This window comes from Gouania willdenowi, chromosome 7 (genome assembly GCF_900634775.1).
Source record: "Gouania willdenowi chromosome 7, fGouWil2.1, whole genome shotgun sequence".
NCBI classification, from domain to species: Eukaryota; Metazoa; Chordata; class Actinopteri; order Blenniiformes; family Gobiesocidae; genus Gouania; species Gouania willdenowi.
In genome coordinates, this window is record NC_041050.1 from 23,798,292 (window position 1) to 23,942,470 (window position 144,179).

The 144,179-nt window shown below is 40.6% G+C and overlaps 2 protein-coding genes across 11 annotated transcripts; both read right to left on the reverse strand.

The window, feature by feature from the left end:
* Positions 1–10,815: 10,815 nt before the first annotated feature.
* Positions 10,816–29,931, reverse strand: pcmtd2b (protein-L-isoaspartate (D-aspartate) O-methyltransferase domain containing 2b). Of its 2 annotated transcripts, none has more exons than XM_028452656.1 (7): positions 29,757–29,931; positions 24,595–24,755; positions 24,371–24,521; positions 21,865–21,967; positions 21,616–21,787; positions 12,198–12,321; positions 10,816–12,115 (listed from the first exon to the last, which is right to left on the reverse strand). In XM_028452656.1, the coding sequence occupies exons 2-7, from the start codon at positions 24,748–24,750 to the stop codon at positions 11,604–11,606; spliced, it is 1,218 nt and encodes a 405-aa protein (XP_028308457.1). In that variant the 5' UTR covers positions 24,751–24,755; positions 29,757–29,931; the 3' UTR covers positions 10,816–11,603. The 2 variants fall into 2 exon arrangements, with proteins under 2 accessions (XP_028308457.1, XP_028308456.1); XM_028452655.1 differs by having other exon boundaries at positions 24,595–24,786; positions 29,757–29,929.
* A 12,376-nt stretch (positions 29,932–42,307) lies between these two features.
* myt1b (myelin transcription factor 1b) lies at positions 42,308–104,875 on the reverse strand. 9 transcript variants are annotated; one of them, XM_028451878.1, is made up of 23 exons: positions 104,738–104,875; positions 93,416–93,522; positions 77,321–77,375; positions 75,508–75,538; positions 73,579–73,641; positions 70,853–71,208; positions 68,424–69,455; positions 66,596–66,730; positions 65,066–65,156; positions 64,754–64,870; positions 59,357–59,571; positions 58,454–58,641; positions 56,866–57,114; positions 56,327–56,481; positions 54,956–55,018; positions 54,586–54,654; positions 52,316–52,378; positions 51,881–51,961; positions 50,178–50,399; positions 44,896–44,987; positions 44,170–44,273; positions 43,943–44,086; positions 42,308–43,843 (listed from the first exon to the last, which is right to left on the reverse strand). In XM_028451878.1, exons 1-23 carry the CDS (start codon positions 104,760–104,762, stop codon positions 43,703–43,705), a joined length of 3,798 nt encoding a protein of 1,265 aa, XP_028307679.1. In that variant the 5' UTR covers positions 104,763–104,875; the 3' UTR covers positions 42,308–43,702. The 9 variants fall into 9 exon arrangements, with proteins under 9 accessions (XP_028307679.1, XP_028307678.1, XP_028307682.1 ...); XM_028451877.1 differs by having other exon boundaries at positions 42,308–43,846; XM_028451881.1 differs by lacking the exon at positions 54,586–54,654 and having other exon boundaries at positions 42,308–43,846.
* Positions 104,876–144,179: the final 39,304 nt, after the last annotated feature.

The window sequence follows — 144,179 nt, forward strand, 5'->3', positions numbered from 1 at the left end:
TCATTCCCAGATGTTCTTCCATCGCAAAGCCGTTCTACGCCTTGACTGCAGGACAGAAGAGGAGGACTAAAGGCTCCTTTAACCCTAACCCTAACCCTAACCCTCAGCAGAGACCCATTTGTGAAGCCTTTGAGGCAGCGGCTGCTGTGTGAACCTTACTCTGAGCTGCTGGACCAGGTATGTGATGTCAGTGATGGATGCGTGCAGGATGTCTTCCAACTTACGTGCCAGCCACAATCTCTGGGGGGGATCCTTCTCACTCTGCTGCTATCGTAGGCTCAATGTCTAAAGATGATGTCTTCTCTCTTCTCTCCTCCTTGGAAAAATGGGATTCAGCTCCCGGGCAGCATGCAGCCTCCATGGATGACCACCTCACCGCCTTGGAACCTCCTGGTCAGGATGTGATGCCTGCTTTGTCTTTTGCTGAGCTTCAGTCACACCAGCAGCGGGACCCAGTCATCTTAAGGTTTGCTCATTATGTTTACAGGAAACGTAGACCTTCCAGACGTGAACGCTGTAATGACAGCCAGCCAACTTTGAGAATCCGGAAGCAATGGGATAAATTAACACTTCTGAATGGAATCCTCTATCGGGTCACAAAGGATCCCTCGACAAAACAGAAGAGGTTCCAGTTTGTTGTGCCTGAAACGCTGAGGAAAGATGCATTGTTAGGTGTTCACGACCATTCTGGTCATCAAGGTCAGCCCCGCACACTTTCTCTGGTCCGCCAGCGTTTTTCCTGGGATAACATGGAGAAGGATGTCCGCGATCATGTGAAGCACTGTCACAGATGCGTTCTCAGCAAGACTCCCGAGCCATCCGCAAGAGCCCCATCTTGTATTGACTTTTGGTCAGCTGAGAACAATCACAACAAATCTGTTGATGTTCTTGTGATTACTGATCACTTTACGAAGTTGGCACATGCTTTTCCCTGCCAGGACCAGACTGCCAAGAGAGTGGCCATAAAGCTGTGGGACAACTTCTTCTGTATCTACGGCTTCCCTCAGCGCCTCCATTCCGACCAGGGAGCAAACTTCGAGAGTGAGCTGATTGCTGAGCTCTTGAAGTTGTCAGGAGTTGACAAGTCACACACCTCACCTTACCATCCTATGGGGAACGGTGGCACAGAGAGGTTTAACCGCACCCTGGGCAACATGTTGAGATCTCTACCCCTTCGTTCCAAACAGAAGTGGCCGCAAATGATCCAGACCATGACCTTTGTATACAATTGCACTGTTCATGAGACCACCAGCTTCGCGCCCTTCTATTTGATGTTCGGGAGAAGGCCTGCACAGTGCTATGGCCCTGGCTCAGAAGAACTCCCCGGATGAGTACAGACATCAATGTGACCAGTACAACAAACGAATCAGAGGTCAGCCCCTGTGTCTCGGTGATCAGGTGCTGCTGGCGAACAAAGGCGTCACGGGGAAACGTAAACTCTCTGACAAATGGCAGCCTGTTGTACATACTGTGGTGGCCTCCAAACCTGCTCTAAATATCTACCGGATCAGGGATCCAGAGGGAAACGAACGTGTTGTTCACCGAAACCTGCTGCTTCAGGTCAACTTCCTTCCGTTGGAGGAAGCCTTGGATGGTGATGCTCCCATGTTCATGCCTGCCCTCAGCATAACGGATGCCCCCCTGAATCTGAATGTAATGAACAGGATGCGCCTGGTTTGGACACTGCAGCTGCAACAGCTGAGCCATCCCTTGCTGATTCTCTCTCAAGTGTTGATGGCTGGGATGATGGCCGCACTGCCTCGTGGGTTTGTGAGCAGTTACCCATTGATGAGCCCCCTGATTTAGACTGTCCACCACCTCCCTCTGTAGCAGCATTGCCTGCTGCTGGTGGCCCTGTCGCCATTCTGGACCCCCCCAACAGCCTCCACAGCTCTCCTACCACAACAACCACATGCCACTCCGCCTCAAACAACTGATGCAGATAACCAACTTACCTCATGGTTTGGCAGAGTCATTAAACCAGTGTGCCACTTGATTGGGTCCATGGCACAACTTGGGCCCATTCTAGGGGTTCAGTCAGGTGATCATCCTGTTCTTCATGTGTGAAGGGTGTGTTTTTGGGTGGGATGTTCTGTTGAGATGCTCTTTATGTTGTTACAGTTTCATGCTGCCAATATTTTTTTTCTTCCTGCTTTTCTTTACTCACCCATATTGTTGGCCTGTGTAAGTGTGGTGTATAAGGCACCTTTTTTTTGTTTTCTTAATGGCCTGTATGTATATGTGGATTGTGTTACTACCCAGATTTTTGTGTAATTCTAGGGGGTGAGTGTGACAGTGTCAATTATGTATGCATGTAAATTATTTTGTTATAATTACACAAAATCTGTCATCTTAAGTTTATTTTATTTTATTAGTTCATACCTGACCAGTTTGGCCTCCAAATAAGTATGTGGAACCTTAATTTATGTGTGTATCCCCACATTCAGTTTTTAATGTAGCACTTCCGCCTATATCTTGTTTTCCCGCGCCCTTACCTCTCCCTTTTTGTTAACAATCTCCGTGTGAGAGGGGCATGTTTATGGGGAAAACTGACTGGAGGATTTGTGTGTGTTTCTGCTGCTGTCAGAATAAAACATCTCTAAACACAACGCAGAGTCTCGACCGGTTACACATGTATCTGTCTATCTTGAGCTTTATCCCTAAGAGACCCTAAGCTCTGGAACTCGAACTTGCTATACCAGTTTTTTAATTCTTGCTTATAAATTAACTCTATAAGAAGGCCTTTATTTTAATTTCATGTATTTATTTATTAATTTATTTATGTTTTTCACTTGTCTGCACATGCTGTCAAAGGTCAACACTACAAGAAGTGCAATCATTATGAGACAGCAATGCATGTCTGCGTATTACAGAACTATTGGCTTCCATAATACGCAGTTTTAAATATAAATAGTTTAAAATGACCTGAGCTGAGCATCATTAAAATATGTGTGGGAACAGTTTGTGGTCGATCCATCACCATCTGCATATGACAGCTTGTTTCACTCTGTAGTGGATCAAACTGTGACTTTACGTTGGACATAGTATGAAAATAGCGACAGAAGTCCGCGTCTGTCAGAGTTTTAATTAATCTCACAGCAGCAGCTGAGTGATCACAGCTCCTGCTGCGTGATGCACGAGTCAGTGTGGCTTCAAATGTAACTAAGTCCATATTTCTAGTGCAATATAATGTTTCACCTTATCGGGGCTCTGCACTTATTCCAGGGATAGCACCTAAGAGGAAAAGGATTTACGCACACCGGAGGATGTGCTTAAAACCACATTTCAGGGACGCTCCATCCACAGTGCGTAGCTCGGATGAAGGCGCATAGCGACTGACTTAAATACAGGGGGAGAATAGCACACAGCCAAAAACAGTGCCGCTGCGTGGATTTTTTGACTTATGCACATGGGAGAATAGAGTCCATATTCAGGAAGTGGCCTTGTGCCACTTCATGCTCATGGCAGAGATTTTTATTTCTATTTTTGAAATTCCCAAGCAACTTTTTCCCCTTTTTGAGGCATCTTCCTTTTTATAACTTTACAATAAGTAATGGACAATGAAATCTGGCGTTTGATTTGAGATTTGTGTTGGTTGGAGACGACCGGAGCCGTGCCATGTGAGCGAAGGAGGAACCGGAACCCAATCCAGGCTCAGACAATAATAGCGAGCCCGTATAAAAAAAGAGTAAACCATTCCCTGTGAAAGCGCATAAGGAAAAGCTACTGGTTATGCACATGGAACTGTTGTCGACAAAGCCTGTTCAAGGAGGGTAAACTGCTTGCAAAATCTCTCAATCAAAAATCTGAGGTCATAGTCCTAATTTTATTTTTGTTAGTTTTATTAATTTCATTACTTTAACTTCCATTTTTCTCACTCCCTCATATAGCATTGAAAAGGTCCATATAGCTCTACTCAGAATGTATAGAGGGTTTTCACCAACGTCACTTTCTGGGCAGTAACCCGGATGTTCGGCCATGTTGGAGATAAGCGGATGTTGACACTACATGTTGGTGGCTCACAGAGGTGTACTCTGAGATGGATAAATCACAGAAAAGCTCATCAAAATGCATTATCGATGCAAAGGCATACAGAGAAGGACTTGGCCCGCAGGAAAGGGAATGATATTTGGAAAAAATACGGTTTATTGGTGGTGCAGATCCATACGAGTCGGCTCCTTCGTTTTGGATCAATGACGACCCGGAAAGTCTTCCGTCTATTATGTATCCTGATATTGTCAACTACCTGGATTTCACCAAGCCCACACACAGCGGAAGATCTTAAATCTTGTAAAAGTTTGGAGGTCATCTGCGGCTGTAGAGGCTCGCGTTAGCAACGGATATACTGTATATCGGCAGACAACTCAGTCAGTTCTAATAATTTTACAGTAAACCTGCAGCATAGTTACTCGCCAGGCAATCTTAGATTTTGGCAAATCAAACAGTTATAGTCCGTTAGATGCAACTACTCTGGACCTCAAGCATCGGATTGCTACACCTGCTATGCCAGCTACATCCAGAAGCCTGCGAAGCAGCGGAGCCTTGTACCAGCGGTGTCCACACGCAGAGGAGACGTAAGCGGTGCGATCGGTGATCGGATGCAGGAGCGGGGGTAGCTAAAGGCTAATCAACAGAACCCTGCTTCTTTCTATCCTGCGTTCTAATGTCTGCACTCTGGAGAACAAACTGGACTACCTGAAGCTGAATTTAAAGGCAAGACGGGAGGTGAGGGTGGCTGTGTTCGCATATACACCAATAACAACTGGTGCAACAACGGTGAGTTGTCACTGTTCTCCTGATGTAAAACTACTGACTATAAAATGCAGACTTTCTTCTCCTTGATTTGTTATAACTTTTGGCAGTCTATGACACTCCACGTTTTTCACGGTCTAACTCATTAGTACAGCCAAAAACACGGCAGTAGTTCACAATTTCCTCTCAAAATTCAGGATTTGCTTGTGTGTGCTGTTTGTAAACCTGCTGCTCATCTCCAAAATGGCGACATCCGGGTTGATGCGCCGTGAAAACACTTTATATATATCTCAAATCAGTGTATAAATATGTGTGATACCAGTGAGTCGAAATAACCTGTGATTGTGAAATTGCCTGCTATTTATCATCATGCTTGTATTTTAAGTCAATAGGAACCTGTAAAATAAAATGTACATATTGTAAACCGCTGTGTTTTTATTAACATTACAATTCTTATTAGACCGCTAATCAGCGCCAAGGACCCACAAAACATAGAACTGAAACAATGAAACATAACACTTCAACTCAATTCCAGATGGCACTCCTGGCATAACGAATAATATTAATAATAATTAATATTTTCAAAGATTAATACCTCTGTTCCCCCTACATTATATTGACACCCCGAGATGGGACGTTGAATAAGTCTAATATTCAATGTTTTGAAAATCCGCTGTGAGCTGACGAGTTCACAGCTGAATCTAAAAATAAACCCAACCAATGTTCTTCTAAGTAAATCATTTTTAACTACTCTCTAACTGAAATCAAACTTCCATAACGTCACTGGCTCTATTCCGCACACCCTGTAGAGGCCCTAACCTCTCTTTCACCTGGTCTGAGATAAGAAGGCACAAGTTCACACAATTAAATCCATCCATAACTTTATTATCAGCACTCAGTTTGACAGCTCAAAGCTCACAGCAGGAGATCATTGCCCCCACATTGAATGGAAGCTTGAGTGAATTCAGGAGAGCATGTCAGCAAGCACACAGGGATCAGAGTGAAGGAAGTGGTCCACTAACAGCAGCAGACAGTAGATGGATGCATGTCACAAACTCATTCAGTTGGAGGAATGGTTAAAGAAGATACGTTTGATGGATTTCCACCATTACACATCACATGAGACAAAGTTCATGAAGGTTAATGCCCGATCTCACTGGATTCAACAACAAAAATAACTTGTTTCATTTGTACGAAGATACCGCCTCAAGTCTCACACTGTAAACCAGTGGTTCCCAAACCAGCTAAACCAGTGGTTCCCAAACTTTTTCTGCACTCGGCCCCTTTGAAGAGTGGTAAAATTACAAAAAGGAAACTTTTTGTAATTTTTTTTCTTTATCTTCTTCAAATCTCAAAAAAAAATGAGCAATTACATATTTTAGAACAGCATTCTCACAGATGATTTTGGGTTTATTTGAGTAATTTTGTCTGTCGTTTTGTATATTTTTTTGGGTACATTTTGTTAATTTATTGTCCTTTTGTACAATTTTCATTAATTTTGAACGTTTTTTAGTCTGTATTTTTGTTGTGTATTTTGCTGATATTTGCTGTGTTTTTTAAGTAATTAAAAAAAGTCTATTACGTATACTTTGTAATTTTGTATATTTCACTTTAATTTTGCATTTTGTTATTTTGACTTTGAGTCATTTTGTCGGTTTTTGTTGTATATTCTTCAGTCTTTTTTATATTTTTATTTAGTTTAGTATATTTTTTATAGTCTTCTGTGTATACAGATTATTTTGTGTACATTTGTCATCATTTTGTGTATCTGTCTGTAATTCCGGAAGTTTTTTGGAGTCCCTCTGTGTATTTTTGTTTCTTGTGTAATTTTATGTGCTTTTGCAGTCATTTTGTGCATTGCTCTGAATACTTTAGTCAATATTTTGTATCAACACCTGCAAAGAAAGGGCCGTGTCACCAACAGGTGCATTTACCCTTAGCGTGATACATGACACGTGTGACCTTGTGATGTAGTCACTGTGGTCCAAGACTGGCTCAGTCTGTGAATGCAGCAGGCCAGAGAGAGAGAAAGTAAAATCAGGCTTCACTAAGGGGCCTATTCTCCCATGCGCATAAGTCAAAAAAGCCACGCAGTGGCACTGTTTTTGGCTGCGCGCTATTCTCCCCCTGTACTTAAGTCAGTCACTGCGCGCCTCCATCCTAGTTATGCACTTTGGGTGGAGCAGCCCTGAAATGTGGATGTTTCCATTGAAATCTGACTCCCAAAAAGAATCTATCCAAAGTGACACTGTCAAGCTGTTACTGGGGTGGTAGGGGGGAGTCACATAAGCGCGCCAATGGATTGATCATCAGCATTTCTAATATGTTCACATTTATCGGCTCTAAAACGGACAAAATGTGTTACATTTAATTATATTTTACCCGTGTCGTCCACTCCTTTTTCAGGGAGGGGGTGAGAGCAGCGTCTCGGAGCTGTTTCGCTGTGCTGAATGTGCGCTCCACGGCTGCTTTTGCTCGTATGAAACATATAATGAAACTGACAGACGTCAGACTGATGTCTAACTATTTTAACACTATGCATAACGTAAAGCCACAGTTTGATCCACTACAAGAGTAAATAAGTGAAACATTGATGATGATGATGATGATGAGCACTGATCATTACTGAATGCAGGAATGTAAGAAGTTAATAAAATCAGGCTTTCCACACAAACAAACGTTTGAGGAAAAAGAAAGATTTTAACTGTGGCTCAGACATAAAAATGTGTCTGATCTTCACCCTGCAATTATCTGATCAAATTGACCTGTTAGATTGCTTATCAATGAAGGTGTTTCAAATTAAAAGTGCGCTTTATCATTTTCACGGATTTCAATGACATTTACAAGTGTTAGGAAAACTCCATATTCAGTGATTTCTAGACAACCCAAAAATAATGACATCATGGCCCAGTCCTCCTCCTTTGCTTCAGACCACCTTCATTGACAGACTACGGGCTTTTGGTCGGTTTATGCGCAGTGGCCGTGTCAGGAGCCTGGACCGGAGAATACAGGCAGGAGAAAAGCGCAAAACTGCAGGCGTGTAAAACAGCGCTTAAGTCCACACGGGAGAATAGACAATTCGTGTAACATTCGTTCATTCGTTTTTCATTATGTAACAAAAACATGAAAAATGAAAAAAACACTCAATATTTGATATTTGTTTCCAAAGCCAGAATGAAAAAATGTAAAACGCCTTGTTTTTCAAATTCAAGCTCTTTTCCTTCCGTACAGAAAACGAACACCTTTATCCGTTTTCTCCATTATCGATTGGCCAAAGTACGTGACCCGGAAGTGAAGCGTTACACGTGTCAGTTACATGTCTGATAACACAAGCTATGACATGGCCAGCATTTATAAATAAAATTTATTATTATTATTATTACTAGTACAGTGCACGTCGGAAGTATGCATTCATATAGTGGGCGCTTAAGTTGTCAATTACGGGCATAATAATAACATACTCTGTAGCATTATTAAGGGGTATAGTAGCAGGTGCAAAATAAAATAATGTTTAATTTTGAGACGTGTTTTTTTTTTTTTTTTACTAATTTTTAGATTTTTTGTTTTAATTATTGTTTGTTGTTGCCATTGTAGTGTTATTCTGAGGGGTATTCCATGAAGCGGGTTATGTTCAAACTCTGAGTATGTTCAGGCTCAAATGAGGGAAACTCTGAGTATCTCATTCCTAAACATGAGGTATGTTCTTCTCTGAGTATGTTACCATGGCAACATTGTCCGTGAACTAAACCTGGTCGCTGGCAGGTTTTATCAAAGAAACCCTGGGTTTCTACCTGGCTCCGCCCACCTGAACACCGCTTCTGAACACTTTAATGAAACTTAACTCTTCTCTGAAACACACTCACATCACACACCACAGACGTGTTCACATCATTACTAATGTTGTGTTGCTTTACATTTTTTTTTTTTTGTTTGTTTTGTGCAAACGGTAGTTTTCTTTATAACATGGTGGATACAGATCATTAAGTTAAAGACAGAGAGGTTGATCTGCATTAAAACATCTACTGTCGCGGGTTCGCGTCCCGCATCAGAGTCTTTTACGACATTTTATAGGACGTCGAGATGACTCTGGTGACAATATTACATTAATAATCAATATAAATGATGCTTATTTCACCCATTACGGTGAATAAATCACTATTTTCCGGGTGGTTGTCATGGCAGCTCAAGTCATCTTTGATCCATTGATGATGGCTTTTTATCGCGCGTGCACGTAAGTAACTCAAGGTTTACATACTCAGGGTTGATTGATCCACTTCATACCAGCTGTAATGGAATCCGATACCCAGAGTTTCCCATCGCAGGGTATGTTGACCCAGAGTTTATGGATAGACTCAGAGTTTGTTAACCCTCCTTTATGGAATACCCCTCTGGAGTCATTTTGGGGGATATGAGCATGATAAATGTGTTTTTTTTTTTTAACTCACTTTTATATTTTTTTGGTTGGTGTATTTTTCTGTATTGTATGTGTTGTTGGAGTCAATATGTGTATTTTTGTATCTTTCTGTTGTGTTTTTGTGCATTATTTGTATAATTATTGTTTTTGTTGCCATTGTAGTGATTCTGGAGTCATTTGGTGTGTTTTTTGTATAAATATTTAGTTTTTGTTTTATTTTACTCATTTAGTATATTTTTATTAGAAATACTGTGTCTCTCTACACCCATCTCCTCCGTGCACGCGCATCAGCCGTGTGTGTGTGTCTACATCCGACTCCGTGAACGCACATCAAATAAATACCTTGTGTGTTCCCGTGAATGTTTGAGACGCTGATAACAAAACTCCATAGACATTGTAACGCCAATCAGAAAAGTAGCAAAACTGCGCAAAACAAAACGTAAAGCTCCAAACTACATGAGTGAGTAAGTAAATTAAAGTATTATCTACAATTCGGCTGTCTTTTTAAAAAAAAAAAAAAAATCATTTTTTACCTTTGAACCGAGTAGTCAGAGCTTAGCTTCCATGCACGGCACCACAGAGAATCTGCAGTTTCCCAGATGGAGAATTGAATGGGTTGGGAAACGTGTCTCTAAAAGACTCACCAGTGGCTGACAGTTTCAAACGATCTATTCAGAGCTCCGTGTCTCGGTCTAAACTATCTTCTTCTCTATCGTGTTTACAGCTGCTTTAGCTGTGTGCGCAGCGATTGGCTCTGGCCGCACATGTGACTCTTGCTCTTACTCTTGAGCTGTGCAGTGAAGATGGTGCGCTAGCGCCCCCTCACACCCTGAGGTCAAAAGCTGAATAGGTTTCATTTCGGGGCCGTCCAGAAGTGAAATAAAATTAAAATAAACATTTTGAACTGACCAAATTACTCCAAAATGACAGATACACACACTCGGGGTATTTGGAACCCGTCGACCAAGTTTCAGGTCGAACTGGCAGCGCGCGCGCGCGCACACACGCACGCACGCACGCACACACACACACATTGAATTATTGTATAGATTATTGATGGGAGAAGCAAGATTTCAGAGTGTGAATTCAAACTTTGAAAAGATAAATTTACGAGGTTCACCATTCACTAACCAGGTCCAGGATTATTTTTATTAAGCTATTATTTTAATTAAATTTACAAATTTGAAGAAAGTGCACAAGATGGACAGGTCGATAAGTGAACTGGAGTAACGCCATCAGCTGAAACATTTTAAAAGTCAGGAAAAAAACTGAATTTTTAGCTTGTGTGCAGCATTAGCTTTAGCAGCTAACTCGGTCTTTCTGCCTCAGAGACTGATACTACGTTTATGCAAAAAATCTTTCAAGGAATCAAATGCTACAACGGGAAAAAATAATCAAAATCTCTGTCACACTTGCTTCCTACACAGTCAGTCATGGCGAGTTTATCCATTTTGACCTTTGACCTAATGCGGAAGTACTGAACCAGTGCGAGAGTGTGAAAAGGCTTATTCTGCCGCACTGTTGTTAGCATAGCCGTTAGCATCGGATGACAGTACACTTCCGGGTCACGTACTTTGGCCAATCGGTAATGGAGAAAACAGATAAAGGTCCTCGTTTTTTATTTTTTGCACGGAAGCAAAAGAGCTTGAATTTGAAAAACAAGGCATTTCTTCATTTTGGTTTTGGAAACAAATATCAAATAATAAGTGGGTTTTTTTTTCGTTTTTCGTGTTTTTGTTACATAATGAAAAACGAATGAACGAATGATACACAGATTGTAGACCTCTATATGAGTACCAACAAAGTTAGTAAGTTTAATCCTACTCCTTGTGACACACGCCGAGTTTCATGCTTAGAACTGTAACAAAAGGAGGAAATAAGTTGAAAGCCTGCCGTCCAGTCGGCTTGTTGCAAATGTTGACTGACGTGTGAGATCAACACTGAGTTATAACTGAAATATGACAAACATTCTGATCTAGTTTGGTTAAAATACATGTTTAAAGTTATTAATGCAGCTGAAAAACCTCGTCAACTCATTATCGCTTTGTTTTGACAAACATCTCACACAAAGTAATTACAGCCAATCAGCTTCAAGCCACACCCCTTTACGAATCCCCGCCCACTCTGTGAAGCTGCTACATGTTGGAGGATTCTTATTGGACCATCGACATGCAAACGTAAGTCATTGTGAGAGGAAACCAAATGAACATCGACACGTCACCGCCACTCACGTTAAACGACACAAACCTCAGAGAGTCTGACCCCGCCCACAGTAAGTCGTCTGCTAAGGTGGTAAAAAGTTCACCTCACTCGAACCCAGCGGTCCTTCTGTTAGTGAACGCACTGCCTCGTCCAATCGGCAGCAGTGCAGAAAGGGGCGGGGCTGGGGATCGGTGTTAATAGCGAGGAGGGTGCGGCCCGTGGCTCATGCCCCGCCTTATTTCTCGCGATAAAACAGCAGGTACATTTTGAGCAGCTCCGGCAGCGGCAGAGCAAGGATTCTCTCCCTCAGCATGTTCACCGTCGCCGCAGGTTGGAGCAGCTCGCCAGTTTCCTTCTCCTCCTCCTCCTGTTCTTCTTCTTCTTCCTCCTCCTCCACAGTCTCCTCGTCCTCCAGCGCTCCACGCCCTGCTCTGACCTCGCCCTCTTCCTGGTCCTCTCCCTGGTTGTTGTTGGAGTCCAGGGTAGCAGCGGTATGGGGGTTGATCCCGCCGCCGGCCACCACCTGCCGGGTCGCCAGCACCAGGGCTTTACAGTGGCGGCGGTGGATGCGTCGGCGTTTGAAGCGGGGGCCGTACTTGTGAAGCCCTGCGACGGCAAGGCCACGGCCTACACTGAAGGAGGAGCCTCGGCCGCGCAGCTGCCGTTCCCCTCCGTCGGTGCTCACTCGCAGTGTGTGGCGGATGCAGATGCGGGTGAGCTCCTGCAGTGTCCGCACTTCGTACTTGGCTGTGGGAGGAGAGAGGAAGAAAGGAAGAATGACTCATTCGTGCGATGTGGGGATTGCACACGGGACACACACTGGACTCACGCAGAGGGACAGCCCTGGCTCGGCCGTTGGCGCCGTGTTTAGGCAGCAGCAGAGGAGCGAAGGACACAGAGATGATTTTTTTGGTCTCCCAACTGTTCCCTCCTGTGCGAGTTACCTTGGTCAACTGCAGACAACCAATGAACCAATGAAACACAAGTTAAAGCTCATCACTGATGCTGCCTACATAACAGTGTTCTTATTGTTAATACTGTAGCAGGTGATGACACAATTAGCACCAAACAGAACCATGGATCAATTGCATTCATTTATTCACTGTAAACATTATGTTTCCTGCACTGCATTTTGGGATTTGGAGTCTGGTAGACTAGTGGTTCTCAACCTTCTAGCCTGCAACCCCCAAAATAAAGGTTTCAGAGACCGGGGACCCCCACTGTACCTGAAGGTGATTGAACACAGACATGAACATTTAAAAACGGTCATGTTGAGACAGGGCCATCTACAAGGGGATATAAGGGGAGAGCTTATCCATAAAGTTGGCAAAATGGTGGTCCATTGTTCTGTGACTGTGTCTGTGATAACCAGATTTATTTATGTATTTATTTATCTGAAAAATATCCACTGTTCCAGGAAGTCTATTATAATTTGTGCCATAGTAATGCTGTGCAATATAAATCATATTGCAATATAAAAACGTCGACGTGCGATATAACCCTCTATCCTTTATATCGCAAATTTAATGTGTGTGATCTAGTCCCACTAGTGGCTAAATTATCATGAAGTAGGCTAATCTACTCACCACAATGCTGCTACTTTTGCAGTAACATGTATACGTCACCCAGAGATACTAGTTTACCACACCGTTAGAGGAGCAAGCTGGTCCCGGTCAACGTAACTCAAACAGGTCCGCCTTGTGGAAGTCACCATCAGCTACTGAAGTCCCGAAGCAGGGGTTAACTAGCAACCACCGGCCGGGCCGTGCTCAAACATGAGTATTAAGTGTTTAGTTCAGCATGACAGAGATGCAGAAAATACAGTCTGGTTACAAACTGTGTCACTCCAGCCAATATGCCTGTTCGAAGCAAAATAACTGCTAACGTGTCTCACAAATTAAAGTGTTCATTCATCTCTCCAACAAAACCTCAACTATCTTTGATGAAGCTTGAGTAAAGTTCAGAACAGGTAGTTTAAAACGTTAGTGGCCATTAGTGTTGGTTTTTGTGCCCCCTGGTGGCATTTCCACAAACAAATTTACAAATCAGTATACTGTATGTAGCAAAAGTCATGAATATTCCTTCATTGAGAAGATTCTTAAAGGAGAAGTACCATTTAATTGGGTTTTTGTTTTTATTTTTTTTACATAAAATATATATAATGAAAAGTAATTTTCCATTCATTTAATTTTTTTTAAAAAGGAATACAATAATGGAATATATATAGTTTTCAGGATATAAATCTACCTGTGTAGGGAACAAAAGCACCTCAAGCGTAAATCTTCCCCCTTTTGCTAGCAGGAATGAACCAAGGAGCCTGTTTTTGTGTTATCATCGAACTGTTTACACACAACTGCCCCCGTAACTCTGAGATGCAGGACTAACCCCACTATGTGGTCTTTGAACTCAGTACCGGAGCCGCTAAGACTGAACCAGCTATGTGAAGTACTCAGTATGAACCCGTCTTTTACGACTCCCCTTCCGGCCAAACAAAACGACCGGAGAATCCAAGGACAGTTTTCCCTTATATTACCTCCCTGCGACATTTATGATCAAAAGAAGAACATCCCTCTTCTCCCCCTTTTTAAAATAGATACTGTGGGATGCTATAAGTTCAAAGAACGGTCCCAATGCCCTTTGACCCCCTATGGTGAGATGTCACAGGAGGACGCTTACCAGACCTTCACTGAGATGTCTCCTAGTGAAGAAAGGAGAACAAAGGAATTGTATTATGTTTGAAAAGTTAGAAATGAGAACAACGAGCATGTGTTTGACTGAAAAATTACAAATGAAAACATTGTTTTGGAATGATTTCTCCAGAAATTGGAATTACAAATATTGCCTGTTCAATCACACTCGTTTCATGTAAGACAATAACCAACAGAATGCTATTTTAAGGGGTTTATCATTTAAAAGTGCTTGAAATTACCAGAAAACATCACAAAAGTTAGTTTGAGGTATTTACTGCGACCATATAGTTAAGAGGAGGCATAACATGATTTTTGACATGTATGTTATGAGTAATTACAGGTAAAATGCATTAATTAGTTCCTAAGGTGATTCTAGGATATTTTCCAGTCATGCTTGGTATCAAACTCTTTCATTATAGATGATATTTCAAGATATGATGTTGAAAAGATGTTTTGAAATATGTGGAATTAATTATTAGGCATTCTTTTATGCTTAGAATCATCCCTTGTCGTTTGTCATCCGTCTTACACACACACACACACCCATATACACTTGAGACACACCCACAAGCTGAAAGCAGGGACATTGACCAATCACCGACATGATCACAGAATGATTCACCAAGACGCCTCCTCCAAAAGGCGTCGCCAAACTCCCTTTAAAAAAAGATGCGCGATCAGAAACTTCAGTTTTTGGACGCGGGCGTTCATGCTCACCCGTATTCCCTCAGGTTCCAGCTTTTCATTTATTTCATTTTATTTTTAGTGGAAACAGTTAGATTTTGGAAACCACAGCTGCTTGGTTCGGACGAATACAGCATCTAGTGACGTGCGTAACAGCCAAAAGGAAGCCCGGCCCGCGACCCACTGTGGTTAGCCAAGAGCCATTCTCTAAGCCAGCTGCGAAGGCCTAACCGCCCGGATCGGCTGAAGGGGCTAAATTCTGTGGAACCGAAACAGAACCAACGGTGGCACGTCCGGCTGTATCTCTTCAAACAGAACCTCCAGGTCCAACCCTGACACCAGCTTCAAGGTACAAGAATGAACTTTCATCAGCAACTTCATCCACAATAGATCACATACATATTTCCATAACTACAAACTTACACGCACTAACAACATGCTACACACAAAGTACATCTCATTCATGTTTGTTCGTCTCCCCTTTGTCCGTCCTCCTCTCCTTGTTATGAGCTCTCTTTATTTTATCCTTTGATTTTATGATCTTATTATTCGAATATGTATCCTGCATTTTATTCAATATTTAGTAGACTAGCATCCTCCTAGATTAGTGATTTCACTTTATTACATATAATCCTCACTTTTATTAGCCTAGAAATGCATTTTATCATGATTTAATTATCCCATTTCAATTGATATTTTGACTGTGTTAATTGTTGACTTTTGAATAAAAGGTTAAACATAATATTTGATTCCTCTGATTCATTAAAGCTGTGATGATGGTGTAGATGTCTGGTAGAATTCACTTTTCCCTGGTTTCACATTGATGAGTTTAGTCTAAAACTTAGACATATTTCTCCTGTTAAAAGGAGTGGCACCCCGCAAATTTGAAGTAATATTAATAATCATAATTAATATTCTTAGTTATATAACCCATTAATAATAACTCATCTCTGTTTCCTACACCTGTATCTAGGTGATATTGACAAAAAATTTATCTCAATATTTTTTTGTATTTATCACAATAAAAATCACGATAAATAAAAACTATAAATAAAAAAATTCACAACTTAGTGTAAACAGGTTCCTTACAAACACAAATAAATTTGAATACGTCAACACTAGACACATTTAAAAAGGCTGCAATAACTGCTGACTTAAACAGCTCATGAGCTGATATTTTATGGAATATATTTGTGCATGTGGATCACTATTAGTGTTATCGTATGTAATCAATTTATTTCCTCACTTGAAATAAAATTATTAAAAAAAAAAAAAAAATCACATTAAAAGCACTTCTATTAAGTTTTTATGGCTGATGAGATATAATGAAAAAATATTGCGTTTCACAAATTGGGATGAATGAATAGTGACATTAGTTTTTATGCTAATATTTATTTCACACAACGTGTGACATGTTTAGCTTTTATCCTTCCATACAAGTGTTAAATATGACCATAAACAAATTGGTGGCTCTCTGTGGCTTTATGACAGTAAGGCAAGTAGTTTTTATTTGGTCTATTATTTATATGGAGTGGTTAGCATTAGCACTTAGCTCAGTCTGTGTGTTAGCTTAGCATAGTTAGCTTTCATTGAGTTTCCAGTTCATAATTGTTGCTGCGGGTTCATCTCTGTCCCCGTGTTTGTGGAAATTTGGGTGGATCTGATGGAGGAATTTGAATCAGTTCACTTTGTTGGATGGTTGTCTGGTTTTAAAGAAGTAGCGGCCCATGATGTATCGCAGCATAGTAGCTTCTGGTAGCCGTGACGAACACACACACACAGACGGCGGTGTGTGCGGGGGGCGGTGGCAGTACACACAGGGCAGAGCTTCCGTAAACAACGTTCAGCTCCAGAGAATAATAAGTTGACAACAAACTGGGCAGTTTTGGCCTGTGGAATGCATCTTTTTTTGGACAAATTGCCCTTGACCCTCGCTAATTTCCGACATGGAAATTTATTGTTTATATCGAGGGATGACATATTCTTACCGGTGAGAATGTTTTTGACGATAAATCATAAACGATAAAATATCGCACATTCCTACCTGTATCATGCTAAAAATGTTTCCCCGTATCGCACAGCACTACGCCATAGTATATAGTCATCTTAAAGATGTAAATCCTTGTTTTAATCAGAAATAAATGGGTTGAAAATGACCAAAAATCATGGAAATTGTGGTGAAATGTGATTTTAAAAACCACAGAAATTGGTTAAAAGTTGCAAATTAGAGTGGACAAAAACAGACATAAAAAGTAGTAAAAAGGATTTAAAGACTCAATATTCGCTTAAAAGTGACAGAAATAAGGAAAGGGGATGGTTGGGGGGTTGGGGTAATGTCATTTAAAAAGTAGGAACAATTAGTTTAAACTGGTAAATGATGGGTATGACAAATCATGAATGTGGTTAAATTGGCCAAAATAAGCATACAATATGGTGAAAAGAGGTTAAATGTGACAAGAATGGGTTAATGCAAAACCTGTAAAAAAGGTCTTTAAATTTGATGTTCAAAAAACAGAGAAGGATTACTATTGGAACACATCATCAGTAGGGTAAAACTAAAAACTGTTCAAAAAATATTCTTAATTTCTTGAAGGTATCTGGAGACCCCCTGCCAGTGTTTCACAACTCCAAATGGGGTCCTGACCCCAAGGTTGCAAACACCTGCCGTAGACGAATGCATAGAAGTCTTTACTGTGATTTCTTACATACTCGTGCAGTGTCCGTAGGAAGTATGTCTTGCTATAAAAGTGGGATGTTAAGTAGCTTTTTCATGGATGGTTTACATGGGAGCTTTACTTCCTCTTTAATTCAGAATAAAAATTAAATCCTCTTTAAACTGACCATGTAAACACTTAATTCCTAATGGAAATTTAATTCTGAATTAAACACACACAAACATACACTGAGGACACGCAGGCTGACAGGATGTTCTGCATAGAAAATCCATCTCCAGATACTGTAAGCATACACACAACTTACCAGGGAAAAATTGAGAACTAAGTAACTCCGTAAGTTGATCATTTAAACCGTAAAAACGATGCTGTTAATGATAAGTGCTGTAAACATAAGGCCGGAAAAGAAGTGATCAGCCTTCTCTCTCTCCTGTCACCGACCCGGCACACACGGCTAGGGCCCTATAAAATCCGTGTTAAGGGACGGAATCACGGAATCAACCAATGAAAACGTTTAAACGCGGAAATGTATGGCGAGTGTATAGTGCCACGGCTAACCCTAACCTACCGAAGGAGAAACGTAAAATATTTGTTATTTGATTCCTATTCAAGACACTTTGCTAAAAAACAACTGTACATTGTAAATATAGGCTTCAAAGTTTCTTTTTGTTGGGATCTTTTTTTCTTACTATGGACTTTGGATTTTAAGCACACTAACATGGCTTTGTTAATTTTTTATTTACATTATTAATTGTGTCTAAAAATGTCCTGCTTTCAAAATTGCAAAATTTAAAAGTCCATGTCCAAGTTTAACAATGTTTCCGTATTGCAGATCTTAGCCACTAGATAATTAATGATTGTTGTAGTTACAAACAGTGTTGGAAGAAGTAGGCTTCTTAAATCAAAACTCTTAATATCACAATGCAATCATATATATATATATAATTACAACAATGACAACAGTAACGAATGCAGGTATTGCGTTAACTTTTTAGCAGCCGCCTTTATCAATAGGATAAATGTATTAATTTTATTATTGTTTATATTACCGAGTCTATATGCAGGTGAGCTTTTGTATTTTTTTCTTTAAATTAGTTACGCTAACGCGGTTAGCAGTTGACACTCAGGTTATTTGTGTCTAAATGAAGATGCAATGAGGATTTAGTGTTTCTATTGATCAGTCCGATCAGGGAGGATTCAGTAACTGGTGGAGGCTACAAGTTCTGAGCTTAATGATGTGGAGAGAGAAGTCATCCTGGAGGCGTTTACATTCTCTATTATCAAAGACATATAGCCTGACCGACAAGGAGATGTGAATGAGAAATGGAGGACAACTGTTGAATTTAAAATAAAAAGGCAATAGAATTACATTTTGTTGTTTTGTGTCTTCATTACTTATTTAAACAACACCTGATACCCATCTAATAATTTATTTTCATTATACTATGAAGAACACAGGTAAAATTTAAAATCCAGTTTTAACTTAGGGTGACTGTTAGAACTGATTATCATTCATGGTTTCTTTTTGTGTGTAATACTATAAATAAATATCTTTACACTCAATAGCTCTTATTAAACCATCATAAAATATATCCAGGTCAAGCTGCCATTTTCAGGACAAGGAACATCTGATTTCAACTTAATCTTAATCTAACAACACTTGACATCAAGGATTAGCCAAATCAGTTTCAGAAGCATCTTATAATATCTAAACAATAACAGTGACACAACCATATACGCAAGCAGACCCCAATCAGATGTAAATAACTAGGACAGTAAAGATTAACAAAAAAGTCAGTCTGACCGGAATGCACAAAAAACCAAATCATTGAAGAATAATTATACTTTAAATATTAAACCTAATACACATCAAATAACTCATTCATATGCCTAAATTAGGGCTGCAACTAACGACTATTTTAATAGTCGACTTGATTATTGAAACGATTTATCGACTAATCGGATAACAAATCGTACATTTATTTGCTTTATGTTGCTGCAGTCTCATAAATAAATAAAACAATTCCCAACTTAGTGTAAACAGGTTCCTTACAAACACAAATTAAATTGAATACATCAACACTAGAATCTGCTTCAGTAATAGCATTTACACAATAACAAGTTTGTGTATATGGTTATTGTATATAATTTATTTATTTCCTCATTTATAATGAAATTATTTTGTAAAAAAAAATAAATAAAAAGCACATGAAAAGCAAAAATAACTACATTAGTGTTTTTACTGTTTAATATAAACCACTGCTGCTGAATCTAGTTTAGTTTATATCTAATGAATTACATAAAGTTATGGTTGATAAATGTCTCTCTGATTACTATAATTAAACCAGATCAAGCTTGATGATTTTTTTATTCAGTATATTTAGGTGTAATAATCACATTAGTTAGTTACTGTCTAATGGGACCAGCTATGTCTGTGAACACGTGAAATATAATTAAATATATTGCGTTTCACAAGCTACCGACGGCATAAGAACGTCAGCAACATGGCGGTGTAAGTGTGGCGCACTGGCGACGACGGAGTAAAGTCAGCCAGTTCAGACGTTGATTTCACACGACAGTCTCCTGCGGTAGGTTAGCAGTGGCACTATCCACTCACCATAGAAATGGACAGAATCGGCATGAAACGCCGTCACCGTGGGGCAAGGAACGTTTTTTTATGGGGAAATGTTTCCTGGGATTGCTTATTAGGTGCACTGCCCTCCCCCCTGAAAGGTTCATCCATTTTTCGTGTAGCGCAGTGTGCTCCGTGAAAATGTGAACAACTTTAATCATCTTCACCTGCTCAGTGTTTGAAATGTTATGTCTGGCTCACTAAGAATAACTCAGTCCGTGTTGTCTTTTAGTTATTTTAATTCCAGCCTTTTGTCCGAGCCTCGTAGGTACACATTCACAGTCAGCAAGCTACCTCAAGTACAACCGTTTCAGTGGGAACTTCCAGTTTACAAAATAAAAGTCCATTGAAGCAACGTTATAAGAATGTTATATTCAAACAATATCTCATCAGAGCTACAGAAGATAGGATAATTTAAATTAGGTGAATTTAAACTAATCAAAACATAACCATTGAACCTGCATATATGCAGTAAACCATTGATCCCTGAGAGGAGGGCGCCCCATCCCGAGAAATTCCACCAACGATTAACCCTCAACTTTCACACAAACTCCCCCGCAGCTGTGTGATTACATAGCACGAGATTTTGAATGAGATTATGAGCAAAATTTGACACATTATTTTGTTTGCTTCACTTGCTAAACATAGCATGAAAATGTGTGATATTGTTCCAAAACGTGAAGATGAGGCATTGCTGTGGCATGTCGGGACCTGACACGAGAGGGATTGCACGACCTCGAGTGTGATATTGCTTTAATACAGTTCTACAAGCAGATTGTATTAGTTAACAGTAATAAGTGACAAAAGAATACTATTTGTTTGTTTATTTAATCATTTGGCTCCATCAATTGTTCCACAAGTGGAGAATACAAAGGCTCCGTTCACACTGCAGGCAAATGATCCAAATCCGATCTTTTAGCCTGGATGTGACTTGTATCCGATCTGTTAAAGACAGTCTGAACAGCACAATTACAATTTTTACAAATCCGACCCAGGTGACTTTCATATTTGATCCTAAATCAGATTTTTTGTAATGCGACTGCAGTCTGGACAGCCGAGGTTCTTTCTATCCGACCCCTACGTCATCACCATGCAAAAACGTAATAATTCTAATAATTAATAATAATCAATTGTTCCTTATCCCACCACTGTTGACTAACTCTACAACGGACTGTTTGGATGCAAAGATGTAGGAGGCATTATGCTGAAAACAGCTAGAGCGATAAACCAGGCTCTTCTTAATCCTAATGCTGTTGTTACTCTATATCGACACTCTTGGAATGTCTGCTGTCCAATCAAATTACTTGGTCGGAACTAACTGTTGTATTGAGAGATTTAAAAAAACAGTTCAGATTGAAAAAAAGACAACAATAACATTCAGTTAGCGACTTATAGTCAGGTGCAACTTAATTGTTTTTTTTAATGAAAATTGTGAATTGTTCGGGGAAAGGGACATAAACTCCAGAAATGAAAGTAATAGAGCATTAAAGATGAGAGTTCACTGCTCTGTGATGGTTTTCTAATCAGAGTGATCAAATCAAAGCTAAGTAATGAAGGAATGACACAAACCTTTTCCTCCAGCGGCATCACCAGAATGCCTCCCACTTTCAGTAGGTTCTTCATGTAATCTTCGTGCTCTTTCTGCACGCCGGCGCCACAGTACACCCGGTCATACTGCCGGCTCTCCGGAGGAATCTCCAGACAGTTCCCCACCACAAAGGACGGCTCACAGAACTCAAACCTACAAATAGACGTACGTGCAGTTTGTTAGTTACAGACACTGGTTTGAACAAAGCGGAGCTGGTTTCGAAGACCTACTTGTCAAAACTGTCACTGGTTTTAATGAAGGAGTCAAGTTTCTGGTAGGCGTACTCGATCACGTCTGCGTGCAGCTCGATCCCGTGGTTGACTCCAAATGGCCCTGGAATCACAGCCGAGCCTATTTAGTTTAAAACATGTCAATAATTCACTTAGAATATCCAAGGGGCAAAAAGTGTCAACTCCAGGATGACTAACTTAAGGGAATATTTTTGTTCAAAAATATTAATGTAATTTGAGGAATTATTTTTGGACAAATTGAAGGTTTTTTTTTTTTTGTAAATATAACTTTTAAGTGTATATAAACCCCAAACTTTTTTCGGCTGAAAACAAATGAATTTGGTTTGAAGTTATGCTATTGATTGATTGATTCTAATCCAACTCTTGACATTTTAGTCGAAGTATTTCCATTTGTTATTTTTTGACTGCCCTCTATGGGTTTGAAACCTGTTATTACAATCAAAGGTTTCTATTGATAGAGAATGGAGGTTTGTTGTTTTAGATTTAATTTTAGTAAGTCTTTTGGACTTTTTTCAGTGTCTAGCAGTGTTGTGCTAGTTACTGAAAAAAGTAACTAGTTACTGTTACTAGTTACTTCATTCACAAAGTGACTCAGAAACTATTTTGATTACTTACACCAAAAAGTAATATGTTACTGGAAAAAGTAACTTGAGTTACTTGGAATGAAAGAATGTATTTTTTTTTTTTTTGGGGGGGGGGGGGGGGGGGGTAATTTGTGTCCATACAGCTTCACATCAGTGCTGTAATAATATAATAATCCACTGTTGATCAACTGTGCCCCTGTATTAACATTGTTTTGGATAAAAGCCTCTGATAAATGAATTGTTACTGTATCCAACCCGACAGTTTCTAATCATTTACATTCACAGTACTAAACTCTTCTCACCATTCTGACTGAAACACTAAGTATTTTTTCAATACCAGTTTATTGAGACCAGCAGAAACTGAAAATGTTACAAGGAATTGTGAAATAAATAAAACACAAAACAACCTGAATATTATTTAAAATCAAAGATAAAAAATTAAAGTGGCTTAGTAATAAAACGGCTGTGTTTAGCCTTAGAATGTTCCCTTACAGCTTAAGTACAAAAAACTAGCATAATGTTCACATAAACACAAAAAACCTTCTAAAATAAATAAATGAAAGCAATCTGAATAACATTCGGAATAAATTTTGACCAACTCTGCTTTACACAAACTGCTATAAAACACCCATAAATGATGTGCATACAAAGTACAAAACAGTTGCTCCAAAATTAAAACAGTAATTTTTCAGCCTTAGCTCAGTAATGTAAAGTAAGCTGTGCGGATTCCAGGGGCACATTCTGCTGTTGAAAATGCTTATAAAATAATTGTGGAAAAACTCATTCACAGCATTTTTCTCAGCTACACAATGCTAAACATATCAGGCTAACGAGCTGCTGTTAGCAGTGACTCAGCAGTAGTGACCGGCTACTTATTTACAACAACATACCGTGCTATAGCTTTTCTGACCTGTCCCTGGATAATAGCCACAGTCTGTTAAAATCCAGCCGCTGTTGTTTCGATGCAGAGGCTTCCATCACTTCCATTGATGCATGTATTTTTTGGAGACAGATGAGTAAAATAATACATGTATTTCTACTCTGAGAAGCTCGTCCTGCTCTCGTAATGACTCGTCATGATTGGCGCACGTGATGTAAACAGACACGCTGACAATGCTGCTTCTTCTTCTGTTTTACCGTGGTTGGCACGGCGTCCCGCAAAAATATGTAGCGCCACTGTAAACAGGAAGTACACCGCAGCTATCAAAGAAGTAGCAGACAAACGCACCATATTGTAACGGTAACTGCGTTATTTCTTTAAAAAATATTGCATTACAGTACTAGTTACTGTCAAAAGTAACGTTGGGGTGGCCTAACACTGGTGTCTAGTATTAGTCAACTTAATGACATTAACTTTTTACTCGACTACATCTGTCACAGATATAGTCGACTAAAACATAGACTACAGGATAAGCATATGCATTTTATTTATTATTATTTCAAAGATATAATCAGCTTTTATTAACCTAATATGGGATGGGATTAATGTTCGTAAATACAAAGGTGATGAAATTATAGTTTTGTTTAATTAGTTGACAAAAATATCAATATATTCTGATATAGTTTTATTTCACGTGTATTTTTAAAAATAAGTCATATTCTAGTTATTGTCATTTAAAAAAACATAAACTTGAAAACTATGACAAAAATTTGTGCTTAGCGCGCCATCTTTGCATACTTTTTCGGGACTCCAAATCCAACAATGCAAAGTGTGAAAGTCAACAAACCTGATGGATAATGCAATTTCAACCAACATTTGTTTGTGGCTAAATTTCCAGTCCAGCTCATCGTCAAAAAAGCCAAACCAACTCATTCAAGCTTGAAACAAGTTGAAAAGACATTAATGATCAGAGTTTGAAAGTAGAGGTGGTTTTGTTTGGGTGTGATAATCCAGTACGTACCCAGTATGAGGCCAATCATGGTGCTGAGGTAGCCCGTCCCACTGCCAAGGTTCAGAAAGGACAGACCAGGGTGGAGGTCCAGCGCCTCCATCACCTCAGAGTAGATACAAGGAGCTGACAGGTGGATGTTTCCGTGTCGCCACGCCAAGTCCTAAGGAGAAGGACAGCCGTGCCTGTTAGCACGTTTGCAGGGTCCTCGTCAGTCAGGCTGTCCCTGTGCTCACCTTGTAAGCATTGTCCCTGTATTCATCCAGGTAGTAGTCAGCGCGGTCGATGGCTCGAAAGGCTCGCTCCACCAGGTCAGAGCGGATGTAGTAGGCTTCCTTCAGATTGTCCACCAAGTCATCGTTGTCCTCACCAGCGCTCACAGCTCCGCCCATTCTGACTGTGAGGAACCCGCAGATACAAGGCGTAGTCTATCTCAGAGAGAAGGACACCAGCAACATTCCTGCTTCTTAATCATTTTGTTCTACTTTTTGTTTTCTTTATTATCAAGTGTTCACTGAAAGAATCTTACAACAGATTATTGAGATCTACTTGTAGTAAAGACTGAAGTGAAAGATGAAGACACCTCATAATGAGTGAATGTTTGCTCTTCTCAAGATTAGAAATAAAAACGTTTCACTCTAATCTGTAAATAAATACACAACGCTACACAAATAGATAAAGGCTGATCCAAGCGTTTCAAAAATAAGCCAATGAACTAAAATAGTTATATTTAAAATTAAAATGACAAGAATTAAAGACGACATACATTTACCACAGGACAGAAAAAGGTCAATTTATCATAATGAATAAAGACCAACTGAGGTGTATTCCAGAAAACAGGTTCAACAAACCCTGAGTCTATCCATAAACTCTGGGTCAACATACCCCGCGATGGGAAACTCTGGGTATCTGATTCCATTAAAGCTGGTATGAAGTGGGTCAATGAACCCTGAGTATGTAAACCTTGGGTTACTTACATGCACGCACGCGATAAAGAGCCATCATCAATGGATCAGAGATTTAATCGAGCTGCCATGGCAACCAAACGGAAAATAGTGATTTACTCACCGTAATGGGTGAAAAAAGCCGGTGTTTGATGAATATGAGCCTGTTCTAAAGGTGCGTTCAGTCTTCAGTGACTATAGTGGCTTAAATCACCCGTAATTAGTCACACTTTTTGGTCGCTTCATCACTTTATAGCTTCAGTGACGTGACGAGCGGTGAATAATATGAATAAAATGCGTCTGAGGAGACGTGTCAGCTGCATAGGATGGCTACATAGAGAGCCCTCCTGCTACACTGGATATAAAGACAGTAAATGCCACTTGATATTGCATCATTTATATTGGTTTTTTATGTAATATTGTCGCCAGTCATCTCAACGTCCTAAACAATGTCATAAAAAAACACTGAAGGGGGACGCGAACCCGCAACTCGTCACTTTCAAGCGCAGCGTCACAGTTCACTGCGCCATCATAACATCAAAGACACATCATCTACAGATTTAACTGTATAACAATATAAAACAACAATTGAGCCTTAAAAGTGGAATTATTTAAATTGTCATCTCCTCCTTTATATTCTCCACAGGTTTGTATTCAGAGAACTTTATTACAGACGTCAGTAGATGTTTTAATGCAGATCAACCTCTCAGTGTGTTTTACTTAATGATCTGTATCCACAATGTTATAAAGAAAATTACGGTTAGCACACAAAAAAACTAAACGTAAAGCAACACATTAGTAATGATGTGAACACGTCTGTGGTGTGTGATGTTACTAATGTGTTTCAGAGAAAAGTGTTAAGGTTTATAAAAGCGTTAAGAAACGGTGTTCTGGTGGGCGGAGCCAGGCAGAAACCCAGGGTTTCTTTGATAAAACCTGTCAGCGACCAGGTTTAGTTCACGGACAATGTTGCCCAGGTAACATACTCAGAGAAGAACATACCTCGCTTTTTGGAATGGGATACTCAGAGTTTCCCTCATTTGAGCCTGAACATACTCAGAGTTTGAACATAACCCGCTTTATGGAATACCCCTCAGCACACATCCATCTCATAATAGGGCACACTCACACTCAAATTACTTTAAAAACACACCAAACAATAGAAACACAAAAATGTACTCCAAAAATACCAGCAAAACACAAAATGACTCTAAACATACGAAAACAGAAAACTACACAGCAAAAATCATGATATTAACTTAAAAACACACAAAAGTACAATTAAATGATGAGAAAATATACAAAACACACACAAAATGGTAACAAAAAACACAGACAAAAATAAAGAACTATATTAACCCAAAACACACAAAATGACTCCAAAAACAGTAGTAAACGCATGACACTAAACACACTAAAAACACACAAACGTATAATAAAAGATGAGAAAATATTATATTGGTAATCTATTGTGCTTGCCTTTTACAAAGTAATTCTGCGTGTTCAGGACTCTCCAGTTTCTTGACGGTTTTAGACGGAACAGACTAACACCACTGTCTTTTTTAGACCGACTGTTGCAGTTAATTATGACACAATAAGGCGTTTTTTCGCAACTCATTTTGCAATACATTATACATGTACATATATTATACATTAACACAGCAGCAATGGTGTTTTGCTCCAATATGGTGAATGACGGTCCCGCACAAATTGGTGAAGTCACATGAAAACTCTCTATATTAACTCGAAAAAACACACAAAAGTATAATAAAACGACAAGGAAAATATAAAAAACAAAGAAATGACTCTAAAACACACACAAAAAAAATAAAGAGAGTAACAATAATACACAAAATGGCAACCAAAATAAACAAAACAAAGACAAACGCACTAAAATATACAAAACAACTCCAAAAACACAGAAAGCCTTTGTTGTTTTCCTGTGTTGATGCTCTGAGGGGTATTACGGAGTATGTTCAAGCTCAAATGAGGTAAACTGAATATCCCATTCCTGAAGGCGAGGTATGTTCTTCTCTGAGTATGTCACCATGGTAACATTCTCCGTTACCTGAACCAGCTTGCTGGCAGGTTTTGTCTAAGAAACCCTGGGTTTCTACCTGGCTCCGCCCACCTCAACACCACTTTTCAAGGAACACTTTAATTTACCTTGACACTTCTCTGACACACATTAGTAACATCACACACCACAGATGTGCTCACATCATTATAAATGCGCTGCTTTACGTTTTTTTCTGCAAAAGGTAGCTTTCTTTATAACATTGAGGGAAAGACACTGAGAGATTAATCTGCATTAAAACACCTACTGACGTCTTTTGTAAATGTAAAGGGGAAAATTTAAGACACGATACTGACTCACATATGGAGGTGCGTTTGAGAGCATCGGGCTGGGGGTTCGAATCCAAGCCATCATTTTAGGATGTCCAGACGACTCTGGCGACTACATTACAATAAAAATCAATACAAATGATGTGATGTCAAGCGGCCGTTGCTGTCTTTATACCCACTGTAGTGGGAGGGCTGAACCCCTTCTTAATGGGCTCAAAAGAAAGTGGAATACTCCTTGAATACACCTTTTAAATTAAATTACATTTTGAGTGAACTCATCCTTTAGAAACTCCGTAAGTTGAGCATTTAAATGGTAAGTTCAAGTGGAGCTGTCTATGCAAAGTGCTGCAATCCTACTGCTGTAGAAGATCAGCCCTCTCAGTGCAGCAGCCCTCTCGGCAAAGCAGCCCCGGCTCCACAGACACATTTTATTCATATTATTCATCGTCATGTCACTGGTGCGATGAAGTGACCAAAAAGCGTGACTAATCATGGGGGATTTAAGCGACCATAGTCGCTGAAGTAGCGCTCTGTGTGAACACATCTTATTTCACTAGGGGTGTGGGAAAAAAAAATCGATTTCACGATATATCGTGATTTTTTTGGGTGCCAATTTTAAATCAATTTTTTTATTTTATAATATATTTTTTATTTATTAATATATAGATTTTTTACATTTAATCAATATATTTGTGTCTTTGTGCAATACTTCAGTGGCATTTACAATGCTTTCAATCTATTGCAATGATTCTTTGATGCATTTGATTTTATGATGGTAGTGTGTAATGCCTGCAATATTTATGTATGCACAGACATTTTATTTCCATATAATCTACTCAGATCAGTGCTTAAACTGATACAATAGGATCAATTATATTTTTTTTCTTATTTTTGGGCATCGTCAGTCACTCTGGGTTCTTTGTCCTTAATGTTCTCACTTACAGTTGTAACAATGCCATCATTATGTTGCAATGGTTACTTTGAGACTTCTACACAGTAGTTTCAGTGAAAAGAAACTTCTTCCACTTTATTTTAAGATGGCAGTGTGTAACACTGCATTTTCTTTTTTTCAGTGAAGACGTGCAAAACACGAATAATAAATAGGATGTTTTGAAGCAAATAGTTTTGACTCAATTTGTCCTCTGAATGATCAATATCTTCTGATGAACATATACAGCAACTTGATTTTTCATCTCTACATTTCATTTTGATATTAACTGGGTAGAATATCCCGATATATCGCAATAATATATCGTGACCCAAGTATCGCAATACGTATTGTATTGCAACATCCTTGCCATTACTCTCCCCTATAATTCACCCATTGGGATGAAATAAATCGCTCTCTTCCGGGTGGTTGCCATGGTAGTTAGTGTGATCTTTGCTCAATTGATGATGGGTTTTTAATCGCACTTGTGCTTGTAAGTAACCCAAAGTATACATACTCAGGGTTGATTGACCCACTTCACCAGCTGTAATGGAATCAGATACCCAGAGTTTCCCATCGTGGGGTATGTTGACCCAGAGTTTATGAATACTCAGGGTTTGTTGAACCTGTTTTCTGGAATACATGTCATTGATGTAATTGTTGACATGAATGTTGATCATGTGAGCCTCAGATCAAAAACAATCACGTTTGTTGCCCTGCTGTGTTAAAACTAATCCCTGGCTGTTGTGGAACATTTGGCAACAGTGATTAAGGTGTGACACAAATCACAGAGCTGAAGCCAAACGGAGCTTGTAGATGTAGACGTTGTTTTATCTGATTGGTGCAGTTAGCACGTGCGAGCTCACCAGACGGGGACGCTGTCGCTACATTTCAGCTGAACAGTTACAGGCTACGCTCACTTCCTGTTGGTTAAACATCACACCATAAGCTTAGCTCAGTGTTAAACACAGCTACACCGTTAACTTAAAAAGTATCTCAATTATAGTTTAATATATTCAAATACACGGAGCGGTTCCGACGTGTGAGATTTCACACCAACAGATCCTGCGACACTCCAGGATCATGTTTCTAAGAAAACCTGCAAACGGCCTCATATAACCCGTCTGATCCCACACAAACAACAGCAACAGCAATTCCACCTCGGCCGAGCGGAGCTCACCCGTAGATAGCTGCTGTCCTGTCCGCCTCAGAGCTGCTCAGCCTTCAGCCGTCTTCTCCAACACTCACACACGCACGCACTACGCACACTGCTGCCCGATGTAAACATTCAGGCAGCTGACGCTCTGACGTCACACGTACAGCACGCAAGACGCTTGGACTACTTTCTGTACGCCGCGGAGCGATACCATCAGACACAGAAACGCCACGACCAGGGTCGATACATTGAGTTCACGATGCGATATGATAGACACTAAAGGACTCACGATACCAATACGATATTTTGGTAAGGACAAAAGACAAGTAAATACATAAATATTCAAGGTTTTTTATAAGTCTTTTCATACTCTGGAACTGCGCAAAAATGCGCATGTTTATATTATTAATATTACACATATTCAGACTCGAGGAGGTGTCTCGGGTTTTCCGCACACACACACAAGTGTAGCTCGTAAATTAACCTTTTCAAAGTGTTCTCAATAGAACCAGGCTTTTGGTTTAAACCTGGTTCAGCTAAGCCGTCAGTGACTACGCTAACTTTTACCATTTCATCAAACTCTTCTCAGCTTCAACCTCCGCGGTTGAGCCGAGCCAGCTGACAGTGTTTAGCTTAAGTGAATGTCGTCATAAGACCCACGAGATCGATCACAGATTTAGTGATTAGAGTGATGGCGCATGCGCTACAGCTTTTAGGATGAGAAGCCAATTGGAACCAATGCTGAGACCAACAGGACGTGACGTCATCTGTTACTGAGCAGTGAAAATAAATGACGGTCACATTAGTTAAAAAAAATAAAAAGACCGACTGTGGTTTGAACGTTTTAAAAGTAGTAAAGGGTTAAAGAAGATGTTATTTAGTCACTTTATCATAGCAAACAACTGAAACATGTGATCACACACTGATCGTGTGCGTTTGATAAGTCAGCGTTTAATAAAAGAGATGATGGAACTCACAATTAAATAATATGTAATTTATGAGACTTGTGGGTGTTTGATGAATAGTTTGTTGAACTCAGCACTAAATGAACAGCGGGACGATCCAATAATGTAGATGCTTCAGGTGCAGGTGAGCTGTACACGGTAGGTGTGTGCACTGCGCGCACATCCTGAAAAGCAATAGTGTATCTTTGTCATTGGGAACCTTAGTGCTCTGCCCTGTGACTGTTCCTGGAGCCCCTCCCTCTCTGTATATCCACAGCTTTTTCATTATTAATTTCTAATCAATGAAAGGACACATTTATGCCGTGCTGTAAATGGAGGTGATGGATACGAACGTATCCTTAAATATTATCAGGGGTGTTTCTAGACCCCCTGGGGGCCCAAGGTAAGAAGGACTATGGGGCCTCCAGGCCCCAGAATGATGATGAATGAAGTCCAGGACGACGGATCAGTAAAGAAATACTTCATATCTTAACTAAATGCAAACTTTACACACAATATGTACAGTAAATGCCAGAAAAACAAACAGCTTTCTGAGCTTTGGGGAAGTCCATGTCTGTTATTTGGAGTGGTTCTTTTCTCACAATTTGACACAGAGCATTGTCATCGATTGCTTTTGGCCACAACGGAGGATCATCTGATATTATGTGATTTACTATTATTTGAGTACCTTCTGTTCTGGTGATGTGGTGTCACTGGGTTGGTGAGGAGGTGGTGATGGAATGCTGTGCTGCTGCTGCTGCATGAAGGTGCCATCATGTCCTACTCTTCTTCTTCAAGACCCCCCTCATGATCTGAGATTGATATTGCTCGAACAAAAATAGTATAAAAAGCAATTGTTTAAGACAAATATTTGTGTGGTCATAATAAATCAGATAAATCCCATGATATATTTTAAACTTTAAAATGTATTTTAAAAAGTTCAACTAAATAAGTTCCTACTTTCATGTAGAGAGGTTGTTGCTGCTGCTGCTGATGTTGGTGTTGTTCTGGTGGTGGTGGTCCAAAAAACTTCAACAAAGCACCTCGAGAAAGAGAAAAAAGAAAAGAGCACAATGTATTTGGTTGGCTTGCATAAAGTAAAGTAAAGAATTGCTACACAAACACTAAACATTTGAGATATGTATGGAATAATTAATGAACAATAATTTGCAGTAACAACTTTAATGCTTCATGTTAACATTTTATTTAATGTAACATTTAGGCTATAGCAGAACATTTATGAATGCATCAGTTTTACCATTTGACAACACTTTATTCTGGGAGAAAATATAACTGGCAGCAAAGGACTAACTTATTGTGTGGCTATGAATGTACAGTATGTACACAGCCATTGGCAACAAGACTTATGAAGTGTAAGCAAAGCCGGACTATTTCTTAACATAAAGCTGTTAAGAAATAGTGTAAATAGTGTAGAAATAGGTGTAAAGTAAAAATTAATATGTGCTCTAAGTTTGTCATACCACAGAAGTTTTTAAACCACACTGTCAAATTTGAATGATTAATATATACATATAAACACACTATGAATGTGTTTAGAAGTAAATAGCTGAATTCACTTTACACAAACTTAAATGTGCAGTTAACTTTCCTGGTGATGGGTGGGAATTTGGGACAAAGTGCCTGGGACTAACTGGGACTAGCTTTTTTATAATGTAACACACAGGTTTCAAGTTGTGTCACTGATATCTACCGTCTGTCGGGCCCCTTACTAGCAACTAACCAGTGACTACTCAGAAAGGGCTCCGTGCAGGGGATTTTTGATGCGCTGTCGCTGCAGCGTCTCAAAGCAGTTACATTATTTTGTCATTGAAATTGACTGTCAGCCATCCCTCGGGGACCCCTTCAGCTCGGGGCCCTAGGCAATGGCCTGTGTTGCCTACCCTGTTGCAATGCCTCTGTATATTATTACTGATGGTTTAAACACATGGAGACTGTGATATCTCATTAAAAATACGTTCCACATAAAGCATGTAGACAATTATTCTATCGTAATTTGTATGGATTTAAAATCATTAGTTTCCTCTTAAAATACTGTATTAAAGTGGTATTAAAAAAAAGTATTACAGAAGTCATTTTGACTCATTTTTCTTTTTGCAGATCTTTGTTGAGTGTTTTAAACCATCACTAAATGACTTCTTTCAAAATGATGACGTGGTTTCATGAGAGTGCGTCTGCATATATATATATATATATATATATATATATATATATATATATATATATATATATATATATATATGTATACTGTACAGAGGCGTCGCATCAGGGTAGGCAACACAGTAAGCAACACAGGCAATTGCCTAGGGCACGGAGCCCTTTCTGAGTAGTCACTGGTTAGTTGCTAGTAGGGGCCCCGACAGACGGCAGATATCAGTGACACAACTTGAACCCCCCCCCCATTACAGTGATACGTCGAGAACCTCCCTAATGGGGCCCCACTACTACCGGTCCCTGCATCAACGTGCTGATGTTATCAAACACACACCGAAAAAATGAAGCGGACATATCCTACAGGGCTCATGAAAAGAAGAAAAAATCAAGAAGAGGATGAAAAGAAAAAATGTGATAGTGGTGTTATGGCAATTATTATATTAATCATCATATCATCAAATGTGTGTTCATGTGTACAATTTGTCATGTGTTAATACATGATGACTGCATTACTCTTTGCACTTTTGAACAGCTGAGTCATGTTAGCATACAGATAAGACACCAGCCTGACCTTCAAGGCTCGCATGCAAACACCAACTGACACACACACACTATCAAAAACAGATATCAGTGGTGCCAGCCTTCCTCAATGCATCCACCTCTTCATCATTCTCCAACATCTCCACTGTTGGGAGAATCTGACCCCCTCCTTTTCCTCTCATCGGGGTGGAACTTTTTTCTCTATCTGTATAAAGCTTAAGCTGTGGAACTTTCCCAGTTAGTTGTTGCTGGCCGCCTTTCCTTCCTATACAGGATGGGACACTCTTTTTTGTACTCTTTTCTATTTAGTTTATAATAAATCCTTTTTTATAAAATCATCATGCCTTGGCTGGACTTCAGCATTCAACCAGAGCACCAACCATGTTTCCAAATGAGGTCAACCGCAAATTTGCCGTGACAATGGTAAGTGAGATTGTGTAAGATATGTGTGTTACATAATTAAAAAAGTTTATCCCAGTTAATCCCAGGCACTTTGTCCCAAACTCCCAGTCATCCACCCAGCACCAGAAAAGTTAACTGCACATTTAAGTCTGTGTAAAGTGAATTCAGCCATTTACTTCTAAACACATTCATAAAGTGTGTTTATATGTATATATTAATCATTCAAATTTGACAGTGTGGTTAACAACAAACTTCTGTGGTATGACAAACTTAGAGCACATATTAATTTTTACTTTACACCAATTTTAACAGCTTTATGTTAAGAAATAGTTCGGCTTTGCTTACACATCATAAGTCTTGTTGCCAAGGGCTGTGTACATACTGTACATTCATAGCCACACAATAAGTTAGTCCTTTGCTGCCAATGATATATGTTTGTTGTCAAATGGTAAAACTGATACATCCATAAATGTTCTGCTATAGCATAAATGTTACATTAAATAAAATGTTAACATGAAGCATTAAAGTTGTTACTGCAAATTATTGTTCATTAATTATTTCATACATATCTCAAATGTTTAGTGTTTGTGTAACATTTATTTACTTTACTTTATGCAAGCCAACCAAATACATTGTGCTCTTTTCTTTTTTCTTCCTCGAGGAGCTTTGTTGAAGTTTTTCGGACCACAACCACCACAACAACACCAACATCAGCAACAACAGACTTCTCTACATGAAAGTAGGAACTTAATTAGTTTAACTTTTTAAAATACATTTTAAAGTTTAAAATATATCACGGCAGCTATCTGATTTAACATGACCACACAAATATTTTGTTTTAAACAATTGCTTTTTATACTATTTTCTTTCTAGCAATATGAACCTCAGATCATGAGGGGGGTCTTGAAGAAGAAGAGTAGGACATGATGGTACCTTCATGCAGCAGCAACATGGCAGCACAGCATTCCATCACCACCTCCTCACCAACCCAGTGACACCACATCACCAGAACAGAAGGTACCGTATTTTTCGGACTATAAGGCGCACTATCAATGAATGGGTCTAACTCGGTCTATTTTCATACATAAGGTGCACCGGACTATAAGGCACACTGGTTTGTTATTATTATTATTATTATTATTATTATTATTATTATTATTATTATTATTTATTAAAACGCATTAAGCAAAATCAAATAGTCAGATAAGTCAAACTTTATTCAACTCATTAACAATAACTCAACATTGTTCAGGTTTAACGCATAAAATACAGAACAATACACTCACTTTTTCAGTTCAGTATGTTGAAGCACAGTAGTTAATTTCATATATAAGGCGCACCTGATTATAAGGCTCACTGTCGATTTTTGAGAAAATTAAAGAATTTTAAGTGCGCCTTATAGTCCAAAAAATACGGTACTTAAATAATAGTAAATCACATAATATCAGATGATACTTTTGCACATTTCAGTTGTTTGTTTTTATGGCATTTACTGTATATATTGTGTGTAAAGTTTGCATTTAGTTTAGATAGCTATGTTATTTATTTTATATGTTAATTATATAATAAAGTATTTCTTCACTGATCCATCATCCTGGACTTCATTCATCATCATTCTGGGGCCGGGAAGCTCCATAGTCCTTCTTGCCTAAGGCCCCCGAGGGGTCTAGAAACACCTGTATATATATATATGTCAAGACATATATTTGTAAAATAAGTTCAAAAACAAAACTAACTGTTGTGCAAATTTTCAGTGCAAAGTCTAGTTTAAAGCTCATAATTGACTTTAAAGGTCCTATATCATGCTAAAAAAAACTTTTTTGAGCTTTTAACCTTGCTACAATGTTAACTCCTTGTCAAAAACACCCCCAAAATACTATTGTGCAAGGGCCTGCTGGTTCCAATTTCCAGCTCTCAAAGGGTGTTAGGCGGGGGTACACCCTGAACAGGGCGCCAGTCCATCGCAAGGCAACACACAGACAGTCACTCACACTCATATTCACATTAACTTGTATACAGGCAATTTAGAGACTCCAATCAACGTAACAGTTATTATTTTGGATTTTGGGAGAAAACTGGAGTACCTGGAGGAACCCCACGCAGCACGGGGAGAACATGCAAGCTCCACACTGAGGTGACCCAAGTGTACACCCCAGGGCTTGAACCCAGGACTGTCCTTGCTGTGAGGTGGAGGTGCTACTCACTAATCCACCGTGCACCCACTACTATTATTATTATTATTATTATTATTATTATTATTATTATTATTACAGAGCAGGAAAGAACTGTAAAATCTAATCTATGATTGATTTTCACAGAAACACAGAACGTTACAAACTGCATGTAATCTGGTTCTCATTGAGTTCACAGCACTGACTTGTTCTCTGCAGCTTCCAGCAGGTGACAGTGCTGCCAAACATAAATGCTTCACACTCATTTAAAGTGAGCCCCACTGAGTGAGTTCACATTCAAACCCAATCACTGTAGTATGTAGTGTGTAATGCAGCACGAGTGAGGTCGAATGAAGATGGATCATACACATTCATGTATTCTGGCGGGTGTTAGATTTTATTTTATGCATTATATTATTAAAGAAAAACACACACACACACACATATATTTCATTTCATGATTTGCTCATTAAACAGTAAGTTTGTTTTCTATCTTTATCTCATGATTAAAACAGTGTGTTTAATAAGGTCGTGATACCTGATTGTTTTGGTGCAGTTAAAGACTTATTCAATATTGAATAAATAATGCACTATGATAATGTAAATAAAGACACTTGTCTTTCGTTTATTGTTTCGTATACTTTTTTAAATGCCACCAAATGGTTGTTTAATAATGGATTTTGCAGTCATCCTGTTTGTTGACATGGACAGAAGCTGGCTGCTGTGCGGAATTCGTCTGGAGTAAGATGGCGGCGACATGGGGCTGTTCTCGTTTTTCCTCATGTTCATTCTCGTGTGTATTTTTACACATAAAGGAGGCGAAAGACAAACAAGAAAGTTGTTTTAGTAAGGGAACCCTTTTATTATTATTTTTACGTTGAACAAAAGTAAAATAAAAAGGGAGAAAATAAATCACCTCTTCCCTCTAACACAGACATTGGCAACTGGAGGCCCGGGGTCCACATGTGCCCCTCAGTCTAATATTGTGCAACCCCTAAAGTAAATGTACAAAAAAGACAAAAAAAACTCACAAAATTACTCCAAAAACACACAAGACTGCTAAGTAGAAAAATTCATAAAAATATATACAGTAAAACAAAAATAAACAAAATTACTCCAAAAACTATAAAAACAAACAAAATTGATATACTGTATATGTACTTTTATTCTTGTTTATTAATCTACCTTGCTGCTATACAGAGGAGACCGCAAGATTAATTTTCGTCTGGTAAATTTACTATAATGTCATTTTTTTTTTTTTTTTTTTTTCAAAAGACAATAATAGACAAAAAATGTTTATAAGAGGAAAATGCACAAAATGACTCACAAAACACACACAACAGCAAAAATAACATATACTCTGTGTTGTTTCCTGCACTGAAGCTCAGATTCATTATTCGAATTCCAACATGAATATTGATCATGTGACCCTCAGATCAGATATAATCACATGTTTTTTGGCCCCACTGTGAAAAAAGTTGCCCGTTGTCTCTGATCTAACATGACACAATAAATAAACCAGCTAAAGTAAATACAATAAAATAAATGAAACCCTGAAAACATTGTCAAACAAAAACCAGGATGAGAAAAGCATAAGAGATGCTAACAGAAAGCTAACACAAGAGTAGGGTTAGGTTTTATCAAATTATTTATTAAAGATTCTGGAATTGTAATTGAACTAGTAATTGGGAATTTAATTGTGATTGACTTTCAGGCAAAATAATAATAATTAATAAATGAAGACAAAAAATTGTAATTGAAAAATGTAATTGAGCCCCACACAGATGTGTCTCAAACTGGTTGGATTCAGTGTCAGGGTTGCCCTAATTTTGTCATGAAAACCAGTGCACACACACACACACACAGAGAGAGAGAGAGAGAGAAACACAGAGCCTTACTTGTCTATGAGTCTTTATTTATGTTTTTCATAGAGCACATTTAAAATGGTTCATAGCCCCACAATAACTGACATCACTTCTCTGCTTTATAACACTGACACAGGAACAGGGGAACATGTACACAAGTACACAAACACGCAGTCACAAGTTCGGCCCAACTACAGTGTTTTTACATACCTAAAAACAGAAAATAAAAGAAGAAAAAGAAAGAAATCCAAAGACTAAGTAAGACATGAGATCCCCAGAACACACAGCCAAGGCCTGTCCCACTTTACAAAACGCTGCAGTAGCAAAGGAACAACCACGTCTACAAAAGTAACAAAAAGTACCATACAATCTATTGTTGTGGAAGTGCTTGTAATATTGGAAGTTTTGTAGTTTTTAAAATATCAATGGCTAGAAAATCACCAGTAAAAATAGCTCTTCTCTGTAAAAATGTGCTAGCAGGACAACCCTTGGCTGTGGCTTTTTTTTTCTTTGTCACAAAGTTTTTCTGTTTAATCTTTTTAAGTTTTTTTTCTCAGTTTTTAAGTTGCTTTCCATACAACAACGAGAACACTGTTTTTATTTTGTAATACAAATATGTACAGAGACTTCCACGGGTTTCAAAAGAATGCCCTGCACACGATGCATTATCTAGACTCCAATGATAAACGATGAAGATTCCCTCGCTGCAGTCTGATACCTGAATCAACAGAATGTAGAGATCACAGTTTCCTTCGCCTTGACAACAATTGCACTCGTTTTGTTTGACATATTATTAGCCTCTACCTGCATGAAAAAGACATTTATTTATTTGTTTTTTTTATTTTATTTTACATAGGAAAACGCTGCCCCAACATCCCCTTCAGAAATAAGACACGTGGATCCAGTCCAGATGGGTCGCGAGCAGGTTTTTACTTTAGTTTCACACTGTGTGGAGTGAGAAAGGCACGAATGATAAGACCACACAGCTCAGGGGTGAGCAGGTGAGGAGACAGGACTGCAGCTTTGGGTACGTACATCCAACTCTTTCTTTTTTTTCCGTGTATGTGTGTGTGTGTGTGTGTTTGTGTGTGTTTCCCACTCCACCCCTGAACTCATAGCTGGGATTTGGTGTGGACGGGTTTCCCTGAAAAGTTCCTTCAGTTCCTTTTCTTCAGGGAAACTGAAGCCCTGACCGGTTTTGTTTTGTTGTTCCTCCATAAAACTCCTCACACCAACACTTAGGACTTTTATGGAAATAAGAAAGCATTCCGTGCGTGGGCGCAGGAGCGACCGCGGGCTACGTTTTTGCTTTTTCTCCGCTGACCTTTTTTTCTTGAGAACACTACGCTTTCATGGCCTCGGCATCGTTCATTTACATACCTTTGGAGACAATTTCATCAAGCAGTTTAAAAGGGGTCATGCCATATCAAATAAGTTAGAAGAATATTCACAGTCTTAACACTTGAGGAGGACTCTCGTGCATTCTTTGCTAGAAAGAAATCAGCTACTTTGTTAACCAAATGCATTCAAACTATCATTCTTCGGGTAAGGTTATACAAGACACAAACAACAAGTTGGGGTGGAGGGCTGAGGGCGAGCGTAAAAGTCATAAAAAGCTTTGACATTCTTTTGAGTGATGGACGTATTTATGCCAAAACGCCTCCTCCTTAAACAAAGGGGAGATGGTTGTAGCCTGGCAAATCAATTTCCCACTCCCACGCACTCATTGGATTTCAGGCGAGGCCTTGATAGAGCCGCTGCTGTTGCCCGTGGCCTTGGCTGCTGCTGACCCCGAGCTTCGTCACATGAGAACCAAACATTCCCTATCAATCCTTTGGGTTACTAATGTTTGGAACATCTTCTCTTTGTGTAAAAATACATTTGAACCCCAGAGTCACATGATCCTGTCTATATGTTTAACTAATCCCACAGTTCAGATTGACAGGCTGCAGGAGGTTAACAACACAGCAGGTGCCCAACCTTCTGGCTCCCCCATCATCAACAGATTTTTGGTTAGATACTTGAAACAGGGAGAACTCATGATGCCACTACAGAACTTCACTCATAAACGCTGGTTTCAAAATCGCTTTACAGCGATAAGACTTTTAGCAATTTATCCTCCACTCTTGGTCCGTGCTCACCATCGCTCACAACATTAGCTGAGTATACACACCTACGCTATAGTTCGACCATCAGATTCTCTGAAACTTCTTCTAGAAACATCAAACTTGATCTTAAACATTTTACGTTTAAAAAAAACACTAAAGCTGTTGTGGTAAACAAATGATAAGTCTGACCTGGAGATGATACCAGTGGAAACTAAGGGTGCCAATCTGATATTGGAAATCAGAAGAAAATCGTTATTGTTTTTTTCTTCAAAAGAAAATAAAGAATAAGGAAAGAAAAAAATTAGGAAAAAAAAGTATATATATATATATATATATATATATATATATATATATATATATATATATATATAAAAGAATTCAAAAAAAAAAAAAAGGGGGAAAGGAAATAAGAAAAATAAACAGAGAAAAAAAAGGATATCAGAAGAAAGAAGTAAAAGAGTTTCAGATTATATTGGCCTGAATCTAAAATTTCTAAAACAATGTATATTGTTTTTATTGAATTTATTGAGGTTATTTTTCAGGCTCTTCTAATTTATTTTTACCTTCCCAGAGGAGGTAATACGTTCACCAGTGTTTGTTTTACGTCAAAAAATGTAAAAGATTTCGACAGATTTGGACAATTCTTCAATTACTGCACAGTTGAGTTTCATCTGGGTCAGATTCAGATTATGCATTTCATCATGATTTGCACCCCAAAAATGGGAGTGTCCTTACATTACAACCTACTTTATGGTTATTAATGGGGATCTAAATTTCTTCCAAGCCTTTAAAGAGTAACTAAACTCCAAAACAAATACATTTGGTATGAAGTAGTGCTGTTGATTGATTCTGGTTGAACTCTCAACATTTTAGTCAAACTATTTCAATTTGTTGTACTGGGTCGTGAAATGTCAGAGTAACTGTCCTTTCTGGGTTGAAACCCGGCAAATACAATTGAAATTTGCTATTGGTTAAGGACGAGATTCTGTGACGTCATAGGACCATCATGAGTCACAAACAAGCACTGTTGGTCCCGGCCCTCCTATAAAAACTATCACCTGTGGACTCAACAATCTGTGGGAGTAGGTTGGACTGAGATCATGTGAATAGAGAAGAATGGTGAGTATTGAGCAGCTAGTTAGCATAGCATAGATTGTTCTTTGGAGATTTTATAGTGTAGACTGGGTTTTTTTTAATTTTTTATTTCTCTCCCTAGTGGCAGGTCAAGACCAGGAGGTTTAGTTAAACTTTAAAATGTGAATGTTCATGGTACCATGATCAGGGTCATTGATCAAATAGGAGATTCTCTTATCTACTGTTGCTGACTATTGATCATTTGAACAATCATTTTCTAACATTCCACTCTACAAATAAGCCATAAAATTATGTTTGATCCATGCTGGTGCCAACACACGAGGTGGCAATATCAGTATCGTATCAGAAGTGAAGCAGTCGTATCAGGACACCTCTAATAGAAACATATTTCTCCCTCCCTAGACGGTTCAAGCTCAGACATAAACTCTAACAGTGATTCACTATTGTGGGGGATTCTTACACAGGGTCTTTTAAATGCTGGCATTTTCAATGGTTTGTCAGAAAGTGCTAGAGCACATTAACAACATGCCTTTGACATCAGAGCTACACAACGCTATCATCACTGCGTGACTACGTGTCCTTCGAGCACGAGGCGGCCAAACGCTACCGACAGGCGACGTTGCCTTATTTTTCTCTGACTACACAACAACGCACGTGACAGGAACAAAGAGCCAGCCATCCACTTTCAAACTGACACTCATTTTTCTCAGCTTCAGCGGAACAACGTACAGTTCGAGGACAAAAGAAAACCTGCACTGTGTCCTCGGCAACGCCCACATCTCCAACAGCTGGTCGGAACCCAGTTTAAAGCCACAGTTGAGCAGGTCTTTGTGATATTTCATCAAGTGTAACTGCCTCCTGTTGTCGACACCCCCTCACATCCGTCCAACGTGAGCGGGTGCCCCAAGAAGATTACACTGCAAAAATATATGTGTGTTTAAATTCATACAGATATATATAAGCATCTTTAAATTTTCTATCTATACAGAATGTCTATAGAGTGTACTTATGGCCATTCTTGGCAGAGAATTAAAGGCATCTGAAACAATCACTGCTCTGTTGATGCCGTGGTCGTTTCGGGACCAGACACTTGTTACATTGCAGAAATGCGAAGAATCATCAAAAAAAGTGAGTTTGGTCGTCTCTCACTTTCCTGTTTTTTTTTTTCTTTTTATTTTGTGGCACTTTGTGCATCAAAAATTAAAATCTAGAGTAAGGCTACAAGGGTGTGTATGTTTATCTGGAGATGGATTTTCTACGCAGAACATCCTGTATGCCTGTGTGTCCTCAGTGTGTGTGTGTGTGTGTGTGTGTGTGTGTGTTGTATAGAATCGAAGCAGTGTCCCAGTACATCACACAGGCGTGGATGAGCCAGCGCTGGTCGCTACAACGCGCTCGGGGAGAGGTAACGTTTTTGGATTCTTTTCACGCTGAAGAAGAAGACGCAACACAAGGAGAAGCGGTCGCTTTCATTCCGTTGCTTTTTTTACAATCAGCTGCTGGTTTTTTTCACCTTCGCAAACCAAACGGTATCATGTACTTTGTCTCTCTTCATTTATTATTAGACACTCGCAGCGAGGCTTTATAAGACTAATCACACACGCACACGAATAACAAAAATAAATACACTGCCATATCATTTCATTTCCTTTCATATTAAATAAATAATAAATACAAACTTTGTAGTTTTCCTTTTCTTTTTTTTTGAAAGTAGCAATAACAAATAGATTCAGAAAGAAAGAATAACTCGAGTAAATCCCTCAAAATAACACTTTCGTTTGCACTTGTTTAAAAAAAGAGAAAACATATGAGTCAATTATTATAAAACATCTGCATTTAAAGTGTTTTAAAGAACAAAATATGCCCCATTGGTTGTCTGTACTATTGGTATGTATGTGTGTGTGTGTGTGTATTTGTTTTTTTTTTTTTACAAACAAATGTAATAAATAGATTGATTCAAATAAATAAACCTCAATAACATAAAAAGGTAATAAGTTATAATTTAAATAATTCATATATCACATGAACAATTGTACCACAAACTATTCATTCAAATTAAGTGCAATTCCTATTTTGATAAATACTATTGATATGACTAACTGAACTGGAAACGTATGCACACTAGTTCTATTATCGTCGCTTGAGTGGAGAAATCCAAAGCAAACCAGGAGAAGCTTTGCCGTCCTTCGTGTGATGAGCCGACGAGCGTTCGCTTCCTGTTGCTGCTGCAATGGAGGAGTCTTCACGTCTACGTTCGTCTTTCTGATTCCCGTCTCCTGGAACAACAGTTGGGAATTCCGTTCCACCTTTTCCTTGACGTGTCCACCAAATCAAAAAGTGCAAAAACCCTGATCTGAACAAGCTTTTAAAAAAAGGAAGAACAAAAAAAGAGACGACAAATGAACGGACGGCGTGATGAAGCCCACTCAGTGAATCCCAACAGCAGCAGCATGGCGATGTGTTTTGGTCCACGTCGCGTTTCCTCTGAACGCTCCCTGGGTTGATCGTTTTTGAAGATGCCACATATTTAAATAACCTGAATTCCCTTTTGTGTTCTTGATTTTTTTTCTTTTTTTCTTAACTTGTAAAGTTGTTTGTTTTTTCAATCATCCCTCCTCGGCCGCGTCAGGCGCTCGGCGAGCTTCAGAACACCTCGGGGGTTGCGTGGTGTTGTCAGACTTTAATGCCCTTCACTGCCTTGTTGATGCTCTCCAGCAGAGCCTTGTTCTCCGGGCTCTGGAAGCGGTCCTTGTTGGTGTACATGTCGGTCAGGGTGCTGATGTAGCTTTCAAAGTTCTGCTCTGTGATGGGTTCCTGCTGTGGTACAGATGAAACCAGACTCAGCTCTAAACAGAAGAGTGTGTGTGTGTGTGTGTGTGTGTGTGTGTGTGTGTGTGTTGCGTGCTCACTCACCATGTGCGGCAGGCGGATGTTGGCCAGGCTGCGGATGAGTGCGCGGCTCAGCCCCGACAGCTCCATAAACAAAGCCTCGTTCTGCTCCTCGATCATTTTGTTCTCGTGCTCGATGCTTTTCAGATTCTTCTCCATGGAGGAAATCTGAAACACACAAAGCCCTCACACATCAACACATGGCCTCAGGTTGGCTGAGGAGCATTAAAGTATGGTAATGGTTCCCATACCTGAGTCTGTAGGTTGACCATGTCAGACTCCATCTCATTGTTGGATTCATTGAGGTCAATGATCTCCTTGTTGAGCTGCTTGATGTCTTCATCATTGTCCAAAACTAAAGGAGAAGCAACATCGTAAGAACTGGAAAACGCATTACCATCAAGGAAAATGAAATATACTGATACATTTATTATTTTTAAACTTTTTACGATAAATCTGATCACTTATTTATCAGAAAAAGACAAAGTGTAGGCCTCATAGATCAAGAATAAAGATCATTGGCTCAAAAAAATATGTAAAAGGTTGCTCAAAAGTTTGTTTTGAATTTGGCTCATTGCATTGTGGGATGTGGAGTCCTGTAGACGAATGCATAGAAGGGTATTTATTTAATTCTTATGTTGATTTCTTGTGTTTCCTCTCCAGACAAGGAGGACAGTGATTGGTTTACATTTGTATTCTCGTTTGTTCCCAGTATTCCCAGTGATATCTTACTCCACCAGACATTTCTTTTCTGATCTTTTGTGTAAACCTCAAAATAGACATCCATGTTTTGCCACAACTTTCAATGAAAACACCAGAAATGTGTTGGGAAATCAGAGTTTTTTGAGCAAACAAGAAATCATAGAAAGAATGAAGTAAAAACACTTCTATGCATCTGTCTACAGGATGCTTTAAACATCACTCATTTTTTTTAACAGAAGGCAGCAGTCAAATCTACTGTTTTAAACCCATCTCACCATCACTGGCTCTGAACTTGGAGTTGAGGTATTCCTCGGAGGGAAACTTGGCCTTCTTCTTAGCGTACAAAGCTTTAGGACATCCTGAGAGGCTGGAGACACGAGACACACAGCAGACATGACTGGACTGCTCTGATAAACTTCAAAGAAAGCTGCTGCACATTTTTAACTAAAGCAACCACCATTAGGTTTGAATAATTACACATTAAAGGTGAAAAAACAATTTAAAAGTTAAAAAGGTTGAAGCCTAAGTTTGATGTGGGATGAACCAATCTACTACAACCTCCATAATTGTCATAGGCAACTCGGTCTAATTTTGTACGGCCCCCAAAGTGAATGTACAAAATAGGTCCAAAAACACACAAAATGACAACAAAAAAACAAAATGGCCATAACAAACACAAAATTAAAGCAAAATACCCAAAATAACAAAAATGCACATGATGACTCTAAAATGATACAATACAAAAACAAAAAAAGGGGAAAAAAGGGGCTAAAGGCTGCAAAAACATACAAAATGATAGAAAAAGACACAAAATGACAACAAAAAAAACACAAAAATTGCTCCAAAATGATAATTAAAACACACAAAATGACTCTAAAATGCAAACAATGACAGGAAAATAGCCAAAATGACAAAAATGCATATGATGACTAAAAATTTTTATATAAATCTGCAAAACAACTCCAAAAACACACATAATGACTCCCACAATACACAAACAACAAGAAAAATGCACAATGATAACAAAAACAAAACAAGAACAGGTATAGATAACAAGAAGACATAGTCATCAACATCCCCCGCCAGATTGGTTGTCATCTAAGTTCTTAGATGTATACATAACAAAATATTATCACATCAGAATATCAAATTACTAACTATCTTAAACAAATGGATGGAGCTTGAACCTATATCCCCCTTTCCACTCTGTGGCAGGGATAATAATAATAACTATAACTGCAAGCAGTTATGAAAGGAGGCCAAGCCTTCCTGCACGACCCTAACCCAGGTTATGCGGAGCCCATGGAATTACGTCACAAAGGATGACGGGCTTGGGGCGAGCGTCAGGACACAGGCCAACGTGCCATTTGCAGTGACCATGTGGATATTAAGTTTATGAAGATGTGATTTCAAATGTGAAAGTTACAGGACAAAATGCGTTTGCACCCACTACAGCGCCACCTAGTGGCACATTTTTTGGTATGGGTGGTCTGTGTACTCTTTTACCTTGTAAATTTCAAAGCCCTCAACATAATACTTGAGCTGAAATACATTTTTGTTGTTTATGTTGTATTAAGCCTCGCCTACTTTGACCAATCACGATTAACTTCGAGATATGGCCTCAGAAGCGACCCAAGGTCATACCATCCAAATTTGGTAAAAATCGGCCTTGACATTTAAAATACTACTACAGTGCCCATCGGAAGTATGTATTCATATGGGGGCTTAAGTAGAGTTGTCAATTATGGCCAAATGAGTACAGTATGTGTTTGAAGGTTGGATGTACAAAGAGGTGTACATACTCTGTACTCTGTAGTGTTATAAAGGGGTATATCAAAGTAAAATAGCGTGTGTGATTTCCCTGGTTTAATTCTATGGGACATGCGCATGATAAATGTATTTGTTTTTTTGTTTTTTTAACTCATTTTTATATTTTTTTTGTAGGGTATATATTTCTGTAATGTATGTTTTTTGGAGTCATTATGTGTATTTTTCGATCTTTCTGTTGTCTTTCTGTGCATGTTTCGTGTAATTAACTTTTTTTTGTTGCCATTGTAGTATGATTCCGGAGTCATTTTGTGTATTTTTTGTAAAAAAAAATTATTTTTGTGTATTTTGAATCATTTTCATATTTTTGTTGTTGTTTGGTGTATTTTTCTGTAATCTATGTTTTGTGGAGTAATTCTGTGTGTTTTTTTTAGCCTTTTTGTATATTTTTATGCATTTCTGTTGTCATTTCGTTGTGTACTTTTTGAATAAATATTGTTTAGTTTTTGTTTTATTTTACTCATTCAGTATATTTTTATTATAAATACCTTATGTGGGGTGAGGGCGTGTTTTCAGACGTGTGCCTGTGTGAGTTCTGCATGTACATCCAAGGTGCGCATTTGGTTATATAGCACGTAGTGAAAATATCACAATTTTTAATGCTGTATCCGTGGAGAAATGTGCATTTTTCACCAATAGCTTTGAACACAGCCGTGGTTATTGCCAGCCAATAACTTCCGGGTCCTGTCCATCTGGTCTAAACAGCGAACGGTCAAATAAAGATGAAAATAAACATTTTGAAATGTAATTACCAAATAAGGAACAGTCAAAAAGTATGTTTCCTCAAAAGAGAAGTCCACAGGAGCTCAAAACTTGTGAAAGAACCTAAACTATCTTCCTCTCACTCACTTCAACGAGCAATTGGCTCTGGAAGCACACATGACTCTAGCTCGCCACTGTGATTGGCTCTGGAGCGGAGCTATGTAGTTAAATAGATATAGATGGTGCGCTAGCGCTCCCTCAATCTGAGGTCAAAAGCTGAATAGGTTTCACTTCTGGATGAACATGAATGTGACTTCCGGACAAAAATAAAATTAAAATAAACGTTTTGAAATGATCAAATTACTCCAAAAAACCACTTCTTGTATTTGGAAGCCATTGACAAAGTTTCAGGTCGAACAGACACTGCGCCGGGGAGATAAACACACACGCACACAGACCTTTCTTGCATTAAAGATAGATATAAATGTCCCATATTTGCAGGGCCCCCTAATGTCCTACATTATTCAAATTTGGCTCATACCCCCACAGTCACATGCCAACCAGGGATCTCAGATATGGTGTTGTTAGCCCTTATTTTGACCAAGATATGCAAACAGTTTGCGTTTTTATAGCTAGCTAAAAAAATTATTCGTTAATAATTTGCCCATATTTTGACCAATGATTTTATCAACTTTAGATCAGGTCCAACTGAAGACTCTACTTGACAACTTTCATGCTGGTTGAACAAAACTCCAAGGAGGAGTTCCAAAAAGTAAGTTTTTGATGTGTAGTGACTTACAAAGAGCAATATGCCGTGGGAGTGGCCGTGGCCTATGTCAAAAGATGTGACTCTATTTAGGGAACATGTGGATATAAAGTTTATGAAGATGTGATTTAAAATGTTACAGGCCAAAATGTGTTTACACTTATAGCGCCACCTAGCGGCTCAATTTTTAGTATGGGTGGTCTCTGTGTGTGTGTGTCTATATATTCCCTGTAAATTTCACAGCCCTCAACATAATTCTTCAGCTGAAATAAATGTTTGTTTATTTATATTTTATGTTCTAATAAGCAACACCCACTTTGACCAATAACGATCAACTCTGAGATATGGCCTCAAGAGCGACCCAAGGTCATAACTACCAAATTTGGTAAAAATTGGTCTTGCCATTTAAGCGACATAAATTTCCCTTATTTGCAGTGGGGCACTTAGTGGCCTAAATTATTCAAATTTAGCTCATACTCCCACAGTCACATGCCAATCATGGATCTCAGATTTGGTGTTGTTAGCATTTATTTTGGCCAAGATATGCAACATTTCGAGTTTTTATAGCTAGCTAGAAAACTTTACTCGTTAATAATTCACGCATATTTTGACTGAATAAAATTCTTTCCTCAACTTCAGACAAGTCTAACTGAAGATATGCCAAATTTCATGCTTAGACAAAACTCCAAGGAGGAGTTAGAAAAAGGTTTTGCAGTTTTCAAGATTTTGCGCCTACAAAACTCAAGGCAGAAATGGGCGTGGCCTAGCTCAACCATTCAGTGCTATTCAGGGAATCTGTGAATAAGAGATTTTTGAAAGTGCGACATACGGTGTGGTAGTTATCGCCAAACCGTGTTGACCTTGGTTAAATATAGCGCCACCTGCTGGCGGACATATGTGAGTTTCGAATTCCATCAAGGTATTGATACCCTGAAGCCCACACCGAAATTGATTATCCTTTCTTAAACAGTTTCTGAGAAAAACTGTCCGCTTTAACTCGGACAAACGGACACACGGACGGAGCTCAAACCTATACCGCCCTTCCACTTTGTGGCAGAGGATAATAATGATAGGAACCAATACAAAATGACATCATGAGACCTTTGTTCTTTCCTGTATTAATGGTCAGTATTAGTGGCCACGGTCACATGATGTTTTTTAATTCGGAATTAGTTATTCCGATTGAAATTATTCGGAATTAAAGTGTTCTGATTCATGTTGACATGGAAATAGTAATTCTGAATTGAGGTTTACAAGGAAAACCGGTTTATTTGGCTTTATTTAATTCAGCTTTAGGTCTGGGGATTGGACAGCGGGTGAACGTGACGTATTCACGTCTATCGGAAAAACACAGAACAAACCTTTTCCTTTCGGCTACAACATAGAAGACCACCTGAGAACTGTTTTCCCCTTTATTTTGATTGTAGATTTGAAACAGCAGCTCCACAATAACACACTGTTTCACTTTGCTCCGGAGAGCATAAGAGAGATAGAGCAGCAAAGAAGAGAGATAGAAGTCCGTACTTTGGTCAGTCAAAGCCAGCGGTTAATGCAACAGTTGCTCCGCATCCACTATGCAAGACAATGAGCGAAAAAGAAACTTCATGATGATCCGCGCATCATTAGTAAAGCTCTGGTGCTTCGTGCCCCGAGGAAGCCATTTCGTTTTCTGGGGTCCGTGTGTGCGTAATAAGTGTGTGTGTCCGTGTGAATGTCTGCATGTTTAAGCCTCCGTCCATCCACTCTTTTCATTATATCCATGTCTTTTAGGGCTTTTATTAAATAAATTGTCTCAGCTCTAGTCCGGGCGGTCATCCTGGACTATGTCGTCACCAGCGCATCATCGCGGCAAGTCGCGCATGCGCATAACGACTGGAACTAACTCAAAGTGGAATTAAGTGTTTACAAGAAAGAGGAATTGTTTAATTCGGAATTAAATTCGGAATAAACCAGCCACCTAATACTGATTTGATTTAAATTCCGAATGACATTTTTTCATTAGGAATTAGGGGTTTACAAGATCAGTTTAAAGAGGACTTCACTTTTATTATGAATTAAAGAGGAATTAAAGCTCCCATGTAAAATGTGGCCAGTGTGACTCTGGGATCAAACAATCATCAGACAATTTGTTTTGGCTCGGCAGTGATAAAAGCTCTATTCAGTCATTGTTAAACAGCTTAAGCCCTCAGTTTCAGTAAACTGTAACTCGTCAGAATGAACGAAACAATGTTTGGATGAAATAAGTTGAAGTGTGCAGCTCACCTGCGGTGTGTAAGGAAACTCCCGTTGGCATGTCCAGAGCCGTCACACCCCAGGGTGGGGCAGGTGGGCCCCTCTGTTTTAAAAGCCTTCCAGTTAAAGGGCGTGCCATTCAGAACGCCCTCCTTCTGCCGGCGGGCGGCCAGTGGACAGCCGTACGCACTGCGGTGCGTGGCATACTTCCCGCTGATGTGGCCCAGACTGTCACAGCCAGGCACTGGACATCTGCACAGTAGGACAGAGGACAATAGCAAGTGTGGTGACATGCAAGGACAGGAAGGAGAGATGAAGAGCAGACCACACGTGAGTTAGAAAACTGGGATAACATCAAGAACTGAATGACAACCTGAATGACACACGTCCACAAACTCATGTTTGTGTTTGATATCTTAAAGCTGCTGGAGACAAACATTTTCTGTCAGATAAAGCAGTTATTCATCACCATAATTTGCAAGTAAATAAGGTTTACATTTCTGCTTGAAAGTTTGTTTTGATCACCAATGTAAACACTGCATCTGTCTACAGGACTCCACATCCCACAATGCAATGCACAACATGTTAATAAACCAGGGGACACAGTCAGCCCTCAGTCTGATTTTGTACAGCCCCAAAAGTAAACAAAATGGATCAGAAAACACATAAAATGGCAGAATAATACACAAAATGACAACAAAAGAACACTAAAATCCAAAAGACAAAATGGCCACAAAAATGGGCAATATGATTCTAAAACACACTAAATGAAAATATACAAAAATGCACATGATGACTGTAAAAATATTTAAAAAACAACAAAGAAAACACAAAAAAAACTGTAATGCTCCTTGCCTTGGTTGCCAACCACCATAAAACTACACAGAAGAACTCTAAAACACACAAAGTGCCCACAAAAATGCACAAAATAACAAAAATGCACATGCTGACTAATAAGATACAAAACAACAACAAAAAACACAAAATGACATTAAAAAAGCACAAAATAACTAATACGTTACGTTACTTTAGGTTACTTTACTTTACGTTACTTTACGTTACTTTACGTTACTTTAGGTTACTTTAGGTTACTTTACTTTAGGTTACTTTACGTTACTTTACTTTAGGTTACTTTACGTTACTTTACTTTACGTTACTTTAGGTTACTTTACTTTAGGTTACTTTAGGTTACTTTACTTTACTTTAGGTTACTTTACGTTACTTTACTTTACTTTATTAATATTGACTGATGAGGCTTACGCTTTGCCTTCATCTGATAAATAAAAGTGATGATCTCCAGCAGCTTTAACTTAACTTTAACACTACTTCCACTCAAAGGCACCAATCATTAAATGTAACTAACATTCATCTATGTTCGATTTGTGACACATTAAAAAAGTCATGACAGCTGTTGTTTTGGATTTAATTTAATTTGGTTTCTATTCAATTCAACACTATTTAAAAAAAAAAAAGGACAATCATCTGGAACAAACAAGCATGCAACAATCTTTAAAAGGTGCAGATGTATTTGTTCTACATCTGGAATCAGTATCTGCAGTGATCCATCAGTGAGACCCTGGAGGATCCAATCAGGGCTTTGGCTCTACCTCAGCGTAGGATCCCAGTGGCTTCCCTCCTCTTTCCCTCTCTGTCTGTATCTATCTCTGCCTTTATTCCATTTTACCGTCAGTCACACTAAAAGGAGACATTATGGCTTTCTGAGCGGTACGAACTTTAAAAGCTCGGAGTCCTCCTGGTTGTCCTTGGTAGGAGTTTTAATTCCACTTTTCTTGGCACGCGGGCACCCAGAGAGACTGAAAACAGAAAGTATGGGATTGATAACTTAGGCTTGAAAAGTACTGATGAAGTGCTTGATAAAGGAAGAGAACAATATAAGGAAGAACCATTTTACAGATGTTGTTCAACCTGCATGTTACAAACCAGAGCAACTCAGAAACGCCTCAATGTGGCCATGGATGTGTGTGTATGTGGTTCCTGTCTGCAGTTAACTGTCACTAGGCCTCTCTGACTGTGTGTGTATGTGTGTGTGTGTGTGTGTGTGCGGGTGTGTGTGTGTGTGTGTGTGTGTGTGTGTGTGTGTGTGTGTGTGTGTGTGTGTGTGTGTGTGTGTGTGTATGTGTGTGTGTGTGTGTGTGTGATTGTGTTACCTTCTGTGAGAGGCGTAGTTTCCCGTGATGTGACCTGAGCCGTCACATCCTGGAGTGGGACACCTGGAGGAAAGAGTGGCCGTGTGTTCAATACTTTAAGTCCATTATAGAGGTTTGTTAACCAATAAAAACTGAAAAGATGTGAGGCTTTACAGACACGGGCTACTGTTATCACAGGGGGCGGGGCCACAAAACATGTAATTGTATCTGATCTGACGGTCACATCATCATAATTCATGTTAGCATTAGAATAGAATAATAGAATAATGACCAATCTGAGCATTAACACAAGAAACAATACAGACTTTGTGTATTTTTGTTGTTGTTTTGTGTATTTTTGTACTCATCTTGTGGGTTTTTGGTGTAATTTTGATTATTCTAGTTGTTTTTTTGTATGTATGTTGTATTTTTTGTATATAATTTCCCATTTTGTGTTTGTAATTTATTGTGTGTTTATGGAGTAATTTTGTGTAGTTTTGTCGTTATTTTGTATATTATGTATATTATAGGGCCTGCACTACAAAGCTGGATAAGTATATCCGGGATATATCTTTGTTAGCAATCTTCACCTAACCAAACATTCTGTGTCAGAAAGCCCCGTCCTACAAAGCAGGATATGAACACGTTCACTGAAGCGAAGTGATTTCAGACAGGCTTCGTGCATGCTCCTGTGACAGGGGTGGAGATTGTAGCATCCGTCAGACCAATCACAATCATGGGGAGTGTAGAGCAATTCATGTAACAATTGAGGAATAATTCTTTAAAAATATGAGGAATTAAAATTCATAACTCAGACCAAAAACACTGTTTCTGCAGAAAAAGCAGATGATTGTGATTGGTCTGACGGATGCTACAATCTCCACCCCTGTCACAGGAGCATGCACGAAGCCTGTCTGAAATCACTTCGCTTCAGTGAACGTGTTCATATCCTGCTTTGTAGGACTGTTATTGCTTAAAAACGTGAAATTACACAATATTAATCCATGGGATGATAAACGGCCAGTGCTCTAATCAGCCAGTTTCACTTTATCAAGGCACAGACGTGTTTTTATTCAGGTAATCCTCCTCAATTTATCACAGACACACTTGGGATGAGAGCACATTGTTTCACTGTATGTTCCTGCTGAGACTGACCGTGTCACTATATTGTATGTATGAATGAATGAAAGAATGAACAAGTTCATCCGTCCACGATACGGAGAGCATACGACACAGGCTTCATCAGCTGACTGTAGATCTGTCCATTAGATGTAAATCTAAACCTTTTTGAAGGATGTCATCGTAAATAAAAGGTTTCAATTTTCCCATTAATAATCTTTCTTTTACCTAAACGCAGCTGTGAAATCTGCACCAAGGATCGTCTAACAATGGGCAGGTGATTTTCCAAAAGAACTAATTGGTCAGGAGGCGGGACTTGCTCAGATCTTATCCACTTCATATCCTGATCCTGACAAGATTAGGTGTTCAGCCTAAGTTACAGCGGTGATTTAGCCCCGTAAGACATTAGCCAGAGTCTGGAGTACACCACACAACAAATAAATCCCAGAGTTAGCGTGATAAGAGGATATCTAGCTTTGTAGTACAGGCCCTTTGTGTATTTTTATTTGTTGTTTTTTTGTTTGTCTGTTATTTTTGTGTAGTTTGTAGACATCTTGTGTGTCTTTTGGAGTATTTTTCATTATTTTTGTTGTCTTGTCTTGTTTTGTGTGTGTTTGTTGATGCTTTGTGTGTTTGAGTCATTTTGTGTATTTTTTTGTTGTTGTTTAAATGTTTTTGGAGTTAAAAAAAATCTCACATTTTTTTTAGAGTCATTGTATGTCTTGTTATCAGTGTTTGTCTGTTTTTTTTGTGTATTTTTGTAGTCATCATATGTGTTTTTGGAGTAATTTTCTGCTACCAATAGGACTGACATTTAATGTTGTTTCCTTTAGTAATTGCAACTAGTGATTGATTTCTATTTGATATTTTAAACGAGTTGTATCACACAGGTTTATTATTGTTGAAAATATATGGATGTGTTTTTTAGCTCACACTATTTTGAATATAATCGCCAGACTCTTCTTTAGGATAAATCTATTTTCCACATTTTGTTAGCTAGAAAAAGCCCAGTTTTTCAGTAAGTGAAGAGAAAATGCCTGAAATGAAAGTGAGCAGATGCATTAACAGCATAACGATAGATGCAGTGCAGCAGCAAAAAAGGAGCAGAACCAGTGAGCGCCACCTGGTGTCAGGAGCAGTTAATAACAGTAAAGGTGTAGGAGCACACATACTTGAGTTCAGGGGTGTGGGCCGCCATGAGGGACCGAAGGCTCTTATCAGCGAGAGGACACCCAGATAGACTGAGAAAGAAAACAGGACGGGCAGAGGAGAAGGACAAGAACAGGGAGGAGGAAGGGGAAAGAAGTGAGTGAAAGGAAATCAAGAATGCCAAGGTCAATTCGGCAGAAGAGGACAGGCAGCAAGAGGTAAATTACTGATGCATATCAAAGTCAATGAGTGGCATTCCTTCCCGAGCTCACGCCACATTAGTGCCTGTGGCGTGTCAGGATCAAATGGAGTGTTTGGATTGATGGCAGCGCACCACAGAGCTAACACTACACATGTGTTTGTTCAGCATCAGAGGTACACAGCGATGCGTACCTGCGATGGGACGCGTAGTTCCCAGTGATGTGACCGCTGCCATCACAGCCCGGTGTGGGACACCTGCAGATAGAGAGAGCAGAGAGTCAGGAGGAGAACGGTGAACATTAGAAGAAGCAACACAGGATTTGGTTCATGGATGATTCAACGGTTTGATGGAGTTTGAGATACAAAACACAATATTTTGTTCCCGGTGACGATACGATACTTTGACAAGAAAAGACAAAAACTGATTGCTTTTTGAATAATAAGCATGCTTTTTTTTTACTTTAACTCTATATGGCTTTTTAAAATTGGCTGGAAACAATCATTTATTTATCAGATAAAGAGTGTCGGGCTCATAGATTAATAAATTAAGGATTATTTTCTCAAAAACATATTTAAAAAGAATGAAATTGTTGAAGGTTTCACACTAAGTGGGAATCTACAAAGTAAAATAAACAAAACAAAAATAAAAATAGGAGTGGGGCGAGAGTTCACAATAAAATATTTTAGAAAGGGAAAAAATTTACTTTGGGTTTGACCTTTTCAACTCAATAGGAATAGAAAAAATAAAATACATTTTATCCAAAGGAATCCTCCACTGTTTTTTTTTTTTTTTTTTTCACAAATTAGGCCTAAAATATGTTAAATGTGCTTGTTAGAAGATTCATGCCTAACATAACACATTATTATGCACCATATTCATTTAATAGCCTTGTAAAAATGGGACTGCTTTACGGTTTAAGAGCCTGTTTCACCATCTTGAAATCACGTGATTGATGACATCACACAGCCCCATTGCCTGTAAACATCCCATTGTTTTCCATTGTGGTGAAGCATTCAGCCTGATATTTTAGATCATTTAGCAGCTTTTTCAGTCAAAATGACAACTTGTGCTGCTTTTGGATGCTTTAAATAACAGGAAAATTTAAATTTGCCAATGTAAACTTTTTTTGTTTAACAAAAGAGAATAAAAAGAGTTGTAACCCCCACCCCCCCAAAAAAAAGAAAATGTGACTGCAGGGGGCAACAGTTCCAACTTTCATAGTAGACAATGAAGCAGAAAAAAGCTCACTTAGGGGACAACAGTGTGCAGGTGATGCTCTGATGGCTGAAGTTATAGAGTAAATCACAGACTGTTGAAGACACACAAACCCTGAGGATAGAAGGACTTCCACCCAACAGTGTCCTCACACTGTTTAAGGGGGAGTAAAGGCCCCTTAGGAGAGCTCTTCTTCTCTGCTCTATTGTCTGTATTGCGATATATCGTCTCACCCTTATCAAATCCATACGTCACACTTTTTGCAGTGTGCCATCTCTGAGTTTGTCGACTCTTGATCTATGCATTGTGTTTATGTAAAGTATATATCATCACACTCTGCTACTTACGAGAGCAGGTCTTTCTTGGGATCCTTGGGCTGAAACTTGACCTTAAAGTTTGGGGTTGTTACCTCCCCGGGGTACTTTCGGTCTTCTGCACAGTCCTGCATCATGTCACAATCCTCTGCATCAGATGACAAGTAGGACTGACCAGTGTGCTCCATCTGAAAAGGATCTGCACGTCAATGAATCCACCGCAGTTTAAATACATGCTTTAAAAAAAATACATGTTTGAAAACCACTCCACTAAAGTAGGAAACATTGCACATAATCAAATGTTTCCAAATGTAGAATGTCCTCATAGAAAATTATATTCAAGCCTCTTTTTTATTTCCTTTGAAAGAAGTTCAAAGAAGTTAAAATTAGCATATGCCAAATGAAGGATGGTGCAATCCACACGACACACCACCTCTGACACACATAGCAGTGTGTACAATAATGCTTGCACTTCATTGAAACAAATGAATAATAGAAAGAGGAAAAAGATGCATTCCATTGAAAGGTTTCCTCTGCTGTTGTCAATGTTGCAATCACATTGTTGCTCTGACCTCATCCATGTCCTCCTCCCTTTGGCGGTTGGGCTTTGTGTAGTCCAGAGGCCCCTCCCACTCTTCTTGCTTGTAGGTGTGCAGATTGGGCGACGTAATTCCACTGCTGCTCCCGTGATGGAGTGAGGATGAGGAGGATGGGTCCGGGGACCGCACTCCTGGGCTGGTGGACAGGCTGCCCTCACATTTGATAGGCTTCTTCATACTCAGGTCAAGGGTTCCGTTCTCATCCACCTCAATGTCCATCTCCTGGAGGCAGATCAGATGAAAACATTCACCAGTGAAACAGCACCTTCAACTCACTCTTTGTGCACGTTTCAATTTTTAGTTTTACCTTTCATTTCATTTGTTTCATTTTTGCTAAGATTGTTTAATTTTTAGAGCAGAAACGGGCAATTTCTATCACAGTGGGCGCCACAAAAATTTGATTGTTTGTTTGCATTTAGAATAAAGACCGTTTTGAGCAGTCATACATGGAACAACAGATAGTTTGTGTGCATTTCTTTTGTTAATTAGTGTGTTTTTGGAGCCTTTTGTGTATTTTTGAAATAGTTTATTGTTTTTGAACTCATTTCAAATGTTTTTTGTGTGTATTAGAAATAATTTACTGAGTGTATGAAGTAATTTTGTGTGTTTTTGTCATTTATTGCTGTATTTTTCATCATTTATTGTGTTCTTAAACTTATTGTGTTTTTCTTTGCTGTATTCCTGTGCCTTTTTTAAATAATCTATTGTAATCATTTTTGTCTATATTTGAAATCATTTTTGTGTTTTTGAACTACTTTTGTGTCTTTTTGTTATTTGTAGTATTTTGTGTATTTTTGAAATCATCTATTGTGTTTTCGAACAAATTTTTTTGTGTTTTTGTTGTTATTTGCTGTATTTTTTAAATCATGTGTTGTGTTTTGAACTTGAATTGGAAGAAGAAGAAGAAGAAGAAGAAGAAGAAGAAGAAGAAGAAGAAGAAGAAGAAGAAGAAGAAGAAGAAGAAGAAGAAGAAGAAGAAGAAGAGTGGGAAATGTCTATTTTCATTTTTTTTTTTTTTTTTTTAATCATTTCAAATCATGTGTGGAAATCAAATCTGGTGATGCAGACCCTTTCCTCCCTCTAAAAGGAAAAACACTTTCTAAAAATCTCAATATGAGGCAGAATGGCGCTCCAATTACACCCCCTGTGCACACAGAAGAAACAATGAGTGAGGGAGTTACAGACAAAAGAGCGCAGAGATTCAGAGAAGGGTGAAAACGAGCAAAAAGAGCCGTAAGAAGAAAATAAAAGAGACGGAGGGGGAGTGATGAGATCCAACAGATAATAAAAACAGGCTACCTGGTGGAAAAGTGATGCAGGGAACTGGCAGCCAGCCAGATCCAATAACAACATTAAAAGTGTGTGGAATGGAAGGATGAAAGGCTTAAAGAGGCAAAGGTGATGCAACTAAATCTCAACAGCTTTCTGTAGCCTCCTGATGATGTATTCATGGCGCGCAGAGGAGGCACACCCTGGCCTCAGCCTCACTGCCATCAAGTGATGCTCTCCGTCTTTCTTATTTCATACTCAGCTAGCCCATATCTAGTTCTGCTCTAGATACCTTGTTTGGGGATTTGATGCTGAGGTTCTCAGGTTTGCCCCAGCACCGGGTGGACAAGTTGAGGATGGCGGTGGCAGCCATGTGAGCAGCTTCGGCGTCATGAGAGTAGTCGTAGGCCAAGGCAGAGCTCTTCCCGTAACGGAGTAAAGTGAGGCTTGGCGAAGATGACTTAGGGAATGAGGGTTTAGCTGATGGAAGGCACAAATCAAGTTTTACTTCAGAAAAGGAGTACAAGTGAAAAAATTAGAAAGCTACTAATCAGAATATTAGAGATGGGCAATATTATCGGCCAATATTTGCCATAAAATGTAATATTAAGTCGTTTTTCCACAAATATTAACAAAAATTGATGGTGTTAAATCGCCAACAAGTGGTGGTAATGAATATTGTTTGGGTATCCCACCCTGACCTTTCAATGCAGACGTTTCCTGTCAAAACAGGAAGTACTGGAATGTACTAGCGTTACGTATTCAGACCTTCTCTAAAAGTCTTGTGAACCTCCGTTCTGTGAGCTAATGTAATGTCTGTGAGTGTTTTGAGATGATAAACAGTGTTTATGATGGGTTTCAGTCATTTTACAGTGTTTCGTTCATGTTTAACTAGCTAGCGTGCTAACCCCTGAGGAATCACTAACTCACTAGTTATTTTAATTTATCTACACCTCATGTACAAACTATATAACACATTTTATATTTGATGTGTTTTTTGCACAACATTGAAAGATTATTTTATTGTGTATCGGTATTGATTAATATCAGAAATTCAGTGTCGGACAATATTGGAATATTGGCAAAAAACTAATATCGAACATCTCTACAGAATAGTATATAAAGAGACTTTTAACAAGGTTTATCTAAATTTCAGACAGAATGAATAAATAAAATGTCAGATCAAAGCTCCTACCTTTGAAGGCTTTTGGTGAGGTTTCGCTGGTGGACATCTTTGGAGCAAGTGTGCGCTTCCCAAACACTTGCGCGTCAAAGCTTGCATAATCGAAGGACACCTTGGAGTACTTTTCCAGCTCCTTGGCCAGGTTGGCACGGGGCGTGGCTGGCGCAATGTTGGGCCTATAGCTGCCATACTGGGGCATCTCCAGCTGCTTCACAAAGCACATGGGCCTGTCGGGAGGACAGAAACAGAAACCATGTGAGGGCTGGGGCAAAACTGAATCAAAGACAGGAGAAACAAGAAAAGAAAAGGTAAGATAACGTGATCGATGCAATAAAGAAATACAAAGCAAATAAAGCAAGGATAAAAAAGGTAAAAAGAATAAGAGAGGAGGGAAATGGAGAGAGCTAAGATAGGGGGCAATGATGTACTTAGCTAGAGTGCAGCAGGATTAAAAGCTCTCTTATCAGCCGAGGGCACATTTGCATGTTGTACAGCATGGAATTTATGAGCTTTAAGCCCTCTCGTTTTCCTGGAGAGCCGGCGCTTTTGTCAGACCTGTTGGCGTAAATCCACTGATAGAGCGGAGATGCAGGAGAGGGCGAGCAGAGTGAGAGGAGGAATGGGAGTAGATGAGATGTGGACTGGGGAATAGATTGACCTTCCTCATCTCTGCTGCTCTTTATCTGTTGGCCCAAATACTGTGCTACAGGGTTTTCTTCTCCAGACAAGAAGGACAGTGATCGACTTTACTTCATCTTTGTTCTAGTTTGTTCAGATATTTCTGTGTAAACCCCCAAAATAAACACATATCATTGTTTTGCTGCAACTTTCAGTGAAAATACTAGAATTGTGTTGGGAAGTCACTTTGTCAGAGCAAACAAAATAATTGACAGTAAGAAGGCAGTAAAAATCTGTCTACGGAACTCCACATCCCACAATGCAATGCCCCAAAGCTGTATTTTTTGTAATTTTGAAATAATTTATGGTGCTTTTGAACTCATATCGTGTTTTTTGTTCTTTGGTGTATGTTTGTGTCTTTTTGAAATCATCTATAGTGAAAATAATTTTGTGAGTTTTTGTTGTTTTTTTTCTGTATTTCCGTGTATTTTTCTTAAACCACTTGTCGAAAAATTTTGTGTGTTTTTATTATTCGAAGGATTTTTAGGTATTTCTGAAATTATTTATTGTGCTTTTTTCAAACTTTTTTTGTGGGTTTTTGTTGTTATTTGCTGGATTTTTGTGTATTTTTTAAATCATCATAAGAAGAAGAAGAAGAAGAAGAAGAAGAAGAAGAAGAAGAAGAAGAAGAAGAAGAAGAAGAAGAAGAAGAAGAAGAAGAAGAAGAAGAAGAAGAAGAAGAAGAAGCTCCAGTGGGAAATGCTCATTTTCCAAATCATGTGGGGAAATCAAATCTGATGATGCAGCTCCTTTCCTCTGAGAGGAAAAAAGCTCAAAATGAGGCAGAATTGTGCTCCATCATTTATTCTATTTTTTACGTCAATTACTGTGTTTTTGAAATTGTATTCTTGTGTATTGTTTTATTAGATAATAAAATATCTAATAAAATAAAATAAAAATAGCATTAAACTTTTAAAAATAACAGTTAAATGCAGGAGACATTAAACTTGTCTTTAGCAACTTTAATGTAATATAATAACTCACTCCCTCTAAAATCTCAAATGTAATTAAACTGTCAGGTTCTGTTTAGTTTGTGTTTAGTCCTTTGGTTCTGAGTCTTTGTGCTTGGTTCGTGACTGATTAGCTCCCTCATGTTTCTACCCAGGTGTGGCCCATTCCCATTCAGGCCTCCTCCACTATTTAGCTGAGTGCTTGAACACTGAATGTTTGCTGGTTCATTGTGTATTGTCAACCCTCCTCGTGTCCTGCTGCGTTTGTTTCCTGCTCCCAGTTATCCTTGTGTCTTTTTGGATTTAAGTTACATTTTGGAATACACATGGACTGGTTCCATGAATGCTATGCCTGCATTCTGCCTCCATCTCTCTCTGCATTTGAGTCCACACCATCCACAAACCGTGACATAAACTCCACCAAAATACAACATAACTTGTCATCTTACATCCAGTGCAGTAATATTGAAATGCAATTTTTTTTCTAAAACCTGGAAAATTCTCGGAAATTAACCCCAGGAATTCAGGCAAATGACATTGTAAATTTAAAAAAAATCTGTTAAATATTTAAGGAGTTTTGATTAACATAAAAATACAATAATAAATCCTTTTAAGGCAGAATAAAATAGATGAGTTCAGCAGAAAACAATTGGATTTGAATAAATGTATGTTTCCGTTAAACACTTTTAAAACATGTTTACTGTGTGTTTTGATTGCGCTCTACAACATCAAAAACATCAAGACACTTGGTAGCTGCAATCACATACACTTTTTCCTCTCTATTGATTCAACATGTATTCAACGAGAACACAGATGGTGTGTAGAATCTTCAGTTTCACACAGAACTGACGCGCAGCGCAGGCTCATTAGAATAACAATAGGAAGAGAGAAACCAAAGCATTTCTTATTATACACAACGCTCTGCTTACCACGGACGTGTTGGTTCTCATGGAAGGCAATTATTTTCTCCTTCCCCAAGACGCCTCCCTAATTCACATAATTAGCTTATCAGTTGCATTATTAATTAAAATACCAACGAGGAAGAGTACAGGCTTAGCATAATACCATCATCTGGTTAGAGTTAATTATCATTCTTTGGGCCCTGGTCGCGGTACATGGTTAGTTGGGGGTGAAGAAAGGAGATGCAACGCTGGATGCTTTGAGACATTTTTTTTATTGTGTCGTTAACTGTCACTGGCCGGCGTCATCTTTAACATGGAGCCCAAAAATCAAGGCTGATGTCTCTCGCGCCGAGAGGACTTAACTGTGAGAGTCTAATTAGTGCCTGTTATTCAAACTTTGTTCTAGATCCTCGGAATAAACACTTATTGATGACATGCAGTATAATCCCTATCACCTCTTTCAACATAGATAATAGGGATGTAACGATTCACTCAACTCCCGATACGATTCGATTCACGATACTGGGTTCACGATACGATTCTCTCATGATTTATTTAACAAAATGAAACTGTAGACAAATTTTTTTTTGGGAAAAAAACTAGAAAATACAGTATTATTTTCCTTTTATTTTTCATTGTCAAAAGAATTCCTTGATAAACTATTCAAAACAATGCAATTTAACTAAAAATAAATCTTAAATGAAATAAATAAAGGAATAATACAAATGAAAATGAAGCCTATTAATTTAAATTCTGGTTCTATAATAAACAATGCAAAACTGCATAATAGTTCTTTTTCTTTTAAAAGTGCAACTGAAAATGTATTTTGTGCCTTAACAATTGGACTTTAAAAAAAAAAAAAAAACCGTGATTGCACTGATTTACATCATATTTGTTTGGACCAGCAGAGGGCGCTGGTAACACAGTGGTCGGTTGGCATGCAGATATCTTGCAGTGAAGAAGAGAAGCTATGCTAGCAGACAGAGCTAATAGAAAAACGTGACTTTTACAGATATTCAAGTAATATTACAGATATTCTTTCGGTGGTAAAGGGGTAATGAATCATTTATGAACATATTTAAGAGTAGAAGGTGGCCAGAAAGAAAGTATTAGCAGACTCCGCCTGCCGCCTACACTTGTGGATAGCGCCCTCTGCTGATTAAAAAAGTACTGCCATTCAATTTTCAGAAAATGGATATCAACCGTGATACCTATGAATCGATTTTTAACTGCCTTACGATTAATCGTTACATCCCTAATAGATAATAAATAAAAAGAATTTCTTCCACAAAATGTGAGAATTCACTCACAAACAAATGTCGGGGGTTAAAATTGCAGGAAATTTCCGCGCATTGCATTGTGGGATTTTGGAGTCCCCCAGAATAATGCATAATTTTTGTGGTTTAGCCCTAACTTTTAACGTCTCACGTTGTCACGACAATACGAGTTTAGACTGCAATGTTCAAAGTGTCATTTATCATATTTAAGTATTTAAGAAGTGTTTGACTTCATTCTCATTGTGATTTATTGTGTTTCCTTGCCTGAAAAGGAGGGCAGTAATTTGCTAGTTCTGTGGCAAACAGCAACATCAACATCCAGCAGTGTTTTGGTACAACTGTATAAAGATTGTTGGCTACAAGTGCTCAATTTGTTTGGTTGCCAAGGCACCGACATGTGCACGAGGGCAGCACAATCCACCTCACAAGGAAGCCTACACCACATGGAAGGGGTGGGACCATAGAGTTTACGATACAACACGATAGACAATCATGGGCGGCTCGTGATAACAGTACGATTTTTTCAAAATGAAAAAAAGACATGTTTTTATTTGACTTTAACTCTGGACATACTTACATGCATTACTGACCTCAATATGAATATAGAATAAACACTAATGTAAATAAGTACATTTTTCCCATTCAACCCTTAGGGGACAAACCTCCTGTGCGTGACCCTCTGTCTGCATTGATCTGCATAAATGGGTGTAAAATATAAACAAAAGCAGCTAGAATGTTCATTCTTTTTGCTACAGAAAGCTAAGATATTTTCCTCCATCCAAGTTCCAAAATGACGCGAGTGAAGTGTGTGTGTGTGTGTGTGTGTGTGTGTGCGCGCGCGTGCGTGTGTGTGAGTGAGTGAATGTGTGAGGGAATGAGAGATATTGTTGCAACAATAAGGGTATAACGATTCATCCATTAGATCAATTAATTGATTTAAATTCCTACAAATCCAACAATCTGTGCTCGGCAAGTTGGCCTTCCGGATAACATTAATCAATCTAAAATTGATACAGGGAAATAATGCATTAGATTAAAGCACGGCAGACTTGATAGGGGTGTGTTTTAAGTGCATTTAATATTGAAGACGTTATGGCAGACTCTGGCGGCTGTACCAGCAGACAAACACAACAAAGAAGCTGGCGAGCGAGAAATTGATCAATGCAATGGGGTCCAGTGTGTTAATGTCAGCTTCCTTAGATTTGACCTCATTAGCAAACCATCGACTTCTATCCAAATATTGTATTTTGAGTTCGGTTTTGAAATTTCAACTTTCATCTTGTCTTTTCTACTTGACATTATATTTCAACTTCATTCTCGAATTTTCAACATTAATCTCAACATTTTGACTTCAATCCTAATATTTTGACTTGAATCTCGACATTTTGACTTTAATCTTGACATTTCAACTTTATCCTTGATTTGCCCAAAATAATTTTCACCATAAAAATTGTCCCTAATCCGCTTCTGTACAGTTCTCAGAGGGTTAAAGTGCAAAACAGTGCGACTGACAATACCACACCATATTGTGTGATGTTACGTAATGTAATCAGTCAGACTGGTACAACAATCGGTGTATTGTGACACTTCTTGATTACGCACCGTAACACTCTGTCGTTGGGGCTTCCTTTGAGGAGCTCACTGCCGGGCTGAGGAAGGTGAGGCTTGTCGTGGCTCTTGGACAACTTCTCAGCAGCAGCAATGGGGCAACCAGAGAGACTAGAGGGAAGAAGGAGACGCATCTTAAGAAAACAGCCGACTGCTGAATCAAATCACACCGAAACTTTAGCTGTACTGCATACATGAATATATGCATGCAGGGAGCAGCGATGCAGCTGCAGAAATTTGCACATTGGTGAAAAATCTGTGTATGCACAGATGTTTTTACTGCACTTTGTGTGTCAGTATGAGTACCTGCGGTGTGTGTTCCGGTTACTGTTTACGTGGCCCTGACCAGTGCAGCCTGGAGTCGGACACTTCAGCACATTTTCATGCATGGCCAGAACTGAGGGAACACAATCACACACACAGTGCAATCAAATCCACCATCACATTCTGACACAAACATAAATACAGTAAACAGAGTCAATATTTTTATTTTTCTTCTTTAAAAAACAAAAAAACAAAACATCACTGCTTCTTTCGATATCAAACCCCAAAAAGTGTGAAGACACTCTGATGTTTGAAGGTTTTCATAAATAGTGGGAAAACATTTTTGTTAGATAAATGAATAAATAAATGGAAACACTCGCATCAACTTTGCCCAAATGGATTATTAAAGAATGTTGGAGTCATCATTGAGTCCTTCTTCTTTGTCACTTTAATTATTTCTGTTTTGAGGGAGTTTTCAGCCTTTTTTGAGCTGGGTTTAAAGCTTTGATCATCTGATGAACAGCCTAGTTCAGTTAAATTATGGTTTTCAATATATTGCCTTCTCATAATTATGTCCCATTTATTCTTTTTGCATTTTTGAAGAATATACTTTATTGTCAATACATACACAAAATGTGTTCTCTGAAATTGACCCATTCTTAAGGAGCAGTAGGCAGCCAAGGTGTGGCACAGTAATGCCCCAGGTGAGATTTGAATTGGTGACTGTTCAATTACAAAGCCTGCTTCCATTATGCCACCAAGCTGTCTGCAAATACCTGATCATTTTTCAGACTGGGGACCTCCACTGTACCTGAAGGTGGTTGAACACAAACATGAACATTCAAGAACAGTCATGAGGAGACAGGGCCATCTATAAAGGGGAATATGGGGGAGAGCTTTTTGGGGCCCATCCATGAAGTCAGCAAAATGATGGTCCATTGAAATATAAATATGTGATAACCACATTTATTTATTTATCGAATAATATCCATTGTTATCCAATAAGTTTATTATTATTTGTGCTATAGCATTTAGTGATCTTGAAGGTGTTATAATCAGAAATAAAATGGGTTGACCAAAATGGAACAATTAGTTTAAACTGGTAAATAATGGGCCTGGTAAATTGTGAATGTGGTTAAATTGACAAAAATAAGCATGAAATATGGTGAAAAGAGGTTAAAAGTAACAATAATGGGTCAAAATAAGCGGCATTAGGTGGGAAACAAGGTGGAAAGGGTCTATAAGTGGCAACAATGTCTTAAAAGTGGAAAATGTGCAGCAAAGGCATTGCAATTTGATGGAGAAGTGGCAGAAATTGTAGTAATGTTACAAAAAGTAATTAAAAGGAGCAAAATAATGGCAAGTAAACGTGATGAAAATAGGTTCAAATATGGCAAGTTTAGTGAAGTTGCAGAAAAAATGTAAAATTAAGCAAAAATGGGCTCAAATTCTTCAAAAATTCTTCATAAAGGCATCTGGTGACCCACTCCCAGTGTCTCGCGATCCCAAGGTTGAGAACCACTGGTATGGAAGACAATGATTTAAAAGTTGCTAAGAGATTGAAGCTCTCACTCTCAGGGGGGATCCTGTCCTTGTGTGGGCAGCCTGAAAGACTGCGATGGTGAGGGTAAAGCCCGGTGACATGGCCTGTCCCGTCACAGCCCGGCGTGGGACACTTGATCTCTCTTTTCTCTGGCCTGCTGCTTTCTGGATTAGAGGGAGAGGGAGAGGAAGGATGAGAGGAGAAGAAAAGAAGAAGAAGAGAAGGTGGGATGAACAATGCCAACAAAAACAAGTGGTTATTGCTCACAGACATTCCGCTTCGCTGAGCATGAAAGGTATAGACTCACACCAGACGACTGTACAAAGACGACACCATTTGGATTCTGGGCTTGTGTGTGAATTGTCTGTTTTATGGACATGTTACTCACTGCTGTTATATTAGAAGACTAAAACAATGACAAACCCACAAAGGTACCTGCATCAAAAGCCTCCCACTTATTTCTTTCTCACACAGCAAAAACATCAGGAAGGTAGTGAAAGCACCAGATGTTTAGCAGCTGATCAGATTTTGCTAATCCCATGGTTAGCGTCAGTGTCAGCGGTAGCAGAGGCTCAGAGTAAGGAGAAGGAGGGCTGCGTGATGCTCTGCTGGCCTATAAATTGAATGTGAACGAGACACACGTCTCCTAATTAGTGTCGAGTAGAACAAGAACAACAGGAACAAGCGAGTCAGAAAATGGATGGATGGATAGATAGAACAAGAGCGACACCACGGGAGGGAGCTGAAGCCACGGACGAGGCAGCGCGGAAGCACACGTGCTGCGATGAGGAGGATCGCGACAACTCAAACACAACAGAGAAGAATGAAAAAGTGTGTTCAGCTGCAGCCACTCTATCACCGTTACAATGCAGGGAGGAGGATCCAATGCCAAAGTCAGTGACTCATCAGTGGTTATTTGGTATGCTGTGTTTATTTGTGCAGTCGCCTCCGAATGATTCAGCACAAATTACAACTTGCAAAGCTTTGGTACTCAGGCAGACATTTAACCAACTGTTGACTCTTTGCCTCGACTTTCCACTTACATTTTGGCAGCGTGTCGGAGGAGAACATGAATACACTGCCTCACTCTTGTAAGTTCACTACACTCTACGCAGACGACCAGGTTTATATCATTACCACGTCTTCTCAGCATGATGATGATGATGATGAAGAGGCTTTAGTGGGATCTTGGGAACTAACTGGAAGAAATCCCATGGAAATGTGTGATATAGTCCCTAAACATTATTTGTGAAACCTTTAATTCGTCAAATCACCTTAACGTTTCACGTTAAACCTCGCACAGCCGTGTGATTGGAGATGCTTCTGCTATGACATGTCACCAGGTAAAATGATCACCAGTTAAACTAATACACCATTAGCTAAACCAGGGCCTTTTCAGATTTGAATAGTCATAATTCATCACACAAAAATACACTTTAGATGAAGCTTTGCATTCATTTTCAATCGCAGGATAACATGATTGTGACTCGAACCGAAATACCTAGCGAAAGATTTTGAACGGGATTGTGGGAGGAATTGGACGTATTTGTCCAATTGTTACACTTTCTACACATTAAATTACACGTTATCCAGTGAAAAACAGTTTGTAAATGTGAATGTGAATTCTGTCTTTTCCATCCACAGAGAATCAGAGACCCTAATTTAGTTATTTTGCTAATGTTAGCCTTGACTTTTTTTTTTACCGTCTCACTTTATGAAAGACGTATTGGTGAAGGAGCGAACATAATTGAACAGGGGCAGCCATTAACTACACCGTCGTCAACCATCAAGTACAGCCAAAAGCCTCATACTTAGCAATGGGCTAACATTAGTAGGGTAAAGGTTCCACTGCCTCACCTTTGCTGAAGTAGCTCTTGCGAATCAAGTCCAAATGCTTGGGTCTGTCCTCCATGGTGAAGTAGCGCTGGTGGTGGACGTCCGGGGCACGGAGCAGTTCTCTGGGTCCAGGAGACTTCACCTGCTCAGCCTTCAGGGCGATGGCTTGCTCCAGCAGGCCCAGGTTTCCTCTGGTCATGTCGAACATCTCAGAGTCATCTGTGGAGCGCTGTGAGAGGCTGTCTGCATCGTCAAGATCCTCCTCTTCGTCCATGTTCTCAAGCTCTTTCTCGCCTGAATTGTCTGACTGCACTTCTATGACGTCGGGAGAGGCAGAAGACAAAGCCTTGTGGATTTTGTAGTTCTCTCCTATTGTGATGGGGATGAACTCTTCCAGCGGACTGACCCTGTGGGGGAGGAACCCTAACGGGGAGACGCCGTTGTAGTTCTGAAGTGCGCTGAGCTTTTGAGCTTGGTATTTGTCAAGAGGGCTACTGTAGGAGTCAATACGACCTGGTTCGTGTACGTTAAAGTCCTCCAGAGGACTGGCCTTCTGCTCTTCGGTCTGAAGTGTTCCCTGAGCTGTAGAAATGCTGGTGATAGTGCGGATGGCAGTTGGCACGTCAGAAATTGGCAGAGCGTGATCCTGGTGTTCTCCCTCCTCTGCTGTTGTCTCATGTTCCGTCTTCTGCTCCTCCTCCTCCTTGACCTCAACAGCACCTTTCATCTGGTCAAGGTTGAAGCTTTGGGTGACATGATCCACGTCGTTGTCCTTTTCTTGCTCCCCCGTTAGCAGAGCAGACTCCTCCGCTTGTAATTCTTTCTCTTCATCCCTGTTTTCTTCTAGCTCCTCTTCTACTTCTTTACCCTGTTTTGCTCCATCAGAGACATCCTCACTGGTCTCCATAGCAACCACTGGCAGAACCGTTCCCATCAGAGTGCTGTTGTTGTTATAGACCTGGCCGAGGTGGAGCAGAGAGTTGGCCACCTCTTCAGCACTTTCCAAAGGGAAGTGACAAGCCTCAGGCTTGGACTCGACCATCACACACTCCTCTGCAACCAAGATAGAGAGGATAACGTCAGATCAACAAGTCAAGGAAGTTCTTACGGCATCACCTCTCACCTGTGTAAAGTCACTGGTATTTATTCATTTAACGTTTATTCAACATGGACACACAGTAACAGTGATGCACAAGTCCCACAAGTGCTTATAGCTTTATGCGGACATGTACTCTTCTCACAGCTTGTCCAGTCAGTTTGGGATTATTTTACAAACTTATGAAAATGTCAGGGTTTCCCACAGGGACCATGTACACATCTTGGGGAACATGTTATTTTAAAAGACCGTAATTTTGCTAATATTTGTTCAATCTGTGAAATTCAGTTTCTGAAAGCTAAGGAGTGTCACATCATTACGGTGATCTTATTTACACGTGACAGAATAATAAAATATGCCGCATTGTTTTGACAAAATCGTCACACACGCAACAGAGAGAAGAGAAAGACTGAAGTCCAAGAAGAATAGAATGAGACCAAATACTGGTGGATATAATTAAATTCTACCTCTCTTTATCTCTATCTTACTCTACTGAATGAGGAAACTTATCCTATATGAAGTTAAGGTATGATAGTGTATATACTGATGATTATCTAATGTTCTGCCTTGAGTTTTGTCATAGTTTCAATTTCTAGGAGGAGATGTTTCTCAGTGCTTCAATGATTGAGAAATTTTAAGAAGATGTTTATGAGATGTTTCAAGGATAGATTGTTAAAATGCATAATAAAGGTGACTGACTTGAGTCACCATTAATTTCAGATTTTTTTCAAGCCTTTGTTATAAAGAGGGACATGAACTTTCAAACCTTACTGAACATAACAACTTGTTTATTTACTATATTGTATTTTGCCATTACAAGGTAGATTCAAGAAAATATCGAGGACTTCGACGGTCCTTTTTTTTAAAAATCTAAATATGGTCACCCTACTCTATCAATGTGCAAATTTGTCCTGTCCACGAGAGGCTTTAAAAGGTTGAGTATTTAAGAACAACTAGTAAAAGACAAAGACACCTTAACACAGTAAAAATTACACCTTCTATGCATTGGTCTGCGGGAATCTTACAATGCAATGCACCAAAATTTCTGTTTACAGTGGAGATCAAAACAAACTTACGGGCGCCAATTTTAAAGTTTTACATATTTTTTTCTGTACAAATGATCTCGGATTTATTGAATGATGAGGCAAACAATGTATGTCTTTATTTGAAAATAAGAAATGATAGATTCCAGCAGCATTCACAATAAGAGCCCATGACATCCTCAGTCATACTGGTGGTGGTAAGGTACATCTGCATCTACATCTTCCAACCGCCATCTTTACATTAACAAGGGAGATAATTTAGAAAATTTAGAATAAGCCCAGTTCGACTGGTTAAATAACATTGAGTGTACCTTCATCTGGTGCACATTTCTCCACTTGTTGATATGAATCCTCCTCCACTTCCTGTTTAGCGGCCTGGCCCTCCTCCTCCTCTTCTTCTTCTTCTGTTAGCTGCTCTTTCTCTTCTTCTTCTCCTTTTTTTTTGTTCCCATTAACTTCCTCAACTTCCATTTTGTTGATCACTTTTTGTTTTTCATCGTCTTTCTCTTCATCAGCCTCACTGCTGACATCGCTGTCTGCACTGAATCCCTCATCCAGGGCCAGCTTCAAGGGGTGGGACTTCCGCTTGGACGCAGGCCGCTCGCTTTCCTGCTCCGCCTCCGCTTCGTCAAGTCGGCGCTTTCTTGCAACTGGACATCCAAAAATGCTTTATAGCGGCAGAAAAGGATCAGAAGAAGAAAAAACAATTCATGAATAACAGGCATGAAACACTTTTGGCTTAGGGTAGGAAAACAAATAAGGAATGGGAGTGGGTGTCTCAGTGTCTGGCCTGAGGGTGGCGCAATGCTTGTTCGCTTAGACAACCAATCTCAGCCAACTGAGTGGAACGTTTAATGAACAATTTGTATGGAGAGGCGCATGGGCAAGGGAGCAGAGGGTGAAATCCAATAAACCTCTTCTTACTCTCACCTAGGAGATGCCGAGAGAGACAGAGAGACAATCTATAAAGAAAGTGCATGTGAAAGTGCCTGCTGAGCGAATACACGTCCCCTCCATAAAGACAAGTCACGAGCCACCAACGAGTGGCCCACATCTCTGAGGGTTTCTGATGGTAAACCGCATCGATGAGGGACGAAAGAAAAAAGAGATAAGCTTGAATAAAAGCTACAGATAAACAGTTATTATCAATGCAACATGGATTAAACGAGTTAGCAGGAATATTGAAGTGATCTTCCACTGTTTTTACAAATTTGGCGTAAAATCTTTTGAATTTAAATATTAGATCTATGCCTCACAAAACGCATTATTTTGCACCATATTAATTTAACTGCACCTTAAAATGGGACTACTTTACAGTTTAAGAGCCTATATTGTGCCATCTTGAGATCACGTGATTGATGATGTCACACGGCCCAACTGCTTGTAAACATCCCTTTGTTTTCTATTGGAGTGAAACATTAAGCCTACTTTTTAGGTCATTTAGCAGCTTTTTCAGTCAAAATGCCATTTTGTTCTGCTTTTGATTGCTCTAAAAAAAAAAAAACAGGAAAGTAACAACCCACTTTTTTCTGCTAAATACAAAACTATTTAGGTATTAAGTAGTGCTATTGCTTGATCCTAGTCCAACTTTTAACATTTTAGTAAAAGTACTTTAACTTTGCATATTTTGTTGTAAAATGTCAGCGACTGCCCTCTTAGTGTTGAACGGCAACTATTACAATAGAATTTTGCTATTGGCTGGAACAGATTGTGACGTCAATTTGCGTCACCAACTGTCCCTGTTGGCCTCACTCCACCTATAAAACCTGGTAGACGGGATCTGTACTTCCTCCAATCTCAGCCATCAGTAAGCATTGATTGACAGCTCCATGTAAAGCTGCATTCCGTTGCAGTTTTGTTTTTGACTCTAGTTTCTAAAAAGAGCTGATTCTGGTCTAATCAGAGGGTTCATCAAGATATGTGTGCATGTACAGACACATTGTGTGCGTACCCCTGTCTGTCTCTGCGTGTGCGCGGATGTGTGTACTTTTTGTCGCTGTGTGTGCATCTTCCTGGGTGTGATAAGATTCTCTGTGTGTTTGGGACCCTTGTTCCTAAATGAAGGCTGTGTGTGTGTGTGTGTGTGTGTGTTGTGTGTGTGTGTGTGTGTGTTTGGGGTGTGTGTGTGGTGGTTGTGTGTGTGTGTGTGTGTGCGTGTGTTTGTTCCTGGGCTCATGGCTGGAGAGTAGGGGTTGTTTGCCCGTGAGTGCTTTAGTCTCTGTATAGGTTTTGTGGGTGAGCTTCACGTCGGTATTGTGTGTTCCTGTGATTGTAGTGACACAGCTCAGCTGTGCACTCACTGCGCAGCGCTGAGAGGAGTGGATTTGTCTTATTTGGTCCAGGAGCAATGCCCCTAATCAATGCATTTCCCCCTAGTGGCAGGTCAGCAAAAACATGGGGGTTTAGTTACACTGTAAAGATGCCGATGTAACCCTTGTTTGCTTATCAAACCGGATAAAAAGTTGTGACCTAGACAATGAAGCAGAGAATAAGAGCTCTCCTAAGGGACCTTTACTTTCCCTTAAACAGTGCACAGCTGATGCTCTGATGGTTGAAGTTGGTGAGTAATCACTGACTGTTGAGGGACTCCCACTCAAAAGGACTTCTATCCTCAGGGTTTGTGGGTCTTCAGCAGTCCATGATTACTCGCTAACTTCAGCTACCAGAGCATGTTAGTGCATCTTTTAAATGGGCATAATAAGTACATTATAAAGATTTTAAGACACATCAAAATCAGAAAAAAACTTTCACCCCCGTCAGGCATTTAAAACATTTATAAAAGCAGTGGAGGTTCCCTTTCATAGGAATTATTCCAACACATTATTTCTGCTGATGAACATCTGTTTGGGGCTTCATTGGTTTGATGCAGTAACAATTTGGTTCAATACTTATGGTTGAATTTTTACGATAAGTCATAAGCATGGATCGATATATAAAAGCACAAAGCAGATGCAGCAGGGCAGATAATGTTAGGAAACAAACAGACAGAAAAGAAGGACAGAGGGTGTTTTTTGTTTTGTTTTTTAATCTGCCCTACCTTCTGTGCCGTGAGTATCTCCCACTGATATGGCCGGAGCCATTGCATCCAGGGGTGGGGCAGCTGGATGGGATGGATGGATGGAGGTTAGCGATATGCTTAGAGACACTGATGCTTCCTTCTTTTGAGTTGCTGTGCAGCAAAAGGTGCAGGCAGTGATGATATAAAGCAGTAGAAATGATGAGAAACATGCACAGAAGCACGCATGCCCCTCCCACACACTCCTCCTGCTCCTCAGCCAGCAAATGCACAAAAAGCATGAATGCAGGTGACATCATGCTGGGGAAAACATCATATTGTAAGTCGTACATCAAACCCTGGCCTATATCCTGTTACCAGAAGAGATAAGGATCAGCTGTAATTTCCCCTGCTCTGCTCTGTGCGCCGCCGCCACCTCCCTCTGTGGTTCAGGTTGCTATGACCCCCTCACAATGGCTTATTTCAATTCTCATTAACTCTTCCCAGCAATTGCCCTTTATCATTCCAATTATCCTCAATATCAATTTCACTTATTAAAGATGTGTCATTTGAATTTTAAAAAGAAACTCTCTGACCTTTTCTTACATTTATTTTGGTCTTTGCTCAATTTATTTGGAAATGCAGATCAATGCTTTAAGGCAGTGGTTCTCAACATTTTCAGCCCACGTCCCCCAAAATAAAGGTGCGACCCCCACAGTACTTAAAGGTGGTTGAACCCAGACATGAACATTCAAGAACAGTCATGTGGAGTCAGGACCATCTATAAGGGGGAATGAAGGGGAGAGCTTTTGGGGCCCATCCATAAAGTTGACAAAATGATGGTCCATTGTTCTATGAATCTGTGATAACCACATTTATTTATTTATATGAATAATATCCACTATTATCCAGGAAGTGTCATATTATTATTTGTGCCATAGTATAAAGTCATCTTAAAGATGTAAATCCTTGTTTTAATCAGAATTGAAAATGGTTAAAAGTGACCAAAAATGGTGGAAAAGGTAGTGAAATGGGATTTTAAAAACCAAACAAATTGGTTAAAAGTTGCAAATTAGAGTGGCTAAAAAGTGGTAAAAAGAATTAAGAGTGGCAATATTGGCTTAAAAGTGGCAGAAACAAGGGAGAGGGTTGGGGTAATTCAAAAAGTAGGAAAAATTAGTTTGAACTGGCAAATAATGGGCATGACAAATTGTGAATATGGTTAAATTGGTCAAAATAAGCATAAATTATGGTGAAAATAAGTTAAAAGTTACAACAATTACTTGAAAGTGAAAGAATGTGTAGAAAAGGCATTGAAATTCAACGGAGAAGTGGCAGAAATGGGAGTAATGCTGCAAACGCATTAAATATGGCAAGATAAGTGTGGCAAGAAAAAGTGATAAAAATAGGTTGAAGTATAGCAAAATTGGTGTCGTCACAGAAGTGGCAAAAATGAGAGCAATGTAGCAAAAATGCAATAAATCATAATTTTTTTCTGATTAAAAAGAGCAAAAATATGGCAACAAAAAATGATGAAAATAGATTAAAATATGGCAAGTTTGGTGTAGTTGCAGAAAACGGGTAAAAATAAGCAAAAATGGGTTCAAATTGTTCAAAAAATATTTCTTTAAGGCATCTGGCGACCCCCTCCCAGTGTCTTGTGACCCCAAATGGGGTCCTGACCCCTAGGTTAAGAACCCCTGCTTTAAGGTGGAGTACGAGTAGAAAATGGAGAATTTTTAAAACGTTTCAGACCCGAACAGCCTGATAAAACTCACACACCTTTCATTAGAGCGACTGTGGATGTTCTCTAGTGTGATCATCATCAATGGCTGCCTTTAGGAGCCAAAGGACTACAATAATAATAATAATAATAATAATAAACATTGTCTGAAGAGGACGAGGATACAAGTGTCAAGGAAAAGAGGTGCTGCTTTGTGGGGCATGTTAAAGTAGACGATGTTTCCTTACCTCAGCTCTTGTCCGACAAGCTCAACAGGAACTGATGGAAAAAAGAATGAGAAAAGAGACACAGAGAGGAAGAACAAAGGTAAACGACTGCATGTTGCTTAAGCCACAACCATAAAACAAATCCAGATCAATAAATCACAAATGCACATGAATCCCAGGAGAACTCTTCCTCACTAAGGCTCATGCACTGCTGACTGGATCGTCAAGAGGAAGAAACGGTCAAACAACCAAAAGAAGGCCTGACAAACAAATACAGACTTCAGCCATAAAACCATTATTCAACAGAATCAGGAAAATGAAATAAAAAAACAGGGAAAAATGTCTTCATTAGCTGAGAGCAGCACTCCTCACAGTAATAATAGCCTTCCAAGCATAAATTACATATTGCTTGCAAACAATAGGCCTGCATTGTTTGTGAACAGCGGCGGCCATCGATTATAGGTTCAACGAAAAAGCGATTCATAGAAATGTCCTATTTTCATTTAGGGTGAAACGGGAAAACAATACGATCCTGCAGATTTCAGCACAGGCTTCCATATCACACGCATAAATCACATGTCAGGGATGGCCTGAGTGTACAGATAGAGGGAAAACACACACACACAGTGTGTGTGTGTGTGCAGCATCTCAGTTTCTCAGTCTTTCATCATGCAGTTTGAATGAGTGGACGCCTTTTTATGCTATGAACGCTCTGTCAACTATTGCTCTGCTGTCAGGCTTCCAAACATCAAACACAAATCAACACACACACACACGCTTGCAAGCGCGCGCTCACACACACACACACACACACACACACACACACACACACACACACACACACACACACGCAGGGATCCTGCTCTACGCCTACCGTCACAGCCACTAGAACAAATGTGCAGATAAACTCGGAGGCAGGTCTCCACAAATGAAAGGTGTGCTGCGGCTCGGGCTGATGATGGAGGCAACAATGGTCCCAACCACACACAGAATCCTACCACAAACTATCTTTTTGAAGACCTGATCAGAAAGAAGAAAAAAATTTGTCCAACAAAAAAAAAATCAGCAATTAAAATAAAACTGATCTTACTGTAATGCTACACAGAGTTGTGTAGGGACTTAAAAATTTCCTGAATTCCGATTACCGCCTCGTGTTCATGTCTGTTTTGTTTACGTTTCATGACTTCCTGGAATTGTACCAGACATGATAAATAAAAAGCGTTAATGGAGTCAACTGCTGTTATTCATATATGCTTCAGATGATTTACAGGGTTATGCTGAAATCATGGAAGATCACGTAGCAAGAATGTCTGTTAGCTCCGCGACTAAGACACTGGTTACCATGAAAATGTGAGGGTTTAGCCTGTTTCATTTAGCTATTTTCATTTCATTTTTAGCCAAATACCACACAAACGTGATCACCTAGTGCAAGATTTCAAGAGTTAAATACTTTAATAATTCCAGGGGTAATTACTTTTGTTACAATGGCTTGAGACATGATGGTCAATACCCATATTAATATAAGAAATTAAACATGTGACAGGATACAATAAATACAAGGGATATTGTGTAAATGTGTGATATTGTTCTCAAACATGCAGATGAAGTATTTCTGTGTGAGATTGGTTCAGATAATGGTTCAGATTGCTTTTACTTTTTGAAAACTTGAGGCTTTGTCAAATATTGTCAGACTTTCTCTAAAAGTAAATCCTTTTTACAATTGTGCTATGTCTCATTCACTCAGAATGTGAGCACAAATGTTTGCATGCACTGATGTGTGTAGCATAGTGTGTGGTGTGTTTCCCACACGATGGACACAGTGAGCAGCACTCACCTCTCATTCCCTTCGATCTAGTGCGAGCTCGCTTCTCATCACCCTCAACGCTCATCTGTGAGAGGAATAGATAGAGAAATACATATCAATCCTTAAAGCTCTCTTTGGACAGAGAAAAACTTGTTGACGCTTCTACAAAAATTCCATGAGCAAGGATCATTTTTTTTAAACTTAAGACATGCAAATGCAAACATGCAAATACTCTGCTCACCTGCCCTAAATGTCAGTAATTTCCTGCATGTGAGTGCTGCTGTGATTGTATTCTGGGGCCAAGGCCTCAGCAAGCAATCATGGAGAATACAATCATAAAGGAAAAACACACAGGCCACTAAAAAGCTGCTGTAATTACCCTTTTAACAAAGTCTGTGTGTGTGTGTGTGTGTGTGTGCGTGTGTGTGTGTGTGCGCGCTTTTCACTCAGCTTTTAAGGCACAAAAGGGCAGATGGTTCACTACCCCCCCCCCTCGCTCTCTCTCTCTCTCTCTCTCCCTCTCTCTCTCACACACACACACACACACACGTAAAGTCACATGGAATAAAACAGAGACTTTAGTATTATATATAATGACCAATCAGAGCATTAATACAGGACAGTACAACGGGTTCTGTCTTTGTCCAGTGTCTTTTTGAGTGTTTTTATGTGTCTTTGAAGTTATTTTGTACACGTGTTGTTTTTGTAGAAATGTTGTTTGTTGAAGTAGTTGTGTGCATCTTTTATATGGTTTTTTGTGGTATACTATGAAGCTAGATTACTTCTTACCGCACTAACTTCCGGAATCAGTGTGTGCTGTCCAACAAAGCTGGCTAACATCTTACGGAGCTAAATTACCATGGTAACTTAGGCTGAACGACTAAACTGGTCGCAACCAGCCGGTTAACCAGACAGAAATCAACAAGCTTAGCTCAGCCTGTTGTGATCCAGAGTCGTAGGACAGCTTTTGTCTTACAGACAATGTTTGGTTAGGTGAAGCCCACTAACGGAGATAAAACCAGGATATAATTATCTAGCTTCGTAGCATAGGCCCCAAGTGTTTTTGGATTCTGTGTTTTTGTTGTTAATTTGTTTACTTTTGTTGACATTTTGGGCATTTTCCAGTTTTTTATGAGTCATTTTGGGCATTTTCTGTCATTTTCTAAAATTCTCTAAATTTTTTGGTACATATTTGGAGTCATTTTCAGTGTTTTTTGTGTGTGTATTTTTCTGTCATTATGTGTTGTCATTTTGTGTTACAAAAGCAAGATTACCTCTTCCAGGATTTAATCAGTGTGTGCTGGACTACGAAACTCGCTAACGTCTAACAGAGCTAAATCACCATGGTAACTTATGCTGAACGACTAACCTGGTCAGAAGCAGGTTTTGCTCTGGCTAGGATCTGAGCGAGTGATAAAGCCCCGCCTCCTGACCAACCAGTTCTCTTACAAAGAAAGCTGTCCAATAAAAGATGATGTGTGAACACGTCACTGTGTGGATCTGATCTGACAGCTGACAGGAGAGAGAATATCACATTGATGCAATCCTTTCATTTACCGATGATATAATTTAGGAAAGATATAGATTTATATCTGATGGACTGATCTATAGTCAGCTGATGAAGCCTTTGTCTTCGTATGCGCGGACGGTGAAATAAGTGTGTGTGATAAATAGGTCTAGTTAAATAGAAAAACGTGTGTGCTGTGATAAAATGAAACTGAGTGCTGTCCGTTTATCATCAAATAAATTAATATCATAAATATTCTCACACTTTTAGGCATTAACAGTGCTAGCATCTTCCTGCGTGGGTTCTTTCATTCCTGCCTTTTTTGTAATGACAGCGTTGTTTTTGATCTGAAATATGGATTTTAATTATTCATAATTTTAAACTTGAACAACACCTAACCAGATCAGGACAAAGTAATGAAGTGGATCAGATCTGCACTAACACTATTGCTCTTCGCTGTCATCATGGATTTAAATTAATTATATTTGTTTAAGATCATAAGATGTTTCTCCATTGTAAAGATGGTCGCACTGCCAGGTTCTCCATTGATTGGTCAGACGCTGCAATCTCCACCCCTTTTATGTGAACGTGCAAGTACCGAGGCTGAAAACACTTGGCTTAAACTAGCGTGTTGTGATCGACAGGGAATGTTTGGTCAGTTGAAGCCCACTATCGCTAACATTTGCCTTGTTTACAGAACAATGTGATTAGTCTGCCTCCTGCAGGATCAAAGAGCACAACAGGTGGTAGAGATGCTGTTCAGAAAAGCTGCTTTTTCAAATAAAAAACAAGCAGCTCTGCTCACTAGATCATTATTGTAAGTACTGCCAAGAACACGGATTATTAAATGAGACTGTGTACATGAGTCAATGAGGCCACGTTGAAATCTGAAGAAGAAGGAGGTGGATATGAAAAAAAATGACAAAAAAACTATGTTGGGAAATGTTTTGATTATTTAATGCAGTGGTTCTCAACCTTATCAGCCAGTGACCTTCAAAATAAAGGTGTCAGAGACCGGGGACCCCCACTGTACCTAAGGGTGGTTGAACATAGGAAAATAGGATTTTTAAAATGACAGAAATAGGTTAAAAGTTGCAAATTAGAGTGGCCAAAAACAAAAAAAAAATGGTAAAAAGGGTTCCAAGTATCAATATTGGAACAATTCATTTAAAGTGGCCAATAATGGGCAGAACAAATTTTGAATGTGGTTTAATTGGCAATAAAAATGAATGAAATATGGAAAAATTTGCAGAAAAGGCATTGTACTGTAATGTAGCAAAAATGCATTAAAAGGAGCACAAATATGGCAAGAAAAAATGATGAAAATAGGTTAAATTATGTAAAGTTTAGTATAATTGGAGAAAAAGGGTAAAAAAAAAAATAAGCAGAAATGGGCTCAAATTGTTCAGAAAATATTCTTAGTGACCCCAAATTGGGTCCTAACAACAAGGTCGAGAACCCCTGACTTAATAGATGAAATAATAAAACTAGAATGTGATAGCAAAAGCATGAAGAATAAAGTAAAGGCAACCGCATGTTGCCATAGCGACAGCACCCATCCATTAGTTTGAGCTTCAGATGGTTGAGGTTTGCTAACTTCAGCTTTTTTATCCATGGGTCAGTCTTATGCTCATACTTGTCCTCGTCCTCTGCGGTGCTTTTGTTTTTTGCTCACTTTCACACCGGGACTCTAACAGGGGCCTTCCTGTGTCACCTCCCCCCTGCTCTGTGTGCTTGGCAGTGTCTCTTTCCTGCTAATACAGCACTTATGAAAAGAAGGATGGGAGGATGAAGTACACAGTTGTTCAGGACTTTTTCTTTGCCTTCCCCTGAAGAAGGGTGCGCTTCATTAATGAGCGTTCAGTGTTGCACAGGTGCAGGCTGGCACCGAACGGCTCTTTTCCGCTGTGTCGCTCTCCTCCTCTCTCTGAACATCTCGCTCGCCACTCTGGCCTCAACTCTTTTTCTCAAGCGCTTATAACACACAATTCAGAATAGAGGGAAAGGTTTGCATCTAGAGATGTGGCGAGTTTACTTTTTGCTCTGAATGTGCTCTTTTTTGCCTTGTCGGCACATGCTGTTGAAAGTCAACACTACATAAAGAGCAATCTTTTTATGACAGCAATGCATAGCAATGAAATTAAATAAACTAGTACAGTGCCTGTCGGAAGTATGCATTCATGTGGGAGCATAAGGGGTAAAATTGCGTATTTTTGTATCTTTCTGTTGTGTTTTTGTGCATTTTCCATATAATTGTTTTTGTTGCCATTGTAGTGTGATTCAGGAATCATTTTGTGTATTTTTTGTGTAAATATTTAGTTTTGTGTATTTTGAGCCATTTTCATATTTTTGTTGTATTTTTCTGTAATGTATTGTTTTTGAAGTCATCATTATGTGTTTTTTTTTTATCATTTTGTGTATTTTTTGTATAAATATTGTTTAGTTTTTTGTTTTTTTTTACTCATTTAGTATAGGTGCAATGTAACAGCGTGTGTGATTTTCCTGGTTTAATTTTATGTGACATGTGCATGATAAATGTGTTTGTTTTTTTATACTCATTTTTATATATTTTTTTGTTTGATGTATTTTTCTGTAATGTATTTTTTTGGAGTCATTATGTGTATTTTTGTATCTTTCTGTTCTCTTTTTTATCACAGGTATACAGAAGAACTCAAATGCAACGCAGGAAGGAGTTGACAGATACTGAAATATCTAAATAAGATTGAATAAACGGGCCCCGCACAAAACCAGGAAGACAACTGAAATATTCCCCACTCGGATTTGTTATTTAATAAAGAACTCAGATTCCACACTTAATAATCAAAAACAGGAACTCTCAATTCCCCACTTTAATAATCACACTCAGGAACTCTCAATACTTTCTAGGAGTTTGAAGTCTCTCTTAACGCGTTGACCATCTAGCAAGAGACTGACAGAACAGAGGGAGTATAAGTAACCTCCTCCAACTTGACGAGGGAATGAGGAGCAGCTGTGGAGAGCAGGAAAACTGGGCAGGCAGGAAAACATGGACAGGAACAGGCAAAATCAAGGAACAGGGAGTGAATAAGGAGGTAAACCATAACTAACTAAGCAGACTCATGACAGAACCCCCCTCTCAAGGGACGGCTCCTGCCGTCCCAACAGCAACCACCACACCGGGAGGGAGGAGGGGAACCCGGTGGAGGTTCAGAACTCCTCAGAATGCCCAGACCCCCCTTCCGAACAGACAGAAGAACCACCACTCGATTCCTCCACAGAACCACTGTTGTCCAGCTGGTCATCCAAGGCCGCAGGAGGAAGGACAGAAGGCACCCCAGAAGCAGATCGGCCAGAAGCAGTGACGGCCGCCGAAGGTTGGTCCGGATGTTGTTCATGGAAAGCTCGAATGAGACGCGGGTCCAAGATAAACCTGGCAGGTACCCAACATCGCTCCTCAGGACCATACCTCTCCCAGTTGATTATGTATTGGAGTCCTCTTTCACGGCGCCTGGAACAAAGAAGGCGTCGGACCGTGTAAGCAGGTTCCCCATCAATCAGACGCGTTGGTGGTGGAGGAGGTAGGGTTGGAGCAAGAGAGCTTTCATGGACAGGTTTAACCTTCGAGACATGGAAAGTGGCATTAATGCGCATGGCCCTGGGTAACTTGAGAAGCACAGCCACAGGGTTGACCACCTTCTCAACTTCAAAAGGGCCAATAAACCTTGGAGCGAGTTTCTTGGACTCAACTCTAAGAGGAAGATCCTTTGTGGAAAGCCAAACCATCTGGCCTACTTGGTATACAGGAGCCTCAGAGTGGCGGCGATAAGCAGAAGCAGAGTAACGATGTGCTGACCGGAGCAGGGCTTTCTGTGCCAGTTTCCAGGTTCTGTAGCAGCGTTTGATGAAGGCCTGAACAGATGGACAAGACGCTTCCTTCTCTTGGGACGGAAATAAGGGTGGCTGATACCCATACGCACATTGAAAAGGTGAAAGGCCTGTGGCCGTACTTTGCAGAGTGTTATGCGAGTACTCGACCCACAGTAACTGTTGGGACCAGGAGGACGGGCTCTTGGAAGCCATACAATGCAAAATGGTTTCCATCTGTTGGTTAATTCTTTCGGTTTGGCAATTTGATTGAGGATGGTAACCTGAAGACAAGCTGACAGTGGCCCCTAGAAGCGAACAGAACTCCCGCCAGAAAATGGAGGTGAATTGTGGACCCCGATCTGAGACAATATCAGTAGGTAGTCCGTGCAGGCGAAAAACATTTAGCAACATAATTTGGCGGTCTCCTTCGCCGACGGAAGTTTAGGAAGAGGAATGAAATGAGCCATCTTACTAAAACGATCTACGACTGTCAGGATGGTGGTGTGTCCGTCAGAAGCAGGTAAGCCGGTAACAAAGTCAAGGGATATATGGGACCAAGGTCGATGAGGAACAGGTAGGGAATGAAGATGTCCAGCAGGTGCTTGGTGTGTGGGTTTTGACTGATTACATACAGGACAGGATTTGACAAAATCCCTGATGTCTTCATCCAGGGAACCCCACCAAAACCGTTGCCGCAGGAACTCCTTATTCCGCTGGATACCAGGGTGACATGTGAGTTTAGAACTGTGGGCCCATTGCAGAACATCCGACCGGAGCTGCTGAGGAACAAAGAGAAGATTGTCAGGGCAAGTGCTGGGTCCCGGACTGTCCTCCAGAGCAGCTTTGACCCGTTCCTCCACGTCCCATGTGAGGCTGGCAACCATGTGGGAGCTGGACAGGATTGTCTCGGGTTCTTGTTCCTCTTCTTCACTCTCCAACATTCTATCGTTGAATTCCATCAGTTCTTCCCCAGAGAAGTCATTCTGTCTGGAGTTCTCCATTTCGTTCACTTTCGCTGCTTCAAAGTCGACGGCCAACTTCCTCTGTTTCCTTTTGGAGGCGGAGCCAGGGGTGTGGCCTGCCGCTGCTGCGTTGTTGTTGTGCCGAGGCGGAGTGTGCGTCGCCACCTCCTTCGTCCTGGAAACCACCTCGGAACCGGTGAGAGAGTGACTGGGTTTGCTGGCCTGTGATTGGCAGAGAGCCGACGGCGGCTGCGTCGCACATTTCAACGACTCGTTCTTTGCCACCGTTTGAGCCGCGTTGTAAAACTCACAAGGTTTTTGATTCTTTTTGTTGGCGGACGCTCGTCTCTTCGTCACCTGTAAGGGGATGAACTGGTTGTGTGAACCAATGGGCACGCCTGGTGCTGGTATCGGTTGTTTCAGGCAGATCTGATGGCAATACGGACTCCAACTAATAAAGGAACCGGTAGACCAATTGATATGCGGGTTATGTCGGAGAAGCCAAGGGAACCCCAGAATAACAGGATGTTGTGGTGTCTTCAGAATGTGAAACTGGACAGTCTCATGGTGCCTGCCAGCCAGTATCAGATGAACAGGAACTGTGCGATGTGTGATAGTACCCAGGAGTCTGCCGTCCAGAGCATTAGGAGGAACAGATGCTGGAAGAGGAACACTTTCGATCTCTAATTGTTGGGCCAGGTGTTCATCCAAAAGGCAAATATCAGAGCCTGAATCTATCAAAGTAGCCAGGGTGTGAGTACCACATTTGAGCACCAGGTGAGCCTGGAAGTGGGGTCGTTTGATAGGGGATGGTGTGGAGGAAAGACTCATCAGTACTCCCCTTTCTACTGATGAGCGTGCCCCTTTTACCGGACATCTGAAAACGTAATGGCCGGGCTTTCCACAGTAAAGGCAGAGATTTCTCTGGCGACGATGTTCTCGCTCCTCTGGCAAAAGACTGGTTCGGCCCACCTGCATAGGCTCGGGACCACCATCGTGAGGAGCCGGAAAGTGGTTTACATCTACTGGAGGACGTGGTCGTGGAACAGGAAGTCGCTCAGGAATTCTGTGCCTCTTTTCTTGCCGTTGGGCTTGGATACGACAATCCAATCTGGTGGCAAGCTCAATCAATTTATCAAGAGATGAGGGAAGGTCATGTGAAACCAGCTCATCTTTGAGGAGGAGGTAAGCATCCGTTTGGGCAGCGGCATTCCACTGGCTCTGAAGGGCTCGGGTCCGGAATTCAAAAGAATAATCAGAAACAGTGCGGGTCCCTTGTCGCATCCCTAGTAGACCTCCCCCTGCGTCTGGACCTAAAGAGGTTTCACCGGAAACTTTACGGAGTTCATCCGCAAAGGCCTGGAAGGAAGAACAAGCAGGTGTCTGTCGCTCCCACTCAGCCGTTCCCCACAACCGAGCCCTTTCAGTCAGATGATTAATGGCAAAATCCACCTTGGCTCTCTCAGTGGAAAATGTATGTGGTTGTAGGGCAAAGAGTATGGAGCAGTTTGTCAGCAAAGGATTACATCCTTCAGGGTCACCACCATAGCGCTCTGGGGTACCCACTCGAGGTTCAGAGACTGGTAATGGAGGAGCAAGATCAGCGGGGGGCGGAGCTGGTGCAGGATTGGGATCACCAGCAGTGACTAACTGAGTGACAGTAACTGCCAGCTGTTGGATCTGAGCAGACAGAGTACCAATGGTTTGATCATTAGCTGCAGCTGCCTGACGAACATCAGAAGTAGCAGATTGTAACTGAGCCTGATGTTGCTCCATACACTTCTCTAGTCTGTCTAGCCGCTCCATTGGGCTTTCCTTCTGTGATGCTGAGTTCATATCTGGCTAGATGGTACTATCACAGGTATACAGAAGAACTCAAATGCAACGCAGGAAGGAGTTGACAGATACTGAAATATCTAAATAACATTGAATAAACGGGCCCCGCACAAAAACAGGAAGACAACTGAAATATTCCCCACTCGGATTTGTTATTTAATAAAGAACTCAGATTCCACACATAATCAAACTCAGGAACTCTCAATACTTTCTAGGAGTTTGAAGTCTCTCTTAACGGGTTGACCATCTAGCAAGAGACTGACAGAACAGAGGGAGTATAAGTAACCTCCTCCAACTTGACGAGGGAATGAGGAGCAGCTGTGGAGAGCAGGAAAACTGGGCAGGCAGGAAAACATGGACAGGAACAGGAAAAATCAAGGAACAGGGAGTGAATAAGGAGGTAAACCATAACTAACTAAGCAGACTCATGACATTTTTGTGCATTTTTTGTATAATTATTGCTTTTTGTTGCCATTGTGGTGTGATTCTGGAATCATTTTGTGTATTTTTGTATAAATATTTACATTTATGTATTTTGAGTCATTTTCATATGTTTGTTGTTGTTTGGTGTATTTTTCTGTAATGTATGTTTTTTGGAGTAATTGTGTGTGTTTTTGGAGCCTTTTTGTATATTTTTATGGATTTCTGTTGTCATTTTGTGTACTTTTTGTATAAATATCATTTAGTTTTTGTTTCATTTTACTCATTTAGTATATTTTTATTATAAATACTGTGGTGTGCGTGTGTGTGTGTGTGTGTGTGTGTGTGTGTGTGTGTGTGTGTGTGTGTGTGTGTGTGTGTGTGTGTGTGTGTGTGTGTGTGTGTGTGTGTGTGTCAACATCCATCTACTCCGTGCACGCACATCAGCCGTGAGTGTGTGTGTGTGTGTGTGTGTGTGTGTGTGTGTGTGATGGATCGCTTCTAAATTCATGCACACCAGTCTGAAGGTGCTTTCACACCGAACGCGACTGAAGTGAATGAAGCAATGTACATGACGTGATCTCAAGTTATCTCCCCTAAAGCGACGTGACTTGTGTTGAGCGCGACCTCGTTGCTCAAAGTTGAAAAATCTGAACTTTTTAAGCGACTTAAAGCAATAAATCCCCCGTCCTTCAGTGTCTGTAGAGCGGAGGCTGCACCCCCTTCCTGCTTCTTCCCGCTACAGTGTAGATTCAATTTATTGTGGCAAAATTAAAGCAGTTAACTTCTTGAAAACCACAGTAACTACTGATCATAACAAATTCTGAGTGAACTCATCCTTTAATATCTCTGTAAGTTCATCATTTAAACCATAAAAACGGAGCAAGAAGGAAAAGAAGTGATCAACCCTCTCTCTCTTTCTCTCTTCCCTGTCACCAGCTCAACATACACATACACCCACACACACACACACACACACACACACACACACACGCACACACACACACACACACACATTGTTCCCTGGTGATCACGTCACTCGAGCGATGAAGTGATGGAGTGACCAAAAAGCGCTGCGGTCACGCACCTTAAGGCACTGGCCTGGCTAACTTTCACTAAACTTACCTAATTTCAGTAGTTAGGTGTAGTGGCAGGTGTGGCGTGAGTGAAGCTATAGCAATCAGGTGCCCTTCACTATGTAGCACCGTCAGCGTGACATTTAAACACTTAGAAAAAATTGCGCAGGTGTATACACGCGTGCAAGTCAATAACTGTCTGTGTTTTGTATCCTGTCCAATCACAGCAATGATCTGACTCAGAGTGTAACACTACAGTCACTACCACTCTATGGACGGGTGTCATGACACAGACTGTAACTGGACTAAATGGTGGTCCGTTATACACTCACACACACACTTACATACCTGCATGTGTGTATACGCCTGCACGCGTAAACACCTAATAAGTGTTTACATGTCACTTGGCGGTGCTACATAGTGAAGCGCGCCTGATCACTATAGCTTCACTCATGCCACACCTGCGCCTACGTGTGACTGATCAATTTATGTGTGTTAGGTGCACATCCAGGTGTGGCTTAGGAGTGCATACACTTTAATGTGTATGCACATTAAAGCACACATGAAGACGTGACTTGTGCATTGTGCCCATGTACCCATTCTAAGTCTATGGAAAATGTAGATCAGATGTGCAAACGTGCAAGCGCAGGGTACGCGTTCGATGGACTGGTGCGCATCAATTTAGAAGCAATCCACCCCCCCATTGTGTTTGTGTGTGTGCGTGTGCGTGTGGGTGTGTGTGTGTAGGAGTAAAGTGCACGTTCCCCCATCATGAAAAGATTACATGCTATACCTCCCCCCTCTCGCTGCCTCCTCTTTACATTGATAGTCATTGGATGAATCAAAGGCTTGACTGAAAAGGGCTCCTGTTTCTTTCATGTTTGTGTAACCATAGTAACTCACATTTAAATAGGTAAGCACATCTGAGTTCTCCTCTCTCTTTTTTTTTCTCCCCATCCCTTTTCTCATTTCCAGCTCATTAAATTTGTATGAACACAAAGTCACAGCAAATGAATTCAGATGCAGCAGGAAGGCATTCGTTCGCTTTACCCACAATTCTTTTTTAAAACTTGTCCTTTACCTTCCTGCCTTTCACTTCTTCTCTAACGATGTATGTAGGTGAGCGGAGCACAGAGAACCAGAGGGAAGGAGGTGCTCTACGTGCATATGTCTGGAGGTAAAACCCAGAGAGAAAGCAAAGAATAATAAGAAGAAGAAGAAGAAGAAGAAGAAAGAATAAGAAAGACGACTAGAAGAAGAAGCGAAGAAGAAGAAGAGAAGAAGAGAGAAGAAGAAGAAGAAGAAGAAAGAAGGACATTACCTCATCCCTACATGCTGTTTTTGTGCATTATCAATTATGTCCTTCTTTGTGTGTAGCGCGGGTGCAGGAGGATCTCGGCTCTTGCTCTGCATCCTGACATCTCGATGTAAATGGCTGGCTGGGGGCGACGACTTCACAGAGAAGGTCACCCTCCGTCCCTCGGTACACATAAATGGCTCTTTTATTCATTTTCAGGTTTACAAGAGCAGCTGGAGAGTAAGGGGCAGCGGGGGGAGGGACGGTGGTATAGCAGGGGCAGCATATGACCGACAACCTCCAAATTACCTGAGGAAAGCAGCTGCCAATTAGAAGGAACGCTGTGCAGAAAGCACAGAAAAGATCCAATGTACACACGGTGTAACAGGCCCTGAACGTGCATGTGTGTGTGTGCGTGCGTGTGCGTGCGTGCATGCGTGTGTGTGTGCGTGTGTGTGTGTGTGTGTGTGTGTGTGTGTGTGTGTGTGTGTGTGTGTGTGTGTGTGTGTGTGCATGCCTTGCATTTACACTGACACTTATCACTGCATGTCTTTTGGTTCTCAGACTGTTTTCCGAGTAGGAAACGCATGGTTTGTTACATCGCATCACTCCAGAGACGCACAACTTTTATCACAGCAGGGCCACAAACGTGATTGTATCTGATCTGAGGGCCACATAATTAACATTCATGTCAGCATTTAGAATAATGATCAATCAGAGAATTAAAACAGGAAACAACAAAGAGTTTGTGTGTGTTTGTGAGTCATTTTATGTATTTTTTGTCATTTTGTGTATTTAGACGTCATTTTGTGTATTTCTGTTGTCGTTTTGTTTTTAGTTTTTTTTTGTCTTGTAATCGTCTCGTGTGTATTTTGGACATTTTGTGTATATTTATTGACATTACGTAGTGTTGTTTTTTTGTCACGAGTAATTTTGCACATTTTTTGTTATCATTTGTGTATTTTGAGTCATTTTTGAGTATTTCTGACATTTTGTATTTTTTTTTATCTTGTAATCGCATCATGTATTTTGTGAATAATTTTGTGTTTTGTTTGGAATTTCGTTTTGTTGTTTTTAATACTTTTGTTCTTGTTTTTTTTGTTTTATATGTGATTTTGTGTATTTTTGTTGTTGTTTTGTGTATTTTTGGAGCCTCTACTACAAAGCTGGATAAGCATATCCGGGATACCTCTCCGTTAGCAGACTTCAACTAACCAAACATTCTCTGTCAGAGAGCCCCTGTCCTAAGAAGCGGGATATAAACTCGTTCACTTAAAGCTGATATCCGGAGGATGAAAAGAGAAAGAGAAAATTTAAAAGTGATTGTCTCAATGTCCCTCCCTAAACCGTTCCACTTCCACCCCCTGCCTCTGCCAATCTACCAGACGGCACACCTTACATAGTATTGTTTTTCACTAATAAAACACTTATGGTAGTTTCATTAAAACATGTTTATTGTATAGGGGTATAGAACGAAGGTGGGACTTATATATATTGACGTATATGAATGTGTTTGCAGTGTGATGGCTGCTACATCTTTACAGCAGAGTGTTTGGATGCAGAGTCGGAGTCAACAGTGGTGGTATAGCAATGTCAGTGGCTTCAATGATGCGGAGCTCATTAAAATCGGAATTGTGCCTATGACCGAATCACACCAGTCCTGATATTTCATCACAACAGCACTCCCTCTCATGAGATATTGCTTTATTAATCTATTGGTAAATAAATGGCCAGTGATCTGATCAACCATTTTCACTTTACACAGAAGTGTTTCTATTCAGGTAATCCTCCTCAAATTATCACATATACACTGTGATGAGAGCGGATTGTTTTACTGTAGTAGGTAACTGCTGATGTTGTCAGCGTCACTATAGGTTATGTATGAATGAATGACTTAATCCATCCGCGATACGGAGACCTGACACAGGCTTCATCAACTGATTGTAGATCAGTCCATGAGATGTAAATCTATACCTTTACTGAAGGATGTCATTGGTAAATGAAAGGATTGTATTTACCCATTAATATTCTTTCTTTCGTAAGCGCAGCTGTAAGATCTGCTCCAACCAGGAACTTCTAAGAATGGGCGGGTCATTTTCTAAGAGAACTGATTGGTCAGGAGGCAGGACTTTTGTACTCGCTCAGATCTTATCCACTTCATAACCTGGTCTCAACCAAGTTAGGTGTTCAGCCCAAGTTACCATGGTGATTTGGCCTGGTAAGACGTGAGCCAGCGTTGTATTACAGGACACACCGAATAAATCCTGTAAGTTAGCGCGATAAGAGGAAATCCGCTTCATAGAACAATCCCCTTGGTGTTTTTGGAATTGTCTTGTTTGTTTTTGTAAATGGTAAATGGTATATAGCGCTTTATCACCACACTGAAGCAGTCTCAAAGCGCTTTACATATCAGCTCATTCACCCAATCACTCTCACATTCACACACCAGCGGGACAGGACTGCCATGCAAGGCGCTAGTCGACCACTGGGAGCAACTTAGGGTTCAGTGTCTTGCCCAAGGACACTTCGACACATAGTCAGCCACTGGGATCGAACCCCCAACCTCTCGATCAGAAGACGACCCACTACCACCTGAGCCACGGTCGCCCGTGGCTCAGGTGGTGGCCCGTTGTCATTATTTTGATGTTTGTGTGTTATGAGCATGTGAGTATTTTTTGTGTTTTTGGTGTAATTTTTCATGTATTTCTGTTTTCATTTTGTATATTTTTTTGTATTTTTTGTAAACGTGTTTTTGAAGTAATTTTGTGTATTTGTCCAGTCATTTTGTATTTTTTGTTATCCTTTTGTGTATTTTTATTGTATTATTATTATTATTATTATTCTTATTATTATTATTCTTATTATTATTATTATTATTATTTTATTTAATAATAAAAAACTTTGGGGGCTAGACAAAATCAGACCGTGGGCCCAATGCAGTCCCCGGGGCGTTGGTTTCCTTTTGAGTGACAAATGTTTATTTCTTTGTCACCATATGTTTTATTGTCAGCGTGTGATTACCATCATTTCTATATCTGCTGCCACAGAACTATGTATCAAACGCCTTTCCAAACAGATGAGTCTTGGTTTTTCTTTGAAACGGGGCAGGTCTTTGATGGCACATAACTCAAGTTCCAGAGTTTTGGACCTGCCACAGCAAAAGCACGATCACCCCACTGTTGTAACGTGACCTGGCACCTCGAGTAGGTGGTGTTGGGCAGAACGTAGGGCTCTGTTTGGCTGGTGAGGAGTCAAAGTCTCACATAAATACGTAGGTGTGTGGCAATGGATGGAACTAAAAAGAAAAAGCAAAAGTTTGTACTGGATTCTGAAAAGGACCGAGAGCCAGTGCAGGGAGTAAAGGACAGGTGTGATATGGTCATGTTTGCGTGAGTTGGGGACGAGCCGGGCAGCAGCATTTTGCACAAGCTGTAATCTGTGAATGGAGGTCTGATTGAATTCAAAATACAGTGCATTGCAGTAATCCAATCGTGAGCTGATGAATGAATGAATAGTTTTTTCTGAGGAAAGGCGTCACTTTTGCGAGAAGGCAAAGCTGGAAAAAGCTTGAATTAAAGGTCCCATGTCATGCTATTTTTCACCTATCTTCATTTGTTCTAAGAACCCCAGAAACATAGTATTTGAGGTTTATTTTCCCAAACGCGCCTGTTTTCCAGAGTTTTAGCCTCTGAAAAGTCACTTTCAGAGCAATTCTACGCAAACAGGCTGATTTGCGGCCTACTTATGCATATTCATGAGTGGGCGTGTCTATAGACGGGACACTGAGTTCCCGCCTCCTCCCATCCGCTCCGTAGCCGAGCTCATGCTGCTTTATAAATACGAGGCAGAGCGTGGGGGCGGGGCGTTCGCCGGTACATACATAGACTGTAGAAAATGCAAACATAGCACTGTGCGAAGAACCTTCGTGAGCATGTCTGTTTACATGTCAATCACGGCAGAGAGCTTCCTGGAGGCGCGGCTTCTCCAGCTCAGCGTCAAATTCGTCATCAAAGTGGGAACGCATCATCAAATTGGAGCGAGGTGTTTGTGCTCACCCTGCAGTAAGAAAGGAGCAAATCACCCTCTAACTAACAATTGAGGGAATCAATGAAAAAACATTTCGGGAATGTGTATGAAGCCCAAATAGCACTTTTATGATGTTTAAAGCACAGAAAAGTTGATTTAGTTGAACATGAGCCCTTTAACTACAGAGTTAATTTGCTTGTGAAAGCTCAGGTTTGTGTCCAAATTTACACCAAGGTTTCTGATGACAGTGTGGGGGACAAGAGACTGGAAACCAGGAACAGTACTGAGTGGGTTTTGAGCGCCGAAAAGATTGAGTTCAGATTTGCCCTCATTTAAACATAAGTTCTGTGAGAGCCAGAGTTTAATGTCATCCAGACACCTGTGGATAGACTGAGGTGTGTCTAGGGAGTTTGACGTAACTGGGAGGGAGATTTGTAGATTATCTGCATACATGTGAAAGGACACGTTATGGCTAGCGATGACTGAACCCAGGGGCAGTTTGTAAAGTGAAAATAAAACAGGACCTATGGTGCCATGTTTTAAAGAGCAACACAAGAGAAACAAACCGAAAAGAGTTGAGGAAAGCTTCTAAAAGTGCTCTGATCTCTGTCAGGGGGAAGGTTTGGAGTCTGTGAGAGAAATGAGGAGGGCAGAAATAAAAGAGAGGCTGTAGTGGAGGGAGAGAAGAAGTATTTGCTGATAAGTAGAGATATCATAGACACAAACATCTGAGCAGCTCAAGGACATCTTTTAGATTATTTTTTTTATTATTGTGTTCCAATGTGAGGAAAGTGATGTGAAGTGAGCGCAGCAGCAGCAGGAAAACGCTGATCTGTGCCGTGCTGAGTCCAACTAAACTGAGCTGAGCTGAGCCAGGCAAAGGCAAAGTGGAGAGATTTGATGTGCTGTTTGATTCATGTTTTTCACTCCGCCCCACCCCCCACCCAACACACACACAAATGATGCCTGCCCCCACCCCACCCCCCTCCGTCCTTCTGCCTCCGCCCTTTCTGACTTTCCCCCGCTGAGTTAGGGATTGGGGAAATGCCCAGGAAGCACAATCAGGATAAAAAGGGGGAGCGCGCCTTCAGGGGTGGGAGGCTGTGCTGAGTAAAGTAGGGAAGGGGGGAGGGCGTGTGAGGGCTTGTCACTCACCATGATTGGTCGACGGCTCTGCAGTCTCTGGGAGGCCTGACAGCGGCTGCTGGTCCTCTCGCCTCGTGTCCACCGCTGGTTCACCAGCTCACCACGGAACTCATTTTCTGCAAAAGCCAAACAGACACAATAAGCATCGAGGTGATGGAGGGGAGAGGGAAGAAACACGGGGGGGGGGGGGGGGGGGGGGGGAAGGGAGAGAAGACAGAGATGGTCACATGAAGGTCTCAGGAGTCACAAGTGATGGCTGATGGGTCGGACAGAGAGAGAGAGAGAGAGAGAGAGAGAAAAGGACAAGCAGCAGCAGCAGCGAATAGTGCTTTATTAAGCAAAATAAGGCCATGAGTAGCCATATATCACAGTTTAGCTCTGTGCACACACAAAGAGAGGGGGGAGAGCTGAGTGCCCCAGCTGGGCTCTCTGTCACTTTGCTATTAGAATCAATCAAATGTGCACATTTTTATCACGCTTTACAGGGTGCACGAGTGAACAAGGTGTGGTCAGTAAATAATGACTTATGCATAAATCAAACCTCCCCCCTTTTCATCAACGTAACAGCTCTGAACTTCATCTCTCTGATGACGGCCTGTACGGAGGAATAATACAAAGAAACAAAAACCTTTCACAAATCTGTCTATCTATCTATCTATCTATCTATCTATCTATCTATCTATCTATCTATCTATCTATCTATCAATCTATGTATCTAACCATCCATCCATCTATCCATCCATCTATCCAGCCAAACATCCATTTACTGTATCTATCATCCATTCATCTATTAAAGGTGGTAAAATATATATATATATAGATTCCTGATATATCGCAATTTTTTTGGGTGAGCCATTAAAAATCAATACAGTAACGTGATAAAATCAAATCGGGACAACAGCATATTGTCCCAGCCCTACTATCTATCCATCCATCAATCCGTTCATCCATCCAAACATCCATCCATCTCTTTATCAAACAATGAATGATCTCAAAGTTTGGGAAACTAACACTTGATAAACAAATGAAATCTGGAGCCTTAACAGGACTAATAGTAATTGTTTTGTTTTGTTTTTAGTTCTTCCTACTTTCTAAGTGGAACCCATTATTCTTCTTGGTGTCCTCCATGTTTAAATCATCAAATCTCATGAAAGCTCGAGCCAGCACTTTCCACAAAACGCTTGTTTATCAACTTTCGGCACCCCCCTAGAGTAAAAGTGATGACAGCAGCAATTCTGTTGGTCTGCATCTCTATCTCCGTCTCTGTCACATGGTTCTCCTCTTTTTTTTTCCTCTTCTTTTTTACCACCCCGTTTCCCTTTTTACTTGGAAGTGAAGGGAATTAGGAGCCTTTTTTTTAAATGCCAAGTGTGTGATGGTGTGGTGGTAGGACGGGTAGCCTTAGGGGTCATGTGTCAGCGTTTGCCACTCATACAGCTGCAGTCACAGAAAAGAAGACCGAGGTCACAATGTAAACCTGCATGTGAAGCATAGTCTGTAGTAATTTTACAAAGCTGTGGCTCGATCAACCTGACACTGATCCAACATTAATGCCAAAAAATTTGAAAAATCAACTCTGATACATTCAGTAGAGATCAGAGATAAAGACCCAAAGCTTGGTTTGCAAGGAAATTAACACACACACACGAGCACAAAGGAAAATTCAGGATCCAGTAATACCATTACAGCCCAGCAGGTGACTGTACCGGGACAATGAAGCAAAGAGGCGTAAAGCTATAGGTGCCAATATAGTGGGTTCCTCGGTATCCGAGCACCTACAGACATAGCTGAGCACTTATGATGCACCAAAATTCTGGCTGAAATTTGCCCAAAAGCGCATTGTCAGTTTTCGCCTGAAACACTTCCTCACCAAAAAAAGGCGACCAAAACAGGATGTTGCAATTGTCTGGAAACAGGCAAACTTGTCAATGGCACCTGCAGCGCCACGGGTGGGCACGGCCTACCCATTTTAATCAAGGCCCACCCAGGTACTGTTCATCCAATGACAAGGCCAAGGAAAACTTTTAGTGAAAGGTTTTCCGCCAATCAGCGGCTTGCACCCCACGTGGACTCTTAAGCCCACCCAACTCTGAACTCTGGGTTTAATGGCCGGGGTCTCCACCTGGAGTCGAACCTCCTACAGGGTAAAGTCGAACTTCCTCTCAAAATCATTGTCTGGGGTCTTATAACAACAGTGGCACCTGTGCTGAGCCACATATTGGCAGTAAAAGAGTAATTAAAAGCATTTTAATGCCAAAAACTTGAGTAAATAAATTAATAATATACAATATTTACTACGTTCACACATTACTTACCGCTGTTGTGGAACACAATAATGGAGGCTTTATGTTGCTAGTTTTTATGATTTAAAATTCCATTTCAAAATATATGTATTTTTTTTTACTTGAGCTCTTTAATTGTGAAGATGAACACTCTTATCAACCTGGTCTATGAATCTCCTCCTCTCTCCGTTTTTGTATCTCAGGACTTTGTTCCGCATGATTATTCATATGCTTGCAAACATTTGTAGTATTACCAATACCACTGTTATCGTACTCTTTTACACATTTAAAGAGTAACTAAACGGCTGATTTCTGCTGACCTACCACTAGGGGGAAAATTCTAAAAGTGCCTTGACTATGGGCGTTACTCCTGTCACAGTAAGACACGCCCAGTAAGGCAGCCGGTCAACACTGCACATCGAGTTCACAGCAGAGATGTGTCACTACAATCACAGGCACACATAATCATGACGTGAAGCTCACACAGCCCTACAGACAATATATTACTCTCCCACCATCAGCCTCCCACCACCTCGTGCACACGAATAAACAAGGAAGACGCGCACACAGCAATAAGTCGTACACCCGCACAAGCAATGATAGATGGGGATGCACACACATGATGTGTCAACTACACACATAACTTGATGAACCATCTGATTAGAGAAGAATTTGCTTTTTATAGCAGAACAGAGTAACTAACATCATTGCTGAAAAATGGAATTCCGCATTACAGCTGTCAATCAATGCTCACTGAGGGCTGTGATTGGAGGAAACCCTCCTTTCCTCCTCTCAGCTTTTATAGGAGGGGCGTGGCCAAAAAGTGGGTTTGGGGTTTAGTTTCTCTTTATACTTTAACAGCAGCACTGACTGACAAAGACAGGTCGCTCTTTGTCGAAACATCAGCAGTCAGTGTGCACAAGTGAGAAAACAAAAATAAAGGATCAATCATTTTACACCGGTATCAGTCAATACTAAACCCAACGTTGGTATCAATACTATCGATATTTATAGATCTATCCGCAGTTTTTTGCACACCTCTAGGGAGCAGCCACCAACAAAAACATAATTCGGTGCCCCCGCCTAAAGACACGATTGGAGATGAAGCGTCTGTAACAGTATAGTGTCGCCCTATTCTACAGCCCAGCTCCAGTTAAGCAGGATTTAGACAACAACTTAGAGTGATTATAGAAGGAGGACACAGATATCAAAAGTTCCAAACACTGATTCATTTGTGTCAAGGACAAACAAGAGGTGATGATGATGATGATGATGATGATGATGATATGAAGGAAAAGTGATCAGAGTTCGTCTGTGCTGAGACCTGAGGTTCAGATAAAACTGGTGGCGGATCATGTGCTCTTACCAATTCAGGGGAGGAACTTTGTAATGGTGGGAGACAAACGCCGTCGCCATGGTAACCAGCCTTTCGAAGAAGCTCCGAAAGATCTGCCCTGACCTCCACCTCTCAGTGACGACGTGAAACCACCGCTGAGGCTCGCTGAGAATTTACAGCTTCTACTTTTTAATTAACTTTTATTCTTTCATTTATTCGTGCATTTTGCTTTTAATCGAGCGCACCTGGAATTCATTTTCCTGCCATGAATGCCTCATCGTGACCCTGACCTTTTCTGCTTGGGTTGCTTTTGATTCCTGATAGGCTTTGAATGACAAGGATGCAATTTGGCCCCAGCTGCTCCTGCGACATGTTTATTGCACTCCCTCCCCCGTGAGGCACCTGCTGCACTCGCCATCAGCCATTCAGCCCTTCACAAACATACACATTTTCTCCCATCTCCGTCACTGAAAATAAAACTCATCATAACTGAGTGTGCAACAAACTGCTCCTCTGTGACGGCCCGCACCGCGCACGCAGCATAAGGCACCAATAACCTAATTCTGTAATCCTTGAAACTAGGCTACGTTTTAAATGAAGTGTAAACAGAAGAACAACAATAGGTGTTTTATCCTCTGTGCCTCAAACGCATCACATCAGAGGGTAAAGGTATATTTAGAAACAATGCACGGTGTTCATACTTTAGTATGAACAGATTTCTGTTGTTGGTTTGTATGTTTTTGGAGTCATTTTGTATATGAGTGCTGTTTTGTGTCTGTTTTTCTGATGTGTTTGTATATTTCTGTTGTTTTTTGTGTGTTTTTCTGTCGTGAATGTATATTTCTGTTGTTGGTTTGTACATTTTTGGAGTTATTTTTGTGCATCATTGTTATTTTGTGTTTTTCTGTCGTGTTTTCATATTTATGTTGTTGATTTGTAGGTTTTTGGAGTTATTTTTGTGTATAATTGTTGTTTTGTGTCTTTTTCTGTCATGTTTATTTTACTTATTTTTATTACTCCCATTTTAAAATTCCATGGTTTAAAAACACAGCATCATGTTTTTATTCCTCGTGAAAGTCTTTAAAACCTATTAACACCTTTCAATGTTGTAAAAGCATCTCTACAAATGTCTTGTTTTTATATGGCACAGTTTGTTAATTATTATTTATAGTTTCACCCAATGTTATTGTACTTTTATGTATATAGTTTTAAACATATTCACTGTGCTGTTTAGATCTTAAGCCGTTGGAGTCATGTTGTGCAGCCCCAAAAATAAATGCAAAAATCTACTCCAAAACCACACAAAGTGGAAGAAAACTGCACAAAATTGCTCCAAAAACACACAAAATGAGAGAAAAGTTCATACACAAAATGACTCAGTAACACAAAATGATAAGAAAAACACACAAATTGACAACAAAAACACAGATGAAAAAATTTTGAGCAAAAACAAAAATGACATAAAAAGCATACGAAATTAAAGATATACAAAATGACAACAAAAACACACCAGATGACGGATGCTCGGATTGGTCATTATTCTATTTGCTGACATGATTATTGCTGCGATTAAAGTTGCTTATTTGCTTATCTCCGCCCTCGGGGTACAATGGCACTACAAGGTATACTTCAGAGAGAGAAAGAGAGAGAGAGAGAGAGAGAGAGGAAAATTAACAAATGAAAGCATAAAAAAATATGGGTTATATAATTATATTTTTTTAAGTTAAAAATCATAATCATAATATTGATGATGTCAATGATCTTGATTAGAACATGAACTGATCCCACACCAGGTGGGATATGATAAAATATAGAAATAAATCTCTTCATGAGACACTAAATACTGTTTTGTTTCACTTATTCATTCCATCATTTTTTCATAGTATTCTGAGCAAAATAGTTTAGTCAGACTTGGAGAAGTAAAAGAACGGGGTGTGAGCCAGAAAAGTTGCAGGACCACTACTTTGGTTTGTAAGTGAGAGGGCTGGAAATCAAAGACTTGTGTAATAAACATGAATCCGTATGGAGTTGAAAAGTGCTTCAGAGTGGGCAGATGTGATAGAGGGAGGAGGATTCACTCCTAAAGGTCAGCGATGATGTATTTTAGCACCAAACAAGCCTTTACAGATGACGAAGGCAATCCCTGGTAATATTTACATCAAATCCATTTGCCATGCACCACCCTGCTCATGAAGATGAGCTTCTTTTGATGAACATTTTGATAAGTTTCAGTGGAGAACAGCACACGTCTGATGAGCAGCAAGGACAGGGAGGAAGAGCAACCTAAAGAGCAGGTGACATAATAACACTACTATCACCGTCCCTCATCTCTTCTTCCTCCATCTTAGGGCGCAGGTGCCTCTGACAAACCAAAGAGCACCAACATTACGTGGCCATCTAAGCATGAGGAGGAGGGAGGAAAGGAGGAGGGAAGAGCTCGTAAGGAGCAAAAACACACACAGTTGCACGGCTTCTCGGAGCGGATGAGCACTTGAGGAGAGGAAGGAGGAGGTTGGAGGTTGGCTGCTCCGAGCATCACTGAGGGCGGCTGACATTTGAAGAGAGCCTCTCTATTTTTCACTGCAGAGGATCAAATGGCCAACCCCTCCCTCCTCCTCCCCCTCCCAGCACTCCATCCTTCCATCCATCTGTCCGTGCGTGCATCCACACACACACACACACACACGCAGGGATCCTGCTCTACGCCTACCGTCACAGCCACTAGAACAAATGTGCAGATAAACTCGGAGGCAGGTCTCCACAAATGAAAGGTGTGCTGCGGCTCGGGCTGATGATGGAGGCAGGAGAAGGTGAAAGTGGAGGACGCACTTCAGAGGAACATCACAGAGGATGGCTCTCCTTCACACACACACACACACACACACACACACACACACACACACACACACACACACACACACACACACACACTGAGCCCGTGCATGCGTCGCTCATCAACTGTCCGACCGACGGAGAGGAAGTGCGTAAAGACGCGTCTCTGAGACCAGATTCATCCCTGCTTATCACAACACGGAGAGCATCCCAGACCCGGTCCGGCTAAACACTGACGACACCGTGAACTAATGTTTGAAGCAAGTTTACATCCATAAAACGTCAAACATCCCGAAGGAGAGCAGAAAGAAGGGGTGTTTTCTCAGTGCGCAGGGTAACGCAAAGTTCAGCTTCTAATGGGAAAATAATCTGCTAAAGCTCAAAGTCTAATCCTCTAAAATCAAAAGTGGAATATCTTTACCTCTGTTTAGATTCACCTTTGCTGCGTGACGCCGTGTCCTTGGTGCGCGGAGAGTTGCGGGTCAAGAAGTACACCTCTCTTTAGAAAATAAATCCAGAGCAAAGGTTTGAAAGACTCTATCCCGTTAAAAAAAAAAAAAAAAAGGTCCAGATGTGAGGGATGCGCGGGCTGAAGCAGCCGGGAACGGCCTTTCCTCCGGGGTTACGCAGCGCGGAGCGGCGGCGCGCACAGCTCCGTATCCGGCGCTCAGATGATACTTGTTTGTAAGCAAAAAAACATGGCTTCATTTGCCTTTGTCAACGAGGAAGGGGGTGAGAAAAAAAACGGAATATTGACTTACCTTTCCCTCATGAGCCATTGTACACACCCCCTCCCCCTCCTCCTCCCCCCGCCCTTTGCCATGACATCACGGAAGCAGTAGTAAAAACCTCCATCAGATGGGCAGGGTTTCAGATCCCCCTCCACCCTTTCCCTTTTACTACACACTAAATGAGCATATGCGCACACACAGACACACGCGCACCTCCTTTCTGTGGAACTCTCACCCCACCCACTCTCAGGCATCATCCACATAAAACACACTCTATCACTCTCGGTCCATCTTTAATGTGATAATAAGTTGTGTCCCCTCTTAGAAGCATAATAACATCCCCAACATGTTAAGTGAGCATCTCTCTGAGCCTGTGGGATCAGGAAACTCAGCAGCAACAACATTACTCATCTTATTGAGCTCATATTTCACTTTATTGTTGCATAAATGCAAAATATATTCCTTCACCTCTGCAATTCCATACCCCCACACATCCAACAGAGTGGTACCATCCAATATTTCATTCAGAGCAACCCCCCCCCCCCCCCCCCCCCCCCCCCCCAAGAATGGGAATTGATGTAACCGCTCTATGCACAGTTTGAACAGGAGCGATGCACTTAGAGCATCTGATCATATGGGCTCTAATGATATGGGTATGTAGAAAACACGAGTCCTCCTCTCCTAAGCTTCGCATGACAGTCATTTAGGAAGCGCTGAGAGGATGCACTTTGATTCTGAAATGAAAAGCGTGAGACAGAGGCCGGACTGTGAAGGTGAGCGATGGCTGTTATTTTCAGATTTATTGGTCATTCCTCAGGCCTTGCCGACTGTCAGCATCAGCTTCTCAACTCCACACACAGCCTCTTATCACGGAACTTCCACCGACTCACTAAATATTGCTCACACTCTGCTTTTTTCCTTCTTTCCTTCCTTCCTTCATTTATTTATTTGCCTAGCTGTTTTTGAAACCATTAGTGGAAATGACAACCATTCATTACAAGCCATTTGAGAATAGTCCCCACAAATGCCATTCTTTATCTGCTGTCTCCACGCCACGTACGCAGGGAATATTCAAAAAGCCCAACCTTCAGCTTTCAGAAATTCTATTAAATTCTTATCTCTTTGCAGCAGGCTCTTTTTGTGCAATCCCATTGTTATGCATTGGAGCTGAAATCAATCACCGGCCTGTGCGCACCACCATCACTATGATTTCAGTGTGTGTGTGTGTGTGTGTGTGTGTGTGTGTGTGTGTGTGTGTGTGTGTGTGTGTGTGTGTGTGTGTGTGTGTGTGTGTGTGCCAGGACAGAGATGGAGCAGGGACTCACAACAACAACATCATCAACAATCTCACCAACAAAAGAAACACACACACACACACACAAAGGAAAAAAAGGAAGAAGTGATCTTAAGAATCATAGGTCCTGATTCAGCAAGATTAGACATGCAGGGTAAAGTTAAGAACTTTGTGGCAAGTGATGAATATACTTTGAAGTAACTAACTATGGAAAACCTTGCAGAGCACTCAAACATTTCCCTCATGGAGTGATTTCAGAACTGTGAACAGCTCCATGAAGCTGAGCAGGAGCTTTACCATGGACAGCTCCAGCTCGCTCAGAAAGGAACCAAGGAAACAAAGGCCTTTGTGTGTCACTGTCCACCCAGGCACAAAGTGCAATGCACAACCTTCTCTGAGCTTTTTCAAAAGAAAAGTTTAGGGCTCAGGCTTTCCTTACAAGTAACTGTATATCTTTATCTCAAAAAAAAAAAAAAAAAAAAAAAAAACGATGTAAACTGATAAACAAAATTCCCAAATGCTAAAAATGCAACAACAACAAAAATAACAATAATAATAATAATAATAATAATAATAATAATAATAATAATAATTATTATTATTATTATTATCATTATTATTATTATTATTATTATTGTCATTTTTGTTGTGCTTTTTAAACTTTAAGTTAAGTCTGGGTTATTTAAATAAAATAAATCAAACAAATGTTTTCTTGGCATTTTTCAGCACTCTGTTTTAAACAGAAAAAATAGGCCACGAATCAGCTAAAAAAGTAAAACAACAATAACAACAACAAGCAAAACAATAACAGATTTGCAGAAAAAAATGCTTTAATTGGAGCCAAGCTTCCTAAATATCAATAATCCACTAAATATAATTCTAAACATTTAATTAATTTAACTTTTTTACTTTAAAGGCTTCAAGAGAATCAAACTTTTCATATAACTTAGTGTCATATAATTTAATGTTTTTCTGAAACAACACATGATGTTTTTTACTTAAAAAATGGTTTAAATATGTCAAACTTTATGTTAAAGTGTCATGTGTTTTGTCTTGTGTCTAATAAAGTGAATAAAACATGTGAGAGTGGTGTGACGGAGGGTTTCCTGCTGACGCAGCAGCCGCTCCATCAGCTGGGGAACTCTTCCTGCTCTCTGACGTGTGTGCAGATGCAGATGGCTCGGAGGCCCACAGCACTATTATGGCTCTTGTATGGTGGCTGCATTGTGCAAGCAGCCAGGATAAATATTAGATGGGGGCAGCAGATGACTCGGCGCTGAGGTTGGGACCAGGGAGGCCCCTGTGCTCCCTCGACAGATGGAGCAAGCCAACAGACTAACACAACAAAAAAGTTTTTAATAAGACCGCAGCTTAGCATTGTCCCCACGGTACCAGGGCCACAGTCCCTTAGGGGGGCCCGGGGCTTTGTCTCACACTTTTTCTTTCTTTCTTTACTCAAAGGGAAAAAGTTTAGTTTGGGTTTAGTTTTAGACTGAGGTGAAGTGCATGAGTTCAGTAATAAATGCTATTTCCGTGGCTTGGAGGATCAAAGTTGAACGGCAGACAGACTTAAGCTTCTTTTAATCCCCCATTGACGGCTGCAGCGTCTCTCATAGCTCATATTTTACACACACACACACACACACACACACACACACACACACACACACACACACACACACACACCAGTCTGTACACTATGGGCTCATTAATCAACACATTCACACCTTCCTCTCATCTGTGCTCCATCCCGGGAAGAACAGTGCTAGTTATCTACACCGCTATGACAGGCATGTCCCAGTTCAGGCATGGGCAACCAGCGGCAAAAATGTAAAAGTAAAAATAGTTTTAAAAAAAAAGCAAACATAAACAAAATCACCCCTAAAAAACTTGCAACATTAAAGAAAATGAAAAAATGGACAACAAACACCCATATTTTCTCCAGAAACACACAAAATGACTACAAGTATAGGTCTATACATAAAAATAAAGGGAAAACCTCCACAAAACCACAAACACACACAAAATGACAACAAATTACACAAAATTACTCCCACAACTCACAAAAAAAAAAACAGAAGTGCACAAAATGAGTAGATAAATGTACAAAATGGCAACAAACTACGCAAACCCTTTGTTACTTGCTGTATGAATGCTCAGATTTGCAGAGGTGAAAGTAATTGCTTACAAATACTCACATTACTGTAATTGAGTTGTTAATTTTCTCAGTTTTATAGTTAAAAAAATTCCTCTACTTAGTGCCTGAGAAGTTTATTTATTTTTAATTGAATTCATTGGTGTTATTTATTTATTTTTAAATGACAAACCTTTTATTTTATACAGATGCCAAATTTGTGGAAAATGAATTAAGTTCCAAGTGTGCAAGATTTTGTCTCTTCCTTTTTAACATGAGAAATTTACTGTTTGCAAGGGAACCATGGCAAGATTTATGAATAAATAATAACCATGGGGGGTTGAAAGTAACTACTAACTTTCATTTTGAGTACTACTTAATTGAATTACGTTTTACTTGTACTTGAGTATTTTATGTATGACTTACTTGTAAATGTACAAGTCCATCAAGTAATCATACTTCAGTAGGATAAATCAGTACTCTTTACACCTCTGCAAATTTGTCATTATTCTAAATGCTGACAATAAGAAGTGTTCAGATTAGATACAATCACAGTTTTGTGGTGATAAAATTTGTCCATTTATGAACACAGAGCAGTAGAAAGGAGAGATCAGCCTCACAGCTGTCACACTCCAAGCCAAACGGATGCCGAAGCAGCAAACGTTTGTTTTTTTTTAATTCTTTACGGCATTTAAACCACAACAAGTGTGAGGGATACGAACCCAGAAAGGTGCGACACAGCTTCATGTTGGCGGTCCTTCGGCCCTCAGTCCCGCAGCAGCGGATGGAAACCTGCGTCTGACAAAAAGTTGCTCAAACTTCTCTTCAACTTCAGCAACAATGCCCTGCCAGAGGGGCGGGATCGGCAGACTGATTGACAGTGGCAGACGGCCAATGAGAGGGCTTGTAGGAGCTTTCAGCAGAGTCCAGTCTCAGCTTTCAACAACAATGGAGCGACACAGCAACAAAGAGCATCTGCTGTGCCCGGCAACTTCTCCCACACTCACACACCCAGCCTGCGGCCATCACACACACACACACACACACACACACACACACACACACACACACACACACACACACGCACACGCACACGCACACGCACACGCACACACACACACACACGCGCGCGCGCACGCACACACACACGCACGGCCTCACCGTCCCACTGTCACACTTTAAAACAACATGGAGACCCACAAGATAAAGTTTATACACTGTTAAACTATTAACAAGCCATCATAAGGTCAGGGAACACAATAAATGTGCTCAAATACAACACTTTAATTTGACAGACAATACAGTAAAAGAGGTTTTTACACAGGACATGGACAATTTTAGTCACATTATCAACATTCATGTCAGCATTTTGAAATCTAAGCATTAACACAGGAAACAAAGGCTTTGTGTGTTTTCATTGTTGTTTAGTGTGTTTTTCTGTCCTTTTTAGTTGTTTTTGTGAAATCTTCTCATTGTTTTGTGTGATTGTATGTAGTTTTTGTTCTCATTTTGTGAATCTGATGTTGTTTTGCATGTTTTTTTTTAGTTATTTCGTGTATTTCTTTTGTTGGTTTGTGTGCTTATGGGGTAACTTTTGTGTACAATTGTTGTTTTGTGTGTTTTTCTGTCATGTTTGTATATTTCTGTTGTTGGTTTGTGAGTTTTTAGAGTCAATTTGGTGTATAATTGTTGTTTTGTGTGTTTTTGGAATAATGTTTGTGTATTTTGTTGTTGTTTCATATCCTTTTGATATTTGTGTATTTTTTTCTGTTTTTGTATGTTTTTGCTTTTCTTGTGTATATATTCTTCTGTTGTTTTGTGTGCTTTTGGAGTCATTTTGTGGGTTTACTTTGGGGGTCACCAATTGTCCAAGTCTGCGTTACCCAGAACACAAATTGGATTTGGGTTCAAAGAATTATGATTCATTATATATATGTGTGTGTGTACATTTAATGGTGAAATAATTTTATTAATGTTTTCTAACTGTTCTATGTTTTCATAAGGGTCGCGTCAACCCTCAGTAGAAGTGTTGAAAGGTGATGTATGTAAGCAGATGTAGTGCTCATTCAGCGAAGTTAGAGGAACATTCTCCCTGTAACTCCAGGCCCATTCACAGAGCCGAGCCGGTGTCTGGGACAGACAGACAGTTCCTCCCTCCTAGCAGCAGATGGTCTGCCACATAATGAGCTCTCCCATTGCTTGCTCCCATTACTCCCTCCCCATCTCTGCAAGATGAAATGGGGCCATAAGCACATCATTTTTATGCGTCTTTCATTCAGAATTCATTCTATTTCATGCAATCACAGATCATTTTTTTGTAATGTGTTACAAAGTGTTTTCCAACTGGAAAGGTTTGTTAATGTTAAAAACTATTACTTCTGTAGTCACAAAGATGAACTTTGTGATGTTGAGTCTTCAAAAGAAAACTAATCCCTTATACTTCATTTGCATTAGTTACTACTTCTAGTACAACTAGTAAATATATTGGCTTTAGAGATTTGGCTTTTAGATTTGAATTTGAAACAAAAACGTTGTTTTACTGAAGGTTTTTTGTTCACTTGTGCATGAGTAGACTACTAGTAAAGCACAATCATTTACTAGTAGAATATTTTGTGTTGAAAAATGTTACTAGTGAAAACTCAAAACTTTACTTGTACTCCTAGTAAAAATGGTCTACTAGTAGAGGATTTGGCTTTACTAGTAGGGTCCACTCCAGAGATGAGAAACTTTTATCACCAGGTACCACAACAAAGTGATTTGTCTGATCTGAGGGCAACAAAGAGTTTTTGAGTGTTCTATTTGTTGTTTTGTGTGCGTTTCTCTCATTTATATATATTTTTGTTGTCATTTGATGTATTGTTTTGTCTGTTTTTAGTGTTATTTTTTGTGTTTTGGAGTCATTTTTGCAGTGTTTTGTATATTTTCAGTTATTCATTTTGGGCCTGTAGTACAAATCTAGATAATCTGGCTAAATCACCATGGTAACTTAGGCTGAACACCTATCCTGCTCGGGACCAAGTTATGAAGTGGATAAGATCTGAGCGAGTACTCTTGGACCATTCAGTTCTTTTAGATAATGACCTGCCCATTGTTAGAAGATAGTGGTTGACAAGTGCGTTTCAGAAAGAAAGATTATTAATGGATACATGCCATTCTTTCATTTACCAATGAAATCCTTTAACAAAGCTATAGATTTACATCTGATGGACTGATCTACAGTCATTTGTAAATGAACCAATGATCCGTCTGCTTCCAAACCCTGTAGAAACAATTAGAACAACAAAATGAAATGATGTGTGTAATCATTGTTCAATTTTGATTGGAAAAATTAAGGAACATATAAATAAAGTTCAGAGAAATGTCTAAAATAATCATCTGTGTGTATCATGTTACTGACCGGGCATCACCGAGTTAAGATAAATACACAACAAAGAGTGCATTGCTTCTTCCACTGGTCATCAGTGTGTGTTGTTTCTTTTTTTTTAGAAAGTCTGGTTCCACTACAGCCTCCATAAGTTTTCCTTTTCTTTTTTGTCTTTTTTTATCTGAGCATGCCAGACAGCCTCTTGTATTCTTCCTGAGCACAGTGCTCTCATTAGCCTATTAACTTCACCACTCACCCCCACCCCACCATCCTTCTGTTCTACTACACTGATAGAGAACACATACGCACGCACATACACGTGCACGCATACACACACACACACACTTTCTCTCTCTGCTCTCATTCACTGCTCTGTATTACAAGCAGCTGAACTCTAACATAGCCTCCAGCTGCCCTGGAGATGGTGGAGACAATAAAGTTTAAATTAGTACGCAGCAGAATACACAAAAATAAAAAGCAACAAAAAAAACACACAAAAAAAACACACACACACACAAGCATGCAGAGAAAACGACCCCTGTAAGATCATTAATGGAGATTTTTACTTTTTCCATCATTATTTTTATTCAAAAGTCTTCTTAAATGCTCCCAACCCATGCTTTCACTTTGTTTATTCAGCACAAGAGGAAAAATTATCTTTGGGCAGAGGAAAAGTCTAACAGACCTGGAGAAACGTTCACAATCAACACAACTATGACACACAAACACACGTGCACGCGCACACTTGTACTCCCTTCCCCCACTACCCCCCACCCCCCCACCCCACCTTGGTCCCTTTCACTCTTTAACATCCGTGCAGTCTGATCATACCCATATCTGTCAGCTCCCATTAGACACAGCTCAGCGTCTCTCCCTCCATCACACTTGACTCTTACAGGATGGGATTAGAAATTTTTCTGAGAAATGCATAAAAAACATATAGTATCTACTACAAGTTTTTAACTCTATAAAAAATTGACCCAATTCAAAGAATGTCTGCAGATTTTAAAAGTGTGTCTCCTGATCTTACTGCATTCATCTGCTCTCATAAAGAAAAACACGTCAAATACTTACAATCAAATCTGTGCGCTGTGCTTTAAACTGTCAGTGGTGAGACGAGAGCAGAAGAGAAACAACTCTACAGCAAACCAACTTCATAAGCCATGGATTTTAAAACCGTTAAAGCAGTTTAATTCGAGCGGATGCAAAACAAACAAAACATTTTTGCTCAGGTAATTAAAAAAACAAAAACAAAAAATCAGGTAGTTGTTCCTAAAATGCTTTGACAGAGAAGAACCCCTGTTATTCCCAGTGGACTATTCTCCCATGTGTGTAAGTCAGAAAAGCCGAGCAGCGGCGTTGTTTTTGGCTGCTCACTATTCTCCCCCTGGACTTAAGTCAGTCGCTGTGTGCCTCCAACCCAGTTACGCACTCTGAGACCTTGAAATGTGGGCGTTTCCATTCAAATCTGGCCTTGCGCGTATTCTCCCATCTGCTTAAGTTATTTTCCTCTTATGTGCTTCTGAACCTAAAATAAGTGCAGCGCCAATAAGGTGAAACATTAATGCACTAGAACTTAGTATGGATTTAGTTACAATTGAAGCCACACGCACTCATGATATTGTAGAAGAGACTTTCAGAAATAATCTATTCAAACTGACACTATTACGCTGTCACGGGGGTGGGGGGAGTCACACAAGCACGCCAAAGGACTGACCATCAGCATTTCTATTATGTTCACATTTACCACTTCTCAACGGGACAAATGTGTTACATTGAATTAATTTTATCCATGCCGTCCACTCCTTGTCCTGGAAGGAGATGCGTTGCGTAGCTGATCAGCTGTGTGCCGCAGTGCGCGCGTCAGCAGCTGCTGCTCGGTAAATGAAACACTGACAGACTGATGAAACTATTTTAACACGGTGTGTAACGTAAAGCCACAGTTTGAACACACTGCAAGAGTAAATAACAAGTGAAACATTGATGACAGATGATGATGAGCACGACTAATGCGCACTGATCATTTCTGAATGCAGAAATGTAAGAAGTTAATAAAACAGGCTTTCCACAGAAACAAACATTAATCTGACGTTAATATGAGGAGAAAAAGAGAAATTTCAACTGTGGCTCAGACATAAAAATCAGTCCGATCTTCACAATGTAGTAATCTGCTCAAACAACCTGTTACATTGTTTATCAACAAATTAAAAGTGCGCTTCATAATTTTCACAGATTTCAATGACATTTACAAGCGTGAGGAAAACTCCATATTCCGTGATTTCTAGACAGCCTAAAAACAACGACATCATGCCCCAGTCTGCCTCCTTTGCTTCAGACCTCCTTCATTCATAGACTACGAGCACCTGGACCCGAGAATACACACAGGAGATAGGTGCGTAACTGCAGGAGCATAAAAAAATGCTTAAGTCCAGACTGGAGAATAGGGCCCAGTATGAATATACTGTACATTACTTTCTCTTATTTAAATCCACTACAAACAACATGGCACTTTTACCTATATTCCCCCTAACAAAACCATTTTCTTCCTTCACTTAAAAAAACCAGTGGTCGTATTCAAAAAACTTCCCAGAGTCCTCTCAGAGAAGTCCTAACTTTGCCTAAAGATTCGTAGTGAGGAATCTAAGCTTAAAAGTGATTCAGGAAGTTTGTGAGAGAAACTCTGAGCAAGGAGGGACATAAATGTTTATCTTATGAGAAGGTGTGGTTGCTGGGTATGATGCAGTCTGCTAAAAACTGTGATTGGTTAATTGTTAGAGAGTTAGAGAAAGGAAAAAAGAAGAAAAAAAGCCCTCTGTGCTCCTAATGAATAGAGAGTAAAAAAAAAAAAAAAAAAAATAATAATAATAATAATAATAATCACTATTATTATTATTTGCCTAATACATTTCACACACACACACACACACTCAGAGTCAGACAGAGTGTCGTCTGGACGCCACTTTGGATGAGCATCATCTCTAAAAAGCCAACCTGAGCCTTTCGTCGCCCTGGGCCCTCCCACACAGCAGCGGAGGGACGGGACATCAGGGTGAAACGGGGTCATGTCTGCCAAAAGCCATCCCATCCCTAGGGTGTTGGAAGCTGTCGCTGCTCAGTCTGTTCAGCCTGACTCCCTGTCACTCTGCCTGCTGGAGTTAATCCTAACTTTAACCAAGCTCAGATATCCCACACACATCATGGCCTACTGTGCTTTTTGTTTTAAGTTCATGTCACCTTTAAAGAAGAAGTTTTAAAGACTTTTCTTCCTCTATCTTCATACCTGACCCTCAATTTCTTCCTAAAATGTTCCTTTCCCTCCTCTTTTTCTCTATGTCTCGGAGCCGCTTTTTCTCTCACAAGTGTCTTTGGTCCCTTACTGCACCGTGTGCTTTCTCAGCAGTTAAAGCAGCAGGCCAGGCAAACACACACCCTGAGCAGCAGTCAACACAGGCAGCACTTCACAAACAAGGCCTGATTTAAATGACAGAAGCTGCCACACTTTGGGGAGGAGCTTGCAGCAATTTGGAGGCTGCGGGGCCTTTGAGCGAGTGCTATACTTAATGGGCTTTGTGTGCCAGAAGAAAAGGGTCTGAGCTCCTGGGCCCAGCTGTCACTATGGAAAATATCAGACCGACATAGCGGCCGACACTCTTTGGCTTGCTTTCTTTTCTCTCTTTCATCCTTACACCCGTCTCCCTTTTCTTTCTCTAGTTATAGTGCACACAGAAAGTGAAAGCTGTTGAAGAGGGAAGAAAGTAGACAAGAGCTTGCTGTGTCTTCATCTCACACACACACACACACACACACACACACACACACACACACACACACACACACACACACACACACACACACACACACACACAGCATACTGCACAGTAGGCTGACTCTGCAGCAATTATTCCAAGCCTAAACCCAGAGGGATAAATGACATTATTACATTTCACTACTTAATTACGTATGTGGATGTTACTAAGCGTTAGCTATCATGCATCACGCATGCATAATGCAGTAAGATATAGTCACCTCGCATCATAAAACGCCCTTTCATTACCAAATGTGATGTAAATGGAGAACAAATGAAAACACGTGCACACACTCACAGAAATCCATCATTTCACACATTTAACAACAAACCATTGCAGAAAGCTGTACCTGAGATGTTTCTCAGTATAAAAGTAGAATAATAAAGAAATATGGCTGGGTTTTTTCGATTGCTGACAAGCATTGGTCGAAACTGAAGTCACATGTTCAAAATTATTAATACACCCTGCAAAACAGAAGTCTATGTGGACTAAACTGTGAATCATTTTTAATTGCTTTCACACAAAATGCATTTAGCGACCACAGTCACCATAATTCGTGAAGTTTTTCCTCAGTCACTAGTTCACCACCTGCAAAACATTATACTTTTACAGCACATTTTTCAAATGCTAGCACACTTTGTTCAAAACAGTTCAAAACACAATCCAAATAGAATGCTGGGGAGAAAAAAACATTAGGAATATCTGCTGCAGCCACATTGAAATCTATTGAAAATCATATCAAAATATTGACAAAATAAGAATAAATAAAACTATAATGCATATTCAAACAGCTTAGTTGCCAGTTGAAAACCAATTCAGGTGATCTGTGTTTGGCCTCATTAGAAACAAAAGAGTGGATCTGATTCTTCTTCTTCTGCAGGTATAAATCAAAGAGCAGCAGATGAGGTTGGTAGAGAGAGAAGAGCCACCAGGAGAGATGAAATCAGGGCCACAATGACTGAGCATGTGCTAAATCATGGACTCTCTTTTAGAGAGAGGCTGGTTTACTGTAAGGTGCAGCCAAACTTGCAGTATTACATAGTTGCATCGATTGTGAGAATTTTTCAGCAAAACAACAGTTACAGTTTTTCTTTACCGTTTACACACAATTACTGGTATTTGAGACACAATGACCACAACATGTAACTAACATACCAACGTCCTAAACCAATTCTACCAAACTACAAACACAATTCCTGCTTTACACTCAATTTGCAGTTCTAAAACACACTTTTTTCAAAGCACTACACACAATTAAATGCATTTGACACAATTTTCATGAAGAAAATATCTTGTTTTCACAAGGAACACACTGTCATTTCAAATTCTAAAATTAATTGCCCTACTATGCACACTGACTCATCACCTGTAACACAGTTTTACAATTAGCAATCAGAGGTTTAGCATAAAAGGGCAACAGGTGAGCTCTTTTGTTTTGGAGCAATGGATGCCAACATTTTTTTAGTTTTTTTGTTTTACTGTAGCTAAATAATTTTGTTTTGTATGTGGAATTTTGTGTTGTTTGGGATGTACAGTGTAAATCGTTTTTGTGGAAAAAATAAAATATATTTGATTGTGTATTTGTGTATTCTGAGTATAAAAACAATATTCTCAAATATTTTACAACACACTTCCCTGATAGCACACATACATCTCGCCGACGTTGGCACGATGAATGAAGTTGCATCGGCGAGACGTATTATGAAGAGCGTTTGGTCAATGGGCAGATGTTGCAGATACATTGGCGTTTGGCCGATGTTAGGACGATGGATTAAAGATGCTCAGCGCGGACTCTCTACAGCTTATATTAATCTTTATTTAGCTCGGATTATTCAATTAGTATAAATATCTCCAAGTCCATAGTCGAGTATTTATTTAAATCTGATAGGAATATAGCAATATCACAACAACAAAATACAATATACTACCACTAAATAGCTTATTATGTGTGGACAAAATAAAGAGAGACACAGTTCATGATCATAAATGTATTTTCAGCAGCATAGCAAAAGAGCCCCAGTACAAAAACAGCTTCATGGAAGTAACATTTTACAGTTCTACAATTATCACCGATTTTGGGGGAAAAACACACAAATAGGAGTAGAATGCCGATCTGAGGCCAACATTGGTGAGACGTATGCGGCTATCTGGGTTATATGTACTGTCTGTAGTAAGTGTAACACTGAACAAAAAAAGGCCTAAGCCATTATAATGAATGAAGAAGTATTTTCCATTCATCATAGTGTTTTACATTGAGCACATCAATGTGTTCAACTGGTTCTTATAAAAGTCTATTAATGTGATGGTTTGTGTGTGTCATTTGAAAACAAAATACCATTTTGAGAAGAAATTACATTATTTTAAATGTAAAGTTTCATTTTGAAGGAGAATTGAGGGGTTTTGCCCATTGTGCATGTTGTTTTGGATTTGTGTGTAGAGTTCTGAAAGTATGAGGCATGATTTCAGAAAATACAATTACCTTATTGTGCCAGATTTCGATTGAAACAGTTTACAGTAAGAACATTTGTGCTTTTGCGCAAGTACTTCAAGATCTTAGAAAATATATAAAGATTATTCTAAACAGAAAAATGCAGAATCTCGGAATTCAGGGGGCAGAATACAATTTAAAAGACTAAATAAAAAAAACAAAACACATGTATACTGTAACATTCACAGTCATCCGCATTTTGCCACATACTGTATTTTCATCCACGTCACATCTTGTGTCTTCTCTGGTGAGACATTTTTAACTGGAATCAATTTTTTTCCCAAACTTCCAGCTGATGTAAAGCCATGTATTACTTTTTTGTTAAATCTGGCTCAATACAGTAATTGAGATACAAGTATTGCCTATTCTCATAATTGATGCAACTGTTGAACGCTTAAACCAACCCCTCTAAGAGAGAGTCCATGGCTGTATCCGAAGAGTCGCTCTTATCTTTTCCATTAGCCTGTGGATGATGTCACGTGGTTAAAGAAAGGTGTTAGGAGAGGAGTAAGGAAAAGGCCATCACGTTTGTTTTGACGACCGCGAAAGTTAGTGACGTCTGCCGTGGTGAAAAAACTACAAATTTCCGAAACTGGACGACTAAAAGCACATTTATAACACTTTCCGCTGATATAATCTCAAAAATCACACGGTTTGAATTTAAATCAAAGGAAAAGAGGCTACCAGGCTACGAGGAACAAAAGTGAAACTAAAAGAATGTCACATTGAGAATGGTTGCTCACATTCACCTTCCACTCACAAATATGAATTATGTTGAACAAAACATAATGTGGCTAAAAATATCTCTGATCCCCTTTTGTTGAACCACAGAGTGTCTGTTTTATGTCAGTTATAATCTGATAATATGTCTTACATATAATAAGATAAGGGTTTTAGATTATTTATTTAAAATTGTTCAAGGCATATTATTGCATTGGTAACTTATATGATCTCCATTACTTGTCGGTCATCGTGAGTTTCCGTAAGGGCTTGGTTGTGCGTTTCCCTTGAAATGCTGTCGCCTCAAAGAATTGTGGGTCAGCATTATCTTGTCTCCTTTGGATGCATAAGTGTTTACAAGGCTAAAGGAGGTAAAAAAGGAAGCACTGAGCCTCTTTTCCTGAGCTTAAAGAGAACTCGGATGCTCTTTATCAAAGCTACCACTTGCAGTTTTTTTTAATTTTTTTTTTTATTGCTAACAAGCATTGGTCGAAACTGATAGCATTAAGCATAACAATGACAGAGTCTCTGAGAAGAGGCCTTGGCAAATGTTATCAGTATACAATGGTTTCTGGCCTGCTTAGGACTGTGTGACTAGGACCAGAAGAGATTCTGTAATCACATATCAGATGGCTCTAAATTATTGTATTTGCTGCAATATACAGTATAGCAACAACATTGAATCAGGTGTGCAGCAATTTACAGTAATTGAAAACATTAATAATAATAATCTTAGAATTACTATGCATCCTAAATATACAGTGCAGTAATATAAAACACAAAATACTATAATCAATATATTTCCTAAACTTTCAGCTGATGTAAAAATATAGATCACTTCATTTTGTGAAATCTGGTTCAATACAGAAATTGTGGATGCATGTGTTAATTGTTGTTTTGCTGGAAAATTCTCGTAATTGATGCAACTGTTGAATGCTGAAAGTTTGACTGCTCCTTTGCACCAGCTTTTCAGAGTCCATGATTTAGCACATGGTCACTCACTGTGGCCCTGATTTATTCAGACCACAGCTCTTGGTCTTCCTCTCCTTCCTCCTCTTCCTCACCTGGTCGCTCTTCTGTCTCTACCAACCTCACCCACTGCTCTTTCATTCATACTCGCAAAAGAAAAAGAATCAGAAGCCACTCCTTTGTTTCTAATGAGGCCAAACATAGATTACCTGAATTGGTTTTCAACTAAAAACTACACTCAGCTGTGTTTCAAATTGCATTATAGTGTTATTTATTCTTATTTTGATATAATTTTCAATAGTTTTACCCCCATCATTCTGTTTTGATTGTGTTTTTAACTGTTTTGAACAAAGTGTGCTAGCATTTGAAAAATGTGCTGAAAAATTTTATGTAATGCTCTTTGTTGGTAGTATTTTGTAGTTCAGTGTGCTCAGAGTGACAATGTGTGTTTCTAAAGATTATTTGCTAGTGTTGTGGTTGAATGAGCTTCTTTTTAGATGTGTATGAAGTGTTTTGTTGGTGCGAAACACTTTTGGGAATGAGAGAAACTGTTGAGCTGAGATGCATGCAGACATGCAGGCTGCGTTAAGAGTTTTGAACATGTGACTTCAGTTTGGACCAATGCTGGTTAGCAATAAAAAAAAATATTCTGTAATTGTTTCCGTTTAAAACTTAACTGCGACCGAATCCCTGATGAGAACTATATCTATGTGTTAGATACAGACAGTGTAGACTGGAGAACAGATTAGTTTTGTGCAGCCTCCAGAGTAAACAGACAAAATTACTCAAAAAACACACAAAATAACAAAAAAATAAAACAAAGATGCACACATTTCCTTCAAAAACATATAGAAAAAACATATAGAACATATAGACAAGAAGAACTGAAATTCACACAAACATTTCTCAAAATACATTCAAAAGAACAACAAAAAATACACAGACTGCAAGAACAGAAACTACAACAAAAAATCACATTATTAACCCCTAAAACAATACACAAGGACTGCAAATATAGACAAAAATAAAATAAATCACACAAAACAACAAAAATACACAAAAATGACTCCATAAAGAAATGACTAGAAATACACAAAATAATAGAAAAACACATAAAATGATTGCCCGAAAAAACAAGACAACGACACATACACACAAAAATAATTTAAAAAAACACACAAAACAACAAAAAATACACAAATTGACTCAAAAAACATACAAAACCACAACAAAAATACACAAAATGACTCCCAAAACACACAAAACAAAGACAATAATACATGAATGCACAATGTTTTGAAAATGACTTCAATAATACACAAAACAGTAACAAAAACTAACTCAAAGCCTTCATTGTTGTTTCCTGTGTTAATGCTCATTTTGGCCGTTATTCTAATATTGACATGAATGTTGATCATGTGACCCTCAATCACATTTTTGTCATCCCTCTGTGAATAAAGTGGCCATCTCTACTGTAGACAGGGTTTTACTCACATTACACTTATTTAAAGCTTCTAAAGACGGTAGTTTTTTTAAAAATGTTCTTTCTTTTTTTTCAGATAAATGGGTAGATAGGCCTCACAAGAAAATATTTCGGTCACTGCAAAAGTGTGACAGATTGAAAAAGAAATTTCCAAGTTTTTCTAGAACAAACTCATAAAAGATGTAAAAGTTTTATTTTGAAAGAACAGTAGAAGTGAAGCATTTGAAATAGTTTTATCTCCAAAAGTTGATCAGGCTCATTTCTGTTATATTTTTATAAATCTGAGCGCAGAGAAAACATCACAACAATAATACAGAACACGGTGATCATTGAATACTTTCTGTTTGTCTGCCAAACTCGATCCGACCAGGCGGGTTGGGAAGTCTTTCACTCTGAACTAGTTTGTTCCTTCATAAGAAGCTCTCCAAAACAGGATTTGTGTTCGATGAGTGTCAGGCCTCACAAGGCAAAAATAACTCCAGCACTAAGTGGATTTCCAACACTGCCAAGTGACAGTTTATTTTGTGGAAATGATTTTCCTCCAGTGATAATGGGCTTGGATTGAAAACAAAGACTTGGAGAGAAGCTATGAAGCAGCTTTCTGTTACGCTCCCTCAATCCTTGTAAGCACACAAGCGCTCATGCTCCAGATTCAACTGTATTACAGCAGCTCTACGACTTATGGCACTGAAACACCCAGGCATAAAGCCCCGGCCCACGCACATACTCGGCAAACTCTCATGCCAGCGAGCACAAACTGGAGGCGAATGTGCACAAACGCTCGTTCGAGCGCGGAGCTGCTCGGAGCGGCGTTATTGAAAGGCAGCACAAAGCCAGAGTTGGATGTTGTTTCACCTAATCTGTTTGATAGTACTGTGCTGATGCTAAGCTCCAGAAAATTAGCTTAGCAGATGTCCTAAAGTGTAGGTGGTTTGTTTCATGATGCAAAAGTGAATGTTACAAGAAGAGAAAAGAAGAGGAGAGGAGAGGAGAGGAGAGGAGAGGAGAGAAGGGGAGAGGAGAAAATTAAATTCAAAGTTGCACATATAACAAATATGAGCACAAACCTCCGCAAAGCACTAAATCTCCTCTCATCTGGACCATTGATCCTGATCAATGTACCAGGATCATTCACAATTTAAAGACCCAATATTAACCATACAGTGGACACCCCCATTACTTAGAAAAATCACAATAAAATGTGGAACCTGGATCCGATGTAGAAGAAACCTGGTTGAGTAATTGAGGAACTAAGCCGACATAACTGAGCCAAATTTCATAAAGATCAGTCCATTACGAACTGAGATATTCATTTTTGAAATTTCCCAAATAATGAGAGATGATTTTCTGATCCCGAATCAGAATGTGGATCCAGATCCGAATGTAATGGAATCTTCAATGGTAGAATCTGTTAAGTACTATTGATGTAATCCTGCTGTCAGTGCACGTTTTGGTCATTGGATGTTCTGGTCAAAAAAAGAATATTAAAAAACAAAAACAAAAATCTGTGTTGATTTGATTTTCATTTTAAAATTAATAGGCATTTTACTTCATCAGGGAAAGGATAAAGAAAACTTAAAAATAATAAACCTGGCTGAATTTCAGCTTCTGTTTCTAAAAATAAAAAAAATATATAAAATGGAAGAAGACAGAAACAAACAAAAAATCCAGTTTGTGCGACCCGAAGTTGCTGTTTGCTTCTGGACGGTGTTGTGTAAAGGTGCATTCACACCGAACACAACTTCAACGACTGACAACTGGATTATTATAGTATTATTAACAATCGGTAAAGAGTTTCTTCCCACGTCACGTCCCCGGTTGTCATGTCACTGGGGTAGATGAAGCAATGAAGCAAGCAAAAAGCACGACTATGTTCAAGCGACTCATCACTGGCGATTTAAGCAACTTTAGTTGCTGATGTCACATTTGGTGTGAACACATCACAGCACTGTCCTCAAAAGAGCTCTTACTTTGAAATTGGCCACTTTAGGTGCGTTCACACCAAAAGTGACTTCAGCGACTCTGGTGACTAGAATACATTCAAAATCAATGTAAATGACCCAACGTCAAGCAACCGCTATTCAAGCAACGTGACTCGCGCTATTCCAGCAACTCAATCGCTCGATCTGAGTAGCTGGAAGTCACTCAAAGTTGAAAATTTTAAACTTTTCAACTGACTTTGAGTGATGCTGTGTCACAACATCCAGTCAGCAATGAGTTTCTCCCCATGTCACTCCCCCAGTCGTCACGTCACTGGAGAAACACAGAGGAAAGAGTCAACATGGCTGTATGCAGCTACCCTGTCTTGTACAACACCATGTGCTCCTTTTTATCGGGCCGCAATAATATATAATGTTGGAAGTGACCAGCGCTGTGTCACACATACTCTCATATGTGAACACTGTGCCATCAGTGATCCCTGCCTAAATTACGCATCTGATCCACTGATTCTGGCCTGACATCAACACGACACAAGACTTTTACAATCAAAACATGGGGAGAAACACGCAGACTGGAGCAGTGCGTCTGAAGCTACATCGATCCATGATCATATCCATATATCCATCGCTGCGCATAGCAACCGTCTGGGGCCACAGCCGCTGTGGCTGCACATCCAGCTTTTTTTCTTTTCTCTCTCTCTCTCTCTCTCTCTCTCACTCACTTACACACTCACACACACACCACTGGAGCCTTTTTTCCATCGCCGCTGTCTTTTCTGTCAGCTGCGTGTGTGTCTGCATCTGCTTCTCAGTTGCACTATTTTTCCATACAAAAACAATCACTGCAAACAGTTCCAGATTTCATGAATCGCATTGCGCCCCTTGCATTAATTTATTTGCCTTTCCTCCTCCCATATTTTTGCTCCCCCTGGGCGCTGAACACTCGCAGTCCTGATTCCCTGGGCTTTGTACTCCTTACGAGTGACATTTGCACACGTTTTAATATCATTAATCCTTTTGTGAATCCGCCCCAGTGTACACATTATCATTGATTTTAAATATCAAAACAAAACAATGCAAACAAACCATTGAACCTATTTTAAAATTTCAAATAATGCACTATAATACCTCCAGGTATAGTGCAAATGTCTCAAGGGAACAATAACAGCAATGGTGTAAAATCCAAAAGCAATGTAAAACAGTGCAATAAAAAGTTGAAATAAAATATAAGTTTCAGTACAAGGAAATTTCTACTTTCCTGGTTGGTTTTACTAGTCAGTAACATAAATCTTAAAACCAAAGGACACAATGTGCAAATGTAAGGAAGTTAAAAATGCATAAGTTTTATTTAAAACAGCCACCCCCTATTTTTAAAAACATATTTTCTACAATATGACTCTTGACTTTTAATGGTGTGCAGTTACACCGCTTGGTCAGAAGATGGCGACCGCGTGCTTGTAGGGCAGAAAGAGAATAAGAGATTGGGCCAAATCAGCGCGTCTCAGAAGTAAAATGGCGCTGGCTCGATAAAGATGTGAAAACTACGTCTCTCTCTCTTCATTCACCTACAGGTCCACAGTGCTCTTCAGCCTGTGTATCTCATGTGGCCGCTCAGATTCCCCTAGGTCTGACGCCGGTTACATTTGGGGGCTCGTCCGGGATAAATTCAGCGTAACCGTCTGGTGAAGTGAGTCCTGATTTTTTTCAAGTCGGTGGTCAAAGACAAAAGGGAAGGTTGCATCCTACTGCATCATCCAGAGAGTCGAGGTCACCGGTGCGACATCATCATGGCTACTGTTACCCCACGTCGAATGTTGATGGTCTCGATCCAGAAAAGGCTTTCTGTTTTGAATGCAAGTCAGCTGCTGACACTTGCCAGTTCGATTGACGACGGCAGTTCCATAAGTAACATTGACCAATTAAGTGAGCCAGAACTATATGACTTGATTGTTGACTACATAAGAGGCGAGAGTCTCAAAGCACTAGAGGATGAAGGCATGGCCCAGCTTCTTCTCCTCAATGACGCTATGAGTGAACTGCTAACCCCAGCAAAGGACGACGTTGGAGACGACACCGCTGTACCCGCAGTGATGGAAGATATAGCAACCGACCAGCTCTCCGACGTGCCTCCTCCGGATCACAACACCACCAGAATCCATCCATCTTCACCTTCTACACCCAACACGTCCCATCTTCAGGGAGAAGACAGGCAACCACCACCATCCTCGACGCAGGATCGAACGGAGGATGCTCGCGCTTCTACTGAGAACAGTGACAATCACATGCCGAAAGGAACATTGGAACGAGGACAGAACCTTTCAGGTGATAACATGATCACACCAGCTATACTGAAGTCACCAGCGGAGAGCGTCAGTATCGCAAAGCCTGGTAGAGTAAGTCTATCTTCAAGCGTGGGAGATCAGGTATTTAGAGTGAGTGATGTTGCAGCCCTTTTCCCACGCAGAGAGTTTAAGTTTCATGGTGGACTCATTTCTGATATGGGTTCGGATGTGTCGTACAGTAACCTATGCAAACAAATTGATGAAGGGTTGAGAGAAGGTTTTACTGAAATAGAAATTATCCGCTCTTTCGTGAAAATCATAAAGCCGGGTATGTTTAAAGAAATGTTAACCCACAAAGGTGACTTAACAATGAGTGAGTTAAAGAGATTTCTTCGCTCACATATCAGGGATAAAAACAGCACTGAGCTCTTTCAAGAGCTAAGTAATGCTAAACAAGTAGACAAAGAGAGTCCACAGCAATTTTTGTACAGGATAATGGGTCTAAAGCAACGTGTGTTGTTTGAGTCACAACAACCTGATGCAGAGTTTAGTTATGAAACAAGGCTGGTGCAGGGAACGTTTTTGCATACCTTATATCAAGGGTTAAATGACAAAAACAGTCACATAAGACAAGACCTTAAGCCCTTCCTCAGTGACATGCAAGTAAGTGATGACTTTCTTCTCGATCAGATCACCAAGTCCTCAAGTGAAGAGACCGAAAGACTGAAACGCATAGGTACTAATCCCAAGACACACTCAGTGACTGCAAATACAGCTCAGGTAGACAGTTGTGATCCAACTAAACAAGCTAAAGTTGATAATGAGCTTCAGGCTAATCGTGATGCTATCAAAGAACTGACTGCACAGGTTTCTTCATTGACTAAACACTTAGCTCAGATTGTTAGACCCACTGACTGTATAACACAAAGAGAATCTGTCCCACCAGTTATGGAGCCCAAAGCAGCTCTGTCCGAGAAGAGAGGCCGATGCTGTGAGTGTGTCAATCAGAGCAAAGCAAGTTGCCCACACTGCTTCATCTGTGGCAACGCTGGACATCGCGCCATTGGCTGTCTGCAAAAGAGGATGTCGGGAAATGGCGTGAGGTCATTGGGGCGGGACCACCAGTGATCGGAAAAACCAAGGCGTCCCCAACAAAGCTTAAACATCCCACAGCTTCTGACCCAGAAAGGGAAAACGCTGTCTCTCCACCATCCCGAAAAAGACACATTGCAGAACTCATCGGTAAGCGATGCCTTGTTTCATGTTCCATCAATGAAGTGCCGCTGCAAATGTTGCTTGATTCAGGTGCCCAAGTGACCATGGTGGACAGAAAATGGATAGAGAAAGCACTACCAAACCTCCAAATCCAGCCTCTCGAGAGTCTTCCATCTGATGAGCCCCTGGTCATTGCAGCTGCAAATGGTACCGATGTTCCCTTTGATGGTTGGGCGGATGTTGAACTCCAGGTGCACAGTAAAAACTATGGACATCTCACCATACAAGTGCCATTATTAGTCAGTCAGAACCCTCTTAGCAATTCCCTATTAGGCAGTAATGTGCTCGCTGAAATACTTCGCTCAAACAGAGAACATGACATTGACACTGACATTTGTGCTTTATTGAAAGAAGCTTTAAGTATCCGTGATAGTGCAGTGGAGGTGCTGATATCATTACTTCAAGTTTTGACCCAGGATGAAGCAGGAGATGAGTACAGTGTGAGGACAGGGAAAAGAGGAGTACTAATTCCGGCAGGCCAGATTTGTGAAGTAAAGTGCAGAGTGAGAGAGTGGCCCTGTGGTGGTGTAATGCTCTTCCAACCCGGGAGTAACTGTCCCGAGGGTTTGGAATTTTTTCCCGCTGTCGTAGATGTGCCCAGTGGTTCAACAAAACAACCAAACATGATGTATACCTCGCTAAAAGAACTTTTCTCGGTACGGTTGCAGATGTGGTTGAAGTTAAACCGGTCAGCTGCGTTCCTAGTGTTTCAGAACAGACCCAACAACCCACAATAAATGCATGTTCTGCCCAGAAACTCTCTGAGATGCCAAAAGACAATCTAGAAAAACAGAAATGGCACCCACCTGTTGATGTTTCACATCTAGGTGAGGAAGAACAGCAGTTAGTAAAAAATATGCTGTATGAAGAATCAGATGTTTTTGCTCAAAATGACGCAGACATAGGACTTATACCAAACTTACAAGTAAAAATAAACTTGAAAGATGACATACCAGTACAAACAGCATACAACTCTGTCCCGAAACCGCTTTACAATGAGGTGAAGGGTTACGTTCAAAACCTACTCAGCCAGGGTTGGATTAGAAAATCTACCTCACCTTATTCGTCACCAGTGGTATGCGTTCGGAAGAAAGATCAAAGCCTTCGCCTGTGCGTTGACTTTCGGGGCTTGAATCGAAAAACCATTCCTGACCATCATCCTCTTCCTCGCATCCAAGACTTGTTAGATAACCTGGGAGGCCACTCCTGGTTCTCTATACTTGACCAAGGCAGTGCTTATCATCAGGGCTTTGTTGAGGAAAGCTCTAGACATTTGACAGCCTTCAGTACGCCGTGGGGGCTGTATGAGTGGATCCGCCTTCCTTTTGGTTTAACCAATGCCCCTGCAGCCTTTCAAAGATGCATGGAAGGAGTACTTGAAGGTTTGAGGGACAACTGTTGTTCGCCTTACTTAGACGACGTGCTTTGTTTTTCCAAAACATTTCACGACCACATTAATGACTTAAAAAATGTGTTCCACCGCCTGCGTGAGCATGGTGTAAAACTGCGACCCACGAAGTGTGAATTTTTTAAAGGACAAGTCAGGTATGTGGGCCGTCTCGTGAGTAGTGAAGGTGTCCAAATAGACCCCCGTGATCTTGAGGCAGTGCAGCATCTAAAGGACAGGGAGCCAAAAAATGTAGGAGAGGTCAGAGCACTCCTTGGGTTTCTTGGTTATTATCGATCCTTTATCCAGGATTTCTCGAGAATAGCCAGGCCCCTGTTTAAACTCATTGAAAACCATAGTGAGTCTAACAAAAACACCATCAATGGTAAAACTAAAAAGAACAAGCTAGGTAGCAGGGATAGTGGTCAGCTGTCTTCCAAAACCCCTGTTCAGTGGACACCAGAACATAGTGCGGTGGTATCACATCTGGTTGACATGTTGATGAGTCCACCGATTTTGGCTTATCCAGACTTTAACTTACCCTTTGTACTGCACACCGATGCGTCAAATGAAGGTTTAGGGGCCGTACTTTATCAGCAACAAGCAAACAAACTACGTGCCATTGCTTATGGGTCCAGGACACTCACACCTGCCGAGAAAAATTACCATCTCCACTCTGGTAAGTTAGAGTTTCTCGCATTAAAGTGGGCAGTCTGCGATAAATTTAGGGACTACCTCTATTATGCACCCACTTTTACTGTTTTTACGGATAACAACCCCCTTACCTATATTTTGAGCACAGCTAGGTTAAATGCAGTTGGCCATCGCTGGGTAGGTGAGTTAGCCGATTTTCATTTTACGATCAAATATAGGCCTGGCAAGTCAAACACTGACGCTGACACTCTGTCACGTTATCCTGTCAAACTCCCTGACCACTTGCAAGAGTATTCAGAAATGATGCCTCCAGAAGTGATCTCTGCTATATGGCAGGGGGACAAAGCAATGCAGAACAATGATGTGCCTTGGGTGGCTGCATTGCAGCAACACCCTAATGCTGAGGAAAAACCCGGAGACGGCATCCCGATTATCTCTCCAGAAAGCATTAGAGCAGCCCAGATGCAAGATGCTCCAATCTGGGAGGTGATAAGTTTGAAAAAAAGGGGATGGTCTCCCAACGAAAAAGACAAGACACATATGGATAAAGAAACGCGCAGGCTGGTTCATGAGTGGAAACGACTTAGACTCAACAATGGGATTTTGTACAGACAGACAGAACACCGAAAGCAGTTAGTTCTCCCTAGTGAGCTGAAGGCAACTGTACTAAAACATCTGCACAATGATATGGGCCATGTTGGTGCTGACAAGGTCATTCACTTAGCCAGAGAGAGGTTTTATTGGCCTTTCATGCAAAGGGAAATTGAAGACTACGTCATCCGCCAGTGTCAGTGCATAAAACAAAAGCGTCCAACCATCCCAGAGAGGGCACCAATGGGTTCAATAACCACCAGTTCCCCCTTTGAATTGGTCTCTGTTGACTACCTCCATCTTGAGCAGAGTAAAGGTGGATATGAATATATTTTGGTTTTAGTGGATCACTTTACCCGATTCGCCCAAGCCTACCCCACCAAAAATAAGTCAGGCCGAACAGCAGCAGAGAAGATCTTCAACGATTTTATTCCCCGCTTTGGGTACCCTGAACGGCTACATCATGATCAGGGCAGGGAGTTTGAGAACAACCTTTTCCAGAGACTCCAGCAGTTTACAGGGATAAGTCACTCCCATACCACCCCATACCATCCACAGGGAAATCCGGTCGAACGTCTCAACAGAACCCTTCTTCAAATGCTCCGTACTCTACAAGAGAAAGAGAAGTCTGAGTGGAAGGAACATCTACCCCACATAGTTCATGCCTACAACTGCACGAGACATGAGGGAACAGGTTTTTCACCCTTCTTCCTTTTGTACGGTAGAACACCACGTTTGCCAGTTGATTTGCTCTTTGATCTAACACCTAAGGATGAGGCAAAGTCCAGACAAGAGTATTCTGACAAGTGGGCATCTCGCATGCAGCAGGCGTACCAAATCGCTTCAGAGAACAGTGAAAAAGGTTCAGCAAAAGGGAAGAACTATTATGATCGGCACGTCAGAGGCATGGTGCTTCAACCAGGAGACCGGGTACTTGTGAGGAACCTTTCAGAGAGAGGTGGTCCAGGCAAACTGAGGGCGTACTGGGAACCCAACATTCATCGTGTGGTTGAAAGACTTGGAGATGGTCCGGTATATAGACTCTGTTCTGAAAAAGGTGACCGAATTCTCCGTGTTCTGCACCGCAACCTTCTGTTGCCAGTTAATGATTTACCTTTGGAACCAAATGAGCAAATTCAGCATGTATCCAGAAAAAGACAAAAACAAAGAAATCAGCAAACAGAGAGAGACACAACTGGACAGGAGGTCGAACACTCTGATGAGGAAGAAGACTATTCATATTCCCTCAGGAGCATCCCCATGTATGACAGGAGGAGCGTCAGACTCCCATGCTCTCAGTCCAACCTGCATGGTGATCTCAGTGCTGCTGCTCCAGAATTTCAACCAGTGAGAAACCTGACGGAAAGAGTTCCGACGCAACAACAGAGAGAACCTGAGCTGGTCCAGGGAGAAATGGAGCTGATTCCAGAACCTGCTGAAGCCGTGGTGGAAATGCAGTTTGAGAGCACTGGCAACGACACGGAAGGAGATGAAAGTCAGAATGAACGCTTGGAAAACATTGTGCAGGTTACAGATCCAGTAGGGGAGGCATCGCCGCCGCTGAGACGATCCAATAGGGCAACAAAACCCAGAGAAATACTGACGTACGAACATCTGGGACAACCTTCTTTTCAACCCTGGAGGCCAGGTGCAAATCTGATGTTCGCCCGTGTCCCACACCCCATGTCTTGGTATCCGCCAGTATCTGAACCTTGTTACTACCCTACGCCTTCGTGGGCATACTAGAGTATTACTTAAACTACAGTGACCTTTGACTTTTACAGCATGACTTTTGACCCTTTAAGACTGTGCCTTACTGAGTTTTTTGTAGTCGATGTCCGGAGACATTTTTTTAAAGGAGGGGAGAGTGTAAGGAAGTTAAAAATGCATAAGTTTTATTTAAAACAGCCACCCCCTATTTTTAAAAACATATTTTCTACAATATGACTCTTGACTTTTAATGGTGTGCAGTTACACCGCTTGGTCAGAAGATGGCGACCGCGTGCTTGTAGGGCAGAAAGAGAATAAGAGATTGGGCCAAATCAGCGCGTCTCAGAAGTAAAATGGCGCTGGCTCGATAAAGATGTGAAAACTACGTCTCTCTCTCTTCATTCACCTACAGGTCCACAGTGCTCTTCAGCCTGTGTATCTCATGTGGCCGCTCAGATACCCCTAGGTCTGACGCCGGTTACACAAACAACACAATATTATAATATAGAATAGAATAAAACAAGAATTAAAATGAAATGAATATAAATAAGGGCAGATGATTGGAGAAACAGTTACAGAGTTTTAATATTAATATTGAATTGAGACTTTTATATTACATCTTTTAAATTATTACAGCATATGGCGCCCTAGGCGGCCGCCTGTGTTGCCTGTCGGGAAGGCCGGCCCTGGATGTGACTGCAGAAAGACAAACCTTGGTTTCATGACAAAAGTCACATCAGATATTTTAGCCTGCGCAATATTTTGGCACTTAGGCCTCATACACGCTCTGACTTTGAAAACCATATTTAAAAAAAAAAAAGGCGTTTTTGTTTTTTGTTTGTCTTCCAACATTTAATTTTTTGTTTAATTTTTAGAAACAGAAAAAAAATCAACTGGTTTTTAAAGTTTTGGCTATCCCTTCTCACCCCTGATAAAGAAAAATGCCTTAAATTTCAATCTTAATTTTCAAATTTTACATATATATATGTAAAATATATATGTAAAATTTGAAAATTAAGATTGAAATTTATCTATCTATAATACTTTAATCCATCTATAATACTTTTATGAACAGAAAATAATCCAGTGACCATAACAAACACTGACCCTTCCTGAGCCCGACGTGTCATCAATGGTTGTTTGAACTATAAAAACGCTTGTATTTGGCTGTAACACAGACTGCACATGCTGCTGTTGCTGCTGCTCCTTTAAGCTCCCAAACCTGCAGATGTCATCTGATAACACGGGCTGACCATACACACACTTTCTCACACAGTCAAACAATGCAGCCTGCATTATCAGCACAAGTGAGACATCTGTATGCTAATGTCATTGTGTGTGTGTGTGTGTGGGGGGGGGGGGGGGGGCTCGGCCTGTGAGGGATGTTATGACAGTAAAGGAGGGGCTGAAGAAGGTCGGAGTGTGTGTGAGTGTGAGTGTGTCAAGAGCCAGCACATATATGTATGGTATCCATAGTAACCAAGTAACCCTAACCAAGATGTCTGGGCGATGCTGTCATGTTTTATCTGCTCCTGTTTCCCATTCTGTGTTGAGATTGTTTTCATTGAAATGCAAATGTGGGCGTTTTAGGCAGCGTGATAAAACATTTCCTCCCTCACAGATAATATAGCTCCAAGCATGTTTATGAACATCTGAAGTCACCAAAGAATGTCCTCGTCATATGAAGAAGGATAGGAATGTTCGGCCATCTTTGTTTCTTCCTCATCAGCACCTGGTATGTAGACTTCACCTCCTAATTACAGTGACACAGATATTTAGGTGGACGAGAGAGAGAAGTGGAATGATCATTGGTCTGGAATGCAGTGCCATAGTTATTAAACATTTGCTTTGCTTTGACTCCCTGCCTTAAAAAAAAAACAATCAGGGCAGGGCTTTTATTAGTTGAAGGGTTTCTTTTCCCTCTGCTTAGTCTGTTTGTTTTCTGTGCTCCTTCTGATAAGTCGTCAACTGTCAGCCTGGGTTTTCAGTCAGTTTGTCAGATTTGATTTTATCTTCATGCTGACTTTTTGGGGCTCTGTTTCGGTTTCAGGGTCTGGGGTTCTGTCTGTGTTTAAAGTCCCATTGTCACAATTGTTTATGTTAAAAGTTATTTTTGTTTTTTTAGGCACTTTATTTTATTTTATTTGTAAACCTTTTTCAGTTTACAGAACACAAAACAACATACCAATCTCAGCCACCCACTCCCACAAGGCCAATGAAGAAGATATACATACAAGAGTAAATTAATAAATTAGTAAATACATTAAGTAAGTAAATAATGAAATAAATAATAATAATAAAATAAAATGAAATGCATAAATAAAAAAAAAGAAAAAAAAAAAGAAAAAAAGGGATATGGTTTAACACCCTATTATTGTCTAGGAAAAGAATCCTGCTAGAATGTGGTAATAAACTGCCATAGTTGTTTTGATCGTACCTTTATGGTAATTAAATATCGTGATTTTCACTTCCGCCCTGTATCTGGTTCGGGGTTTGCTAAAATCCCAAAATTATGCTTCAAATGCGCTGAATTAAAGCTATTAAAGGCTCCGACTTCGACTACCAGAGTCTTGTTCACTTAGCAAACATCAAAACCATAATTTTGTCCGGCCAACACCTGTTTGTCTACCGTCATGCTGTGACGAGTGTTGGCTCTGGCAGAAGTTTTCCTACAGTATGGAGACATCTATGAGTGTACGTGGTGTAATAATAATAACAATAATAATGATTATGTTGATGATAATGAGGCGCCGTCAGTGTGAGCTATCATTTGGTATATTTTTCTCATATTATGTATGTATTTTAATGTGATTTGGCATCATTCTTACTGTATCTTTTGTTTTGGAGGTTTTTGAAGTAATTTTTGTATCCTTGTTGTCACTTTATATATTTTTTTCAATATGTATTTGTTTTTGGAGTAATAGTTTGTGTTTTTGTTGTCCTTTTGTGTATTTTTCTGTCATTTTATATGTTTTTTCCCTTCACACTTCTACTCACATCCACTCCCTTGGTTCACTCTAATCTTTATAGTGTCTGTGCATTGGGAATTTTTTCCCCTAAATACTAGAGGTGTAACAATGCATTTTAAAAATGATTCAATTTGAATCACGATTTGTTGTTGCCAAATCAATTCATGGATGATATTGTTTAATTTTGAACGATTCAATCTGAAACAATTCAGTGAATTTTTGCCAATATATGTAACCAGTGTGAGTGAAATAAATCCCTGGATACTGAACAGTACAAGTGAACTTTCCTAGATTATCCTGTTTCTTATAAAGGGAATCATCTACAAATTAATTATGAACATAAACATACAAGTAAACAAAATGTAATGTCAAATGTATTTGCATTTTATTTGAATAAAGTCTAACCAACACTTCAGTTTAAATTAACAGGATGTTAACTTTTCTGCTCTCATTTTTCAATACTCAATACGTTTTCAATAAATATACATATTAGGTTTACCTGACTCTTCTGCCTGTTTTTTATACATAAAAATATTACAATTTTAATGTCAAAAATGAAGTGCAACCAATATCTCTTCAGGATAAATGAACAGTGGCTGAACTTGATACTTTTCATTTTAACATGATGGTTATCATGAGGCTTCTGCTTGTATGGACTGTATGCTTGTATGAATGTTTTGTTGTCTGATAGCACATGACGTCCATAACAGTCACTTTTGACAGTATAACGCCACAAGGTGGCCACTCTTTTTTTGCTATGGTCAATAGGTCACTCTCTTATGTCGTGGACTCGTCCGTGTGTACGCCGGCCGATGTGCTTTTTTTGTTACGAGTGGTGAAGCTGCCATATTTCTATTATAGAATAAATACAGAGCAAACTTTGTCGAAACCTACAAGTCTTGCTAATTTTGCTCAATCAATTCATCAATCTAATCATTACACCCTTAATAAATACTAATAATAATACAATTACAGCTCATCCTTCTTTGTCCCGTCCTCTCAAACCCTTTGACCCATCTTCTATTAACTTCTGTTAGGGTGACCATACGTCGGGATTTACCAGCACATGTCCTCTTTTCAAGTCTTGTTGGGACCGTCCGGCTGGATATTGAAAACTGATCAAAATGCCCTAAACTCATCTAGGGGAACATGTTAATTTAAATCGGCTAATATTTGATCTATCTGGGAAATACCAGCAGTTTCTGAAAGCCAAGGAGTTGCTCTTTATTATCAGATATATTATCCTTGTAATTTTACTCACATGTTATGGAATCGTTAAAGATGCCGCTTTGTTTTGACAAAATCATCACACACGAGGTAAAGAGAAAAGGGACTAAAGTCCAAGATGGATTGAAAGGAACCAAATGCGGGTGGGTTTAATAAAAACAATATCAGCAGGAAGATCCTCCTGGATTATTAAAATTCCATGGAGGTTCAGAGAGGTCTTTGAAAATAAAGGAGCCTCTGGGAGAAACTTAGAATGTAGAAAGTTACGGTAAGTTTAACAGACGGGATACAGCTCAGAGTCAGCATGGGACCATATGATGCAAACATTCACAGTTGTTTCTGGAAGTGTATATTTAATGATTATTTTATGTTCTGTAAGCCTCAAGGTTTTTCTTCTTCATTTTTTTTACATTTCTAGGAAGATATTTTTCTAATTGTTTCATTGATTGAGAGATTTTAAGGAGGTATACATTAGATTTTTTTAAGAAGGGATTGCAATAATGCATAATAAAGGTTATTGACATTTTTTAAAGTCTTTGTTATAAAGAGAGAAATACTTTTTTAAACCTTATGGACAATAACAGCTAATTACTGAAAGCTATATTTAAAAAAAAAAAAAAAGTCGTGAAAAGTCAAAATATGGTCACCCTACCTTAAGTTCATTTTGTCTATTTCTTTTTAAAATATATGTTTAGGCTTTGTTTATTCAGACAAGGTTTTCCAGGAAATGTTTTATCTCCTGACATGTTTTGACTGTCAACTGCCAGTCTTCCTCAGAGGTGATATCTCATTTAATAAAGCTGATGTGCTCAATGATAGTTCAATGCTCTCAAGCCAAATGATAAGGACTTCAAGGCCCTGTTTATACAACGACATTTTCAAGTGAAAATGCAAAAGTTTTGTTGAGTTTTGTCTTTCCGTTTACACGGCAACAGCGTTTTTGTGCTTGAAGACGGACAATTGTTTGCTGAGGTGGTGAATGGATGGCTGTCCTCTGACACATAAATAAAGGATAATTTATATAATAATTGTTGTTGACTCGTTGTGGAATTGTGTTTTACAGCAGCGTTACCCAGTGACGTGCTGTGACCACTAGGGTTGGGTAGGCACGTTGCAAATCGAGACCACCAATGACAATTTCATATGTTTCTGCTGGCAAGTGTTAATTCAGTTCAAATCAATTTTATTTGTATAAAGCAATTTCCAACAGTCATCTCAATGCGCTTATCAAAATATAAAATTCATAATAAGAAAGAAAAAACCCAACAAGATCCACATGAACAAGCATTTAGCCATCTAACAAAATCAACATCGTAAAACACCATTAAAGAAACATAAACAACTATTTTATATAGCCTCCATACTCTCCCAACAAGATATATCTCATGACACAACAGCACATCCGTTGTTTGTGTTGGAAACACAGAAACACGAAGAAAAAGACAACAACAACTCGGTACAGCCTCAGTGCGGTGCATCCACAAAGCCAATCCTTCCTTTTGTACCACTCACTGTGAAAAGTATGAAACATTTTCTGACCTTATCTTTGCTGAAAGTCTGGTAACTCAGTTGTTGGTCTCCCATCTTTTAAAAGTAGTCTAAAAAAAAGTTTCTCTATCATCTCTAGCGCTGTCATCCTGCCTGTAGTGTTATCCCGCCCACTCGATAGAGAACGTAGCAGCAGTGGTCACATGGCATCAATTCACTAATGTACTGTGAACTTACGTATAGCATTTAGCATAGCACGGTTACGTCCAAAGGCAGCTCTCTACGCTGCCTTTGGACATAAATCTTGGGGACCTGACTGCTCATGCGCAAACACGTAAAAACATGCAATGGGAACAGAGGCAGAGGAGCAACGTGCCTTTGGGAGGGGGCGCGGCCTCCCTCTGCCTTACAGTGGACTGAGACTGTGCAGCTGTTCCAGGAAATAGCGCTGTTTAGTAATTTGGGCTATGAAACACACAAAATGTGTACACTTTCAAACTTATAGGTACTGTAGGCTATTGGAAATGGAAAAATAAATAATTTATAATTATATTATATTTAAAACAAATAATCAAAATATCAAATCACCCTTGGGTAGGCACTGCCTTGTTGCCTACCCTGACGGCACGTCACTGGCGTTACCTATGGTGGCCGAAAGGGGCAATTTCGCAGAAAACAGCAAAACAGCTGCAAACACAGGAGTGCTACAAAACAAAAAACACACAAAGGCATAAAACACATGCAAAACAAAAACGCTGCAAGAGAAAAACGCTGCAATCAAAGAAATGAAGCACAAGCAAAATACACAAACACAAAACAAATACAGAAAATGATGCAAATGCCAAAAACACACAAACCCAAAAGCAACTGCAAGAGAAAAATGCTGCAAGTTGAAGGAATACAAAACGAAAATGCGCTGCAACCTCTAGGGGAGCTTGAGACTTGAGAGCTGGACCAACTGCCCCAGACCCTCTTGAAAGACATAAAGAAGAAAAAGACCAGAAGAAAGTTTATGTGTTGGAAAGGTATATTTGAGATCTCAATGTCACCATCAGTGAACTTTTTTTATTTGTAAATTATTCACTGGAAGCTTCTCTGGTGGCGTGTGCAGTGGTTGTTATTATTATTATTATTGTATGAAGCCAACATTACTGCAGCTCTGCACATCATTATTGTCCTGTTAAAGTCTCTTTATACAAAGACAATCTGAAATTAGTGATGACTCAAGTAAATCACCTTTATTATGCATTATAACAATCTGTTCCTTTAGTCTCTAAATTATATCTAAACAATTAAAAACATCTAAAAAATAAAATTACAGAAAATTAAATAATCATTTAATATACATTTCAATAAATAAGTGCATCCCATGTTGACTCTGAGCTTTATTCTGTCTGTAGTCTGTGGAAGTGATGGGTCTAGACCAGATGATGGAGACTAGGATCAGCTCATGGTTTTAATGTCCAGGGAGGGGCGTGTCCACTCTGCATGGACTTAAAGAAGAAGAAATAAAAGAAGAGTTAGATAATGTCATGTTCATCAAAAGGAAAACTGAAAGTGATGGAGATAAATATGATCAGATGGACACAGACACACACAAAGTTTAAACAAACACACAAATAATCTGTCCTAAATTGTCTCACACATTAAAAGCATCTATTTACACTTATATTAATGTACACAAAGACTAGCTCCACAAAATCAGAACGACATTTATTGATCCAGAAATTAAACTGATCTTACCTTTATGGGCTCAGTTTCCTCCTTTGTTTTCAAATCCATTTGAACCTCCATTCATGGTGGTTTTTATCGTCAGAGAGAGTCTTTCATTTTTAATAAATCCACCATTATTTGGTCTGTTTTAATCTCTTTCTTTCTCACTCACTTGGTTCTCTATGTTCCTTGTGTCGATTTCGTCAAAACAAAGCAGCATCTTTAATGTTTCCGTTACGTGTGAGTAAAATTACCGCAATGTACCAACACTGGCTGTAAAGAGCAACTTATTATTTTTCATAAACTGGTGGAATTTCTCCGATAGAGCAAATATGAGCAGAGTTACGGTCATTTAAATTAACGTGATGCGTTCAGGGGCCCTGGGAAACTCAGTCCGTGAAAAGAGCACGTGTCTGGGTAAATCTTGGTTAATAGCTACCCTACACAACAGAAAATATGAAATTAACAGAATGTACTGTCAACAACAAACCCAGAGTCGCTTAATGGTGACGTAACGCCATACGTGTGTCATAAATTAACGTGATGATGTGTTTCTCTGTGGGAACCGAGTTGAGCTGGTGATCACGTCCGTTCTACCGTGCCAGAAAAGGGACAGGGAGGGGGGGATTCCTGCTGTGAGCTTGGAACGGCCCGAGTTGCCAGTGTGAGTACACCCTAAGAGTCCATGTGGGATGCAAACTGCTGATTGGCTGAAAGCCTTTCACTCAAAGCTTTCTTTGGGCTTATTATTGGATGAACAGCACCTGGGTGGGCCTTGATTAAAATGGCGTCGCGGGTGCCTGAGGCTAACAGGCCTGTCCCCCGCCGGCCATGCTGAACACTCACTCCCTCTCTTTGCTCTGTCCCTTTTTCCTGGCGATCCTCCAGTTGAAACAGAAGGCTGAGTTGGGGGTGGAGGGGATGGGGGGTTGGTAGACGTGGAGTGAGGAGAGAGAGTGCTGCATGATTCATGTTGCCCTGTAATGAAGCTGGTCCACTCTTTTAAGTGTGCGCTGTGTAATGGAGTTTCAGGGACAGGCCTATCATTTTCTCCTAATAGTGCTTTCTACGCCAAACACCATGACCCTTCTCTCCCCGCCCCTCTACCCTACACACTCACACTCACACTCACACACACACACACACACACACACACACACACACACACACACACACACACACAACACAGTGATTACCAGCAGCTGCGGGAGTTTCTGAACGACGAAAGTGGCCAATTTTCTTTCCCTTCCATTTAAACAACAAACAGGGTGGTGTGTTAAAATGGGCCAAAGGAAGAGAAAAAGGAAATTTGGCTGATAGGGGTTATTGGGAATCAGGAGGAGAGTGGGTTAGCCGCTGTGATGCAGTCGCTACAAGTGGACTCGAATGTTCTAACAAGAGGTGGCCACACTTTTTAAACTGGCTGCACTTTTCAAATGGCCCAGTCCACCATTGAAAAATGTGCCATGATGTTTGAAAACATAGGTAACTAATGCACACAAAATATCCACAACCAAACTCCTTAAAACTGCAATTATGTAATTTTTTTTGGTTAGTTTTATTTGGTCTAAAATCCAAACTCATCTTGTTGTATTATTCTGAGTGGACACTACAGTAAATCTATTCTCCTTCTCCTGGCTGTGTAAATGTGTCACGAGACGGAACTGAGGCTCAAGCGCAGACAGCACAACAGGAGGCACAGATACAATTAACTGATTTATTTCACAAAAACTGAATACAACAGAAAACCTACCAGCGCCCTAAGTGGGGTGGTGGAGAAATTAAGTGCTGAGCTAACTGAGGGAGACCTAATACTAAGATTAACTAAAAACGATCAGGAAACTACTGATGAAAAAACAGAACCCTAGGTCTAAAGGCATAAACTCAGAATGACTAACCTAACAAAGGAAACCTCTGAACCCCAAATGGGCAGGAACACAGAGACGCTCGAGCTGCAGCCAACGCGACCGCAACGAAGGAGCCTGGCACAGGAGTGGGGAAGAACCAGCTGAAAGGTGGAGTGAGCTGAGGGATTCCAGCGGTGATGATGGTTCCAGGAGGGAAGGAAGCAGGAGAGCTCCATCGGCTGAGAGGGTCAGAGTCTGCAATGCTTACAGTTTGGCGTCGGTTTGTGGTCTGCCGGTTGTCTTAAGTAGTGGTGTGACCACTCCCCGCCGCAGCTGGAAGCAATCCTGATGATTAGAGTTGAGTAGTCTGGATAGTGAGGCATGGAGACCACCAGATGGTGCCAACGGACCAGTTCAGGAGATGCCAGAGGTAGAGGGCATGACAGTACCCCCCCTCCTACGTGCGCCTCCAGGCGCACGACCAAAACGTTCAGGACGCCGCCGCTTGAGATCCCTGATTAGGTCAGGGCAAAGGATCTGACTGCGGGGAACCCAGCTCCTCTCCTCAGGCCCGTAACCCTCCCAGTCCACGAGAAACTGGAGGCCGCGACCCCTGCGGCGGACATCCAGCAAGCGCCGAACCGAGTAGGCGGGCGAGTCATCCACCATCCTGGGGGGGGGGGGGGGGGGGACAGGAGGAGCCAGGGGGGAGTCCCTGGCGGGCCTGACCTGCGAGACATGGAACGTGGGGTGAATTTTCAAAGTTCTGGGAAGGGTGAGACGTACCGCTGTCGGACTGATGATCTTCTCCACGGGGAAGGGACCGATGAACCGGGGTGCCAGCTTTCTGGATTCGACCTTCAGAGGGAGGTCCTTGGCCCTCAACCAGACTCGTTGGCCCACAGAGTAGGTTGGTGCCGGGCAGCGACGGCGGTTGGCCTGCCGCTCCATCCTCTCAGTTGATTGAATAAGTCTGGCCCTGGCCCTGTCCCAGACCCTTTTGATCTGGCTGACGAAGGTCTGTACAGAGGGAACGGAGAGTTCCTGTTCCTGGGAGGGGAACAACGGAGGTTGATAGCCGAGGGAGCACTGAAAAGGAGACATCCCCAGAGAAGAGTTTATCTGTGAATTGTGTGCATACTCCACCCAGGCCAGATGCTCAACCCAGGCAGTGGGGTTGGAGGAGACCAGACACCGGAGGTACGTCTCCAGAGACTGATTGGCCCGCTCCGCTTGGCCATTAGACTGGGGGTGAAAGCCAGAGGTGAGACTGGGGGTGGCCCCTAGGGCAGCGCAGAAGGCCTTCCAGACTCCGGAGATGAACTGTGGACCCCGGTCCGAGACAATGTCTGCTGGTATCCCATGCAACCGGAAGACGTGGTCAACTAGGAGGGATGCCGTCTCCCTGGCTGAGGGGAGTTTGGGAAGGGCGACGAAGTGTGCTGCTTTGGAAAAACGATCAACAATGGTGAGGATGACCGTGTTACCTCCAGAGGGGGGTAGCCCCGTGACGAAATCCACAGCGATGTGTGACCAAGGCCGAGTGGGCACCGGGAGTGGTTGAAGGAGACCCGAGCTGGGTCTGTAAGGGGTCTTGCCCCGGGAGCAGGTGGGGCAAGCGGCGACAAAGTCCCGAGTGTCCCTTTCGAGAGAGGGCCACCAAAACCTCTGCCGAAGGATGGCTGTGGTCCGGAAGCCCCCAGGATGGCAGGCGAAGCGAGAGGTATGAGCCCACTGGAGCACCTGGGTACGCACAGACTCAGGAACATAGAGAACATTAGGCGGGCAGTTACCTGGGATTGGCTGTTGGGACTGTGCTTGACGGACCTGATCCTCCACTTGCCAGGTTAGAGAGGCGACAAGACGAGCAGGGGGAAGGATAGATTCAGGGTCACCAGAGGGTTCGTCGCAGGAGAACTGACGAGACAGGGCATCCGGCTTGATGTTACGGGACCCCGGGCGATACGTGAGGGAAAACTGGAAGCGACCAAAAAACAGCGCCCAGCGGGCCTGCCGAGAGTTCAATCTCCTGGCTGAACGAATGTACTCCAAGTTCTTATGGTCTGTCCAGACAATGAATGGGTGCTCTGCCCCCTCCAGCCAGTGCCGCCACTCCTCTAGAGCGAGCTTGACCGCCAACAGCTCCCGGTTCCCCACATCGTAGTTCCGTTCTGCTGGGGTCAGGCGGCGAGAGAAGAAGGCACAGGGATGCAGCTTTTGGTCAGATGGGGTCCTCTGGGAGAGTACGGCCCCAACCCCGGAGTCGGAGGCATCCACCTCGACCACAAACTGAAGGTGGGGATCTGGCTGAACAAGGATAGGCGCAGAGGTAAAGCGTACCTTGAGGGACTGAAATGCTTGCTCGGCCTTGGGGGTCCACTGGAAGGGAATTGAGGTGGAGGTCAGGGCTGTGAGAGGGGCTGCCACCCTACTATAGTCACGGATGAAGCGGCGGTAAAAGTTAGCGAAGCCCAAAAAACGCTGTAACTGTTTCCGGGTCTCTGGCTGGGGCCACTCGGAGACAGCCGATAGCTTGGCCGGGTCCATCATAACACGTCCTGGGGAGATGACAAAACCCAAAAATGATACTGTAGTAATGTGAAACTCACACTTCTCCGCTTTAGCAAAAAGGCGGTTCTTCCACAGGCGCTCCAAAACCAGGCGGACATGGCGGACGTGTTCCTCTTGGTCTCTGGAATAAATCAGGATATCGTCTATGTAAACAAACACAAAGTGGTTGATCATATCCCGGAGCACATCGTTAACCAGGTTCTGGAAGACGGCGGGGGCATTCGTGAGGCCAAAGGGCATTACTAAGTACTCAAAGTGTCCCAGGGGGGTATTAAAACCCGTCTTCCACTCATCTCCCTCTCTTATTCTCACTAAATGATAAGCATTTCTCAGGTCTAGTTTGGAGAACACTTTGGCCCCATGGAGGAGGGTGAAGGCCGAGTTTATCAGAGGTAGAGGGTACTTGTTCTTCACGGTTATATTATTTAGGCCCCGAAAGTCAATACAGGGTCGCAGGGACCCGTCCTTCTTATTTACGAAAAAGAATCCCGCACCTACCGGAGAAGTGGAGGGCCGAATGATACCTGCTGCCAGGGAGTCCCTTATGTAAGTTTCCATGGCGGCCTGCTCGGGTTTAGAGAGGTTGTACAGACGGCCAGAGGGCAAAGTGGCTCCAGGCAGGAGCTCGATGGCACAGTCGTAGGGCCGGTGAGGAGGCAAGGATAGGGCATCCTCTTTACTGAAGACTGGACCTAGGTCATGGTAAACCTCAGGAACGCCGGACAGGTCCGGAGGCCGAGGATCTGGCTTGGGATTTACTGGAGCAGGGGATGGGGCTGAACGGAGACAGTTAGCATGACACCCAGTACTCCAGGACTTAACCTGGCTGCCGCACCAGTCAATGGAGGGGTTATGTTTAATCAGCCAGGGGTGCCCCAGCACCAACTGTGGGCGAGAATGTTCCAACAAGTGAAAGGTTAGTGTTTCATGATGGTTACCTGCTAACCGGAGGGTGACAGGAACTGTTCTCCGGTGGATCGTGGCCAGGGGGAGGCCGTTGAGAGCACGGGCCTCCACGGGAGAATCCAGTGGCACCGACGGGATGTAGAGCTGCCTGGCGAGGTCCGAGTCAAGGAAGTTCTCCTCGGCCCCAGAATCCACCAGCACGGTCACAGAAAGTGAGTGGTTCTGATAGCTGAGTGTAGCGGGTAGCTGTAACAGATGAGGGGAGGTGGAAGCAGTCCGGCTCACTCGTAGACTCCCTGTCACGAGTGAGCCCTCTTTTTTGCTGGTCTCTTGGGGCAGGAAGCAATGAAGTGCCTCCATGGCCTCGGAGGCAGCCTCAGGGAACGGTGTGGGCGTAGCAGGCTGGAGAGTGGGACTCAGTCGGCGGGAGGGTGCTGAGTCCCTCCAGTGTGCGCGCTCTCTGCGCCTCTCCCTCAAGCGATTGTCAAGCCGGATGGCGAGGGAGATTAGGGCCTCCAGGCTGCCCACCTCCTCCTTGGTGGCGAGTTCATCCTTCAGAGCCTCGGACAGTCCCCTATAGAATGACCTCTGGAGGGCCGGATCGTTGAACCCACTGGTAGCTGCAAGGGCCTGGAATTCCACGGAGTACTCTGCAACACTGCGGGCCCCCTGCCTCAGGGCCATGAGGCGATCTCCAGCGTCTCGCCCCCGAACTGGGTGATCGAAGACGCGCCTCATGTCTGCAGAGAAGCGGGAGTAGGAGGTGCAGATCTCCCCCTGTTTCTCCCACACAGCTGTTCCCCAGTCCCGTGCAGGCCCCCGTAGAAGGCCAATTAGATATGCGATTTTAGCCCTATCGGACGCGTAGGAGGTCGGTTGTAACTCAAAGACGAGTGAAACCTGAGTCAAGAAGGCCTGGCAAGAGCCGAGATCTCCAGCATAGCGCTCAGGAACCGGAACCGTGGGTTCACGGCCTACTGTGGCCAGGGCAGAGGGAGAGCCTACAACCGTCGTCTCGGGGGCATTAATGGGGGTAGGCTGGCAACCTGACGCAGCTAGTGAAGAGGCTAACACGGACTGCTGACCAGTAAGGTGAGACATTTGGCTGATTAGAGCTTTAACGCTAGACACGAGAGTCTTGAGTAGCTCATCATGCCGGCCTAGAATTGCGTCATGACTAACTACAGCATGATGAGCGGCTGAGGCCTCATCTGTAGTGCGGTCTGCTGAGCTCATTATGGCCAAACTGTACTGTCACGAGACGGAACTGAGGCTCAAGCGCAGACAGCACAACAGGAGGCACAGATACAATTAACTGATTTATTTCACAAAAACTGAATACAACAGAAAACCTACCAGCGCCCTAAGTGGGGTGGTGGAGAAATTAAGTGCTGAGCTAACTGAGGGAGACCTAATACTAAGATTAACTAAAAACGATCAGGAAACTACTGATGAAAAAACAGAACCCTAGGTCTAAAGGCATAAACTCAGAATGACTAACCTAACAAAGGAAACCTCTGAACCCCAAATGGGCAGGAACACAGAGACGCTCGAGCTGCAGCCAACGCGACCGCAACGAAGGAGCCTGGCACAGGAGTGGGGAAGAACCAGCTGAAAGGTGGAGTGAGCTGAGGGATTCCAGCGGTGATGATGGTTCCAGGAGGGAAGGAAGCAGGAGAGCTCCCATCGGCTGAGAGGGTCAGAGTCTGCAATGCTTACAGTTTGGCGTCGGTTTGTGGTCTGCCGGTGTCTTAAGTAGTGGTGTGACCACTCCCCGCCGCAGCTGGAAGCAATCCTGATGATTAGAGTTGAGTAGTCTGGATAGTGAGGCATGGAGACCACCAGATGGTGCCAACGGACCAGTTCAGGAGATGCCAGAGGTAGAGGGCATGACAAAATGAGCTTTAAAAATAAAGAAGCGTGATGTTGGACTTCAGCCAATCAGAGATCTTTCTACCAACAGGGCGATCCCGTGAACTGTTTTAAGCATTACTATTGGCTGCTCGAGTTGCTCGTCAAAAGTCGATCTGAGAATAGGGACAGTCCCATGCCTCTATATTCCAGCAGAAGTCTCTAATGTGGCTTTTGGCACAGCGGTTACACGGCAAAGCAAGAGGAAAAAGGAAGACCAAGGTGGAGAAGCAACAGAATAAAGGCACAAACGTGTTCAGGAGGAACGGAGTCTCCGGAGGTTCCTCTGACTCGTTATGTGGCGGACTGGGAGCGATCCACTTTCAGTCTGACCCGAGACAGAGAGAGATAGTGATAACAGATGAATAAATTACTTGCAAAAACATAAGAAACATTATCAAAGGTGGAAACAGAACAGGCCCATTTCGTTTACAGTGTGGAGTCTATCGGCTCTCATCAGCTGGGATTAGAGCGGCTGTGAGCCTCTTACTGTCCTCACAGCAGAGAGTGTATTTTTGTTGTCATTTTGTCTATTTTTCTCTTATTTTATATATGTCTTTATGTCTTTTTATATATACTTATTTAGTATGTCTTTAATGTCATTTGCTGTATTTTTGTTGTGATTTTGTATATTTTACTCTAATTTTCTGTTTTGTTGAAATTTTGTTGAGTTGTTGTGTGTTTAAGGGCAGTGGCCCCCAGGCTGCATCTGATCCATGTCTGGTCTATACTATGTATCTGTGAGTGAAGTGTGTCTGCTTCATGACTGCTGGTTGATGGATACACTTCTCTGCTGACTACCTCTCTCTGAGGAGGGGGTGGGGGTCGGTTGCTGCCATTTTTCTCTGCTCTATGGAGCACCTGCCACTTTATGCCAGGCCTCGTCTGACGTGCATCTCTGCTTTGTTGCTGCCCGGATGCCGCACCAGTGATGGCTTTGTTTCCCGGGAGAGCGGAAAGACTCTCTCCAAGAGTTGGACCAAATAAACAGCAGAGAGAGTCAGAGACAAAGGCCGGATCAGAGGACCTGCTTTGTTTATTAAGACACATCTGTCCGTGCGCACACACAGACACACACACACACACACACACACACACACACACACACACACACACACACACACACACACACACACAACCCTGCAGATTAAGATGAGGATTTGTTAACACGTAAACAGTAATCTTGTCAAAAGGTGAGACAAATCTGCAGATGCAAAACATGCTACAAATTTAGATGAAAGAAGAATTTTCTTCGAGTGATGGGAAACTTAAATCGTAGCGGGGCCGCAAACGTGATTGTTTCTGGTCTGAGGGTAACGTGATCAACATTCACGTCAGCTTTAGAGTAATGACCAGAGCATTAACACAGGAAACAACAAAGGCTTTGTGCGTGTCTTGGTTTTTTGTTTGTTGTATTTTTTTTATTCATTTGGTGCATTTTGTTATAGTTTTGTATATTTTTCTATTGTTTTGTATTTTCATTGTAATTTAGTGTAAATATCATCTCATTCATTTGGTGAATTTTTGTTGTAATACTGTATATTTGTCTTTCATTTTGCATATTTTTGTTGTTAATGTATTTTTGGAGCCTTTTTCATTGATTTTGTGGTTTTGTTATTTTTTGTTGTCGTCCGGTAATCCTATACATTTTTCTGATATTTTGTATATTTTTTTGTCCTTTTGAGTATATTTCTATAATTTTATGTTTTTTTTTTTTTGTCCTTTTGTATATATTTCTGTAATTTTTTCATGTTTCTTCATAGTCATTTTGTGTAGTTTTGCTGTTTTGTTTTTTTTTTACAGACATTTTGTGTGTTTTCAGAGTCATTTTGTGCATTTAATTTGAGGACTGATCGCTCATGTCTGTTGTACAGCACAGTGAACTTCATTACATTAATTGTCTGTGTAAAGCAGCACTCGTTTCTCATATGTTCATGTGCACGTCTTACACGTGTGGACTTGCATGTACAAATGTGTGCACATCGTGGCCCATTGGAAGGCACTGCCATTTATGGTTGAATTGGACGGTTGCTCGTAAAACTGTGGCAGCTCTCATGTGAGACATATAAATGGAGATGGTCTCGCTCTCTGACACCTCTTTTATGGCGGCCCCCAGGGGCCAAGGCCACTGAAACGCATGTTGTATCTTAGAAAGACCGGGATGAGAACAGCTTCCTTCAGGCACATTTCATTCCCAGAGTAAAACAAAACTTGGCATTTACAGAAAGAAGGACAGAGGATGGAGGGAAAGGATGAAAGGTAAGGAAAAGTGCAGCAGCGTGCGTTTATCACTGACATCACAAACTATTTTAGTTAGGGGTTCGTTCTGTTTTGTTTTTTTTTTTCAGATTATTTTACTGAATATCTTCACCAGTCTTTCCACTAGTCTTTTTGTGTTTGTTCAAAATCCCTTTCAAGCCTTCCCGAGATGGTTTTTGATTTGCTTCTGTTCTAAGTTTTTAAGTCAAGTCTTGTGGCCCTCGCTGTAATTTTGTGTGGCACCTCAGGTAAACACACAAAATGACTCCAAAAATCACAAAAATTACAGTAACATGCAGAAAATAAAAAATAAAACACAAGACAAATACAAAAATAACACAATATCCTGAATTATTGCAATTAGCACGATATAAATAAAGTTCAATTTAATTGAAAACAACAACACACAATATGAATCCATCCATCCATTCATTTTCAGACCCGCTTTGTCCTATGTCTTTTTCCATCATGTAATTTGATACCACATCTTCAGGTAAGCAAAGAGCTTTCACTTTTTTGTTGAAAATCTTCTCATATTAGCGTATGAGGATGCCTCTTTTTCTTTTGTAGCTTCTGTTTTGGTGAAGCCCTCTCAGTCTTCACC

Excerpts from the sequence above, each read along its gene's own strand:
- pcmtd2b (XM_028452656.1), bottom strand. The coding sequence starts at position 24,750 with ATGGGCGGAGCTGTGAGCGCTGGTGAGGACAACGATGACTTGGTGGAC. Across the intron at positions 24,522-24,594 it reads ACAGGGACAATGCTTACAAG|GACTTGGCGTGGCGACACGG; the intron begins GTGAGCACAGGG and ends CCTTCTCCTTAG. Across the intron at positions 21,968-24,370 it reads CATGATTGGCCTCATACTGG|GGCCATTTGGAGTCAACCAC; the intron begins GTACGTACTGGA and ends CTGTGATTCCAG.
- myt1b (XM_028451875.1), bottom strand. The coding sequence starts at position 104,762 with ATGAAGCTGTGTCGCACCTTTCTGG. Across the intron at positions 58,642-59,356 it reads CTCACCAAAAGCCTTCAAAG|CTAAACCCTCATTCCCTAAG; the intron begins GTAGGAGCTTTG and ends GCCTTCCATCAG. Across the intron at positions 44,087-44,169 it reads TGGTCAACCTACAGACTCAG|ATTTCCTCCATGGAGAAGAA; the intron begins GTATGGGAACCA and ends TGTGTGTTTCAG.